We start from the raw sequence: 103,107 nt of genomic DNA, 5'->3' as shown, positions 1-103,107 counted from the left end.
GACGCGGGGCTCGAACTCACGGACCGCGAGATCGTGACCTGGCTGAAGTCAGACGCTTAACCGACTGCGCCACCCAGGCGCCCCGCTTTGGCGTCTATTCTTAGTCTAGTTTGTGCCGATGACTTTAGGCCTGTTCATTAATTTTGTGTGGATCACTCTCTTTGTACATGACAGAAAGATGATGAATCCTAACCTAACTCACAGATTAATGAGAAATTCGAAATGAATGCATTTGAAAAGTTTAAGAATGTCCCACAACCAGGAACTATTATCAGTATCAGTATCTGTGTGTGCTGGCTGGCAGCTGAATAGGCTGGCGATGACGGTCCCAGAGCTCTATACCTTTTTGCCAAACGTGATGCCTCATGGATTTGTAGCAAGGGTTCCGAGTCACCAGATCTCAGATCTGACCCGGTACTGCTGTCTGAAGAAAGTGTATTCGGTGCCAAGGCTTCAAGATACGTCCCCGGCAGCCCTTCCCACAGCCTTCCCAGGGGAGCCAAGCCTTCGGGCAGGACACAGTGCTGGGAACAGGTGTCAGACATATACTGCCGGCCCACAGCTGCCCCAGGCTGGCAGGCAGACAACTCAAAAGACTCGGTAAGAGCTGCTGGCAAGTTTGGGGGCTCTGTCCCTTCCCGAAAAAGCCCACCCCTAGATGGCATGACCATACCCCCAGGTCATCTGAGCCGGCCCATCCATGCCTGCTCAGATAACTGTAGCTCGCAGCCCCTGTCACTCTCAAGGGTATCCCGGTTTGAATGGTAAATCCCAGGTCACCTTGCCCTTAGACTCCCAGGTGAAACCTCATGATCCTCTAGGGAGGTCAAGACCCAGAAGCTGCCTTTGTTCAAAATTTAGTGCACCGTGGAATAATCCTTGTTTCTGTTTCATTCCAGGTGCATAGCGTAATGTCCATGTTGTCCTACACTCTGATCACAGCTCTTTTGATCGGCATACAGGCAGAACCACACCCAGAGAGCAATGTCCCAGCAGGACACGCCATCCCCCAAGCCCACTGGACTAAGCTTCAGCATTCCCTTGACACAGCCCTCCGCAGAGCCCGCAGCACCCCGGCCGGGGCAATAGCCGCGAGGGTGGCAGGGCAGACCCGCAACATCACTGTGGACCCCAAACTTTTTAAAAAGCGGCGACTGCGTTCACCCCGCGTGCTGTTCAGCACGCACCCCCCACCTGTGGCTGCAGATACTCAGGGTCTGGACTTGGAGGCGGGTGGTGCTGCCTCCTTCAACAGGACTCACAGGAGCAAGCGGTCGTCGTCGCACCCTGTCTTCCACCGGGGGGAGTTCTCGGTGTGCGACAGCGTCAGCGTGTGGGTGGGGGACAAGACCACCGCCACGGACATCAAGGGCAAGGAGGTGATGGTGCTGGGAGAGGTGAACATTAACAACAGTGTGTTCAAACAGTACTTTTTTGAGACCAAGTGCCGGGACCCCACTCCCGTGGACAGCGGGTGCAGGGGCATCGACTCGAAGCACTGGAACTCATACTGTACCACGACGCACACCTTCGTCAAGGCGCTGACCATGGACGGCAAGCAGGCCGCCTGGCGGTTCATCCGGATCGACACGGCCTGTGTGTGTGTGCTCAGCAGGAAGGCTGGGAGAAGAGCCTGACCTGCAGGACAACCCCCGCCCTCCCCGAGCTCCCCCTCCACACCCTCCTGGGCCCCTCCCTACCTCAACCTGTAAATTATTTTAAATTATAAGGACTGCATGGTAATTTATAGTTTATACAGTTTTAAAAAATCATTATTTATTAAATTTTTGGAAGCATCCCTTGTGCCGGAGCCCCAGTCATTTTACCCCACTGTGACCACCTATGAGGCTTGGGCCGTTGCAGGGTGAATTGCCCACAGCAACCCCTGGCTGGAACCCTCGCCCCACCCCAGCCAGCTCTGCAAAAACTTCAGGGAAGGCTGACTGGGTTCAGATATTAGCCTAAGCCAGACATGATTAGAAAGGGAAGTCTGCTGGATTGCAGCTTTGCTCTGCATTCCAGAGCCAAAGCTACCTAATCCTTGGATTACCTGTCCCACCGCCCCGATGCAGGAGCCTTGATTGCTTCGCGCGGGGAGGTTTGTGGAGCCTCATCAGAAGCAGATCCCCTGCCTCAGGCCCAGCCTGGGTCCTGGAGGCCCTCACCATCTAGATAGGAGGAGACGTGCACCAAAGACCTGTGAGGTAGGCTTGTTCTTAGGGGGAGAGCTGCTTTTTGCAGAAATGCTGACCAGAGGAGCGGTAACGAGATAATCTCATGAGAGCTGTCATGGTGGATCTGATTTCATGTTAAGATTGCCTTAGTACTACTGGCTGGTCCTCGATTCGTCCTCCAGTGGCTTCCTGCAGAAAGATTTCATTATCCGAGAAAACAGGAGAGCCTCCAACACTCTTCCCACCCACTGACGGCCCCACGGCAACTTCCAGGGGCTCCAGCGTTGGCCTACGAGCCAGGGAGCCAGAAAGAACTTTTTGATTTCTAACTGGGTGATGTCCACAAGTGACCAAAGGTAGACGGGGTCATGGGACCGGCAGAGAAGATGGCGGGGGAGGAAAAGAAACAGAGTGAGAACCAACACAAAAGCCAGGGAGATGCATAGGAAAGGGGGGTCACGCCAGGAGGGAACAATGGCTTCCTGCCTGCCCTGATGGGAAAGCTAACGGGAGAGAGGAGAGGAGAGGCAGGCGAGGAGGGGGGCGATGGAGCAGAAAGAGGAGGAAGGTGTGTCATATTTACCAGCATCAGGATCCCGGGCTTCCAAGAAACCCAACACCATGAGTAGTCATGTTTTGAGGGGTTGTCCTCATCAACACTGACTACTTCAACAGGTCTTAGAAAGAGATGGGGGTGACAGACAGACCCCAGGGGGCAGCCTGGCCCAGGGCTCCACCCATCCTCAAGCTGCCACCTTCCCCTGCGATTTTTTAATTTTTTCCCTGAAGGCACAGTTTTTCCCCCAGAAGAACACATACACTGAAACCAAGTTTTCACTTCCCTAGCCATCCCCTTCCTGCACGGGGTGAAAGCCCTGCTCTAGTTTTTAGATCCAGCTTGTCCCTCTGGTTAAAAAAAAAACAAAAAACAAAAAACAAAACAGCAAATGGTCCTATTCATTCCTCTAGAACTTTCTCTGTCCCATCCGCCCCCAACCCAATCCAAATAGGGCAAGTTAGAAACGTCGAGAGCATTGGCAAGAGAGACATTTGATTAGGGTAAAAGCACGATGAAGTGTGCCCTGTTTTTTTCCATCAAAGCTACTGCAATTGGAATAAAGATTTATGTTCAAGAAACACCAACCAGAACATTGTGTGCCGAGATACTTGGTCAGATAAAGACCTGGGGGAGGGAGCCTCCCACTGGCCTGTGTCTGCGGCTTTTTGCTGGGCTCCAGTGCCCTCAGCCCCCCTGACCCCGCCTGCAAACAGTTCCTGGGGGGCCTTCCTCCTGGGGCTGGCAGGCCTGAGAGGGAGGCATCTAGGAAGCTCCCAGCCGCGAAGCTTCGTTGGTGAGCAGCTTGGCCAGCACGAAGGGTCTGGGGAGCTACTCCCGGCACTACGGGCCGCTGGGACCTCTCAAGAAGATATTTTGGGACTCTCCTGGCCTGCCCGGAGGGCTGACAGCCTCCAAACCTCTAAGGAAGGACGGAGGCCAAGGGTCAGGTAAAAGGAGGCCCCCCTCACCCCACTAACGCCAAGGCCCTCCCCGAAGGTGCCGGGGCTCCAGGCCCACCTCTGGAGTCACGGTGTGGGAGTCAGGGTTTTCACACCATGCCTGGAGCTCTCGGCTTGGCTGAAGTTTGGCTGAACAGAGCTGGAGCAGTCCAAAATCAACCCCGAGCCTGGTGGTTTTGCAGCTTGGACTCTGCACCCCCCCCCCCCCCCCACACACACACACAGAGCGGGGGAGCTCTGGCTTCCGGACCCAGCCGGGCCAGCCTCCGAGAGGCTGGCCTAGGTCATCAGGGAGACAGACACACTCGAACACGTTGAAACAACAGCTCGAACCCACCCATTGTGTTCTACGGGGGCGGCAGCTGCAGATCGCACAAGCCCTTCCTTCACTGGCCTCACTGAGGTTTCCCACCCCAGCACCCCCAAAGCCGGGAGGGTCAGCGCAGATAGCCTCCCCTCGCAGCCTCATCAGAGGGCCTCCCTCCGGCATGCCAGAGAAAACTAGTGCAGACCCTGGCTCATCCTCAGCCCGACACGGCCCAGCCCTCCCGGCAAAGCCAATCTCCTAGTTCTGGGAGACAAGAGCAACGTGGTGCCTGACTCTAGTTTATATTCCGAGCCTGTCCTGCTGGCCTCCCCTCCCCCAGCCAGAGCACCAGCCTCCCCTAGATCTGCTTCCGCTACTAGCAAAACAACCTACGCACAGAGATACAGATTTTCAGCAGCCAGCGCAAGGCTATTTTCACCCCCGTGAGACACGGGAATGTTCTTCATTGGTTGCCCCACTTCCTCCTCAGTATAATCTGCATTATGGGAGAAGGGCCCACCGCAGACCTGGAGGACAGAGGACACAGGGGCAGGGTCTGCCCCCTGCCCTGGGCCACATATTGCCTGCTCCTTGGAGAAAAGGGAAGGGGGCGGTGCGGAACTGAGTGCAAGTGTGGGCTATGAAGATCACGAGGGGTCCAGCTTGGCAGTGACCTCAGTCTTTCTTCCAGCAGTCTGAATGGAACCATGGGAGCCCCCAGGCCCCTGGTGCTGAGGAAGCAGCTGGTGTGATGCCTCAAACAAAGGACTTGGTGTCCACAGAGCTATCTCTAGGCCCCGCTCCCCCATTCCTATCTGTGAACTTTGGCAAGCCGTGGCTCCTCTCTGACCTCAGATCCTGCAGCTGTGAAATGAAAATAATCATTCCTATCTCCCAGAGTTAGGACCAGGAAGCAAAACCACATATTTGAAAGTAAACAGCCACATCCCATGCAAGTGTAAGGCAAAGTAATGTATCCTACACTTAACAATTCCTGTACTGGGTGTAGGAAAGGCACTCACTGAACATTGGTTTATTGGCAGAGGCATGGATTGGGTAAGGGAAACCCTTTGGTCAGCGGATGTCATGGAAAATGAATATGGGTATGGCATAGCCAGGCCCGGAAGGTCAAGAGCAAGGACAGCAGTCCTTCAGCTTCAGATTCTGTTTGAATCCAAGCTCAGGAAAGCCCCGTACATTCCAGAGGTTCTAGCCTCATGGTAAAGGGTATGGGCTCTGGAGCCACACAAGCAAAGGATTTCTACTTAGGCTGTGTGACCTTAGCCAAGTTGCTTCACGTCTCTGAGTTGCAGTTTCTTCATCCGTGGAATGGGGATAATAATAGCACTTTTCTCGGAGGGCCTAGAGCTGATTAAATGAGATAATATATAATATTCAATGAGATAATACATAAATACACACACTGTGCCTGGCACTTGAGAAGTATGTAATAAAACTTAGTTTTGAAAAGTCGAGTTGGCTGGGGACCCCTAATAGGATGTTAGAAGAGGGTGGAACAGCTTTCAACCAGGCGAGGAGGTTTGTGAACAGTTTTGCAGATGTATCGCCAGTTCGTTCCGTGACATGCCATAGTGACTGTGAGCATTTACTCAGAGCTTGCTATGTGCCAGCTCAGTACCGAGCAGCTCGTGCGGATTAGCTCTGAGCAAGTGTCTGGGTTCTAACACGAAGACCACCTTAAGAAGAGTGCCAGAAGTCTGCGCGTTTTGTTTGCCTGCCTCACTGCCAGAGGGCTCCTTCTCGGTTCTCTGGGATGGGTTTAGCCCTCCAGCCTCTGGCAAGTTGAGCGACCCTCGGCTCTGAGCATTTCCGCGCGGCAAGCACGTATGGGATCTGTTTCGCTCCAGCTCACTTGAGTCGGCCACAAGAAAAGCTGTGACCTTCTCAAAATTCACCTGGGTTTGTGGAGGTGGCTCAGGAGGTCCAGAGCCAAGATGAAACCGGGGGGGGGGGCCCTCCTGCACCAGAAGCCTGAAGAGAATCCCTCCAACCCCGGACTGCTCCTTAAAATCAAGGATGCGTTCCATCTGCGTCCCCGTGGCACCTGGCCCAATCTTGCACGTGACAGGCGCTCGATCAGGGCAGTAGGGCAGATAAAACCATTTAATTCCTTTTTTTTTTTTCTCTACCGCCGCCACCCCCACCCTGTCTGTGCCTCCCCTGTGTCAGCAATAAATGGGTTAAGGGGTTAAAGACAAGGTCCGTCCTGAGGCCATTGCAGGAGAGTTATCCGAGAAGCTTTCAGAGGGTGGTGTCATGGCCACGAGGATAATCAGACTGCCACAGTCAAATCCTGGCCTCACCGCAAGCCTGACTGAGCCATATCAGACAAATTACCTTCTTTCTCTGCACTTTGGTTTCTTATACAGAAGATGTGGATGATAACAATAGAATCTACTTTGTTAAGTTGTAAGGCACTTAGCTCAATGCTGGGCATGTTGTCAATTGTTGTATGTAAAACATATACAAATACACGCACAAATACATACAAATACACGTACATGTATGTCCACATACAGGCACAACATACAAATACACAGAGAGCCCCCGAGAGCTAAGAAGCGGCCAGGAAGCATACCTGTACCTACACTCACATGCACCCACACAATGACTTGAAAACACAGAGCAACAAACAAATCAGTGCAGATAAACACTCAAAACCAAAGCTGCACTGATAAGAGGCAACCAGGTGGAAAGAGCGAATCAGGGAAGACTTCCTGAAGGAAACAACTTTTAAAACTGTGTTTGGAAAAAGGAGTTGAATGAAATTATTGTTTGTGCTAGGAGGTTTTCCAGATTTACAAACAATGTAAAACCCACCCAAGAGGTCGTCCGGCCCCAGGCGGGAGAGACGGAAGAACCGCCCCTGTTCTCTCGCCTCATTCTGAGCTACAAGCTGGCAAAGCAACTAGTTTCTCCTGCAAATACAGACCCTGGGGAAACCTGAGGAAGAACGGTGTAAAATCCCGCGGATGAACACAAGGCTCACAAGGTTCATGCTACCCACAAAATCTTTGTACTGAGCCCAGATGCCAAAGAGCTGGGCAGGCAAATAGCTTCTTGAAGATGGGACCCCCTCCAGCCTCATCAGCTGGGTTTCCTTAACCCCCCAAATAAGTAGGAGAAAGGCTGGCCCTCAGAGTGGGCCCAACGAGCCCCTGGCTTTGGGAACAGACCCGGGTCGGAGGCCTGCTAGGCGCCTGGGCTGACATTTGGTGCCACAGCTCAGTGCCGTCTCTGGCCTGGCGGCCTCCCCCCCCCGCCTTTATTTCGCCCTCGCTATTCCTTTCGCTTTGACATAATGAAAGTGCAACTTGCACACTGTCTCGAGATTGCGTATGATAATTGGAAGCATGTGTCCAAGCTGGCATCCCTTCAAAGGACTTTGGAACTCTGACTTGGGCCGTCTTCTGATTGCAATAGCAATCCCCCGAGCCGGCCCTGCCGCCTTCGCATTCTTTCGGCTGCACCTTAGCGTTAACTCTTGCCAGGAGAAGGCCGCGGCAAGCCGCGCTCATTCCTGAGGTTCTGCAGAGGCTGGCACTCACGATCCCCCCAGTGCCCAGCAGGGTCTGCCTTTGGCGTCCGGCACCAACTCTTCCAGAAATAAGAGCAAGAACCCGCAGGTCCATTTTCCGTTGTGCAGGGGTGGCACGCTGATGGGTCTACACCCGGGTGGGAAGCTGGGTCTTCTGGGCACTGCCTGGGCTTTTTCAAGGGATATGATGCTGGAGCCTCTCTGATCCAGCTGGATGGTTTTTGCTGAAGAAAATACCAAAACGTCTTTATCTTAGCAGGAGAGCCCTGGGGGATATGCAGAATCAGTGGCGACTCTCCACTACAATCACCCCAAGCTCAGGAGGGGCTGAGGAGGCCTCTTCAGTTCAGCAGGCACCAGCTGCACATCTCTGATGTGCCAGTGCCATGCTAGGCCCCGAGGAGACAGAGGGTAAGGTAGGTCGCTACCCTGCAGGCCCCTACATCCAAGGTGAAAGCCAAAAAGAGCATTTAGGCTGGATATATCCACGTACCCCACACCACAGCACAAGGCGGCAGGCTCAAATACCCCTGGTGTCGGCAGTAACCACCCTGCCCCTCACCTTGGCCCCACCTGCTTGTCCTGACCTACGCTTACTCCCATCTCACCCCCACTGAGTTCCAAACTCCTTGCCTGTGCCCCTGACCTTGGTCCCGCCCTGGGAAAGTGTTTCTCAGACTTTAATATTCACCTGAATGACCTGGGGATCTGATTCGGCGCAGTCCTCCTCCCTTGATGGGGAGAAGTCAGAAGGGAGCAGACCTGACTCACACATATAATACTGGGAAAAGCGCAACGGGGGCTCCAACCAAGCCTTGAGGAGGTAGAAATTCATCCCAAAGGGAAGCCAGTGGCCAAGGCAGGGTCTCATGAGGCAGACCTCAAAGGGGTATGTTTAGCGGCGAGGCAGAAAAAGAGGTATCTGCCACCCAGCAGATCCTGCCACCCGGGCTCGGTCCTACTTGCAGAAAAACTCAGTGATCAGCAAACCACCACAACAGAAGGTTGATGCAGAATCCTTCCCTCTCAAAGTAAATCTGAGTGAGCGTCCTTTCCTTTCTGACCCTCTGTTTCTTCATCTTGATAACAGAGGGATGAAAAGGCATCCTCAACGGCGTCAGACATTCTGGTCTGTCTTAAAGTTTCCCCGAGGGGCCGTCTTTACCACAGCCGGGACAGTTTACATAACACTCAATATAACTATCGGCAATGGCTGTAAAAATGACAAATGTCACAGTTAAGTGTGTAAAACAAGCAGCTCCCATTGGTCTCAGGATTTGTCTCCCTTCAGCTTGAAATAGATGAATTCCATAGCCCAACCGTGTCAGGAGTACTCAAAGCATTTGAAAACCCCAAGCCAGATCTCTGGATGGAGTTTCATATGTGGAGTTTGCACCTCTAGGCCCTTGCCCTTAAAGGGCAACATACAACTTACAGTTGGCCGACATTGAAGACTATCACTTAGAAACAACAAGCAGTTCTAGTCTTCTCTCTTTAGGGGGCTCCTTGCTGGATCTCTAACGGTTGCTGCTATCATTACAATCTCTCCTTTATCCATTAAGTAAAAAGATCACTATTTTGAGTAAAATATCATGAACACACAAAGAAATGAGGCTTTCAATGGCCCGAAGAGAAGCTTCGCTGGAAAAAAATTTTTCAAAGAATTGAAGCCACCTCAAGTTTATCAGAACAGATGGCCAGTTAGTTCTCTCTGAATTAATAGTTGCTGGAAGCAATAAAATCAAAGCAAATGTTGTACGTGTATACCAAGATTGCATATTCAGGTAACTCAGTGAACCTCTTGGTATTGGGACTGGAAGCCTCAGGTGGTAAATATAAATGTCTCTCTGGAAAGAATTTTGTTTCAGACACTGTTTGAAGGGTGTTTTTGTTTTTTTTTTCTTTTTCACAACATGATTCTACACAGAACAAGAGCCAGAAGATGAAAATGTGGGCAAAACTCCCTCTAAATCAGTCTTGCTCACTTATTCCAGCAGCCTCTGGATTCAGCACAGGCAAGGATGCCAGCTGGGAAAGCTATCCATTTGCTGCTGATTTTCTTCTTCTAGTCTTACCTTTCATTTGGGTCACTTTCCTGGTTTTCTTCCAATGTTCCAGGAAGCCTTCCCTCTGTGCCTCCCGTTAGACAAGACTTCTTCTCCACTGAGAAATCATATGGGCATAAGATTCATGGCTGGGGAAAGTGATGATAGGACAGAGGTCTATGAGCAAGAGGGCCCAACATACATCAAAGGGTTTCGATGACTTGTGGTAACAGCACGCAAAACTCTGCTCATTGAGGGATTTATTCGACATAGACTTTAATCATGGCTTTATTGAGTTGTGGTTTGAGTGTATTTGGTGAGTCATAGAGGCTTTTAAGAGGAAAGAGCTTTTCAATTGTCTTATTCATTATAAAAGACTTTGTCTTACGTAAAGCAATAAAGACACAATTAAAATGGAATACCCAGATCCCCACAGAACCAGGGGAGAGTGTCAGAAAAAGAAAGCAATGTTTAAATCAGACTCCTGGCTGTGCCACTGAGTAAAGAAGGCCCAGCCTGGTGACACGTGCAGGCCATCTGGACTACGGGGTGGATCTGGGTACCATTTTCTTTTAACAAAGACCCCCTGCACAGTAAAAGTAGCAAGAAGTGGCAAGTCTGGGAGAACACACTGAGCACACAAGCTACGTATTTATGTCTGCCATGTGTTTCTGCCCCTAATTCACTGGGAAAAGTATTCTACTCCATTAATCCACTTAGGTTCAAACTTCTAATCTACCTGTTTGTTGTTTTTTGGTTTTTTTTTTCCATGAGTTTATATTTTGGTGGAGAAAAGGCATGTATAGCAGGAAAAGGCTGGGAAAGTAGAATTTCTGGGTTCAAATCCTGGCTCTCCCATTTCCTGACTATATTACTCAGCTTGGGCTGCCTTAAAAAATACCATTGACTGGGTGGCTTAAACAACAGAAATTTATTTTTCACAGTTTTGGAGGCTGGGAAGTCTAAGATCAATGTGTTGGCTGATTTGGTTTCTGGTGAGGGCTCTCTTCCTAGCTTATAGATGGTGCTTTATCACTATGTCCTCCCTTGGAGGAAAGAGAAAGACGGGGGGGGGGGGGACGGGGAGGAAAAAGAAGAGGCCTTATAAGGACACTGACCCCATTGGATCGAAGTCCTACCCTTAAGACTTCATTTAACTGATTTTTTCCTTGAAAGCTCCATTTCCAAATACAGCTACACTAAGGGTTAGGGCTTCAATCTATGAATTTAGGGGGCACATCATTCAGTCCATAGCACTAGGTATGTGACTTTGCACAAGTTATCTAAGCTTTGTTTCTTCCTCTATACAATGGAACAATGATTATATTTATTCCATGCTTTGCACCAAGCAATCAATATCACCTCTGTAAAGTGCTTAGCATAGTGTTGGTTGTCAATATTACCATTCACTCACACAGAAGTAAATTGTAAGGCCTCATTCCATCATGACCAAGAAAAATGAGGGATTTGAGATCATTAGGGAGGAAAAGGGAACCTGCAAACCAGTTCTTAGAAAGAGAGGCAGACAGCACCTGAGTGGCTCAGTCGGTTAAGCGTCCGACTCTTGATCTCAGCTCAGGTCGTGATCTCACGGTTCTTGAGTTTGAGCCCAGCGTCAGGCTCTGTGCTTACAGCACACAGTCTGCTTGACATTTTCTCTCCTCTCTCTGCACCTACCCCACTCACGCTCACTCTCTCTCAAAATAAATAAATGAACTGTAAAAAATTAAAAAATAAACGCAAAATAATTAAATACACTTAAAAATAAACAAAAAATAAATAAACTTAAATATATTTAAGAAGAAAGAAAGAAAGAAAGAAAGAAAGAAAGAAAGAAAGAAAGAAAGACAAGAAAGTAAAATGCTGAGAAAAGAGAACACCCGGTCCACCATTGGACAGCTTGGTTGCTACGAAGCTTCTCCCCATGTCAAACTAAAAATCTTTCCCTAACATCTCCACTAGTTCACCCAAGTGCTATTCCTGAGAAGCGTTCTCTATAACAACACATGGAGTTGGCCTATGCCCTTTTCTGTATGACAAATCTTTGAAAATAGCTATTATGTCCCCCACCTAAGTCTTTTATTTCCCAGCCTAAACATTCCCAGGTCCTTCAATTATCTGTGTATGATAGGGTTTCCAGCCCCCTCACCATCCTGGGCAGCCCTCTCTAGACACACTCTAATTTGTCCGTGTGTCTCTTCAGATGTGGTGTCCAGAAGGAAACACAATACTCCAGATGTGGACTGACCAGCACTAGTTACAATGAGACTATTAACTCCTTTGATCCACATAGTATATTTCTATTAATGGAGCCTAAAATTACAAAAACTTTTGCAGCTGCCACATCACTCTAGATTTTCATTTTGAGTTTATGGTAAATTATAATTCCTTGGGGTTTTGTTGTGTTTTGTTTTCTTACTATTATTAAACCAAGACTCCTCCATCTTGCATTTCTGCCAACGATTATTTAAGTTAAACACGGGAGTGTGGCGGACTAAACAGTGAGACCGAAAGCCTCTGTGGGCAAGAACTATGTCTAACTCATTATGGTGTTGCAGAGCCTAGCACAGTGCCTGGCTCACTGACATGTTGGGTGTGTCTTCTACGGGCTGCCTCTCCTCATGATGACAGCTCAAGGCATAAAAGCACCAAGAAGGCATGAGGCAAAAGCTTAATCTTTCCTCCTAATTATAGCATTGCCCCCCAAATCCCTATAATGTCTTCCATCCTGGCAACCTTGACTGGAGCATCTCTGGCTTTTGTAGAACTTACGTGAACTCATCCAGACAAGCCCATCTGATGACAAACACAGGACAGCAGAAAAGGAAAAGACACCAAGAGCAAAAGCAAACTGTGAAACAGGGAGGGTGGATAAAAGGGCATTTGCTCAGTCCAGCTCCATTTATAATCACATTATTCCTCCCACTGGGAGCCCCACCCCTTATCCTTTGGTCACCTGGTGAGAGGAGAAGCCTTGAGCTCCCCCTAGAGGTTAGAGTGTAGGACTGATAAGAGACGCTCAATGATTTGAAGGATCACTGGTCTTGTGTTCTTTCTGAATACTGATCCGGTGATCCAACATACTGATCAGTTCTCTCAGCCTCCGGAGAACTGTGACTTGAGGAAGAATCACAGCAACCTGGAACTTTTAAAAGAAATACCAATGTATGTGACCTTGGTCCAAGGAATTCACTGCAAACTCACTTTGTCTGAACACTCTCTTTATTTGTTTGCTTGTTCCTGTCAGCTTTGGACCCCGGGCAGCCTCCCACATACTTTCAGAGCTTGCATTTGCTTAACTTGGACTTTAGCTTTCCTATTCATTCTTTTGTTCTTGTTCATCCAAGCCAAGGACTTTACAGGAACTGAGAATGCACCAGTAAGAAAACTCAGACATGGGAAAAGAAACCTCTCCTTAGGGTCTCATGAAGAAGAAAGATAACCCACAAATAAATAAACTGTAGCCAGGAGGAGTGCTACAAATAGAAGTGTGTGGGACCATGAGCACTACAATAAAGGGATTGGACCTGGGTGGGGAGGAGGAAGTCATGTGTGAGGTGAGGGATGTGTGGGACAAACCAGGTGAAGAGAATGAAGAAGTTTCCAGGCAAAGGCCTTCTACAAAAGATCTGGTGGTGAAGAGAGCCCAGAAAGTACTGGAAGCTGATAAGAGGCCAGCATGGCTGGAATGAATGCAGAAAAAGGAAGCCTACAGGAAGATGAGGCCATGGAAGACAGCCATTGGCTTGTCACCAAGACCTGCCTCCAGGGTAGTATCGATCTACAGCCAATGCTCCTTAAACTTGACTGTCGTGAAACTTTAACCCACTTCTTTTTCATCCTCTCTGCAAGGATTTCATGAGCTACGTGGTCACATGCCTTGAGGAAGTCAAAATACTTTATGTGTTTATCACAACCCTGAGAAGTTCCATCACGGATCTTAGAGCTTCAGGCATAGTTAGAAGTTACTTGTTTGCTTTTCTTGTTTAACATGGAACGTATGAACATACTTAGAAGCGTAGGGAAGGAGTCAAAGAGGGAAAAGCTACGGATGCTAGAGAAGCTTTGACGTGAGTGAAAAACAAAGTCCTTCCTGAGGAACCACTAGGTGCCTGCCTGATATCTTCTCTGAATAGTTTCACTACTCCTGAAGGATCACATCACTCAGCAGTGCTTTCCATTTGTTCAATGTTTTTCCTTGTTGGTAAGAAATATCGGCTGGTGACCAAGCAACTTCAAGCTCATTTTCCTTCATTCCTGGACTATTGAACACTGGCTACAAATCTGTAACTGGGCAGTAACATCCCCTACTTTTATTGTTGTTGTTTTTTATTTTATTTAATCAGCTATTCTTTCAACAAACATTTATTAAGTTTCTACCATGTGCTAGACACTGGGGGGAAAAACATGAATAAGACAGGGTATTTGCCCTCTGAGAGCTCACAGTCTAGTGGGAAAACCAGACACAATCTGATTAGTGAGTAATGGAATCGATGTGGATGTGATAAATGGTAACATGAGGTGAGAGAAAACTTTGAACTCTGCTTATGGAGGCCAGGAAGGCCTTTTACAAGAGAAGGAATTTGAGCTGAGGCTCAAAGGATGAGTAGAAGCGTACGACAAGGACAAAAGCAAGTCCCAGGCAAAGGGGAGTTTGGGATCGTGGGTAACTGGAGGAAGGTGGCTTGAACAGAGTCCAAGATGTCCTTAGGAGTCAGAAGAAAGATGATGCTGGAAAAGCAGTTAGGAGTTGCTTGTGAGGAGCCTTGAACACTGTTCTCTGGAACCTAGATTTTGTCCCATAGGCAAAGGCAAGCCTGGGAAGCCCCAATTTGCACTTGAGAAGATCACCCAGGCAGCCATGTGGAGACATAATTTGTGATCATGAAAAGTCACAGAGAACTTTAACCCATCTGACATCAGTGATCGGTTGGCCCGTATACATTTGGCTGTTCACATGAGCTGTTACCTTGATTTATTTGATAGAAAATCTTAACATCAATGACCATCCCAGACTCTCTGGAAATACAGTTACAGTTGGCTCAGTTCTTCCCAGAATGTGCTCTAGTTGTATGGGGTGCTACTAGGTGCTAAGTAGTGGGGGCAAGGGGGAATATCTGTCAATTATATTCTAGGAAATGATATTTTGGGTTACTACCCATAGGGAGTAGAGTGGCCTTATAGGTAACCCAGAGGAAATAAAGGAAAGAAAGTGCCTCTGTCTTTCTCCAGAAAGCACCAAAGAAGACAAAATGCAAGTAGCTACAGACATAAACATAGCCGCTTGCTTCTCTTTCTATGATTGCTTTCCTTGGACCGGTCCTAAAATGAGCTGATATTGGTAGTCTCTGAGCACACAGCTGCTCCTAGTAGGTAGAGCTGTTCCGGAGACACAGCGACATAGAGATACTTCCACATGCTCACTCCCACCAACTCTCCTCTGGAGTTCTATGAGTTCCCTGTCAGGGAGGCTGTCCAGGGAACCCTCTGCTCAGGGACACTCCCGGCCCTGCTCAAAGATAAACAAGGACAAAAATCACAGCACGTAATGTCTAAGGAAGAATTTACAAGGGCAGACTTGCAAATTCTCCAGCTTCAGACGGTGGAGACACTGCCTAGTGTCCTCGTCCAACATTAGTGTTCAGTTCTGGCTGGGAAGAGGGCTCTTTAGGCTCATTCTTTTCTCTAAAATCTCTAAAATCTTCCCTTTTCTCTTAAATCTTTCTTCCAACTCGACAAACATTGATCAGACAGGGACCCCATGCCACGTGCACGATCCCAGGACCACATAGAGAAACCAGACACTCGTGGTCTGATTGTGGTCAAAGCACTGGCAACCGTCAGACCTTCTGTGTGAAGGTTTTGGCCTCTCCTGTGGGGATCTAGAGCCCAGGGGGTATGGGGAGTGGCTTCAAATCAAATCCACTGATAAGTATTCGTGGCACTGTGCTATTCATCCCTGGTTCCCATGAGCCTCCCCTGGGACCCTCTTCTCATCCTTTTGCACCCTCAGAAACTTCATCCCATTGTACTCGTTCCCTCTGGCCTTAGCCGAAGTCTGACATCTCCTGAGGATACCACCCCCCACCCCCCCACCACCCTCTCCAGTGTTTCTCAGGCTAAGGTGGGAGCAGAGAAGGAGTGGTATTGGGGTCCCACTGCTCCCAAGCCATTACACCACTGCTTTGCCATAGTGCCTCGCTCCCCCTTGGAGCCGCCAACTATGGATCACTGAGGTAGTGAAGAGAATTTAAACCACCTTAAAATACAGCTCAGAATCAACAATCATCCTGCCAGTTTTAGCTTCTGGTTTTCTCAAACCTGTTCCCTCTCTCCCAGCAATTACTGCCCTGTGGTAAGCCTCATTATCCCTTGCCTGGAATATGATAATAGCTTCCTCCCTGATGTGTCCACATCCAGTCTTGTCGCCTTCATACCTGTCCCCTCCCCCTCCCAGCTCACACTATCTAAACCACAAATATTACCGTCGTAGTTTCCAGGTGCTTGTGACCTCATAGATGGTGACAACATTTATCGAGGGCTTACACTGTGCCAGACGCTGGACTAAATGCTTTACGTGTTACTACTACTGTTGCCATTTTATAGAAGAGGAAACCACAGTTGAGAGAGATTAACTCAGTCACGATCACGTGTCTCGGATGGAATTCGAAGATATAGCTGTCCAACTCGAGAGCCTACGCACATAACCACTTGCCACTGAAGAAGACACAGCTGGTGTTTATCAGTGTTTCCAGTTCCCTGCTCCCTGGATTACACCGCCCAGCCTCCGTAAAGTTAGGAGTAGCCACCTGACTTGCTTCAGTCAATGAGACATGAGCAGAAGTGATGTGGGTCATGTTCGGCAAACACCAGGGTGTAGCTCTCGATAATCTTCTTCCCTAAGGAACTCCAGAGCTTTCTGGAGACATGGTGAAATCATAAGAGGGTAGGGCCTTTGTTGGCCTGGGTCTTGAGCGACCAAGCTGAGCTGAGTTCCCCATCAACCTACAGGGTTGAAGCATGAGTAAGAAACAGACCTTTGTTTTATGGACTTTTCAACCACTGAGATTTGGAGATGCCACAGAAATGTGCGTGCACACACACATACACACACACACACACAGCCTATCCTGATGAATACAGATATACTGTCTCACTCCAGTTACTACAACCAGGCCCTTGTCTTCTTTGTGCAAAAAACCCTCTTGTTCCATGCAGTTTTAGTTCACTGCATTTTCTAGCTATGCAAACTCAAACGTGTCACTTAACCTCTCCAATTCTCAGTCTCCTCATTTATAAGGGAATTAAAGTATAAGTTAAATTTTATGCAACAAACACCTATGGAGATTGTGGCAGGTGCCAGGCACCATGTGAGTGCTGGCCGATACGAAAAGCCCCTTCTGTATCTGAGAGTATAAGTTTGTCCTAACCAGCTGCCTAGAACTGTCCCCTGGAGCGGACTGCTGAAAACAAACCTGGGGTCAAACCCTGCCTCTGCCACTCACTAGATGCAAGATGATGTGCAAGTTATTATTTGATCTGTCCGTCTCCATTTTCTCATTTGGTAAAACGATGATATGATTTCCCAGCTCCTAGGTCTGTCGGGAGGGTTAAACAAAGTGCGTGTATATGACTCCGTAGTTAAGTCCACTGGGGATAGAAACAGATCTGGTACAAGCCATCAGGTCACCTCTTATCTGCTGTGTGACCTGGAGAATACTACTTAGACACTTTAGGCCTCAGTTTCTCCATCCAGAAAGAGAGAGTGGTAGTGGTATCTCTATATCCCTTGGGTTTTAGTGAGAAATATTGAACTCTTGACACATAGTGGCTCTCAGTCAATGTGAATTATTCCTAAGAAGGATGCTTTACAGCTATAAATCTATAACAAATGTATTTAACATTTAATAGCTAAAATATAACAAAGATATCTAATATATAATAACAAATATACAGTATATTCATATAGAATGAATAACATCTACATATCGAGGCATCATTATTTACTGAAGGGCTCTTTCTTCCCCCTTGAAGACAGGGGCTGTCTTATTCCTCCTCACATCTCCAGCCCTTGGAAAGTAGACAGGTTAAGAGATTGTGTGGGGGAGGAACTGAATAAATTCCTCACATTTTCTATTCTCTTCTTTCTAGTCTCCTCCAGAAAACTCAATCTCTTGGCCTCAGAAAATCACATGCTTTTCTGGGGACTGTCCAGCTGTCAAAGAAGTTGCACATCACCAGCCTTCATTCTGACCCTGCCTCATGCCTCCTGGACTAACCAAGTGGAGGCAAGGGCCGAGGCAAGGGCAGAAAGAAGTACCCAGCCTCCCCGTACTGCCTAAGTCTCTGGGTCGTGTTTTTCCACCGTCTGAGAGGTTTTGTTTTTGATTTAAAGAAACAAAACAGTTTCCAAGGAAAACTCATCTTGTTATGGTTCAAAACCATTTAATTTGTGATATTGTTTCCTCTGCTGAGCTTTCAACTTTCTAAACTCCTCTGAGGCTGGAAAAGCTCCGAGGCCGTGAGTGCTCTGGAGGCTGAAAGGCCCCGTGCGGCTGCAGAGTCCGCCACTGGCTGCAGAGCCCAGAGATGCAGCTCAGGGAAATAAATCACCATCCCCCGGGCTTCTATTCAGGCCTGTGTCAGCAGCGGCCTTGCAAGCGGACCCTCCCGTGTCTTTTTAATCATGGAACTTTCCCTGGAGAAAGCACAGGGGCTGTGGCCAGACACAGCACAGCTGAGATCGGGGCCGATGAGGTGAGTCGCTCCGTGTGGTTTTGTGGCCATCAGTTGAGGGTGCTTTATCACATCTGTGGGATGAATGAGTGCAGTCCCTCATAGTGACTATTTGTGCTAACAATTCATAATCACAGAGCGCCCCACTTTTCCTCAAACCCCTGCCAATGTGCTGTGCAGTTTGGGAGAGGCCAAAGAAAAGATCTCCCTTCACATGATGGGAGATATGCCACAGCAATACATCTGAAAGCTGTTCCACAAGCGATCTGGGGCCTTTTGAAGCCTTTATATATATATATATATATATATATATATATTTTTTTAAGAAACAGAGAGAGAGAGAGACAGCAAGCACACATGGGGGAGGGGCAGAGAGAGAGAGAAGAGAGAGAAGGGAGACAGAGAATCTCAAGCAGGCTCAGAGCCATCAGCACAGAGCCCAATGCAGGACTTGAACTCATGAACCAAGAGATCATGACCTGAGCTGAAATGAAGAGTCAGAGGCTTAGCAGACCGAGCCCCCCAAGTGTCCCGAGGCTTTTCTTGAACAGGGAGGAAAATTCAACCTGGGTCATGAAATTCACTGATGTGAATTCTCTCCAGTGAGAAGGAGCCACCCCTCCCCTCTGCACCAACAGAGTGAGAAGCTGGGCTCAAAGGCCAACATTTTCCTTACAGCTCGAGAGGTAGCTCAAACCAAGGAGGCTATACTGAAATCAATTTTGGATCAACATAAAGCTGGGCTTTTCTAGCGTAATTTTTTTTTTTTTTTTTTAATGAATGAAGTCTCCGGTCACTGGAATTATTTAAATAGACTGAGCACCAGGCAGAAAAGTTATAGAAGAGATTCAAACAAATAAGTGTTGACGTTACATGACCTTAGTTATCCCTTCAGTCCTAAGGTGGGATGATTGAATGAAAGCATGTTCCTTTAACCAACACTAAGAGCCTGGTGTGTGTGCGATATTCTTGTGATACCACGAGACACACAGAAACAAGTGAAGACTCCAGCCTTGTGCTTAGCCTTACTTGGAAACAAGACACCCCGTCAGGCTCATTTCAGAAGCTTAAAATGACCAGTGCTTAAGCGCTCACATGTGCTGCATGTTTTCGTAAGTCGTGGAGGGGGCAGGTCTCTACCCCTTGTCATCCTCAGGCATCCAGGTTGACAGAGGCTCAAACTTGTGGAGAGTCACAGGTCGCTAAAACGGCAGGAGGAGAAGAGGGAGAGTCCTGTACTGACTCTTCCTCTTCTGTCTGAACGTGACGCTTGTCAATTCTGCTTGACATGATCGGCTAAAGCAAGTCACATGGCATGACCAACTTTAAGACGCAGCAAGTGTGATCCTACCGGGTCCACAAGGAAGAGGACCAGAAATACGGATGTCCATCACCAACACAGATGCATCAAATACAAATATAAATGTCCCACAAATACACGCAACAACTGGACAACAACCTAAGACAATGTTAGTCAAGGTCTAAATGAAGAAAATGCTAAGTGAATGAAGAATTAATGAATGAATGAGAAGTCCATGTGAGTTGAATATAAGGGAAAATTTTGCAGCAGAGGTAGGACATGATCACACCATTAAAAGTGGGAAGATGATGGGAATGCAAGCTGGTGCAGCCACTCTGGAAAACAGTATGGAGGTTCCTCAAAAAGCTAAGAATAGAACTACCCTACGACCCAGCAATTGCACTACTAGGCATTTATCCATGGGATACAGGTGTGCTGTTTTGAAGGGACACATGCACCCCCATGTTTATAGCAGCACTATCGACAATAGCCAAAGTATGGAAGGAGCCCAAATGTCCATCGATGGATGAATGGATAAAGAAGATGTGGTATATACAGGGTGTATATATATATATATATATATATATATATATACACAATGGAGTATTACTCAGCAATCAAAAAGAATGACATCTTGCCATTTGCAATTATGTGGATGGAACTGGAGGGTATTATGCTAAGTGAAATTAGTCAGAGAAAGACAAAAATCATGACTTCACTCATATGAGGACTTTAAGAGACAAAATAGAGGAACATAAGGGAAGGGAAACAAAAATAATATAAATACAGGGAGGGGGACAAAACAGAAGAGACTCATAAATATGGAGAACAAACTGAGGGTTCCTGGAGGGGTTATGGGAGGGGGGATGGGCTAAATGGGTAAGAGGCACTCAGGAATCTACTCCTGAAACATTGTTGCTCTATATGCTAACTAATTTGGATGTACATTTTAAAAAATAAAAAATAAAATTAAAAAAGTAAAAAATAAATAAACAAGTGGGAAGATGAATAGGTCTCGGTCACAGAGAGAAAAATAGCATCTCCACAAGAGGGGAGAACCACGGAAAAAAGTGGGAAGAGAACTAAAATTTATATATCACCTATTTTGTTCTAAGTACTTTGTAGGAAGGTTTACATTTTATTATTCCCATTTTATAGATAAGACTGGGTCTCAGATTGACCATGAAGTTTGTTCTCCCCAAAGCATACCTCCAATAATTACAGAACCGACCTTCGAATGCAAGCATCCTTGGTTCAAAGCCTGTGAAATTTTCTACTCCTTGACAAAAAGGCAATAAGCACTATTTTTTCCCAGGACCACAAGGAGACAGGGTTGCCTAAGGCAGCCCTGGAGAACAGTGGAAGATAAAGTTAGTGGAGAATTTCGGCCATGGACTGAGTTTGGAACTAAGACAATCAATGAGAAATCACTGAAGTTCAGGTTAAGTAGATATAACATACTTTTGAAGCACCCTACTACTATAACATTATGGGAGGCACAAATATTAGCCAAAGACTCCTGGCCTTCCAGGACCTTACGAAACCTGAGGAAATAAAAGAGTTACTCTGTAGTAGGGGCTACATAGCAGAAACAGAGGCACAAAGTGTAAAGCTGGGCAACACCCTGTAAATGTAGGTATTCCTGATGTTCTCAGGCAGGTGCTTAGGGGAACGTCCCCTCCCTTGAGTGTGACTGTGCCTCCCCAAGCCACAAGAGCCACAGTAGGACCCAACACGAGAACAAACTGGTATTTCCCACCAAATTCTTCTCAATCATTTCATGACATCACCAGGGAGTAGCTCGCTCATTACCTCAAACACAGTCTTCCTGTCTCCCGCAGGCAGGGGTTTCCATCTCCTTCTTTCCTGCATTAGCTCTTTACAGTGAGTGAATTCCAGGGGGTGGCTGACCTGACCCTTTAAGAATAATATATTAACAATAATAACAACTATAAACCCCATGTTTACAGAAGACCAACGCGATAGGTCAGTCAGGCACATTATCTCATTGACATCTTACAGCACCAGATGAAAAACTCGAGGTGCAAAGATTATGCATCTCACCCAAGATCACTGAATGCCAAAGTCATGATTCGAACTCAGATCTCTCCTACTCCACAGTACTGCCTTGAGACCAAGGACTATGTCTTGTAGAACTCTGACTCATCGACAGCACACCATGCCTGGCAAGGAAAAAAAAAAATCACTTATTGAAATGGTTAAAGGAATACAAAAAAAATCAGACAGTTGAAGTCACATTCCTGTGGTGGCAAATCTGTTTCCTTTTTAAAAGTGGGGAATGCATGTGAATGAATCAGAAGAAATAAGGCAGAGAGAAGGGGGGTCTAGGAAGTGTTGATGGTAGGCTTCGGAAGCCAGAAAGAGGAGGTGGGATGGCTGGCATCAGCAGTGAGCAGCATAGCGGTGGTCTGGGCACCCAAGAGGGGAACACAGATGGAGATACAGGGATGAGGTGGCAGCCTGGGCTGGGGTGGCGACAATGGGAAGAAAATACCAGGTGCCACAGAGGCGAATCAGGAGGGTTGGCTAGAAAGTTGGATATAGTTGCTAAAGAAGAAGAAGGGGCTAAAAGTGGCTCCAAGTTTTCCGGATAAGGGGAATTTGATAAGAAACTTCTTGCCATTGCAATACTCTAGGGTTCTAGGGGCATGTTTCACAATAATGTCTTGCATTTCCATAGCCCTTTATCATTTCTAAAGAACCTCTGCGCCCATTAAAGTCCCTCAATATGTTTGACAAATGAGACGAGTAAGACTCAGGGAAGTCTCCGATAAGGATGGTCCACCCCAAAGCCCTCTGTTCAGTTTGATAATCAATTCTCGTTATGCAGACAGACAGCTGGGAGCAAGGACATTGAAGTAACATATAATTCATTTACTTAGCAAAAAAGTTCTGAGAGAAGGAACCAAATAAATTGGGCTCCCTGGTGAAGACTCTGAGATGCTAATGCATGCCCAGCATGCCGGTGGATGGTCTTCTCTAGAATACAGGTTCTCTAGAACCTGCAGGCTCTAACAGAAGGATGTGTGTCCATGGATGGTCTTCTCTAGAATACAGACGTGCTGGCTCTAAGAGAAGGATGTGTGTCCAGCCTAAAACCAGGGACTATGGTCCCCATCTTCTCTAAAGAAATGAAACTCATGAGGGAAAAATCCTGACAGGAAAGGGAGAGTGGGGATGTCATGTTGCAATATTGAAAGAGATGTAATGATTACATGTGTTTGGTTAACCAAACCCAACTTCCTTTCTACCGCTCCTGTCCTTCAAGCAAGGGACACAGTGGGAAGCCATCCATGGTAAGAGAATGAGTCTTATGTCCAATTTCCCTCTCTTTACATAATTGTCACTACGTAGAAAGCATTGTCACTAATAAGGTTCATGAGGATCAGTCACGTAATGACATAATCCCTTCAGATGGGTGATTATTATGAGAAAGAGAAGATACACATTCTTCATTCTCCCAAACCCAAATGAAATACAGTTCACCACTTCCTATCAATGCTTTTTTTTTTTTTTAATCACCATGTACCAGAAGTTAAAAAAAATAAAGACTCTTTTAAGGTTCCATTTGGAAGACTGGACAAGGAAAGCAGTCCTTGGAGAATCGCTTTTTGTCCGGAAAACAGGATGCCTTTGGTTAATTCTTTACATCTAGCATATTGGGATTTGTGTTCCCAATCCTGTCTCCCCCACAGGAGTAAGCTCTCCCTTGTAATCCGGTAGTGCACGTGTAGCAGGTGTCAGCCCATAAAAGAGACTCAAAACGTGAATGCTGATTGACAGTCTACATCACCTCGTCTGACGAGCGTGAATTAACCAGGGTTACTCAGTGAAGTTGTCTGATCTATTACTGCTTTCCATTCTTGCTCAAAGCCAAGTGAAAGATATGCATGTTTTTCTGCCAGCAAGTTCATACCAAGTTCCTCCTTGATACTTTCTAATTTGCCTCCTGAGGAACGGAGGCCAAGTAGAGCAGTTGCATTGGCCGTGGCATTTTGAGATTTATGTAACAGGCGTTGGAACTACCCTTCTCTGTAATTGTGTTTCCTAAGAAGCTGCCATAATATGAGTAGTTCTACAAAAGAAAAAAAAAAAAACTGCATTGGCGTGTGAGGTCATGAATATGGCTTGCCGTGGCCAGACCTGCTTATCGGTTAATTGCCTTACAATTAACCTCAAGCCACTTGGTGCAGGTAAAACCATTTCCCAATTTGGTTTCTAAGCTTCCTGAAGACCTGGGCCCTGTTTTTCTAACTGTATTATCACTCAGAACCAAGGACACAGGAGCCTTATTAAATCCACCCTGAAATGAGAGAAGTCAGGAGAAAGGTCCTCCAGGGGTGGAAACAACGGGTCGCTGGGCGTGGGGGGCTTCTTCTTTTGCTGTAGAATTCATTCTCTGTGACCCTAGATTTCAATAGCACAGAACTTCTTCTTATCATCTTCCTAAAGAAGTTATGGTCAGGCCATGGAGTGAAAATTGTTCTTTATCCAATCACAGAATATTTTTTAAATATTCAGTCCAAATGGACTGCCACATTACTTAAAAACAGTCCTTCACTTTAAAAAGCAGCTTCAGAAAGCCTGTTCAGATTTCCAAAACATCTGTGCCTACAATGCTTGGAAACACACTCTGGAGCACAGAAGCCATCTCTAACAGTTCCTGCTGCCAAGCTGCTCAGAAAATAACCAAAGGAGAATAAAACAATGTCTCCAAACAAGCGCTCCCTTCTACAGTGCACACTCTTGCTTTATTTCCCTGTGGTTTTTTCCAAAAATGGCTTTGTCTCCAAGACAGGCTCCATGATGTGAAAGAGGTTCCAGGCCAGTGGACTGAGCCCAGAAGGTGGGCAGTGGCTTCTTCCATTGCCACCTTTGCAGAACCAATAGACCAGTTCCCAGATGCCCCCTTGCCTTTCCCTCCAGACAGACTCCAGCAATTTGTTCTTCAAAGGAATTTCTCCCAAACCTACCGGAGCCTGTTCACAGAGTGGCAAATCTCAGAGTGGGCAGGAGCCTTAATGGCCATGCATCGGGACACTCCTCCCCACATGGGAATTTCCTCCGGCACAAGGCCCTGAGGGGGGTCGTTTCCATCTGCAGCGGTCTCCCGATGACAGGTGATCGCCACCTTAAGAGGAGTCCAGGCCTCTTATTTATTAGCTCATCTCCATATTCCACCCTAAGTTGTTTCTTGTAACTGGAACCATCAGACCTGTTCTACCCTGAGAAGCCTCAAAGGATACATCAAATCCCTCTTTTCCGCGGCAGTCAAATATGTTGAAATGGTTGTCTGGCCTCCTCCGAGTCTTTCATTCTTTTGGCTCAATAGTTCTGGTTTCCTGAAACTGGCCCACAAGCGATGGGATTGTCAAGGTCTTCCCCATCTAGACAGCCCTCAGACACGCTCCTGCTTGGAGATGTCTTGCCGGCAGGCTGGGCACTCCCAGATAGGAATAAAATTTTGGACAGGGTCTGCTGAGCACAGAGGACACTGGAATCATTATCTCTCTTAGCCTTTGTTCTTTAAAAAGCAACACCATCATAGCATTCTGTAGTTTATCTGTGTTTTTGTCCTGTAGCAACTGGCTTTTAAGTCACCTTTCGCTCATCTTGGACTTTGTTGACTGTTTGAAGCATAGAGCTGACCTTGACCTTTACCTCTGAAACTGTTATCTTCACAGTTTAAAGGTTACGTTTAGCCTATTGAAATTGTTTTAGCCAAGTGACTTTGTTATCTAACACATCTTGTATCCCTCCTAGTTTCTTTTTTTCTTTCCTTTTTTCTTTGAGAGAGAGAGAGCGCGAGTGTGACTGAGTGAGGGAGAGGGGTGGGGAGAGAGAATCTTAATTAGGCTCCAAGATCCCATGACCCTGGGATCATGACCTGAGCCCAAATCAAGAGTCAGATGCTCAGCCAACTGAGACACCCAGGTGCCCCTCCCTCCTAGTTTTAGGAGGAAAGTGACTTCTCTATCTTAATCCAAGCCCAAGATTAATAAAAAAAAAAAAAAAAGTATGTATACAGTAGGACCCAGGACAGAATATACAGCAGTTAACAACATTTACTGAGTGTTTACCATGTGCCAGGCTCTGTTCTAAACACTTCTTTTTATTATTTTTTTTTAAATTTTATTTAAATCCAAGTTAGTTAACATATAGTATAATAACGGTTTCAGGGGTAGAATTTAGTGATTCATCACTTACATATAACATCCAATGATCATCCCAACAAGTGCCCTCCTTAATGCCCACCACCCATTTAGCCCATCCCCCCCACCCAACACTCCTCCAGCAACCCTCAGTTTGTTCTCTGTATTTAAGAGTCTCTTACGGTTTGCCACCCTCTCTGTTTTAAACACATCTCATGAATTAACACATTTAATCTTCACATTGATCCTGACATATAGGTGTAATTAGTGTCCCCACTTTCCTGATGAGGAAACTGAGGCACAGAGAGGTTAAGTAACTTGCCAAGGCCCCTAAGCTAGTAAATGGCAGAGGCAGGATTTGAGGCCGGGCAGCCTGGTTCCAGAGCCTGTGGTCTTACCCACTGCTCTGCACTGCCCCTGCTGGAGGCCATCAGGAGACTTCCCTCCACTTTGACGTCATTAAACCAACAGCCAATGCCCTTTAGGAACAGTTGGGTGAACCAACTGGAACCCCAACATTTGTATTATCATTTAGCCTGTTTCCATCCATCCTTTCCATAGGAATCTTAGAAGGAACTCTGTCCAATGCTTTTCTGAAATCAAAACATACCGTCTACATGGTGTTGCCTTGATCTGCAAGGTCAGTCCACCCATCAAGGAAAAGAATTATTTAGGATGCCTTGCTCTTTGAGGATCTATGTTGGCTTCAGTGCTATCCCGTCCTTCTCTGGCCCTCCAGGGCAGCCTGGTTTCCCTACACCACTTACCCAGCTACTCAGAGTCATTCCGCCGGGCTAGTCTTGCGTATTTTAGTCTAATCCAGCCCAGTCTTGCTCCCAAACCCTTTCCTGCCTAGTCGAACTCCTTGACATTTTAGCCCCATCTTTGATCCTTTCTTCTCACACAGTGTGTCTACAAGTGTGTTTCATGGAACATGCCTTCTGCCAGATTTTTTTAAAGGAGTGGTTCTTGGGTTAAAAAAAAAGAGTCTAAATTAGTTCATCTACTGTGGAGCTCTTAATATGCTAATGTGCACCTCGAAGCTTTAGTTAGAGTGGTATTCTATGCAGCATTTCACATTAGTTGACCCTGGAATCTGTGCTGTGCTTGCACACACACACACACACACACACACACACACACACACGCACATGCACAAAACTAGTGTAAGGATATTGAAGTATATTATGTAATAGGATATATTGGGGCACCCACTATTTCCTTCTCTAAATGCTTACAAATCAGGGTGCCTGGCTGACTCAGTCATGAGTTCATGCTCCACACTGGGTGTAGAGCTTACTTAAAAAAAAATAATGAAACAAATACTCACAAATCACATATTTGTTATGCATTCTAGAATTCTGTGAAGGATGCAGAGAAATTTAACAAGCTGGTCAGTGCCAGAGTCTACCTTTTCTTATTTTTTAAAAAACAGAATATTCAAGGAGCGCTGGGGTGGCTCAGTCAGTTAAGCGTCCAACATCGGCTCAGGTCATGATCTCATGGTTTGTGAGTTCAAGCCCCACATCGGGCTCTGTGCTGACTTCAGATTCTGTGTCTCCTTCTCTCTCTGCTCCTCCCCCACTCATTCTCTGTCTCTCTCTCAAAAATAAAAAAATGTTAAGAAAAAAATTTTTTAATAAAAAAACCCAGAATATTTCAGTGTCTCCATTTGAGTGGAGAGATTCTGTATGCCTTCTCGTAAGTGCCTTAGGATGATGAATGGTCTCTGGGTTTGGAAATTGGAACTAGAAGTAACTACTTCTTACCTAAATTGGGCCTCAATTTCCCCTTAACCATCTCTATGCTTCCCCTTGTATATTGATCATTTTTTTTCCTGCTTTTATACCACCTTCAAGCCTTGGTCAAATTTCACATTCTCGAGGAAATACAGCTTTTTGACCACCTTATTTTAAATCCCAGCACCCTCCCAGTACTCTTTGCCTACTTTCCTTCATTAAGTTTCTCAATAGACCTCAATGCCTTCAAACACTGCAGACAATTTACTTTCTTTGTTCATTGGCTGTGTCTCTACAAGGAGATACTGTTGTGCCTCCAGCACCTATAATAATACCTAGCACCGAGGAGGTTCCTCATACATATTTGTTGAATGAATGGAGAAAGTAGAAGTAGCAATCATTCAAAAACTATAGACACTGGGTGCCTTCTATTTGGCACGCATTCCACTGAAGTGGCTTAAATGCCTCTTCCTCAAGGAAGGACTCCCATCATACTCTCACTGCCTTTGCTTTGCTTTCATAGCACTTACCACATTTTGTAATTATACTTGTATTTGTGTAATTATTTAGTTTTATCTCCCTTATTGATTCATAAGGACAAATATCCAATCTATTTTGTCACGTTTCTCCCCAGTGCCTGGCCAAGGTTAGGCATCCAATAATCCACACATTGAATTTCTAATTTCAGTTTGAAGTTCCATTTGGTTCCTTTTCAATTCTTTTCGGTCACTCTTTATAATCCTCTTCCCTTTTGTAGCATTTTAAATGCCATCTTTGTTCAATTAAACTATTGAACATAGTTTACATTCTATTTTTGACAATTTCAATAACTTCAAGCTTTGACTTTCTGTTTCTGTTCTGAAGTTTATTGTGTCTTCTGATTCTAGTGCATGGTAATTTCTCTCTCTCTCTCTCTCTCTCTCTCTCTCTCTCTCTCCGTGTGTGTGTGTGTGTGTGAGAGAGAGAGAGAGAGAGAGAGAGCGAGCTCATAGTCCTTGGAAATTTACCTATAGGAATTTTCAAGTCCTGAAATTTAACAAATGTTTCCACAGATAAGTTTTCATTTAATTCTTAAGGACCTGGTGGACAACCAATCCTGAGATCTCTTTAAAATAAGTATTCACCTTGGAGGTTGGCTTTCAAATCTTAAAGCGGTTGTAAATTTTGGTCCTGGATACCCTGAAGTAAGCTTGGGATTAGGACTTCTTGTAGAAGACTTTCGCCTTATTTTCCTCCACCCAAACTCAAAGCCAAGACACACAAGGATTCCCACTATTTACCTCTGTGGTGTGGGTTTTTTTCCCGGATTTACTACTGAGGATGTTGTCTTTCAGTGATGTCAGCTTTAAGCAGAAGTCTTAGATCTGACTAATCTTCTGCCTTACGTAGGCTCTGTCTTCTGCCCCGTTAAATACTAAGCTCTAGAGATTCACATAAACCCTGGGATAAGTGTTGGCCAGAACTTTCTTGTCATTTACAGATTTTGAAGATTTCTTTTACTTTCCCATCAACTAAGCAAAGCATTTAAATAAACTACCTGGCATCTTTAGGTGTTCTGCACTTGGAGTTTCTCCAGTCTCTTCCATGTCATGAGAAACTGAAGTCCTCTTCCTGAGTTTTCACAATCTTGTTAAATTTTCCTTGTTCTACAGTATTTCTTTTTAGATCGTCTCCAGGGACAATGTTCTTCATCACTCATTCTCACATAAGGCAGGGTCTGTATATTCAGAATCTCTACAAACAACAGCATGTATGAATTGTCCTTGGCTACACTCCTAGGCTAATGGATGACTCTCCTCAGTTCCACAGCTAAAGGGCAAGTTGACATTCACAGTCAAGCAGCTACAATATCTACTTCAGCTGGTCAGCTTCAGTGGCATTTTCCCCAAACTTATTGTTCCAGGCTCTAATACTTTGAACAAATGTGGCTAAAGAAAATCTAGTTTTCTGCTTATGTTGTTATCACATTACTTTTCACTCTGACATTGTTATTTCACTGTCTTTCTAACCTACATTACTCAAGAATATACCTGTTCAAATGCAGTGTTCCCTTGGTTTCTCCAGCTCCCTCCCATCCTCTTAGCTAATTCCTGCCTGTCCATTTTTGCCATTGGACTATCTTCTAGCAGTTCAGTAGTTTTTCCCAGTACACTCACTGATATCATCTTCATAACTGATGAGACGATATCTGTCTTTCTATAAAGATGGCTAAGTGGTATGAGAAGTTTTCAGGAAAACTCAAGGTGCTCTACCCTGAGCCCTAAAAGAATATTTTATTCTTTATTTTCTGGTTTGTGAAAACCCTCAGCCTCAGATCAATGAAGCAGATGTCAAGGATTATGAAGTGACTTTTCTTTCCCCCAGGTTTTCTGTCTTATGAAGTTAAGCAAAACTTGAAAGTGCCAGGAAGACAAACCTATACAGGATTTATTCCTCTAATTTAGTTCTTTCTCTCTTATACATAAGAGATTCTTCTTAGATTCTAGTATTAGGTTATCCACCACTTTTAGTTTAGTTTAGTTTCATTCATTTTTGTCTTTTTTGCTGATCCTTCAGGGGTATTTATGTCATTGGAATATTTTGAGAAGCTGTATTGGTAACCTGAAGCCATATGCCATTTTCAACAAGATGTTGCCTCCCTTGGCCTTGACCAGTTATATATTACCATGTTACTTTCACCCAAAGTTCTGGTCTTCCACATCCCTGATAAATTGGTAAATGTTTCCAGAGGAGACTATGACGCTGATGACTGGCTTCCCCAGTGTGCTGAGGGATTCTACATATTTGGGACCAGACTTGAGAGTGGTGATGGTTTCATACTGGTCTCTTACAATGCATACCAGTTCATGGAGGAAAAAACCAACTCAACTGTCCAAGCTAAACCTGTGGTCTCAGGAAAATAGTTATATAGCACAATCTCCTCCTCCCACTGACTTCAGTCCCCAGCCTTACTTCTCCCAACATGGAGCCCAGTGTTCAAAGCTTCCTTTGTCTAAGGCTTGGGTTTCCTCTCAATGACAGTCCTTCCTCCTTCCCCTATTGTCCAAGTCCTTGAGTTTCTTTTTTTCTTTTCTTTTTTTAAAGTGTATTTATTTATTTTGAGAAAGAGAGAGAGAGAGAGAGAGCACAAGCAGGGGAGGGGGCAGAGAACGGGAGACAGAGAATCCCAAGCAGGCTCTGTGCTGTCAGCGTAGAGTCTGACATAGGGCTCAATCCATGAACTGTGACATCATGACCTGAGACAAAACCAAGAGTCTGTCACTTAACCAACTGAGCCACCCAGGCGCCCCCAAGTCCTTGAATTTCTTAGCAACTGCAGAGAGCTGGTTTATGGGGCAAGGTGAAAACAGAGAAGCCCTTGAAGATTGGGCATCCTAACCCCTGGGTCAATCAGGATTCCTTTTGCTGTCAGAATTAAATCCAGCCAGCTCTTCCTCAACCTTCTGAGACATCAAGGCACATCCAGAATTTCTCATGTGCATTTCTCAATATTCCTGTTATACAGCGAGTGAGTTTATTGCTTCTGGGCTAGAGCCACTCCAGCGTGCAGGTGGCATTGCAGGCATCCAGAAACCTCATACTGATTAATACTGTCTGCCAAGCATGTGCATGTTGAGAATCCTACTCAGATTATTAACGAATGAACTTTCACTCGCTAACTGAATGACTATGGAAGTGTCTGCGCTTGGGAGTTCTCAAGACTGTACCAATGACAGCACTAATTAAATAATTTTGCAGTTCAGCAACCGTATTCGGGGATGGTGGCTATGTGCCAGTTTTAGGAAAGACTTCAGTGCTGGGCTGAAGGGCTCTCACTGGACCTGCTTATTCAGACTTACAGATGATACAAAGCCAGGAGTAGCCACTAGTAGGTGGGGTAACAAATTAAGATTGAGTGAACAGACAAGAACAATGGCCTGAAACAGAAGAGTTAGAGAGAGAGAAATTTTTACCTAATGATTAAGTTATCTGCATTTAGATTAAAATATTAATTGCTTAATATACTAGTCTAATCCAGGTAATGCCTAACTTGATAGCAATCTCTATGGACATGTCTTGAAGTTTTAATGCACTAGACACGAAATATTAAACAATCATGCAATTTGATTTAAAAAAAAACAAATACTGTAATGCTATCAGCCCAAATTCAGCCCGAGGGAGATTTAACCTTCTGGCCTCCACGGTGTTAGAACCCTCCTGGTGTAGCTCAGGGGAGACTTTTAGAAAACACTGGAAAATGTGGGCAACCTCGGAGAAGAAGAACAGCCTGGGTTGTAAAGGACCTAGAAATTGTTACAGCAGAAGCAATCAGATAAACCAACTTATAGAGTCTGGAAAGAAAATTGCTGTTTTCAAATACAGCTGTCAAATGACAGAGGGAGCAGAATGCTTGCTCTATTTCACAGAACTCAGGCCAATGAAACAAAGACCTGAGAAAGGAGAAAGGAGAAAGACTTCCTTCAACTTATAAATGAATGTCTTGTCAACTTCAGCTCCACCACAGTAGAATGGACTACCTATCTCATAAAGTACTGAGCACTTTGCCACTGGAATCAAGATGAGTCTGGATGGCTATCCACCGGGGCGTTATCAACGCAATTTGGGGGCGGGGGGTGGAAGTTGGACAAAGTGACCTCCAACCTTGAGAAGCTATGGTTTTAAAATTATTTCCCACTGAGATTTTAATGACTAATATGTATAGTACGATATCATATGATAAAAGCAATGACTAATGGCACCTCACAGGGCATTATCACAGTCACAGTCATCACAGGGTTTGAAAGATAACATTTTTGTCTAGGGTAGGGCAAGGAGGGTCTTCTTAATGCTATTCACCGTGAGCAACTTCAGTGTTGTATAAGACCTGCTTCCAGTTTTTACGCTTGACCGTCTCAGCATCTTTGTAAGATACTGGAGAGCCAGAAAGGGAGAAAGGGAGGAAACTGTATCCTATGCAGCTTGATCACACACACACACACACACACACACACACACACACACTTTCACATTTGTCATTCCATTTAGTCTTTGCAATAACCTGGGGCAGCAGGAAGTTTTATGCCCATTTAACAAATGAGGAGACTCACACTTAGGGAAGGTGAGAGCCCAAGGTCACACGGCTGGTAAGTGAGGATGGCAACATAGCAACAAAGATGGAAAAGGGGACAAGTGGGCTTTTTCAAACTCTTTCTTGTGGAACCTCAGATCCCTGAGATAGAAAGAGCTTCAGGGGTTCTCCGTTCCAAACACCCATCAGCTACATTAAGTCCTTCTTAGCCTTGGAGAATTAGGTATGTGCGCTTGAACTGAAGGCCAACCTAATATGAGAATGAGGCTGACTTTTAAAACCTGATGTCTCTAACAGCACAGTACCCCCCGCAACCCCCTCTGCCTAGTTTAGACAAGACTCCTGCTGTAGATACCCAGTGCAGGTTAATGTGTACCTGGGGATGGGGGGAGACCCCAGCAGGCTGCCCGCACAGTATCTTGGTTCTCACCATTGGCCTTGAGCCTGAAGGAGCCCCAGGTCAAATCCAGTCCTTGCTAGTGCAGTCCAGGCACCCAGGGAGCTGTCTCTGTTCCAAACCACCCCACAGCCTGCACCCCAGGGAGCAAGGCTCAATGGGAAAGAATGTATTCCTAACTTCCATGTCCTTGATTCCATTTCTTTCTCTGAATTTCCTCATTGGGCTGTGGATGCTTCTATGCTGCCTCAGAGGGGAGGCCCCACGATGCAAATTTTTCTACCCCATAACTCCTTCTCATTCCCGCAGGCAGGCCTGGGTGCAGTCCAGCCTCAGAGCCAGTGCAAGCACTAGAAACTGGCGGCCTCCTCCTATGATTCATTGGTCTCTCATTTCCCAGCCAGTGACATATCTTGGCTCAAAAATGAATTTTAATCTTCATCAAATCTTTGAAGGGGAGCCCAGGAGAACCGAATGGGTTGAGAAAGAAAAAAGAGAGAGGGGAAGGAGAAAGAGATGGATCTTGGTCTCAGGTATCCTTCAGAGCAGAGGGCAAGAGCAGGTTGGGCTAGTGCTCTGAATTCTCAAACAAGAAGTTCAGTGAGGTCTTGGATGACTGTGGCAATGCAGTTTGCTCAATTTCCAAATGCTCTGGGATGAATACAAAGCTGTGTAAAGTATTGTCCCTGCCCAAAGGAAGCTCATGTCTCCTGGTAGAGCCTCCTTGGATCCTCCAGATCGCAATGGCACCTTCTCCCGTGATCCCCTAGCACTGTGCCTGTTCATCTTCTGAGACTCACACTGTGAGTGGATCACTGCTCCTGTCCCTGCTATACTAGAAGCTCGCCAAATCCAACAACAAGATTTTCATCATCTTTATATCCACAAAGCAGTTAGCATAGTGCCTGCCACACAATCAATGCTCAACCAATGTGAAATGAATGCAATCTTCTTGGGAAGATAAAAGCTATATAGGCACCAGTGAAAAGTCCGTGCTAGGCAGGGCAAGTGTGGCACGCAGGGGGAGAACCCCAGGTGGTGAGTCAACCCACTTGGCTCTGATCCCAGCTCAGCCATTAACAGCTATGTAAACTTGGACAGGTTGCTTCCTCTCTCTGGACCTCGCCAGTCCAGGCACCCAAGCTTCCATGTCCGTCAAATTAAGGCTGGTAAAAGATTTTTGGACACTCTTCCCAAAAAAGGTTCACAGATGGGAGGGGTCCCTAAAGGTCACAAAGATGAACACACTGCCTTCTGGTAGTTCCATTCTGAACTACACCCTTTGGAGGTAGGGTGTCCCCTCGAGATTCTGTCTCCTGGTTCCTTTGCCACCAGGAACTGAAGGGTCTCGGGTAGAGGAAACCTCTTAGGAAAGATCTGCCCCTATAGGCTTCTCTCCATATCTTACCTTGTACATCTTAAGAAAGAGAGCACGTTTTCTGGTCTCTAAATCCTGAATAAATTTTTTCCCGCCATTTTGAAAATCAGGACATCCGCCCATCCCAAGTTTGGAAGCACTTAAGATTCTATAATCTATCTGCAATTGTAGTCATCCCTTGGGACATAATTCAGCTGCCTCTGGGATTGTGGCTCATCCGGCCATATTGCGTGTTCACTTACAGCTCTTCACCTCTCTTAGACCTCGGGCTCTGCCGTAACTGATTGTTCCACATTTTTCCTACGTGGAAAAATGGATGAAATGAACAAAAGAACAAAATGAACTAGAATGGAAAAGGAGTTGTTCTGGATTCTTTCTACCATCCATTAACATCTCACCAGCAATCCCAAGAAGTGGGCGGGGCCGGCAACCCCTTTGATCTTTCTTTTGTTCCAATCATAGTCTTAAAAGCAGCTCTTTTGTTCTTGTTCTCAGCACCGGCTGAGAGCTTCATCTCCTTTTACAATTTCAGAACTCTGACGTTCTTCTTAAAGATAAAATAGCCAGTTAGTTTATCAGCAAAATGAGTTTATTCAGGAAAAGCAGGGGAGTTGCAAGTCGGGACAAGCAAACTATGGCGAACCTTAGCAAGTCTGAAGAGACAGAAAAGAAGTCAGCTTTTATTAGGTTTTAGGAGGAAATTACGGAAGTTCGTATTAAACAAACGTTCACTGGGGAAGAACAAGAGTTCAAGGTTGAGGTGGCTTCTCATGGGCTGCAAGCGTGCTTACTGAGTTGTTGCTGGCAGGGAGGGATCTCTTAAAAGCAGGAGGTGAAATTCCTATGTGAAGAATGTCCTCCCTTGTCAAAATAATCCTGATCTTCCTCCTTTCTGCAGTTCAGCAGATTGCCATGAGTGGTACCTGCGTGACAGCTCCCCCTTCAGGGCTCCCTGAATCCTTTTGAAAAGAGGTTTCTTTTATTCCCTCACTGCTAACCTTGGATTAGTCACTGCCTTCCGGTCTCCAGGATGTGCTTTTGGAAAGCTGAATTCAAGGAGAGCTCTGAAGGCAACTACATTATTGCTAAGGGCTGGTTTCCCTTTTTCTTCTTCAGCGGACTCCTTTGCAATTGAATAGTCCCAAATCTGTTTCCGAGACTTTCCCGGACTTTTCAGTCTGCTTCCGCTTTACAGAGACCTGAGTTTACATCTGATTTTATATGGCATTCGTTTCCCTAAATCTGCCGTCCGTGGCTACTTCTATCTAGGACTATTTCCCCCAATTTCTCTGTCATTTCCTTATCTTCAAAATCAGTCGTTTCTTTTTGATCACCTTTGAGTTCACAGACTGTGAGGACCTTCCCAAATTCAAAATAGTGGCCGTCTCTGGAGAAAGGGAGGGACATAGAACTGAGGTGGGGGGCAGGGGCAAAGAGTTTACTTCTATGGAAGTCTAGAGCAGGTATCTTGAAGGAGTGACGTTTGTTAATTCTGGAGGGGAGTGGGTACATTCATTTCTGTTAGATTATTTTTGGTACTTTCCCATATTTGTCTTCAAAATAAAATAATACATTAAAAAAAAATTAAGTCCAGAATGACAGTTCACTGGACTGCTCCTTCCGTTTTCCAAGAGAGAAATGTGTGAAGTAATACCAGAATTTATCAGGTATTTCAGTTCACCTTTTAGGGTGGACCCTCACACCTGCTGTCTACACATAGTTCCAAAGGCACCGCTTCTATCCTGCTCTTTCTCCCCCTGTTGCCATCTTTCCCTCATTCACGCTGTCCTTGGCACACATTATCCCTGTCTTCCCTCTCAGAATACACCCTCTTCTGACCTCTGTCTTGCTGTATTCCTTCCACCGTGGTCAGTAAAAACCAAGATAAGAGCCACATTAACAAAATTTATAAAGGAAGTTTTATGCGCAAGATGTAGAGCAAATGTGTTGTTGTCCAACAACAAATGCTCAGCCTGTCTCAGCAGGTGAGGAGAGGAGGGTTTGATATATGGCAGAAAGTAACCCTAAGTGATGGGGGGAAGACAAAGGTAGCATCATTCAGCCCTGAGGTCATTGTGTCTTGTAGAACCTTATAAATCCTCTTTAACTGCACAGGCCATAGAAAGCAGGTGTTGTATATAGCATGCCATCAAAGCAGGAAATTTCACAGAAAAGATAGCCCAGCAAAGTCCCTCTTTGTTTAGGTTCAGCATTACACAAATGCATGACAAACAGCAGGACCAGAGTGAAGACTGCAATAATAAAGGAGAAGGCAATCCTGTTTCTTAAACCAATCATAGGCAGAGAATCATAGGAGCACATTGTCCACAGTTAGCATAAACCCCCAGATTAGTCAAAGGCAGTGACCAATATCTATGTGCTATCCTGAATCAGTTTGACACGCAGAAAAGAACAACAGAGGTAGCGGCCCAAAACGAGAATCCACAAAAAAATGCTCCTTAATCATTTCTGGCTCAGTAGTTCACTGGTGTTCTACAGAGCAAGGATTTTTTTTTTTTTTTTAAATAAGCAGCAGAACCAGAACTATACTACCTGTTGTTGTTTTTTTTTTAATTTAGCATGTATGTGTTTTGGGGTACACACGCATGCACTCACCATGCTCTTAAATGAACTGTTTAATAAATTCTATCTAGTTCACTCTATAGTATAGTTTCAGTTTCTATCAACCATCTTATTATTGCCCTTACTGAAAGTCAACATTAAAGAATTTGGGGGAGGGGGATGTTAAGAACTATTTGAAACGGATCCCACTGACATTTGCAGCAAAACCCTTATTGTTGGGAAAGGGAAGCTTGGTCAAGCTGCCACTCGTAGAGAATTCTAACTTAGGTGAGCCACATGTGGCCCTGGGCAGTATACCAAAACTTTCTAAAATTTGTTTGCCACTACCATGGCATTTACAGTATAATTAGAAGACAAGGAATTATTATCACATAAAATGCCACATGATAATAAGAGCTCAAAATAATAGTGGAGTTCTCATGAAACAATTCATGATTTATTGCTAAATGAATATTACTGATCCTAGTTGTTATATCAGAAAAGGGATAAAGAAATCAAAGAAGAATTAAATAAATGGAGGGATATCCTATGTTCCTGGATAGAAAGACAATATTGTCAAGGTGTCAGTTCCTCCCAACTTGATCTATAGATTCAGTGCAATCCCAGTTAAAACCCTAACAAGTTATTTTATGGATATTGACAAATTTATTCTTAAGTTTATATGGAGAGGCAAAAGACCAGAAGAACCAATGCAATATTGAAGAAGAATAAAATTGTGGGCTAATACTACCTGACTTCAGTACTTACGGTAAAGCTACAGTAATCAAGACAGTGTGGTGTTGACAAAAGAATGGACAACTAGATCAATGGAACCGAATAGAGAGCCCAGGAATACACCCCCATAAATACAGTCAACTGAGGTTTGACAAAGGAGCAAGACAATAAAATGGAGCAAAGATGGTCTCTTCAACAGATGGTTCTGGAACAACTGGATCAAAAAGATGAATCTAAACATAGACCTTACACCCTTCACAAAAATTAATTCAAAACGGATCAGAGACCTGTGTCTATAACGCAAAACTATAAAACTTCTAGAAGATAACATAGGAGAAAACCTTGGGTATGGTGATGACTTTTTAGATACAACACCACAGGCACAATCCATGAAAGAGATAATTGATAAGTGAGACTTTGTAAAATGAAAAACTTCTTCCCTGGCAAAGACAATATCAGAATGAGGAGACAAGCCACAGACTGGGAGAACATATTTGCAAAACACACATCTGATAGAGAACTCTTATCCAAAATATGCAAAGAACGCTTCAAACTCAACAGTAAAAAAAAAAAAGAACAACTCACTTAAAAAAAAAAAAATAGGCCAAAGACTTTAACAAACAGACACCTCACCACAGAAGATGTACACGTGGCAAATAAAGCATATGAAGAGAGGCTCCACATCATATGTCATCAGGAAAATACAAATTAAAACAGCAAGATGCCACTGCACACCCGTTAGAAGGGCCAAAATCCAGAACACTGACAGCACCAAATGCTGGTGGGGATGTGGAGCCACAGAAATTGCTGGCGAGGATGCGAAAGGACACAGCCACCTAGAAGATATTTTTGACATTCTGGAAAACCACAACTATGGACACAATAAAAAGATCAGTGGTTTCCAGGGGTGCAGGAGGTGAGGGAGGGATGAATAGGCAGAGCACAGAGGATTTTTAGGGCAGTGAAAATACTCTGTAGAGTATTATAATGATGGGTCTATGTTCTTTTGCACTAGTCCAAACCCATAAAAAGTAGAACGCCAATAGTGAAGCCTAAGGTAAACTGGGTGATTATGATGTGTCAATATATGTTCATCCTTGGTAAAAAATGTAGCATCCTGAGAAGTGATGTTGATCATAGGGGAGGTTATGCATGTGTGGGGGTGGAGGATGTGCGGGAAATCTCTGTACCTTCCTCCCAATTTTGTTGTAAACCCGAAACTGCTCTAAACAATGAAGTTTTGTGTTTGTTTTTTTTAAAGCTCATGCATTGAAAAATTAAGAGAAGTTCATTGATTGCAATTCTTTTAAAAAGATCAATAAATTTCAGGGATGAACAATGAAATATCTGCAGTGTGTAAATAAGAAGCTAGGGGAGCCTGGGTGGCTCAGTCGGTTGAGCGTCCGACTTCGGCTCAGGTCATGATCTCGCGATTCGTGAGTTCGAGCCCTTCATCGGTCTCTGTGCTGACAGTTCGGAGCCTGGAGCCTGCTTTGGAGTCTGTGTCTCGCTCTCTCTCTGCCCCTCCCCTGCTCATGCTCTGTCTCCCCAAAATAAATAAATGTTAAAAAAAAAATTTAACAAAAGGAGCTAAATGTATGCATTTATAATTCGATTATAATGCTTGTAGTAGCGATAATAAATTCCCTCTAATTTACCTGGTTTGGGGACTTTAGGGCTTCTAACACCTACTTACTTACATTTCATTAGATATTCACAATATCCATGTACAGCAGGTAAGATCAGTGTTCTTTTTTTACACATGAGAACACTAAGGTTCAGAATCGATTTCTTCTGACTCTTAATGCAGGGCTCTTTCAAGGGCAAAAGGGCCAAACTAATTTGACAACTTTCTTGATTAAATCCCTAGCCTTTTATTGCAACTTTGATACTCCAGGTCAAAAGGACTCACAGACTTGGCTCAGGAAATTTGGAAAATAATCAGGAGATACAGGCACGAGGTATAAAGTACAAATGTTCTGTAAATTAAAAAACTCAAGAAAACATTAGTGGCGGTTGATATTCTCTGCTGGGCACCACTCCTCAAGTTTCTGAACGGAGATGGAAATGCCATTTCAGTCCCAACTACAGCACAGCCAATGAAACATCCCAGGCCTGCTGAGCAAGGAGTGGAGACCCTACCAGGGTGTCCCCTTCCTCCATCAATTCTGTTTGCCACCAGAGCCAGCGCAAAAGGGAGGAAATTGCAAGCGTCCTTTTTTATGACCTTCATGTTGTGCTGAAGGATTTAAAACAGCCAGCCCCACCAGGGGAGGCTGGGTGCTCCGGGAAGCCTTTTCTTCATGTTTTATTTGCTTCTGTTGCAGTCTCTGTGGAAGTGATGAAGACAAGTCCCTCCTGGCAGTGGACATTGCTGGGCCCGCCAACTTGCTCCAGATCTGGGGTCAAAGGGGAGGGTGTGATTCCAAGGCAGGTGGACCCAGTCTAGGGTGGCAGGCTCACAATCGGCTTTCTGGAGTCTAAATTCAAATCCACGTTCAGCCTCTGGCTAGCTGTACAACTGTGAAAAAATTATATAACTTTTCTAAGCCTCGGTTTCTTCCTCTGTCATGTGAGGATAATAACCCTACCTCATACCACTTCTGTAAAGACTTAATGAGATAATGTGGGTATTTGACATAGAGCCTCCCATAAAACAATAACTGCTAACCATTTCTATTATTGTTGTAATAACTATCACCAATTATTATTAAGGGTTCAATACGCCAACCAACTGGTCAGAGTTGAAAGGAGTGAAAGACTTAAGAGAGTCTGGGTTTAGGATCTTTGGGTCAACAGATCAGAGCACTAGTTGTCCTTCTTTCTTTGGAATAGTTGGGAAAGATGGGTTTTGGGGGGTGTGGCAGGTGGATAAAGTGAGTTTATTTTCTTCTATATGTATTTAAACAAAGAAAGAAAAGTCCTCCTTCCTTCCAGGACCCAGAGTCCACTGGGCTCAGAGGAGGTCAAGCCAGGGCCAGCCCCTTGGAGAAGATGTCACAGTAGAAGGCAATGGCATTGACCTTGTAGTCCATAGGGAGGAGGTGCCCCATGTGCCTGGGGCCTAGGCTGACACCACCAGAGTGCCACAGCCTCATCAGGGTGAAGCTAGACAAGGATTTCTGAACCTCGATTGCTCGGCCCCGGGCCAATGCCAAAGGAAACCGTCCTTCAGCGGCCACCTCTTCCACACTGAGCCCACACAGGACAGGGAGGCCAATCTGTGTGGGGAAGAAGATGGTTCATTAAGCACCTCTGGTAGGTAGATTTTCTTACCTGTTTATGCAACCCTCACCACCGCGATAGTACTAATATTTTCATTGTACAGATGATAAAAGAGGGGTTCAGACAAAGACCAAGGTCACAGTGCCAGTAGTGTGCAGGATGCTAAAACTGAGCTCTAAGATTCCACAGGACCTCACCCAAATTCCAAGAAAGAGCTCATGAATTTGGAAATCTGGAAAGTCGATTCTAGCTGTTGTTTTGCCCCTAACTAGCTGGATGACCTTGGACAAGGTCTTGCTTCTGGGAGCCAGGGATTCCTCAAGTGTAAAATGAAATGGTGGCCTTGTTGACTCGTAAGGAGCGAACATGCCTGCCTGCGTTCTAGGAGCGTGAGCCATGGTGGTCATTCCAGGCCTAGTACACTGGGAGAGAAGTGTCCTCACCCATGGAGCACGAGTCGGCACAGGTGGAATCCACAGGGTACTGCAGGCTCCATCCCATCAGGACTTCCCAGCTCCATCTGCTCAACCTGTTTCCCAGACCCTACACTTCAACTTCCCCTTCCTCTCGCATCCCTACACATGTAGTCCCCACCGCTGGGACAAAGGCCCACAGGTCCCTCTTCTCTAAGCCATACATTCAACAATATTTAAATGGACAACGCCGAATTGAATAGTGTCCCTAGCTAACATTAAGTCAGGTTAGTTCCTACTTACTTTCTTTGAGATTTAATTATTTATTATTAATTAAATTATTAATATTAATTAATCACAAGGAATCCCCAAATCCTTCAGTGTTCTGGGGCTAAGAAAGGCCTAATCTGGTGTTTGGCCTAGAGCTGTGGCCCCGCCCCTTGCCCCCTCCCCATGCCCAACCCCGTCTGCTCAGCCACATAAGAAACTAAGCGACTCCAGGCTACACTTAGGAGAAGCAATTCCTTCAAAACCACACTCACCCTGATGACCTCTTAGATGGGCAAGTACAGCCTCTCGTTTTCTCTGTGAAGCTCTGAACTAATTCAAACCTGAGGTCCCAGCTTTACTAGAAGGAGCAAAGGACCAGAAGTCCGGGGAAACTCAGGATAACTGTCAACAGTTTATCATCTGTGAACTTTCCACCAGAGTCCCAGACCTGGGCCTGGGAAATACAGCTAGGAGGTATTAGCCGGTCCAATGCTAAGAACCTCAGGGGAAAGGGAAGAAAAGGGGGACATTCACCCCAAGAATGCATTCCTAGGAAGACAGTGTGAACGTTTTAGGTGTACAGGGTGCTGCCCCAGAGTGCGGAGGCTACAGGCACCTTCCTGAAGGGGCACAGTTCTGATTTGCATCCTGGCTCCTTCGCTTGCCAGCTGCGGGACGTCTGGAAAGTGATTCAATCCCTTCGTATCTCTTTGATCTTTTCTGATGTGTAAAATGGGGCTAATCACTTATCACATGAGGTCTTCGTAAGAAATGAAATAGTGCGAAGATCTCTTAGCACTATTAGATTATAACTATTATCATTTGGGCGACTTGTGGTGAGGTCTGCTGCAAAGCCAAGCTCTTTTGTTTGACAAATTCAGCCTATTGTATATAAACTTTTCTTAAATAAATCTTGAGACTCCAAGTCTCCCAGCAGAAGAAAGTTTGCTCTTCTAAAGGCATATTAGAGAGAAATTGTATCTCTATATAAAAGAAATGGGTGAAATAGAGTCCAACTGGTTCTCCCAAAGAGTTCAAAAGTGCTCGTCTCAGGAGAAGGATCTGGGGGGCAGAGACCCTGTGGGGAGAAGGGCTGAAGTTATGAGAGAGGGTGGGCACACAGGGACCGGAGATCCTTAATGGAAAGCATCTGCTCTAAAGTACCTTTGTGGCTAAAAAACATTCACTGTGACCACTCTCTGCCATTCTCACACACAGTGTCCCTTTTTCACCTGGTCCCTTTATGCTGCTCTACTCATTATGGAGGAGCACTGGCCTGGACAGAGCTAGCCAGTCACTTCTCACAAGAGATAAGAGACAAAGGGACCCACACAAATTCCTCATCATACCGGAGCTGCGCTATCCCACCACCTCTGTGGTCCTCTAAGACCTTGAAGCATATTTAGGGGTAGAGAGGTGATGAACACATGGCCGTGTGGAAAGATGGGTGACAGTGGATGGTCATCACTGCCCTATAAGCTTGCCAGGAAGGTTTCCTCTTAGTGCCTACCTCATCCAGAAAATATAAACTGGCAGGAAAACAGACCAAAGAAATGTGCTGTGAGACTCTGGGGAAGATGGGAGCAAGGAATGATCAGGAGCAAATAAAACTTTATTCCTTCCCAAAAGAACCAATAAGAAACTAGCAGATAGAACATATTCAAAAGAAAGAGGCAATCCACCAATGAATGAATGGATTGGGATTATTCCGGCTGGCAGAGGCAGCAGTGGAGAAAAGCAGAAGGGAGCCAGTTTGAAGGTTCTAGGGATCCATATGGATTTGTCTTAGACACACACCAGCCCCAGAACAGAAGCCATAGTGTCTGAACATTTGAAAAGTCCCACAGTGGAAAACCCCCAAAGAAAAGACCCTGTGGAGCCATCTGGCTCCAGGGCAACATATACCAGAATTACTTCCTGCACGGCCCTGTGTCCAACAAACACAAAAATGTGTTTGTTCTGTGAGACTGGCTCGTATAAATGACATGAACTAATCTCACCACATCCAGAAATGTTTGGAACAAAATAAAAACCTTAATTGGCCCTAGACCAACTCCAAACACTCAGAATGTTTAATCTCAGGGTTTTCAGCCACTCATGGGTAACACGGGCATTTACCAGCAAAACCCCCTCCCTGTGCTTGAACTCATCATCTTCCTTACCTCCCCTCCCCACATGGCCCTCCCTCCAGCCTCACAGACTGAAAGCTTTACGAGCATTGTTGACTCTTTTCCTTATTCCGATTCCAACATCATTAGATCCTGCTAATTTTTCTTCTGAAAAGTATTCGCATTTGCTCTTGGTTTTCTACCTATGAGACTACAACCCCGGCCCAGGCCCTCATCCCCTTTGCACCTGTTTTATGACCCTCTTGCCACCCATGTCTTCCTTCCAATACTGTCTGCAGAAGGGGTCTTTTCTCATTCCATGCCCCCATGACATGTCAGTGACTCCCATCCCCACCAAATTTTGTCTCCCCTTAGTCACACTCAACTCGTGAGCAGTGGGATCTGTTTGAATTCTGAAGCCCTCTGGCAGAGACTGCCCAGTCTTTATGCTTAGCTTGGGGCCCTTTCCTGACTCCCCCAAGGGCAAAAGTTCTATGTTACTTTGTTCATTCCTTTTACATAACACTTGTCATATTTTATCCTTTAAGTGGTAATTACAAAGCTAATCATTGGATACTTCTTTAGTCATCTCATTCAGCTCCCTTCCTGCCAGTTCCCTGCATAAAGCCTCAAACAGAAAACTCTGGATGAATGTGTGTTGAATTTATCTTCACTGCTGCAAGCCTGTCTACACATACCTACAGTCCGTTATTTATGTTTACCCCGGTCCTCTCACCATCCCCTTCCTGATGTCCTATGCTTGTTTAAAATCTGCCCACTATTCAAGGCTCACCTGTTTCTAAACTTGTGCATGGAATCCCAAAGGACAAAGTACTTCCATCTCAATTTCCTCTCCTCCTAGGACAGTTTGATTCTAGACTGCATATCTAGAATATGGGTATATTAGGGAATCTGATTGGGTAGTGAATACGACTGCAGTAAATCATTTGACAAGCATTTCAAGATAGACTCCAAGCATGAAAACAAGGGCTGGATGCCAAGATATACTAGCTGGATAATACAATCAAGACAGTTAATAACTAATTGAATTACCATATTGGAAGGACGTGGTCCTCAGCCCTACACTTAAATTTTTCCAAAAATATTAGTTAAGTTCCATATTTTTATTAATGACTTAAATTAAGATACACAAGTTATGCTTCATACCAATTGCCCAGATACAGGAAAGAGGGTAGGAGGAGTTGGTCATGATTTATCAGCAACGGATTTGAAAGATATCTAAGTGTTTTGACTGGTATGAAACTCAATAAGTCAGAATGATAGAAGAAGGAAGAAAAGAAGGAGGGGAGAAGGGAGGGAAAGAAGAGGGAAAGAGGAAGAGAGGAAGACAGATAGAGGAAAAATAAATTATTTTAGGTGGCAGGGGTGAAAATTGAGCAGTGCTCTCCAAGGCTTTGGACCAGTAGGGTGTCTACGTGTAGATAACAGCTCTGTGGTCAAATTAGTTTACGAAGCAGTAGGTTAGGGAAGGATCAAGAGGACTACTCAGGTCCTTCAGTACTCTGAAGCACATTCTGAAATCTCCAAGACTTTATGGTACTCCACAGGATTTCCCAAACATATCTGACTGCAACAAACTGACCCCCCGCCCCGAGCCCTGGCCCCAGGTCATGTCACAGAAGCTGGGATGAGTGGAATTCACTTCGAGAAGCAAAGGACTGCAGAGCCCATCTAGAGTATAGCATGTAGCTCCAGGCACCTCAAAAGAAGAGAAATAGAGATCAGTTGGACAAGATTAGGCAGAGCAATTAGGTTGGCAAAAATACTCAAAACCATAATATCCAAGGAATGTTGGAAAAACTGACATGCTTTGCCTGGAGAAGAGCTGACTTGGCAGGGGTGTGAGGTGATCACAGAAGGTTAAGGGCTTGATAATTGTAATGAAATATGTGAAGAGCTGGCATAGGAGGAAGGAATTAAACTTGTTCATGTGTGACCTCAAAAGATAAAACTGGGACCAATGGTTGGAATCTGAAATGAGTCATATTTTAGCTTATCTTCCACAGTTTCCTTTATACACATTACTTTTGGCTAAAATTCTGGTAAGGTGCTTACTTCCCAGCTAGGAGTATTACATTCAAGAGTTTCCAATTCCCCGGATTTTCATTCTTTTTTTTTTTTTTTTTTTTTTTTTCCTAGCAACAGGAGTTGAGTCACGGGGGATCAAATGGGGCACTCAAATCCTAACTGAGGTAGTGAAAAAGAGATGAGTCCATGCATGGGTCCCAGCCAAGACCTTGAGGGAAAGCTAAGAGTCAAGCCAAGAAGAACAAAGAACAACCCTAAGTCCAGAGGACAGAAGACAGTGAAGAGGAGGTAGAGCCAAGAGTCGGGCCCAGGCAGAAAGAATATTGGGATGGTGCAGGTAAATAACCTGGTCTGGGATCGTTGCTGTGAACAGCAGCTTATCTGTAGGAAATTAGCATATAAGATGTCAGGCTGGCATGAAGACACAGGATGGCAAGGGGTCCCAGACAGCCAAGTTGGGCAGCAGTGAGGAGTTTTCTTAGGCTATTCCAGGTAGATACTCTACTATAGATCATAAGCAGTTAAGTGACACTCATAAAAAATACCAATATTTGCAGAAATTCCACAAGTCTCCTTCAACGATCATCCAAAGATCAATACTTTAAGAATCTTTCCATTACTTTGAATTTCTTCTGGATTCGTGCTAATTGATCCAAACTTCTCATTTGTAACATGCAGAAACAGCGGCCCAGAGAAGGGCAATGATTTGTCACAGGGACAAAACTTGATAAATTACAGAAGGGCAGAGCATGAACCATCATCCTCTGGATTTCCCAGCCCAGTGTTGTCCCTTTGTATTCATCATGGCACCCGATACAAGATCCACTCCCAGTCTTTGCCCCATAAACGTTGGTTGAGTTAAATTAAGTAGACAGTGGTGTGTCAATAACTAGTGTTATTAGTGTTCCATTAGTGTCAATGGAAGACTAAGGAGCAAATACAGCCTCTGCTCTGGATGTAGGTTGATGTCCCTATTTGGCACTGGCACTGACCTTGGGCATCTTCCCCATAAAAGTGCTGCCCTTCGCTCTAAGCGCTGACCCAAGGAAGGTCCTGTGAACCCAGATACACCACATCAGATTCTGAGGTGATGCTGAAGAAGAGCTCTGGAGAGCCTTTGGTCCCTGGCTGCCTATAAATAAAGTGCAATATTAAGTTGAAATATGGGCTATAAGTTTATCCCTGCCTGGCATTTGGGAACTTCCCCCAGGCCCCCAGAGTCATGCGGCCAGAAGAAGCCATTAACTCCCACAGCTCAGGGGTAAATGCTGCTTCCCAGCCAAGGCTCATAAAATTTCAAACAGAAACCCTCCGAACCCAGGAAGATCAGCCTCGTTGACAAGAAACACATGGGCAGAGCCAACACATGGAATGCATTTTGCTCTGAACGGCTTCTTTTGATGATGTTTCCAAGGTCTGAGACCACAGCTCTCTGCACCTTCATGGCATGTGCTCAAGTCTTACTTCTCTAGGCCTTGGCATCTTGTTAGAGCTCCCAGTCTCTAGAACTGTTGACTCTCAATGCGTTCATTGTGCCATAGGAGCAGCCCCTGGCCCTTTGGGCATGAACACATTGCACATTGTCAATGTCTCAACCAGACCGTTTCCTCCACCACAGACTCAGAGCTGTGAGCATGGGCTCTCAACCATAGGGCAGACGTCAGATACGGAATGCTCATCCTTGCTTGTACTGAGGACCATTTCCTTGCTTGTTCCACTTCCTTAAATGAGCCTCTAGGCCTATGTTGCATGGCTTCTTCGTCGGATTCCCAACTACACCCTGACGGTTACCATGATTCTTTTTTATTTTTCTAGCTTGCCCCCCGCTGTCATTACTGCCCTCATTACTGAGCACCCATTCCAGGCCCTAGGCCATGACCACCGGCCCCTTCACTCCACCTTCGAGCATTCTAGAGGCCTTCCTCCCAAACAGCATGCTTCGCCTCCTCTGCAGCCCTTCTCTTCTACCCCGAGCACTCCTCCAGAAAACCTGCTGTGTGGACCTCTCCTAGCCAGATCATTGTCCTTCCCCTTTCATCTGTAGCCCTCTGGTCTTCTAGTCACATTACAATGACTTATGTGCAAGTGGATGACAGTTTGGGAGCATGTTACCATGTTTATCTTCTAAAATTATCTCTGTAGTTAAAATCTGTATGAGTGGATGGATGGATAGATGGATGGATTAAAGAAATACATAATAGCTTCCACCAGGCCCTGGACCTTGTCTAACCCTAAATGACCTATATTTGGTACTGAATCTTCAGCATAGTACTCTGAAAAGTACTCAAGAGGTATTTTTCTCTGACAATGAGGCCAGTTTTTCTACCCCAGAAAACTTCCCGACCTCAAGGTCCAAATCACAAAGTCTTCTCTTTCTTTTTTTTTAAGTCTTCTCTGTTCTGAGCAAAGCAATCAGTGGTCCTGGTCCTGGTCTGTGTTCAGGTCATCATTCTCAGTAAGGCTGAGGACTAATTTAGGTCTTCTCCCTGGTAATCACCAGCTGCACCAAACACCCAATAATGGCCACAGAAAGCCTCCTTAGTTAGTTCAAGCTGTTATAACAAAGTACCATACACTGGGTGGCTTATAAACAACAGAAATCTATTTCTCATAGCTCTGGAGGCTGGAAGCCCAAGATCAAGGCTTCAGCAGATTCAATATCTGATGACAGCCTCCTTTCTGATTCATAGATGGTTACATTCTTGCTGTGTCCTCACATAGTGGAAGGGGTGAAGGAGCCCTCTTGGACCTCTTTCATAAGGACACAAATCTTATTCATGAGGACTCCACCCTCATGACCTAATAATCACCCCCCAAAGGCCCCATACCATCACGTTGGGGGGCAGGATTTATGCATATAAATTTCAGGGGGACATAGACATTCCAACCATAGCACCTCCCAAGTCTCATTTTACCCTTAAAAAATTTTTTTATGTATATCTAACAGCAGTCAAACATGTTAAAGATTTTTTTTTTTTTAAGAGTGAAGGGGAGTGGAGGTAGAACAATTCAACATCAGACATAAGCCATAACCATAAAGGAGAGCAGAGGAAAAAAAAAGCCCCTGCCCAGAGGGCTTGCCATGTAAATTAGACACACAGAGGGAGTGCAACAAGACAGGGCAGGCACCCATAGAGAGACAGGTGGCAGTCAAGGATAACTGTCTTTGTTCTTGGCCAGACCAGCCTGTCATCTGCCACCTTTGAGGCAGCTCAGGGGAAGGCTCAAGAGAGAGACTGAGAGAGGAGAGAATAGTGATAAATTACTTCCAATAATAAGTGGAAATGAAGGCAGGGTTGAGAGGGGCCCAGACACGTAGCTCCTGGCTCCTGTCCTCCCTTATTGTCCTATGTGTGAGAGAGGGAGAAAGAAAGGACAGTATTAATGAAACTGTTCCCCAACCCCCACAAGACTAAGAGGACCAAATGGAGGGTGTCCAGGATTTGACACTGGGTTTGCTGTGTGTGTGTGTGTGTGTGTGTGTGTGTGTGTGTGTGTGTGTTTACTGTTCCAGTGTTAGTTTATTCTTCTAACATGTGTTATTGTGCTGAACCCTGTGTGTGGGTGACATCTTCCAGTCTCGCCCATGCCATAACCCTGCAGTGTTCTCTCTTCATAAATTCCAGGGCTAGAGCCCAAAGGCATCTCAGTAGAACACATCTTGTCACACTGAAATAGAAGCAAAATTAAAGCCTAGACATCGTGGAATGCCTCATAAAGCTCCCCCAGCACACGATCCAGGCCCAGATTTCCCAACATCAAGCTGCTGCTACTGGGACGACCCTCTTAATATGCACGTGGAATATGTAGGTCAACAAGGATGGGTTTTAATCCTTTTATTACAGGAAATCACATCAGGTCAAGGCACGGTATTGAAGGAGCGTGTCTTGAGCAAAGTTGACGAAAGGTGGCAAAGTCTGTTCCATGTGGGACTCACCCTGGGTACACTGAGGACACACCAGGACTTTGCTGGAGACTCGCGACATGCATCTCTATCCTGTGAACATCACATAAACTGCGACCCTCCCCCCACCTGGATCAACTACCTTGTAAAATAGAGAAGAAAAGTTGGAGGTCATGAGCACCCAAGTCCTGGTCCTTGAGTTCACCTGACTACTTAATTCCTTTGGAGACAGTCACCTCCATTTACGAAACGGCAACTCCCCCAATTACATAGCAGTAAATTACAACGTTGGCTGGAATTGAGTTCTTTGTATTTTTCACTGTCTTTGATGATTTCAAAACTTGTTGAAGATGAGTGTCTACAGTAAGCCAGCCAGAGGAAGGGAGGAAGAGATTCATAAGATTTGACAGTTCTGATGAATGAATAATTGGAATGTCAGAGGCTGATTCTTCAGGAACTGTGGAAATAGCTAGGAGCCAGAAAGATACAAAAGCCTTTCTTGGAGAGGAGAGACTCTCCCTGATTTGTAAGAGGGTGACAGCTTTCAGCCCCTTCCAAGGTCCCCTATGGCATCGGGGATGGGAAGTGCTAAGACTCAGGGAGAGAAAATGGCCTCCCTAGAAGAGCCTGGGCCCTGAGTGCTGGCTTCCAGAGCTGAGGTGTGGCTGACCGTGACACCCAAATCCTCAGTTCCTGAACTGTTTGGGGGGAAAAGAAGATAGAGGCACCTTGAGCCTGAGGTTCATTTCTCGGCATGGAAGGTTTGGGGCAAGCCCTGATGTGTGCACTGAAAGCTGTCTTTCTGGATTTGCAAGTAGATTAATGAGGTTGAGTTTTACAGAAAACAGGTTTCCAAACACATCAGCCACAGGCCAAACATCTCGTCAGAGGAATTTTATTTTTAGAAGAGCCTTAAAAGTATTTCCTTTGCAGTACCTGAGACTAAAATCAATCCCTGCGACTACCTGAAACTCCATTTACCATCGGCCTTTGGAGACAGTGGAGCCATTTGCCCAATCTTGCCAGAATGGGGTTGAACACTCTGTGGGCATGAGAGGAAACCTCGCTCGGGAGAGCCGGGAGCAGACAGGGTGGGAAATCCTCCTTCAGTTATGCTCGTCCATCACCTGCTCTTAAAGTTGGTTTGATAGAAAATACCAGATGGGAAGACCAAGTTCCTCTTTGGCTTTGTCACAATTTGGGGCATGTCACACATGTCATAACTCCTCTCAGTCTCAATTTTCCTGTTTAAGTAAGAAAGACTTCAATAAGAAATCATGTCCTCCTGAACCCAGGAATTGCTTACAGACCCACAAAGAGACACCTGACTTTTCTCCAGCTTTGCTAAACGCACATATTTATCCGCACAAATTTGAGTCGAATCGTATCTGGAGGCTTTACATTTCAAGGGGAAAACGTTTTCATGATTACTGTTTCAATTCTTCCAACAAACCTATAAAGCATGTCTTATGGACGAGGAGGTTGGGACTTAGAGAGAGTATGTGTGTTCTCAGTCCCAGAGCTATTAAGTGATAAAATGGTACAATTCATTTGTTTCTACTGCCGAAATTCCTCAATAGTTTCCAGCTGAATTCTGTGACTGGTCTCAAAGACGTTATCTGTCTCGAGAGTTTAGGATTGAACCAAAGTTATAATAGCTGCTTCCAACTGAGATTCTACAATGAGCCATTATATTTGGGCAGTTAGTTACACGGGTTAACCTTCACAGCAACTCTGCATGTAGGTAATATCATACTTATTTTATAGAAGACAAATATAAATATAAACAGAGTAAGGATTCAGATCTGTTCCATGGCACTTTCCCCTCCACCATGAGGAGACAAAGAATCCCATTGGTGACCCTTTGGAAAGTCTAACAACCTTCCCAGGGTCACTAAGATCTTGGAGACTTACACTCGGGGTGCTGTTACCAAGGATAAATCTTTAAAACTCACCCAATTCTGTTTGCTGGTGACTGTGGAATGGCCAGAAGGTGTGATAGCTTCCTAAGTCTTCCCTGAAGGCTTTCTACCTGAGTGGGGAAGCTCACTCTTGCCTTGGGGAAATCCAGCCCTAGCTAACCTTCCCCCTCTGACCACAGCACATTATGGCATTTTTCAAAAGCCATTATTTGTATATCTGCTAAAGGTATCACCCTGCTCATGAGATCACAACCTTTGGGGGGACACAGCCGGGAGGACTTTGTGTCCTCCTTGCCCCACAGAGAAAGTAAAGCAGGTACTCCAGAAATATAACCAGCTGAGGTGGTGAATGGGCTGATTGGTCTATGGCAAAATTTAGGGGAGACTCCAGTTTACGTCTCCAGAAATTTTCAAAAGGCTGTGTCAAGTAGGGCATGGGACGTGAAGCTACACTTGAAAAGAGCCCAAGTAAGCAAGGTGTAGACATTCTAATAGGCCAGGGAATTCAATGTTCTACTCAACCAGAAGGGGTAAAGTTAACATCAGAAACAAAGTCAGAACGAAAGGACTTCTCGCCTTCAGGTGTCTGGAAAATTGGAGCATGCCGTCTCAAGGGGTGTGAAAGCACGGCTCTCAAGTCAAGGCTCATAAAACATGTGCTGCTGTGAGGGAGGCGGGGGGGACTTCTGCCAAAGTTCTCCCAAGTCCGCCTGTGCTTTTCCCCCTGGAAGGTTCCTTTCCCAGGAGCACATCCACAAACGAATCATTCTAATCGCCAGCCACCTCCGGGACAAGGCTCATCCTCAGGGGATCGAGAACCGACTTCGCACATACAAGAAAGCCCGCTCCACTCCTAGATCGCTGAGTTAAGAGGAACAGAAGCTTAACCGAGAGTTTACATCATGTGCAATTTAAAGAGAATACTCAAGGGCAGTAAACACCTCATTACACACACGTGACTTCATTATTTCACAAATGCTCCACCCCATTTGCCATTGCAGGGTGACGGCCCCCCGTGCCCACAAACGCTGCAGAGTGTTCCGACACCTGTCATTAGTCAGCGAGGACTAGGGTGTGCTTATGCATTTTAATATCAACGAAAGCAAGCATGATACAGTTAAATATGTTCTTCTTGCCCCCCCCCCCCATACACACACACACTCTCTCTCTCCCTCTCTCTCTCTTTCTCTCTCCAAAAGCTAATTATATGTGATTTGGGGATTTTTCCAGAGCTAGGGATTATCTGCTTCACTGTTCCTCTAGAAGTCAACTGCACTGTGGCATATTCTATTATCCTGCTTAAAGAAGCAGGTCTGACATCTCACTCGGGGCTCTGTTCAAAAAGGAAAACCAGCAGGAATTTCACACAACTGGACCTGGCCTTCGGCAGCACAAATCTGGGACGTGTTAAGGATGTGAAAACAGCCCCGCATTTGCATGGCGCCGTCCGTTCTCCAAGCTCAGGATGCACCAGAGACTTCATGGGGGCCTCACTAGCAAAGTAGCATCCTCTCCCGCCCAGCAGCCCAGGCCTGACCACAAAAGGCCTCCCCGGGCCTCTGCAGGCAAGGTTGGACCTCGTCCCTTCAACGTTCCACTGTTCCAGGCCGAATTCCGAGCTGATAATCCAATCTCCATTTGTTTGCCTTCTGCAAAAAACTTTAAATGGGAGATAGGTTCCTCTTCACTTCCCGTCTCCCTCTCTGTTGACTTTTAAACCCTTTGCCACCTCCCACCCAGTGAGGGTGGATGCCCTCGGTGATCCCTGGTGCCACACCAAGCTGCCGTGCAAACTCCAGTCTGTGTGCCGAGAGACGGTGCGGGGGGGGACCGCAGGTGCTGTCTCCATTCAGAGTGAAGTGAGTCTAACCTGTCGAGATGGAATCTACTGGACCCAGAGGCTGACCCATTCTGACCTCGGGCTGGGGGCTCCTCTTGCCAGTGGCTCTGGTCCCCTCTCCACCCTGTACCATCTCCCCTTCCCTGAAGACGCACAGCTTGGAGTCTCTGATGGTCTGTGCCAAGGAGGGGACAGGCATAATTTCCCTAATCGCACGTTTGCTGATCACAGACTGGCGGGGGAGGTAGAGACACAGCCATCCACATTGTGCGAGATGAAGCGCACGCACGTAGTTCCATTCCCGGTTCCTGGAAGGCAGGCAGGCTTCTTTTTTGGTTTGAATTCCCAAGAGAAGCGGCTATTTTGAAACCAGCCTCGGGGATAGGAAGATAGCTGGCCATTCCCATTGTCCAAAAAGAGAGTGAGAATATCCAGAAGGTGAGAGGCCCTCTGTGGCTAGTTGGAACACATTCTTTAAGTTTTATGTTAAAGTTGATTCTTTTCCCATACTATTTCCATAATGTTCCGTTTCGTTATTTATTTTTCCATGAAAAGCTATCCTCCTATACTCTACTATGTGTGACTCTCAAGGCTTATTCAAAAATCTTGGGGAAAAAAACCAGAGAACCACCCCCTCCCCGCCCCGGACCCCGCCAAGCATGTTATGCGTGTCCAGTAACCTGAAACCCGATACAAAACTGTAGCTTTGCGTTAGTTAAGTTTGTCTCCAACACTCAACATCCCCTCCACCCACACAACAACACACACACACTTTGCCTGCCTCTCTCCCCACCTTGGTACTCCCTGAGCTTTCCTGGCAGCCTGGGAGCAGCACAACCCACGTGCCCCCTTCCTGAGCAGCCCCGGTGCCCCAGTTGGCCTCTTGCCCCGTCACACAATTTCTCGAACAATTTCAGATGGATGCGTTAATGGCTGTTAATGGAAAATAACAATGACAAGGCTTTACATACGTACACAATGAAATAACTTTTCCAAGTGATGGACACTTTTCAAAACGTTTACGTTTGTTATTTCACCTGGTGATGTTTTTGATATTGGCTCCTCAGTTAGGTAGGGCTGAAATTTTCTTCTCCGTTTTGTGGATGAGGAAACTCGATGAGGTTCTTCGACTTGAATTGTCCAGCCCAAAGTTACAGAGCTAGAAAGATGGGGAGTTGGGACTTGATCAGAGTGTTCCGGAACCTAGTTCCCACACTGACCGGACAATTGCTCTGTCAGCCTGTGTGTGCCCTTTTTGAAGAGAACAGCTGGAATAGGCAATGCCTTAATTATTTCTCAAGGCAAAGACATGCTAGAACCATCGGGGTGCTTCTTCATAGAGCAGATTCTTAAAAAGCTCCACCCTAGACTTACTGAATCTGAATATTTGAGACTGGCCCAGAAACCTGTAATTTAACATCTTAATTTCTAGGACAATTCTTAGGCACACTAATGTCTCAGAACCTTTTCCTTGAGCCAAAGAACTAGATTTATTTTTGAAATGTTTATTATTTATTTTTGAGAGAGAGACACAGAGTGGGAGCAGGGGAGGGGCAGAGAGAGAGAGAGAGACACAGAATCCGAAGCAGGCTCCAGGCAGCTGTCAGCACAGAGCCCGACACGGGGCTCGAACTCACGAACCGCGAGATCATGACCTGAGCTGAAGTCAGAAGCTTAACCGATGGAGCCACCCAGGTGCCCCAAAAGAACTAGATTTCTAATTCAGATTTCAGAGAAAGATCAAAGAACTATATGAGAAACAGAAACTCATGTTGAATGCCATTAACACTTCCTTTTTTAGAAAGAAAGTTTATCCATTTCGAGAGAGAGTGGGGGAGGGGCAGAGAGAGAGAGAGAGAGAGAGAGAGAATCCCAAGCAGACTTCCTGCTGTCAGCGCAGAGCCCAGCGCCAGCTCGAACCCACGAGCCGTGACAACCACCAAAATCAAGAGTCAGACGCTCAACCGACAGTCACCAAGGCGCCCCACCATTAACACTTTGTGAGCACACACCTACTGTGTGGTATTCTGCACACTACAGAATGGCAGACTCTGCTTAAGAGATGTTCCACCCCCTTACCCGCCACTTCAAGGCTGCTCTATTCCTACCAGAAGCACCCACTGCAGTCTGAAGGGAGGGGCATGTCTTAGGCTTCTTTCTGTCATGTCTCCTCTGTCTCCATGTTCTGCTTGATATTGTTAAACTCACAAAGGAAAAGAAAATGCAAAAGAGTACTGGGAAAACACCCTTTTCCTTCCTTTCAAGAACATTTTTCTCCACCATTTTGCAAGAATAATCCATTATTATCAAGGACCAAAGCCCCACTGTGGCTACGTTCATGTAAAATGCAAAAACATCTGGATAATTGATTGACTTTTTCTCTTTTTTATTTGCATGTGCTGCATTGTGTACAACCAGCCTGTGTGTTCCCCCATGGGAACTGCTGAGGATATAAATCCATCCCTCAGCTCTTTAATTAAAGTTACGAAAACATCAAGAGGGTCTCACCCTTGTAAACACAAGGAGCCTTTCCAGGAAATAGCTCTGCCTCTTGTGTTAACAGATGTCATGGGGCAGTTGGGTGGGAGAGTGTTGTTTTAAAATTCTCAATCTGCCTCAGAAGAGTTGTTTCCTTAGATGGTTCCTGGATAGCATCACATGCTTTTCTCCTTTCCACTCTCACATCACTTCGTGGAGCTTTTCTCTTCTCTCACTGCCATGGTGTGAGTGTTTATGTCCCCCCAAAATTCATATGTTGATATCCTATGTTGAAACACCCAAGGCGATGGTGCTAGGAGCTGTGACCTCTGCGACATGACTAGGTCATGAGAGCTGTGAGGTCATGAATGGGATCCATGCCCTTGTAAAGGAGACTCCAGAGAGAGCCCTTGCACCTTCCACCATGTGAAGGCACAGCAAGAAGTGGGCAACCTGCAGTCCGTAAGAGACATTCCCCCAGAACCTGACCGTGCTGGCACCCTGATCTTGGACTTGCACCCTGCAGAACTGTGAGAAGCGGATTCCTGTGATTTCTAAGCTTCCGAGCCTGTGGTATTTGTGTTATAGCTACCAGAATGGACCGAGACAGCCACCTTGAGTGTTTGTCAGGTGGACCAGAAAGAATCCAAAGGCCAGCTCCTTAGGCCCATGAAAGTCATTATGGCTGATTTCCCTGGATTGAACCACATTGTTATTTGTGCCTTCTGATACTGAGATGGCGATCAGCTTTGTAGTTATACAGCATTGGATGTGTCTTCCTGACTTTAAACACCTGGATGAAAAGTCAAAAATCTTTTCAGAAAATCAGGATGCTTAGCATGATGGTAACAAGGTTCCAGATACCAGACAGATTTCATCCTTTATCCAGATCCTTTTTCGGTTATTGGTTTCCATGTCTTCTTGCAGGCTGCTTTGTCAACAGTAAGCAGCCTTCCAGTTGAGCATTCTTCTGTTCCAAGGAAGGGTGGCAAGCTCCTGGAAGGAAGTGCTGAGCACCTCCACCCTGGGGGGAAATCACCTCAGCACAGAGGAAACCTAAGAGAACATTTCACAGAAGCAGGCAAGTGAGAAGACTCGACATACAGGAGGCTGGACTCTTGAAGAAAAGCAATTCTGAGTTGAGCCATGGTGTAGCAACTATACCTAATAGATGGCTGATGAGCAACTAAAGGGAACAGAGATAAAGGTCATTGGAACTGACTTCCTCAAAGAACTGACCCGGGAGGGCAGAGATGCCCACATATGGATGCCAAAGTCCCTGGGATGAATACTTTCTAATACTGTGCTCAAGTCATCAAGAACCAGAGTATCCATAAGACATCAAATGATGAAAGCAAAAGCCAGTAAATAGAGTGGTATGAGAGGGTTGGCCTTCCAAAGAGGTGCTATGCCCAGAAGTTGAGAAATCGGGCCCTAGACCTGCCACCACTAATTTCCTGTTGACCCTAGGCAAGTCATTTAACATCTTTGAGCCTTGGCTTAACTCATTTGTAAGAGGAAGAGGGCTAGATTGGACGATCTCTATGGCTTCCTCTAGCTCTGACATCTAGTCCCATCTGGTTCAGGGAGGAGGGAGTTGAGGGAAGCACAGAGGCTCTAGATGATGGGTTATTGCTGCCAAAATCACCCTTTCCCCTCCCTCCTCCTGTTCTCTCATTGACATGCCCTTTATTATCTTGTTGTTGTTGATGTAGTGTTTTTTTCCCACAGAGCTCTGTGGGATAGGACAGCAGAGCACACACAGAGAAGATAGGAAAGGAGAACAGGAGTGGGAAAGGGGAGGAAGGGCCTCTCCAGGATTCCCAAAAGCCCTTGCTCTCCAGAGCTGCAGGCTGAGGAGGCGTGTCTTCCAGGCTGGGAATCTGAGAAGGTGAAGATCTCTCAACAGTCTCCAGCCCCTCCAAACTCTGCAACCTTCTCACTGATGTTCCCAGTTCCAGCACCAGATCACTGGTCATTGTTCTTCACAATGACCGCTTTCTTTCCAAGCTTCCTTGGGGGTCTGGCTCGTTCCCATAAAGGCCAAGATGCTGAATTGGGAGGATCTATAAAGTACAGTATACTTCTGGTAACAGGTCATTTTTGCTACATAGCAGAACATGACAAAATTTAGTGATTTAAAGCAACAACAATTTTATTTGCTCCAATCCTGTTGGTCCTTCTGGTCTGGGATGGCTTGTCTGTGGCTAAACAGTCTAGAATAGAGCTATCCAATAGAAGTGTAATACAAACCACATCTGAAATTTGAAATTTCTAGTAGCCACATTTAAAAAACCTAAAAGAAACAAGTGAAGTTTATTTTAAGTTAACACAATATGTCCAAAATACTATTATTTCAATGTCTAATTAACATAAAAATTCTTAGTGAAATATTTTACATTCTTTCATCATACAAGTGTTTAAAGTCCAGTATGTATTTTTACACTTACAATACATTTCAATTCAGGGGCACCTGGGTGGCCCAGTCAGTTAAGCATCCAACTCTTGGTTTCAGTCCAGGTCATGATCTTGTAGTTCGTGGGTTCGAGCCCTGCATCGGGCTCTGCGCTGACAGTGTGGGGCCTGCTTGGGAGTCTCTCTCCCCCTCTCTCTGCTCCTCCCCGTCTTATACTCTCTCTCTCTCTCAAAATAAATAAATAAAAACTTAAAAAAACAACAATACATTTCAATTCATACTAGCCACATTTCACTAGTGGCTCAACAGCCACTGTCTAGAATCTCACTCATATGTCTATGGTGTCAGATGGGATGGCTGGAATGGCTGAGGGTTCTCTTCACATAGTATCTCATCCTCCAGATTTGTCTGCATGACAGAGGGAGAGTTCCTATTGGCAATAGAACACCAATGCACAAGTGACTTTCAAACCCCCATCTGTTTCATGTTTGCTAAAGTCCCATTGGCCAGATTGAGACACATGAGCTAACCCAGGGTCAGTGTGGGAGGGATTTATCTGAGGGTGTGGTTACCAGGAGGTAACTAAAGAGGAGGCCATTTCTCCCAAATCCCCAGGCTCAAGGGAAATATCCCACCACTGCTGCCAGCTTCTCCCTCCCTGCTTCTTAGAAAATTCAACACAGGGAAGGCACAAAAAAGAAAATTAAAATAATCTGTAATCCTGCTTCTTACAAACAACCAGAGATAATCCTATCTCCCACAAACAACCAGAGATAATCCTATCTCCCACAAACAACCAGAGATAATCCTATCTCCCACAAACAACCAGAGATAATCCTATCTCCCACAAACAACCAGAGATAATCCTATCTCCCACAGATACTGTTATTCCATTATTCCATTACTTTTTCAAAGCACATATACATAGTCATTTTGTAAATTGGCAATCAAATCAGGAAATACTAATGACTATCATTCTTAACATTTTCCCACATTATTAAAGATTCTTCTAAGAAGTGAATTTTAATGATTTCATAACATTCTATTGTATGGATATACCACAATCTATATAATCACTTAATGCTAAAGGATTATGTTTTTTCCTATTTTTCACACTCATAAATAATAAGAGATGGTTCACACACTTTTCATTCATTCAAGCCAATTTGTGAAGAATGGATTCCTAGAAATAGAATTTCTAGGCCAAAAAAAAAAAATTGTACATTTCAAAGTATCTGATTGACTAATAGATTCAACAAATAATTATTAAGCATGTATAATGTCCAGACACTCTTAAAGGCACTGGGGATAGGGAGGTATGAAAACCAGACAAAACCCCTACTGTCATAGAGGAGGTTACCTTTCACTGGAGTGACCCTTTAATAAGGAAAGAAGTATATTACCTAGTATGTTAGAAAGTACTAAATGCTATGGAGAAAAGTAGATTGGAGATAAGGGCAGGAAGTGCCAGGGTGGGGACAAGGCTATAAATGTAAATAAGGGAGTCAACAAAGACCTCACTCATGTAATTTTGCTCCAAATATATTCTTTAGTTTCTTTCTTCAGGGTATATAAGATGAGGGGAGGGTAGGACACTGGGGGAAGTATTAAACAGGTGACCACAAAGGTCAGAGTCTAATTTATCTTCATCATAAGACTGGCCCAGACTATTCTATTTGCCTTCACCTGTGAGCAATTGTAGGATTACAACTAGACCCCAGGTAGTCAAGCTAGGGGTCCATGGGGGAGAAGTCCTATGCGTCTAGTCCTGTGGGGATACATACACAGTAGTACCCACATAACTCCTGGAAACAAACACAGTGAGGGAGATATTATGGGGGCAGTGGGGTCTTTGAGCCCCTGCCTCACCTCTTTGGTCAAGTGTTTCTTCTGATTGGCCAGAAACCTCCCAGAGGCTGTAATCAGTGCCTTTTTTCTCAGAAAGCTCAGATCACAAATACATACCCTCTACCACTATCATAGCAAAGGCTTGCAAATACTGAACGTTGAGTATGTATATTTGATGAAGGCATGGCAAACTAAATAAATGAGTGGATTTTTTGAGTTAAGAATAAAGAAACAGCTTTATTTGAGGAGGATAAAGAGAACTTCACTATTCACCCAGCAAGCCTGTGGCATTGAGGAGGCAGAGTGGGATTAGAAATGTGAAAGTAGCCTCGTGAAAAAAGAACTTTGGCCCAGTTGTTATTCTACCATCGATGACTACATTCATGTCCTCGGATACAGTATTGGTTTCTAGAATTGCCATCTTTTTATCTGGACGTAGATAATACAAAGCAGTATACATCTCTGCCATTGAGGACTGGGTCATAGAGGGCATCCAGAAACTTTCCTTTGCCACTACTTACAAAAGCATTCATTCATTCAACCAACACATTTTTATGATGTGCGTGTTATATCCCAGGCATTATTCTAGGTGTTGAGAACAACTGTTCTGGGTTTCAGAGATAAACAAGAAAGACCAGTTCAGATCTACATTTTTGGGGGGAGGTAAACACACAAGTATATGAATACAACCAGGTAGTAATAGGTACTACAAAGAGACATTTCAAAAGGGTTATGTGGGGTGCCTGAAGTTGGTTGAGCAGCCGACTCGATTTTGGCTCAGGTCATGACCTCACAGTTTGTGGGACTGAGCTGTGCTGACATCATAGAGCCTGCTTGGGATTTTCTCACCCCCCTCTCTCTTCCCCTGCACACGCTCGCTCTCATGCTTTCTCTCTCTCTCTCAAAATAAATAAATAAACATTAAAAAAAAAAAGAAAGGGTGATATACTAGATGATGGTTTCTTCAAGTTGGGTGTTCAGGAAAGAGCTCTCTGAGGAAGTGACATTTAAGTTGAGATCTGAATGACAAGCAGGAGCCAGACATGTGGCAATGAGGGGCCACGGGGAGGCTCAAGTGCCCTGACTCATGTTCAAGAAACAGAGAGGATGCCACAGTAACTGGAGCATAGTAGGTGATGGGAAAACGGTGTGAGATGAGGGTCAGATAAGGAAGCCCTGTAGGAGTTTGGGTATTAATCTAAAAGCCATTGAAGAGCTTTAGGTAAGACACTGCATGTCTGATTTGCGTACGAGGAATGGAGAAGGAGGTTGCAAGCAAGAGACTTCCAGCAAACAGACTACTGCTATAATCTAGGTGAGAGACAGAAGAAGAATTTGGCCAGTGGCAGTGGAAAAGAAAGAAGTGGGGACTGATTTTGCTATATTTTTCAGCAAGCTTCTGACGGATAAGACGTTGGCTTGCATTAGTGGATGAATGCTGAGACAATTTACAGAAATGAACACAGCTACAGGCATAGCAGATTTTGAGGCAAAACTTAAAAAGATCTGTTTTGTCCTGGTCAGGTTGGAGAGGCCTACTAGATGTCCAATGGCGATGTTGAGTCGGCAGTTGGAAATGAGCCCAGAATTTCAGGTAGAGATCAGGCTGGCAAGTCACAAGTGTAAACCGACAGGACATGGATGTGGTTCAGGGTAATCTTTCATTAAACTCCTCTCATGAATTTGTCAAGTGATAAAACGAATGAGTAGTCGTAAGGAGAGTAAAGAACACTCACTGAGCCGCACAGAACCAGAATCATCTGTCACTTACTAAGCAAGTTGCTTCTCCATCTGGGAAGTGGGGTCACTGGTGGTGTCTACCAGGAAGGGTTGTTTTAGGACCAAAGGAACAAACATTTGCAAAGGTATCCAGTACAACACAGGCCTCTTTCAGCCAAGGGCTGTCTGCTCTACTCAACCTGAAAAGCCTTCTAGAAAAGTGCAAGGGAAAATACAGGCACCACCTTCAGAAGGAGTCTGCCCTTGCCTCACAGGCCCTTTTGTTGACAGCTTTGGTGAAGGCAAAATCAACACTATGCAGAGCTCTCGCTTGAATCCGAAATCAGCTGCTTCTGGGGGAAAAAAAAAATGGTGATGAATCTCTTGACAGCCATGCTATTTGTCAGCTGATAACATATTTTTTCCCAGATTATTAGACTTGAGCCAAGGAAGCAACAGTTAAAAACGCATTCTACAAATATTATTATTGCTTCTGAGTGGAGTTTTGTTTTACTTTTCTCTCTCTCTCTCTCTTTTTTTCTTTAAGAAAGTGCCTGCGCAGAGCCTATTTTGGGGGCTGACTTGAGTTGTTTTCCTGGCTGTGCTCCAGGGAGGTTCATAGCAAGGGTTGCTCAAGCTGCAGATAGTGGTTTTGTGGGCTATTTGTTGCTGCTTTTAAGTGCCCCGAAGACCTCTCATTCCCACGTCTTCCTAGTTCAAAAAGGAGGTGTGGGACTCCTGACCACTAACAACTCCTCTAAAATCAAGGGGTTGGGGAAGGAAGGGGGAAGGGCTACTACTTAAGTCCCTGGTCATCGGCTCCCATCTCATGACAGTGGCAATTGTGCACTGGACCTGCTCCAGGATCCTGGTGGGAAAATCTGTAGATAAACTACCAGAGCAAACAGCACCCTTGGGGAATGTTCTTGTGGTGTTTCTGTCATAAAGGGGCCATTTGCGCTCAAGAGGTTTCCACAGAGGACACCATCCCAGCATGGTGTGTCACCAAGAGGGCACAGGGCACGGTCCTGCTGTGAACTGCCCAGGCTCTCCACACAGGAGGTGGAGGCAGGGCTGCTGCCGGAGCCACGGCAGGGCCTGGACAGCCTGTAAACAGAGACTGTTCCCTGGCCAGCTCAATGGGTGCCTACTTCTGGGTGAATAAATTAAGCCTTCACATGTCACAGATATGGCTTCTCCTAGAAGCCCTGGTACCAGCCCCCACTCTGAATTTGCTGGGAACATTATAACCTCCCTGGAGCTTCTGCCTGAATGGAGAGCATTTTCCCCCAAACTCTTTAGGAATGGGGCAGGTGAGGGGCATCTCCTGTTGGCCGCAAGTGGGCTAATAAGGAATAGGCAGGAATTCAGGAGCCTAACCAAAGCCAAGAGTCCTGGGCTCTTCTTCCTGGTAAAGCACGCCCCTCTCAAGTTCCCCTGATTTCACCAACCTTTCGTCAAGAACGCAGAATTACTGCCCTGGTAATCCCATGAATGATATAGGTCCTGACCCATTCACACACAGGAAGGGAAGGAACTCCTCACCTTAGATTTCTACACCCTATGTTGCCCTGGGCAAGCCTCCCTGACCGCAGGGAATGGGGGAGGTTTCCGTTCTGGGACTGGATCAGACTCTGGGTGTCTCTGAGCAAACTTCATTCAGTTATTCAACAGATATAGACTAAGCTTCTTGCAAGTGCCAGAGATTTCCTGGAGGCAGTAATCCAAAGGCAATCTGCCTCCCGGGTTCATGGGTTAATGAAACACACAAATAAATAGCACCTCCCCGAGCCTCAGTTTTCCTACTGATGAAGTGTGGATGACAACAACAACATGAAAACACTGTAAACAACCAGCAGCAGATGAGTGCAACATTAGATTATGGTGTAAGCAGTGAAAACAGATGAGCTAGAACTACATTTGTCAATAGGGATGAGTAAGTGAAGTGAAAAAAGCACATTGGAGAAGGATACATTTGCACGATCATTCATATAAGGGTTTAAAACACGCAAAACAATAATAGATTATAAATACATTCCTTTGTAATGCTTTGTAATAAAAGCAAGAAATTATGCATGGGAATGCTATGTCAAATTTAGAAAAACTATTACCCCTGGGGAGGGAGATGCACTGGAAGGTACACTCAGGACTTTGCCAGAAGGTACGCTCAGGAGTTTCCATTGAACCTGAAATGTTTTACTCTTTCAATGAGCTGGTAGGTACCTGCGCGTTTGTTATATTACTTACGTTTTTGGTCGGCCCGAAATATATAGAAATAAACTAATTTAATACTACATTGAACTCATAAAAATAATTAATTTTTAAATCCCTGTAATCAGTCAATTCTATGGTAGTATGGAGAACCCAAACAACAGATAACCCTAAGCATATCTATTTGGGTATGGAACACCCCATTTGATTTCTGAGGAAAGGAAGATAAAAGCCTTCACTTGCTGATTTGTATTGATAATTATTATTATCAACATTTATTGAGTGCTTACTATGTGCCAGGCACACAATACAGCATCACTAAGGATTTTACATGCATTATTAGCATTTTAAGAGAGAGGTCGCTGAAGCTCATTGAAGTTAAGGAACTTGCCGACCTCACGAGACCACACGTAGGGGATTCAGAATTCAAACCCAGGTCGCTTTGCCTGAGTATGCAGCAGTTGAGAAGTTGTAACTGGGAAGTAACTCCTCGGCAACTTGACACATTTCCCAATTCATTGATTGACATCAGCCAGGTCCCTCACCCACCCTCTCTATCCCAGCCTTCCCTCACTGCCTGGAATATGAGGATAGTAACAATCAGCTTCCTCCTGAATGGACCTTCTAACTGAAGGTGGCGAACAAGTAGACGGTGGCTGGATGATGCATGCATGGGACATAAATGGCAAATAAATGGGTGGTTGCTAGGTGGGTGGGTAATGGGTTGTGTACTGTAGAATCGTAGATGGAAGGCAGGTGGTGGGTACACGATGACTGGGTGATGAATGGCTGATGGTGAGATGATGGATGGCTACATCATAGAAGATGGTCACGTAAAAGGTGAATGGTACACGGTAGATGGAGGAGAGATGAAAGCCGGGTGGTAGGTAGTGAGTGGTGTATGGTTAACGGATGGTTCAACGTATACACGGAGGACGATGGGTGGATGGTGAAAAGATGATGAATGCAAATGGATTCTGAATGAATATGATAGTGAATAATGGATGTGGGGGAAGAAAGAAAATGTTCAGACCTCTCTGTGGGCCTCGGACTGAGCAAGGGCCACACAGGTACCTACAGTGGTGAGGTTCAGTGCAAGTCTCCTGTGGGGTCCACTTTGGTACCCCTTCCGTTACTCCCTCTCACGGCTGTCCCTTTGCTCAGGCTGACTCTCCCTGTGGACATTTCCACAAACAGCTCTGCAAAAGTGAGGCAGGTTCAAAAATGGCTTTTTAATTAGGCTATTACATCCCAGACTTACATCCCAAAACACTGTTTTGCCTTCTATAAATAACAAAATTTGGGTTTTGTTTACACTTAATTTCACGGATAACATATGACTACATTTTTCAGAACAATAAAGCCAAATTCTTTATCAAAAATTATACACATAGCTTCAAATGCCAGGCTGACCTCCCCAGGGATAATGGTTTCCAGTTTGGTGGATATCCTAGACTTTCTCCGGTCATTCGCACACACCTGAGTGTGCCTATAAAATATGGTGTGGTGGCATTTATAAAAATTGTATCAGGCTATATCTATCAGTCTAGAACTTGCTCTTTTTTTTTTTTTTAACTTTTTACTATTAACCAAGCTATACAAGCACATAATTTAATTTTTTTTTTCAATGTTTATTTATTTTTGGGACAGAGAGAGAGAGACAGAGCATGAACGGGGGAGGGGCAGAGAGAGAGGGAGACGCAGAATCGGAAACAGGCTCCAGGCTCTGAGCTATCAGCCCAGAGCCCGACGCGGGGCTCGAACTCACGGACCGCGAGATCGTGACCTGGCTGAAGTCGGACGCTTAACCGACTGCGCCACCCAGGCGCCCCTCAAGCACATAATTTAAAAAGCCAACTAGGACAATAAGGTTTATTAAGTCAAAGAGTGGTCCCCAGACTTCCCACTCCCATTTCTTCCTTCCCATGGGCAACCACTTGCTGATTTCCTCTGTCTGGTTCTTTCGGTACTGACTTCATACCTCTTGCTACTATATATATATATATATATATATATATATATATATATATATATATTTAGTTTTAGAAATTATCAATTACTTTCCCACGGTAAAAGATGAAGTTTGGCTCTCTTTCCTCCCTCCCACTGCACCATCCCACAAGCATCCTTCCCACCCCTTCGTTCTCCCAATATACTTAGAGCACAATTTTGAATAGATCAATATTCAGGATACACAATGATAACCACTCTGCAATTCACAGCTGAGTTGTGTGCTAAGCTATAATTAAATTCCTTCCCTGCACAACTTTTTGTTTTTTCTGTATTTAGTAATTTACCTTTTCCATTTTCCTTGTTTTCTAAATAACTATGATTAATGCAACAAGTTCATTGGCAACTGTTTAATTTTTCTCTCAGTATATTCAAATACTTCAGGTAGTCTGTCAATTACATTGTCTTGAAGAAGCCTCTCTGGGAGTCTTCCCACCTGCTCCTGTTTTCCTTGTAGCCAGGTGCCCCACTATTGTGGAGATCTCCCCCACAATAGTCCTGAGAATTCTTTTTGCCTTTCTCCTGTGTCCTGTATTCTTTGTCTTCCTCCCGCTTAGTTTTCTCTCTCAACTTAATGAAGTACATTCTCTGGCTGCTTCCAGAGAAGGGATCTATGGAAAGCAAATTGGTTGAGAGCTTGTCTGAAATGGCTTTATTCTACACTGACCCTTGACTGATAGTTTGGTTAGGTATCAAATTCTAAGTTACAAATCACTTTGAAATGTTTGAAAGCATTACTCCACTGTCTTCGGATTTCCAATATTATTACTGAGAAATGCAAAGCCATTTTACTTCCTGATCTTGTGTATATGACCAGTTGCAAAGGACCATTTTTTTGTTTCCAATTATTGGTATGCAAAACATTAAGTATTGCATGTGCTTCCCTAGGTTTTCCAGCTTTGTCTACAATTGGATTAGGGCCAAGTGGCTAGAGTAGAAGTGACACATGTCACTTCCAAGCTAAGAAAGTTACCAACCAGTGTGCCTGGTTTGTAAAAGCCTATTTTCCCCTCCCACAACTACTTACCCCAGGAGACCCATGATCCAGGTGACATATTTACAAGGCAGAGTTGGACTACCTGAAATACTTTGCATAAATGACAAACTTTAGTTTCATTAAACCACTAAGATTTTTAAGGGCTGTATAAAAAGATGTATCTACAATCTATTATTGTTTTGCATGTTTTAAACCTTTATATGAATGATCATTCAAATGTATCCTTCTCCAGTGTGCTTTTTTCACTTAAGTTACTTATCCCCATTGACAAATGTAGTTCTAGCTTATCTGTTTTCATTGATGTATAGAACAGTCAAGTTTATATCACAATCTAGTGATGCACTCATATGCTGCTGGTCATTTACAGTATTTTCATGTTGCTGTTACCCACACTTAATCAACAGGAAAACTGAGGCTCAGGGAGGTGTACTTACTGTGTGCTTCATTAACCCATGAACCCAGAAGGCAGACTGCCTCTGGATTGCTGCCTCCAGGAAATTTCTGGCACATGCAAGAAGCTTAGTCTATCTCTGTTGATTAATTGAATGAAATGCAGACCTCCTGGTGCCTGATAAAACATTCCCTGTGGTCAGGGCGGACTGCCCAGGGCAACACACAGTGTAGAAATGTAAGGTGCGGAATTCTGAATGAAGACTTTAAAAACTCCATCTGTGATGTATATTTGGGTCTTCCTTTAGTTCTGTCAGTTTTTGCTTCATAGATATAAAAGCACTGCTGTTAAGTGAGTACTCATTTATGATGAGGTTTTCCTGATTAAATCATAATGAAATGTTTCACATTTATCATTGTGAAATGGCTCTTTTTTTTTTCTATCCATTTAACTTGCTTCAAAGGGTTTTGTATATCTTCCTTTGTGAAGTGCCTATTAAAATCTTTACTAGGTTATCTTTTTATTATTCTATAAGAAGTCTTTATATATTCTAAAGAGAAGTCCTGTCAGATACATGTAAGACAGCCATTTTCTCCCAGGTCATGGCCTTCCTTTTTCATATGCTTAATGGTGACAAAGAGCAAAACTTTTTACTATTTATGAAAATTAAACGATTTTTAACAATTTTCATAGTTCCGTTTTTTTTCTTTGCTACATCTATAAAAGTTTTGCTTACTCCAATTTTGTGAGGATTTTCTGCTTTGCTCTCTTCAAGAAGTTTTTTAGTTTTAGCTTATACTTTTAGATCTATGATTAATTTCAAGATAATACTTGTATAAGGAGGGAGTTAAGTGCTGAGGTTCATTGTTTTCCAAATGGATTGCCAACTGTTCTGAAAAAAATGTACTATTCCCATTGCATTACCTTGCACCTTGGTGGAAATCGATTGTCCATATATATGTGGGTCTTTTCTGAACTCTCTGTTTTGTCCCATTGATCTACATGTCTACCCTTACATAAGTATTACACTGTCTTATTTATTGTAGCTTCATAGTAAGTCTTAAAATCAAGCAGTCTAGTCCTCTCAATTTCTTCCTCTTTAAAAAAGTATTTTGGCCTAAGTCTTTTGCAATTACATAAAATATTAGAATTAGCCTGTATAATTTTTAATGATAAAACATGCTGGAATTCTTGTTAGGTTTCTGTTGCATCGATGGTTCCATTTAGGGAGAATTTTAGCAATATTGAGTCTTCTGATATGGGAACATGGTTTATCTCTCAATTTTATTTAGGTCTTCTTTAATTTCACTCAACTGTGTTTTATAGTTTTCCTTGTACAAGTCTGGCACAAAATTGTCAAGTTTATCCCTAAGTATTTCTAGTTTTTTATATTCTTATAAATTTATTGTTTTTAAACTTAACTTTCCAATTTTTATTACTAAGGTACAGAATTAAAACTAAATTTTATATATTCTTTTTATCTTGTGTCCTGGCTAAACTCACTTTTTACTGTTATCATTTTTTTGTGAATTCTTTAGGATTTTTCATGTGCAACATTATCATTTGTGGTCTCCAGTAAAACGTCAAAAAGAAATAGTAAGAAGTTATGGTTCAAGATGGCAACATAGAAGGCTCCCAAACTCACCTCCTCCCACAGACACACCAAATCTCATCTACATATGGAGCAACTGGCCCTGAAAGAAATCCAGAAACTAGCTGAGTAAATCCCACACATGGGGCAAATGAGAAAAAAAAAGGACAAGAGAAGCTGAGACAGAATTTCTCCATAAACCCCACCCCTGGCATGGCAAACACATTCAAGAGGGAATTTACAAATCCCTGCTTCTCCTTGAGGAGTGATGGGTTTGGACTCAGTATCTACTGCTCCAACTTTTTTCCAACCAACCTGCATCTAGGTGCTGACTGAGATCCTCCCCTTTGAGACATTGACAGGTCTTGGCACACCCTTAACTGCTGGGAGCCACCAAGAACAAAGACAGCAGCTTGGACAATCACAGAAGTTTGTGAGTCAACCAGGAGCTCTGGACAGGCTTATTGACAAGGTTCAACTCGTACATGAGACCAATCTGTCAAGACTGGAAGAGGTAGCTGTGGTATCTAATGCACAGAAACCAATACAGAGAGCCAGGGAAAGTGAAGAACTAGGGGACTGCATTCCAAACAAAAGATAAGTCTCCAGAAATCAATCTCAATGAAATGGAAATAAGTGATTTACCCAATAGAGTTCAATATAATGTTCATAAAGATGCTCACTAAGGCCAGGAGAGCAATGCATGAATAAAGGAAAAATTTCAAGAAAGACATAAAATACTGAAAAGTAACAAACAGAAATCATAGAGCTGAAGAATACAATAATTGAAATGAAAATTCAGTAAAGTGGTTTGACAAAAGATTAGGTCAAACAGAAGAAAGAATCAGCAAACTCAAAGACAGAGCAATGGAAGCCATCCAATCAGAGAAGCAAAAGAAAAAGGAATGAAAGACTAAAGATAGTTTAAAGGACTTATAGGACACTATCAAGAGGACCAATATATGCATTATGGAGACCTCAGAAGGAGAAGAGAGAGAAGGAAATGGGCAGAAGCTTATTCAAAGAAATAATGGCTGAAAGCTTCCCTAATCTTTCAGGGGAAAGAAACAGATACCCAGATCTAGAAAGCCCAAAGAGTACCAAATAAGGAGAACTAACGAGACTCACAGCAAAACACATTACAATTAAATTGTCAAGTTAAAGACAAAGAGAGAATCTTAACAGCAGCAAGAGAAAAGCAATTTGTTATATACAAGGAAACACCCCTAAGACTAAGCATATTTTTCAGCAGCAACCTCGCAGGATAGAAGGGAGTGGATGATACATTCAAAGTACTGAAAGAAAAGAACTACCAACCAAGAATACTCTACCCAGCAAAGCAGTACTTTAGAAGTGAAGGAGAAATAAAGGGTTTCCCACACAAACAAAAGCTGAAGGAATACTAGACTGGCCTTACCAAAAAAAAAAAAAAAAAGTTAAAAGGAGTTCTTCAAGCTGAAATGAAAGGATGCTAATTAGTAATATGAAACATATGAAAGTATAAAACTCACTGGTAAAGTTAAATTTAGAATACTCTAATATTGTGATGGTTGAAGGCAAATCATTTATAACTGTCATATAAAAGTTAAAACACAGAAGTATTAAAATAACTAAATTGCAATAATTTGTTAAGGTATATACGATATAAATAGATGTAAAGTATAACATTAAAAACATAAAATGTGGGAGGAGGGGCACCTGGGTGGCTCTGTTGGTTGAGCATCCATCTTCGGTTCAGGTCATGATCTCACATTTCATGAGTTCGAGCCTCACATCTGGCTCTCTGCTATCAGCCTGTCAGTGCAAAGCCTGCTTCGGATCCTCTGTCTCCCTCTGTCTGCCCGTCCCCCACTTGCGCTCCCCCCCAAAAATAAATAAATATTTTTTTTTGAAAAACACAAAATGTGGGGGAGAGTATAAAAATGTAGAGTTTTTATATGCATTTGCAGTTCTTACCAGCTTAAAATAGACAGTTATAAGTATAGGAAGTTTTAAGTAAGCTTCATGTTAACCACAGAGCAAAAACCTATGGTAAATACACAAAAGAGAAAAAGAAGGAAAGCCAAGCATCCCACCACAGAAAATCATCAAAACCCAAAGGAAGATAGCAACAGAGGAAGAAAGGAACAAAAGGACTACAAAATAGCCAGAAAACAATATTTTAAATGGCAATAATATACCTATCAATAATTACTTTCAATGTAAAAGGACTAAATTCTAAAATCAAAAGGCATGGTTGGATGTTTATTATAAATAAATGAATAAATAAATAAATAAATAAATAAAACAAGATCTAACTATATGCGGACTACAAGAGATTTCAGCTTTAAGGACTGAAAGGGAACACATAGACTGAAAGGGAAAAACATATTCCATGCAACTGGTAATCAAAACAAAGCAGGCTTCTGCACTACTTCCTGATATTCTGTAAGACCATTGTCCTAATTCTTGAAGAAGTATAGAAAACTGTCCCCATGCTCTTGGTCTGTTTCTTTAAGGATAAAACCAAACCATCCCAGCACTTTCTATCCCCAGGCAAAGGACTGCACTAACTAGAATGAGTTCTTGCAAACTACTGCATCCCTTAGACTGGAATGTTTAACATTCCTCATCTTTTATATTAATACCAAAGTGCACTTTAAGGGAATGGCTGAGCAAGCTGCCATACCCAGCAATTTAAGCACATGCAGCCTCTATTGTCAAAGTAGAGAACATCATGAAGAGGGAATACAGACAATTTGCATAAACAGTGAATAACAATTCCTTTAAGTCTGTGGTCTACTGTGCCTACAGGATGCCAAACATCTGGATAGAAGATGCAACATTCCATCAAGAATTTCACTGTTCTTCCAGATAATTGAATAGACTTTTATTGTGAATTGTATAAACCTAGCAATTATAGCAGTTATGCTTATATTTCCATGATTTACAACTGCAGGGTACATATATGTATAAGTGTGTGTGTGTGTGTGCGTGTGTGTGTGTGTGTGTGTGTGTTTAACTTCATCTGATGACCATATCCTTAGGGAATAGGCTTAATTATCCAATTTTACAGACGAGGAAGTTGAGAGCCTTTCTTAAGCATGTTTTGATCTCATACTCTGTGACAGACACAAAGCCTACAATAGAGATATAAAACAGTTTCTGCCCTAAAGGTGCCCACAGACCAAAGGAGGAGCTCAGAACTGAAGGAATTTGACTTGCCCAAGGTCACACAGCTATTTACTGTCAGATCTGGGACACCATCCAATTTTGCTGGCTCCAAGTTCGGTACTCTCTTCACAGCTGCCTCCAATAAAGCCCAGATGCACTAGTAGAGCAGGGAGTGAAAGGGGAAGGGGTGGAGGTGATGTTGGAGTTGGAAGAGTCTTGTTATTAACACCAAGATGAGAAATTAAGTATATGCCATTAAAGTTACAATTTTGAAGATTATGACCAGACATTAGAAAATGCTTTTGATGTAATGTTGGGTTAAAAAAAAAAAAAAACAGAGCACAAATAGCATGTCTACCCATGTTCACTTGATACACATATGGACAGTTACAGGACAAGAACATGGGCAAATTTAAATAGCTGGATTTTCTTCATGTAGCAGGATAGTTAGTGGCTAAAATTTCCTTTTCTTTCTTTCTTTCTTTCTTCCTTCCTTCCTTCCTTCCTTCCTTCCTTCCTTTTTTTTCTTTCTTTCTCCTATTACTTTTGTTGGAATTACTAATTACTAACTACTAATTACTAATTACTATTAGTTTTGTTGATGTTAAAATATAAGTTGTAGGTACGAAAAAAGAGATAGATGGGGCGCCTGGGTGGCTCAGTCGGTTAAGCGCCCGGCTTCGGCTCAGGTCATGATCTCACGGTTTGTGGGTTCGAGCCCCGCATCGGGCTCTGTGCTGACAGCTCAGAGCCCAGAGCCTGTTTCAGATTCTGTGTCTCCCTCTCTCTATGCCCCTCCCCACTCGCACTCTGTCTCCCTCTGTCTCAAAAATAAATAAACATTAAAAAAAAATTTTTTTTTAAAGAGATAGATAACATGGAAAGATGAAAGGTTTTGCAGCTGGGCACACTTGGATTCATATCACAGTTTTGCCAGTGACTAGCTATACAATGTAGGGAAATTCATTTAACTTCTCTGTACATCAGGTTTTTTTGGCAAAGAATAATACTAACTTTGCAGGGTTATGTTGAGGACTAGTGATTATGTATTAGAACACCTAATACACAAAGACCAACCACTCAAACTGTGATTATTTTTATCATTATTATTACATAATATAAGCCAAGAAGTGTGTTGGAGAACAGACAGGACTTGCAGGGCCTGCTCTAAGGCACAGGTTTGGCCAAAAGTCTGCAATGACATCTTTAACCCAGAGAACAACAATGTGGAATCATCCTTACCAGCAGTGAAAACACGTGTTGAGCCAGGTCTTCGGAATACAAATGTGTAAAACACCATCTGTCCTGAAGGGATTTACCATCTATCTTTTTGCCTACTCATAAACATTTATTATGTACCTGTTATAATTCGGAAGCCAAAGGAACAACTAGTAATATAAAGATACATAAGACTTAGTCCTTAGGATAATTCACTGGGAGAGAAATAATCCCGGAAACAAATACAATATAATGTAGAGAACATAATCACAAAGTTAGGCATTTGGAAACATAGATCAATAAACACTTAATCCAACCTGGTGAGGGAAAATGAGGGAAGTCTAGGAAGGATTTCTGGAAGCACTGGCCCCAGAACTGAGCCTTTAAGTATAAACAAGAGTTAGTTAGAAAAAAGGGGACTGTTTTTTCAACATGACTTTGGCTACTTAGCGTCTTTTGTGGTTCCATACAAATTTTAGGATTGTTTGCTCTAGTTCTGTGAAGAATGCTGGTGTTATTTTGATAGAGACTGCACCGAATGTGTAGATTGCTTTGGGTAGTATTGACATTTTAACAATATTTGCTCTTCCGATCCATGAGCGTGGAATGTTTTTCCATTTCTTTCTGTATTCTCCAACTTATTTCATAAGCTTTCTATAGTTTTCAGTGTACAAATCTTGTACCTCTTTGGTTAGGTTAATTCCTAGGTGTTTTATGGGTTTTGGTGCAATTATAAATGGGATTGATTCCTCGATTTCTCTTTCTGTTGCTTCATTATTGGTGTATAGAAATGCAACCAATTTCTGTACACTAACTTTATATCCTGCAACTTTGCTGAATTCAACCTAACTTTACACCTAACAGAGTTAGAAAAGGAGCAGCATATAAAGCCCAAGGCCAGCAACAGAAGGGAAATAAGAAAGATTAGAGCAGAAATAAATGATACAGAATCACAAAAAAAAAAAGACAGCAGAAATGATCATTGAAACTAAGAGCTGTTTTTTGAAAGAATAAAGACAGCTGATAAACTCCTAGCCAGACTTCTCGAAAAGAAAAGACAGAGGACCCAAATAGATAAAGTCATGAATGAAAGAGGAGAGATCACAACCAACACCACAGAAATACAAACAATTAGAAGAGAACATTATGAAAAATTATATGCCAACAAACTGGGCAATCTAGAAGAAATGGACAAATTCCTAGACACTTACACACTACCAAAACTCAAACAGGAAGAAATAGAAAATTTGAACAGACCCATAACCAGCAAAGAAATTGAATCAATTATCAAAAATCTCCCAAATTCTACTGGAAATTTAAAGCAGAGTCAATGCCTATTCTTCTCAAACTGTTCCAGAAACTAGAAATGGAAGGAAAGCTTCCAAAGTCATTCTATGAAGGCAGCATTACCTTGATTCCAAAACCAGACAAAGACTCCACTAAAAAGAAGAATTATAGGTCAATATCCCTGTTGAATCCAGATGCAAAAGTTCTCATCAAGATACTAGCAAATCGAATTCAACAGTACATTTAAAGAATTATTCACCATGATCAAGTGGGATTCATTCCTGGGCTGCAGGGCAGTTCAATATTTGCAAATCAATCAACGTGATACACCAACACTAATAGAAGAAAAGCTAAGAACCATATGATCCTGTCAATAGACGAGAAAAAGGCATTTGATAAAATACAGCATCCTTTCTTGATAAAAACCCTCAAGAAAATTAGGATAGAAGGAACATACTTTAACATCATCAAGATAAAAACCTTCTGCATAGCAAAGGAAACAATCAACAAAACTAAAAGGCAACTGACAGAATGGAAGAAGATATTTGCAAATGATATATCAGATAAAGGGTTAGTATCCAAAATCTATAAAGAACTTACCAAACTCAACACCCCCAAAACAAATAATCCAGTGAAGAAATGAGCAGAAGCCATGAACAGACCCTTTTCCAGAGAAAATATCCAGATGGCAAACAGATACATGAAAAAATTCTCAGTATCACTCATCATCAGGGAAATACAAATCAAAACCACAATTAGATACAACCTCATATCAGTCAGAATGGTTAAAATTAACTCAGGAAACAACAGATGTTGGTGAGGATGTGGAGAAAAATGATCTCTTTTGCACTGCTGGTGGGAATGCAAACTGGTGCAGCCACTCTGGAAAACAGTATGGAGGTTCCTCAGAAAATTAAAAATAGAACTACTCTATGAGCCAGCAACTTCACTACCAAGAATTTATCCAAAGGATACCAAAATGCTGATTCAAAGGGGTGTATGCACCCCAATGTTTATGGAAGCACTATCAACAGTAGCCAAATTATGGAGAGAGCGCAAATGTCCATAGACTGATGAATGGATTAAGAGGATGTGATATATATGCAATGGACTACTACTTGGCAATGAAAAAGAATGAAGTCTCTCCATTTGCAACAACATGGATGAAACTAGAATGTATTATGCTAAGCAAAATAAATCCATCAGAGAAAGAAAACATATGATTTCACTCCTATGTGGAATTTGAGAAACTCAACAAATGAACATAGGGGAAGGGAAGGAAAAATAAGATAAAAACAGGGAGGAAGGCAAACCATAAGAGACTCTCAAATACAGAGAACAAACTGAGGGCTGCTGGAGGTGGGGGGGGGATGGCCTAAATGAGTGACAGGCATCAAGGAGGGCACTTCTCAGGATGAGCATTGGGTGTCATATGTAAGAGAGGAATCACTGGGTTCTACTCCTGAAGCCAAGACTATACTGTATGTTAACTAACTTTTATATAAATTTTAAAAAGGAGGGTACTGGGTGGAATGGCAGAAAAACATCCTAGGCAGAGAGGAAGATGTAAGGAATGGTGTATTAGATAATAATTAATTTGGTTTTTCCAGAGCATGGAATTTGAAGCAGGAGATGAGATTGGAGAGGGAGATGGGAACCAGCTCAAATGAGGCTTCATACACCTTCTCCAGAGGGCAGTGAAGGGTTTGAAGCAGGTGTCAAGGTGGTCAGCTTTACAGCTCAGACAGATGCTCCAGAGCCTATAGTGGGTTGCAGTTTAGGGCCACCTCTAGGGGTTCAGGAGAAAGATGAGTCTGCACTGGAACAGAGATCATGGACACAGAGATCAGGGTGATGGAAACCAGACAGCAAGACAGTCCCGAACAATCCCAAGAGCCCAGTGAAAAGTAGAAAGGAAGTACTTTCCTAAGACTTGAGAAAAAATTTTGTAACAGACAGTCTGGAAAAGCTTAGTAGAGCAGAGAGGACATGAGCAGCTCTTGAAAGAAAGAGAAGACACGGGTGGAGAAAGGGGGCAGATCCCAGGGGAAGAAAAGGAATTAACGAAGGCAAAGAAACCATAATATGTAGATTGTGTTCAAAGAAGAAGTCAGTCAGTTGACAGTAAGAATGTGTAACCTTTGACAGGCCCTCTACATTGTAAATTCTCATCCCCATACAGGGAATGCATTTGTGCAGGACGGATTGTTTCCTCCCCAAACACCTGCTTTCCTAAGGCATAAAGAGGTTACCATGAGCTAAACATAGAGAAAAATTCAGGAATTCTTCTAGACTATAATCCAGAAAGGAAAAGACGGTGTCCCTCCTGATGGCATGAAAGCTCTGGTGGTCTTTTGGTGACTCCAGGCTGTGGCCAGACAAGGGGAGAACCTCCTTTCCCTGCTCTGGCTTTCTCATTCCCCACCTCCAGTCACACTCCCTGCCATCCAGGGACTGACTGATGAGCTGTGCCAATGAACAAAGAAAAGTAACATGGGAAGGGGTAGGGAAGAAAGTGTTAAAATGACTGAGGGATCAAGGGCAAAGGAGAGAAAGGCAGTGTCCGGGGCAAGAGGTCCCCTTACCAATCTGAATATCATAGGAGTACACAGGGTCAGACAGGAAATATTAGACTTTGTGGGACATTCAGTCTCCGTCTTAACCACTCACGTCTGCCCCTTGGCACTTAGCATGTTGTGCCATTTAGCACAATAGGTAAATAAAGAAGAGTAGCTATTTTTTCAGTAAAACTTTGTTTACGGAGGCTGAGATTTAGATTTTGTAAAATATTCACGTCACAAAACATTCGCCTTTGATTGCTTCAATCAGTTAAAAATGTAAAAACCATTCTTAACTCACATACCAACATAACCAATGGGCTGGGTTTGGTTTGTGGAGTGTGGTTTGCCATCCCTGGTTTAGAATAAAGGTCCCGTATAGATGAAGAGCTGGGACAGGTCAAGGAGCACAGAGAAGCCATTCCCAAACCTATACTCCTGTGGGTTCCAGATGGGATGGGATATGGGGCAGAAAGTGAAAAACAGAACTGTTTCTACACTTTCATGGGGGGCTTCCCTGGCTAATGATAAGTGGTTTAGGAATGGGCCATACCACTCCTTTTCCCATAATCAAGGATATAGCAATGGGGTTTTACATTGCTTTTATATTAATTAAATTTTGAAATCCTGCTTCCTACATTTCTATAAACCATATTATGGTATTCAAGAAAACCCATAACGAAACAACAGCCATGCATATTTTGACTATGATATGCTCCTCTGGCTACCAAGAAAGCCAGGTAACGCCTAGGGGTGTGCCTGTGAACAACTGGGCCTCACTGTGGCCCCAACTGCCCGTCTGGGTAATGGCAGCACATCCTATACAAGTCTGAGACCTGTTCTTGCCCAATGGGCTGCTTCCACTTGTAAGGCTCTAGATGTTCTGCGGACACACAGTGTGTTATTTACTCTCCCAAGGCTCAATCTCTTCACCTATTAGATACTAAATGATCTTTTTAGATTCCAAACATTTATGTGGTCTTTCTTGGAAAATACTTAAGAATCCTCGAGCTTTGCCTTCTCTCCCAGCAGCATAGCTGAGGGGTAGCTGCACATCAACATAACGTGATTAGGAAGACTGACGTACAAGATTCTTGACAAAGAGCCCAGCCGTTTTCCTTGGCCTGGGCACAAGTCTCCAGATTTCCTTAAAATTAATCATCAATATCATGTCCAATTCAGACTCTAAAACCCGCTCAATCTCCCCTCCCCCTGACCCGTTGCACCCAGAATAAAAGGATTCATGTTGTTACATTTTCCTTCTTTTCTGCTCTCTGGAAGCAGGCATTGCTCCTTGTTAGAGAAGATGTTTGAGATGCTCCTGCTGACCTATTGCCTTGTCTATGTTCCAAGAGCTCGAACTCCCCAGGCACCACCCCAGACTCTTTCTCCTCTGACACTCGTAATCATTGAGAGGTGAAGACAAAGAGGAGTCAGGGAAGAAGACAAGCCCTGGAGAAAACGAGGATGCATGATGAGGATTCTTGTTCCTGACACTCCTGCTGCCCTCAACCAAGCCATGATGGGGGCGGGGGGGGGGGGCGGGTAATGGATCCAGCCACTAAATCCACCCAGGACCCAAAAGTACGTGATCCACAGAACTCGAACCCGAGAGGACACCCACGAAGAGATTTCATAGAACCAACGATGGAAAACTCGGTTGTGTACATTTCCAGCAAATCCAAGCTCACGGGACTTGCTTGGTTGGTAGTGGAGAGCCCTCCCCTCGCTGCTAGGGTGTGGGGAAGGTGGATACACTTTTCCCAACTCCCCGGATACAGTCAAAAACCCACTTTCTGCCGCAAGTCACAAGGTTGGTTCGGCTGGCTTCCCACAAATCTGGTTCTGAAGGAGGCAGACAGCTCCTCTGAAAACATATTCATTCTCTTCTCCCATTTGATCTTTCTTCCACATGCTTTTTGGATTAACACTGGCATTTTGTTTCCATCTGTTTTCAACTCTTGCTTAGAAACGTCCAAGTCAGCCTCTAGCCTCTACATGGCTGGGGCGGGGGGGGGGGGTCCTCTGCAGGGCACTGCTCCCCAGCAGGGTCCGTGAAAGATCACCTGCTCATCCTGCTTCCAGTCCACAAACACCGAGTGAGCGCCCCCTGTGTGCCAGGCATGGCGCTATCTATCAGGCGCACCAAGGTGCCATGTCACGCTGCTGGGCAAAATTCAGTACAGGCTCCTGTGCACTTGAGCAAAAGCTCACGTCATTACAGTGACCTGTAAGCTGTAAGACACCCCCCTTCCCCACCCCCCCACAGCCCTCTGACCTCACCTCCTGCACCTCTCCCTCTGAACCCCCAGAGCCACCCTGGCCTTGCTGCTGTGCCGTGACCACGCCTGCCCCCTTCTGGCTTGATGCCTTGCTGTTCCCTCCTTTCCCCACCCCGGAATGTCCTTTCCCCAGAGTGGCTAACTTCCTCACCTTCGAGCCTTTGTTCAAATACCACCTTTCCACAAGGCTGATACTGACAATCCTGTTGGAAGCTGCCACCCTTCACCAGCACACCTGACCCCCCTTTTTACCCGCTCTAAATGTTCTTTCTCTGCAGTACTTACCACCCTACTTCCTTGGCCCGGTTCCCTAGAAAATGTAATTTAAAGGAATACGATCCAGGGAAGTGGACATGAGGGAAAAGGGGGTAGAGCACAAAAGCAGGGAGAATAAACGTGAGGGAAAATGTTTCCAAATGCCCACAGTGTTGTAAAAAGTGAGGGCTGGGTCGCACAGGACAGCTTCAGAGAGTCTGGATGAAGCAATGCATCTCCAAACAATCTGCCCAAGAGAGAAGAACATAGCCTTCAGTCTCTGTCTCTCATTGGTCAAAGTCCACCCTGTGGGTCTGAACACCCTCATACATCCAAGCGATGTGAAAGCAGATGAGCCCGGAGGGGGCTCCTCACCTTCACGGGAACAGGAAGCCGCAGAGTGGAAGGTGGGAGTTGAAAGATGCAAGACAGGCACTGGGCGAGTGCCTATGGGGCGTGCCTGGAAGCAACCTGAGGGACACTCCTTGCAACTGGCCCCGCAGCTGTAGGAGTGGCAGCAGTGGGTGGCCCCAGGACTGCCTCAAAATGCAGGCACCAGTGGCCCCAGGCTGGCAGGCACAGACCAAGCCGTTGCCAGGCCAGTCCATGGATCCTGACTGTGCATAAGCTGAATCCTGCATACCCTTCCAATATGGCATCCATCTCCCCCAACTAGAAACTGAGCTCCACAAAGGCAAGATCTCTGTCTGCTTGTGTTCCCTGATGCACCCCAGAAGTCTAGGAAAAGGCCTGGTGCAGGATAGGTCCTCAGCATACTGCTGAAAGAATGAAAGGGCAGTGATAGTGAAGGAGGTACAGACCCTGCCTCCAATGAGCTTGCAGAGCCCGGGGGACATAGACAAGCCAATGGCTCAGCGCGGTACAAAACAGGAGTGCAATTCGGGTGGCAGACCAGGCGGCTGCAGGAACACTTAGCAGAGCTGTGGGCAACTGATCTCTGAGACCTGGTGATTTGACTTTAGAGGCGACAGGTTATGCCCAGCCTGGTGTATCCCATAAAACAAGGACACTGGAATAGAAAGTTGAGATCTGGGTTCTAAGCCCAACCTCGGCTGTGAATCGGTTGTAGGACCTTTCGAGAGTAATCACTATTTATCAAGTACTCACTTTCTGCCAGATCACAGTAGGAGTAATTTACTGTCTCAGTCCATTTGGGCTGCTCTAACAGAGTGCCATAGACTGGCTGGCTTATAAACAACAGAAATGTATTTCTCACAGTTCCAGAGGCTGGGAAGCCCAAGGTCAAGTTGCCAGCAGATTCGGTGTCTGGTCTGTAAATGGCCATCTTTGTGCTGTGTCCTCACAAGGCAGAAGGGATGAGGGAGCTCCCTGGGTTCCCTTTATAAGAGCATTAATCAGGTACAAGAGGGCAGAGCCCTAATGGGCCTAAAGGCCCTACCCACTGACACCAACACTTTGAGGGGTAGGTTTAATAATATATGAATATGGGGGGAGAGGAGGCCCAAATATTTAGTCCATGGCATTTACAAGCATCTTTTATTTCATTCTTACAATTCCTTGAGAGAGATATGATGATCCTCATTTAATTAGACAGGCATCTAAACTGAACCCAGAAATGTTCAACTAACCTACCCAAGTTCTCCTGGCTAAGAAGTGGCAGAGCTAGGATTTGAACTTGCAACTTCTGCTGCCAACGTCTAAAGCTCATAAAAACTACCCTCTCGTCCCATACGGCTGAGTCTTGGTGCCCTCTTTTGTAAAATGGAAAGATTAGACTACCTAATCTTTAAAGTCCTTTCCTGCTGAGCTGCATCCTAAACATGTCAAGGTCAAAGAGAAGTGATCCAGCCCAGACTTGGTGGCAAGTGATTGGATACTGCCTAAGACAAACATACTCATGGTATACGGGGGGCCTGCAGCCAGGTCTGAGTCACCAGCAGCCTCCGTCCAGCCTCAGGCCAGTGAGCACGAGGCTCTCTATGCCACACACGAGGACATGCACAGGACATCAGCCTGGCCAGGGAAGAGGGATCACCTGAGAAACTTGACTCGATGTGGCATCCTGAAGGTACACATGAAGACAGAGTGTCTCCGCGGTTCCAAGTTATGGAACGTGATTGTTGAAAGCCTACCTACTCATCACGCAGAGCCTTAACATTTGCAGGTTACCAGCGCAAGTGCAGACAAAGCCTGTGACTCGGCTAATGCATCTCAAAATCTCCATCATCGGTCCAGATGACCACCGTCCCACAGAAATGTTACGTGAGCCACATATGTCATTTTACATGATCTCGTGGCCACACTTTAAAAAGAGGTGAAATTAATATGGATAACATATTTAGTTTAACCCAATCTATCCATAATATTATCGATGCGGTGTGTAATCCATATAAAAGCATATTGAGACATGTTACACTTTATTTTTCATACTAAATCTTTGACATCGAGTGCGTCTTTTACTGAGAGCACCTCTCCGTTCAGAAGCCACATTTCAAGCGCTCAGTACGAATCAACATGAACCACGTGAATTACGGCCTGCTGAATTGGACAGTGCGAGCCCGGCGTCCTCTGGTGCTGATGGGGAACACACACATGCATGCACACACTCATGCCAGAGCAGCACAAATAACAAGGAACTTGACCTGGGGGCAGAGCTGGGAGCAGGGGAGGCCCAGGGGAAAGACACCGACCTGAATTCACGCACACAGAATGCAGACAAATGAGAGGAAACCAGCCCTTCGTGGGGACAGAAGACATCTGGCTTGCTGCCCTTTGAAGTTCAATTCACCTTCGGATCTCAAGAATAGCAGGCCAAGAAAAAAATACCAGAGGCCCTCAAACGACTGAGGCAAGAGGTCAGAGTTCCTTGGTCAGTTCCTTGGAAAATGAGATTCATATGAGATTCGGGAGAGGGGAGAAATTTGTCAAAAAATCATAAAGTTAACAATTTGTATATTTAAATGGTGTCAAACCACAGGAGCCTGGCGTCCTGACACATTAATGAAAGCCTCAGCTCCATACTCATTTACACGGAAAGTAATTGCTGCTCGAAACAGATCCACAGAAGCAAAGGGTAGCAGACAAAATGTGTGTTTGTCAAAACCGAAGGACTCGGAGACTGCTGGGGGGATTGTGGTTTTCCAGGAGTGGGATGGAATGAAACGGATTTTTAAAAGAGAAAGAAAGAAAAGAAAACGTTTCCAACCGTCCTTTGTAGCCTCCCCCACCCCACCCCACCACGCAAAGCACTGAAGGAAGGGTCCGCCACCTCCTGTCCACCACCAGGAGAAGGGAAGAGGCTGGTAGCTCCCAGGGCAGACGCCCCCCCCGGGGGCCCAGCCTCCCGGCCTCCCCCCCTTCAGGAGCGAACCACATGGGCGACGCCTCAGAACTGCACTGGGAGAGTGTTTACGCGCTGCGTTTGTGAGGCCGAGACTGGAGCCACATGGAAGGCACATGCAGGATGTGCTGTAATCATCTTCTGTTTATAATTCTGACAGAAGGATGGCAGAGTCGAGGATGGGATTGATCCGGTTCCAAATCTATTTCCTGGAGTCAGATTTAAAAGAGAGATGTTAAGGGCAGAGTCTCTAACGATGTGGGTGCGTCGCAACAAGTTACAAGTTTATTTCTATTGGTGTTTGTACAGATTTTTTAAATCTGTTGCTTTCTTCTCACACGTTCAGCCCAGCCCCGCCAGAGCCCACGGAACTCTGCAAACTGCCTCCTCTGATACATTCTTATCAAATTCAGAAAAATCTGATTTTCTAAGAGTTCATTTACAGGACAACAGTCCCCTTTCGCTGTAATGCCTTTATTGTCTTTTTATTGTTATTGTTCAGATTTTAAGTGTTACCATCTGACAATCTTGTTCATTCTCAGTGATGTTAAACACCCATCCAATCATAGTCTGGTTTCCAAGTTTCTCCCTGAACGACCAAAGCTTACAATGGGTCTGCTCACATTCTCTGGCACACCCATGTAAGAAGACGTTTTGAGGTCTGAGGAGTCTCCTGTCTGAGCTGGCCGCTCCCCTGGAGCTGCCTCTGAGTCATTGTTCCTCTTTGTCTCTCTCGATTAGGATGGGATGTTTTACAGCTCTTGCTGGGAAGTAGATTTTCTGGGCTCCCTAGCATGGCATTTAAATTCTAGTCACATGCCCCAGGTAGGAAAGCTGCCAGGCTATGAAGAAAACAGGTGAGCTGGAAAACCAACTCTAGGGACGACTAAGGGTAATTACTACCATCGCCACAGCACTTTACAGTTTACAGAGTGATTTCGTACTTGGTATCTCGTTTACCCTCACAACCATCCCAACGATATAGGGTCTTAACCTTCTTTTCACAGTGAGGAAACTGAGGCTGGGATTGCAGACACATCTCCCTAGGGTCACACACGTAGCTCACGTTGGAGCTGGGAATGGAAATAGCTCTTCAGACAAGAGACCCAACCCAGCTCCGTCCATGGATCTTCTCCTGTAGGCATCAGCAAGTAATCCAGACCGCAGTGTGTGAGACGTGTTTAATCACAATGAACACTGCCCCTCTTTTGCTTAATGTATTTCGAAGTCTCTTCCCTTGTTGCCTTTTGATGGTGTGTAGGTAAAACCATTCCAGTGTTCATCCAAAATGAATACAACGAGAGGGAAAAAGTAGAACTTCAACCAACTACGTATTGAGGGTCCACTGTGTGAGAGAAAACGTGATGCTTACTGTCAAGAAATTTCTATTGCATGAGCAGAAGAGCTGTGGATTGTGGAGGGTTAGATAGCAACACAGAGAACCACAACCAGAGTCGTCACCAGGTCAAGGCGTTCGATGCAGCCCGGGCTGGGGGAGAACCGTGGAGATTTTGTGGAGAAGGAACATGAGTTAAGCCCTGGGCGGGGACTCCCCAGCTTCCCTAAAGACAAGTCACTAGGAGTGCTTGTAAAAGCACTTGCATCCAGAAGGCAGGAGAAAGGCCTGATAAACCTGTGCCCCAGATGATCCCTACCATAGGGAAGGCTCTGAGCCCTGGGAAGCATGAGTCAGCTCCACAGGCTTCGCCGCGGGAAGGGCTGGGGGAAGGGCAGAAAATGTGGTGAAAGATGGAGACAAGGTGAGATGTACAACTTAAGACAAATACGAAAAGAAGACTTAATTCCACCGTGAGGGCAGGGATGGCAAGAAGTTGGCAGACAGAAGGGCAGATGGAGGGAGGGGAGGCTGGGCTCAAGGAAAGGACTCCTCGCACCTGGCCCTGACACCACAGCTGGGTAGGGCCCTCCCTTCAGGTGCATCACTCGATGGACCTGTACTGGAAGCCCGTCCTGGGGACCATGGCCAGTGCTTGTCCTCTCGTTTCCAGCTGAGGAGCCAGCAGGGAAGAATGATGTAAATTGCTGAATGAACATATGATTTTGCTCAATACCTGAATTGCTTTTTCTTTTTCACTGACATGTATCCATGACCGAGCCCTAGGAGACCCCAGGGATATGGTCCCAAAGGAAGCCTCTAGCAGCCATGGTGAAGGTGGAAAGGTTCTTGGTCTAGGGAAACTCTGTGGATTCGAAGCCCACTTCCAGGAGAACGTCACAGGGCAAAATCATGTTTTGGTCCTTGGTTTCTTCCTCAACTAAATAATAATAATACCTAACCCTTATATAGCACTTACTACAAGCCTAGCATTGTTCTTTGTATTTTTACATGTTTTAGGCCTTTTAATTCTCACAACAACCATGTAAGGAAGGTTCTGCTATTGTCCCTGCTTTCCAGATAAGAAAACTGAAGCACAGAGAATTTGTCAGGTGCCCAACAAGTAATTGACAGAGGCAAGATTCAAACTCAAGCGGTGTGGCTCCAGAGCCCAAGCTTACCCACCGTCCCCACCTCCTCTCTCAGAGGAACAAAGTCTAGCCAACACAGAGAGAACAGGTGTAACTATAAGTGAGCATGTCAGCGTGCATGTACGGGGGACGTATGAGAGAGGAGAGATTGGGTGGTGAGTGGTACCACAGTAGATTCTAAGACAGAAGATGACTCTGGGCTAGGGTGCATTAGGAAGGCTTCGTGAAACAAGTCTATCCACCTGCCGGAGAAAGCCCAGAGGAGTGAAGAAGGTTCCTCTGGATGGCAGATAGGGGATTTGGGGTGAAAATGCTGAGCACACAGTGGGTTCATTCATTCGATTTGGCAGCCGTTTAGTGAGTTCCTGGCATATGCCAGGCCCCGGTGCAGACACAGGAGACACAATGGTGAGGCACCCTCCCTGACTTTGTGGGGCTTACGGTCTAGCAGAGGAGATGGCCAAAAAAGAAAGCCAACAAATGAAAAGTGCTGAATGGCATGGAGAATAAGAGTCAGGTGACTCTTTTAGCTGGGGTGGACGGGAAGGCCTGTCTGAGGATGGGTCGGCCCAGCTGTAACCTGACAGGGCCTGGTGGGTGCAGGAAGTGAAAGACCAGCGTGATTAGGGAGCATTGGATGGGCAGAGGTGATGGAAGGGAGGGCGGGAGACAGACAGCACCCCGAGGTCCCCAAGAGGAGACTGGAGAGCGGCGCTGTGGGGAGACATTGAAGCCTCTAAGCAGGAAACAGACATTATCCAATTTATGTTTTAAGAAAAAATTCTCCGGCTGCCTGTGTGGAGAGTTAGCCTGCAGGGACCCAGTTAGGAGGGTACCGGGGAGGGTGGTGGCCTGCCAGGTGGCGCCTGAGGTGGGTGGAGAGAAGGAACGTGACTGGAAGCATATTTTAGAAGTAGAACCCACAGGCGTTTTGCTCCCACCCCCATGGAAGGCAGGTTGCATAGACAGCAGCATGATTTAGACCCCGCGTGGATGCCTTATTTACCAAGCCTAAGTCCAAAGAGGAAGGCGAGAAAGACCACACGCTTGCACGGCTTGTGCCGGTGGGAAGGACAAACAAAGGTTCACCCTGTTTTGGAAGAAGTGGGTCTATGCCACTCTCCAGGTACACACCACAACTCTGAAAAGTGGATGCGAGAGGACAGATCCTCTCAAGCACTTTCCAACCAACCGAATTTAGGGCAACGATCCAAACAGAAACAATGGGTGTTCTGTGCAGAGCTGAGCAAGGTCCCCATGCTTGGCGCTCAGGCAGACAGACAGCTGTGGTGACTGAGTGTGTCCCGGGCCATGGCGCCAAGCCAGGAGACCCTGGGCAGCAAGCCGACTCACAGAGCCTCGGAGAGGAGGTGGCCATCAGGGATGACACGGCCTCCTGAGAGCACAGCACAAAGGATGGGTGCTTGGGGCTCCGAGGGGAAAGGGAAGTCCAGGGGCAGTTCCGTCTGTGGCCATGGACTAACCACCAGGGACAGGGTCTTCTGAAAGTGGAGGAAAGCTGCCATCAGACTTAAAATTCTTAGTGTTATATTTCATTGTGAATAGAATTTTCCTTTAAAATTTTTTTATTCTTATTTTTTAGAAAGAGAAAGAGAGTGAATGGGGGAGAGGGGCAAGCAGAGAGAGAGAGAGAGAGGTGAGGGAGAGAGAGAGTGAGGGGGGGGAGAGAGAGAGAGAGAGAGAGAGAGAGAGAGAGAGAGAGAGAGAACCTCAAGTAGGCTCCATGCTCAGCACAGAGCCCGACATGGGGCTCGATCCCACAACACTGCCATCATGACCTGAGCCGAAATCAAGAGTCAGGCGCTCAACTGACTGAGCCACCCAGGCGCCCCAAATGTTCCCTTTAAATAAAACCAGTAGGTCCTAGCAAATTATTTTGCTAGCTTCCTAATTCTTACTCCTTCATTTATTGACAACAGAGCTTCTCACACTTTAACGTGCACATGAATCACCTGGGCAACTGGTTAACCTTCGGACTCTGGTTCAGTAGGTCTGGGGTGTGGTCTGAGATTCTGTATTTTTTTAAATATAATTTATTGTCAAATTGGCTAACATACAGTGTATACAGTGTGCTCTTGGTTTTGGGGTGGATTCCCGTGATTCATCGCTTACATACAACACCCTGCGCTCCTCCCAACGAGTGCCCTTATCAATGCCCATCACCCATTTTCTCCTCTTCCCCACCCCACCCTCCACCAACCCTCAGATTGGTCTCTGTATTTAAGAGTCTCTTATGGTTTGCCTCCCTCCCTCTCTGTAACTATTTTTCCCCCTTCCCTTCCCCCATGGTCTTCTGTTAAGTTTCTCAAGTTCCACGCATGAGTGAAAACATATGCTATCTGTCTTTCTCTGACTGACTTCTTTCACTTGGCATGATATCCTCCAGTTCCATCCATGTTGCTGCAAATGGCAAGATTTCATTCTTTCTCATTGCCAAGTAGTATTCCATTGTATATATAAACCACATCTTCTTTATCCATTCATCAGTTGATGGACATTTAGGCTCTTTCCATAACTTGGTTATTACTGAAAAAAATATGGAAGCTTCACGAATTTGTGTGTCATCTTTGTGCAAGGGCCACGCTAATCTTCTCTGTATCATTCCAGTCTTAGTATATGTGCTGCTGAAACGAGCACAAGAGATTCTGTATTTTTTAATGTTTACTTATTTATTTTGAGAGAGAGAGAGAGAGTGAGCAGGGAAGGGGCAGAGGGAGAGAAGGAGAGAGACAATCCCAAGCAGGCTCTGCACCGTCAACACAGCCCAACTCTGGGCTTGATCTCATCCACTGTGAGATCATGACCTGAGCCAAAATCAAGAGTCCTGCTGTTTAACCGACTGAGCCACCCAGGCACCCCAAGATTCTGCATTTTTATTAGTTCTCTGGTGACCCATGCACTACACTTTGAGTAGGGAGGCTCTGGCCCAGTCAGATGTCCCTTTCACTGCCCTTGAATCCCTTCCTCACACCACTTTGACTTCAAAATAAAATTAGTTCATTCACTATTTATTGGAGTATCAGTATATACAAAGCATGGGTTGAGTGTTGACAGAGATACAGAAATAAACATAATACAGTGTTCCCTTAAGCAAACTGCAAACAGGCTTGGTGGAGAGATGGTTACCAACATAGAGTATAAAGCCTGCCCTCCCCCAGGCCTCCTCCTACATTGGAATTATAATGCATTGCCCCACATAATCCCCACTGCACCCTGAAATAGGAACTGTCTCTATCTTACATACAAGGAAAACCAGGCTAGGAAAAGTTAAGTTGATTTTTCAAGCTCACACAACCATTGAAAAGTTGGATTTGGATTTAAATTTGGATCTGTCTGGCCCCAAAGTTCAAATTCTTTCCATGAAGCCATACCAAGGACATAGATCTAAGTATAAATACCCCCAAACACTGGGCCTTATGTGATGCATGTAAAATAAGAAACACAAAGACCTTGCTGGAGGGGCTCAGCAGGTGAGGTGGTAGGTGACAGAAATTTGGAACTATAGTGTATTCACTGAATTGGACTGGGTTACGAGAAAAAAAAAAGGCAGCAATAAAGACTTCACATTGAGAATATTTTTTAATGTTGCAGAAGAGAGATCGGTTTCCTTGTTTGTTCATAAATTCTCCTTTTATGGACTGCAGTTCCAAAGTCCGGGAAGCCACTTGCCCAGCCAAGAGAAGCTGGCATCTCTGGCTCATGGTTCCAGATGCTCCCAGACGTTTTGTGTGCAAGCACCCAGAGAGAGGGCTGCCCATCCCAGGAGCAATCTTCTATTTCACATCCGCCTCGGGCCCAACAGATTGCCGAGCTCAGCCTGGAAACCCAGGACGTGAACGTGCTTGGTACCCAGCCCTGTCCGGCTAAATTGGCACCCACATCACAGTGGGGTTTCCTTTCACGATCACAATCCCTTTTCAGGGCCTCTTGCTCCAAGTTTTGCCCTCTTCCGTACACACAGACGGCTCGCTCTCCATGCCCGCCAGCCACTGCTGGACTGACCGCTAACGAGGAGCCCCCCGGGGCGGCCTGTCTGGGATTCAGAAATGACTCCACCTTCTCTGCCGCTTAGTCATTGTTATTGGGACGGGGACAGGAAGACCAAAAGCCATGAAAATGCAAGTCGCTATTGCGAGAGCCTCTCTTTACACCACCACCCTCGGGGCTCCACCTGAGCCCAGCGCTCCTGAACGGCGCCAAAATGTTCCGTGTCATCTTTGGAACAGGAAGGGCAAAGAGAAACAAGATGGTGTGTCATTAAACACTGAAATACCTGGAAGTCAGCGCCAGAATTAGGAGAAGGTTTAGTGACATTCTGTATTTCCTGGACACTAATGCAGGCTTTCTATTTACTGCATGGGACGCAGTGAACTGGAATGCGTTAATTAGGGAAAGTGTCCTATGGACGCTCCCAGATAGGCATTGCTTCCCAGAAGCAGAGGGCAGCTTCCTCTCTGGACCTGTCGCTATCCCTGTTCCCCATTCTGGGGACAGAAACCACAGCAGGTCAACCAGCGCAAAAAGGCAGCTTGCGTGGGGGCCTTCACACATCCTGGATCACCCTCAGCCCCAAGGACATGGACGGGGCCTCCCAGAGCTATTTTTGTTCAGTCACACACGCTCCCAGGTGCCAACAGCATGTTTTGTCATTAAGTAAATGTAAGAGGGACCTGAGCACCAGCATTGCTTTTGCCAAACACTGTGGAGACACTTTCTGGAATCACTGAAATCCCATTTCTTTCCACCAGCTGCTGACTACAGGGGCCAAGGATGACACTTTAATACAAATTGAGCCCCTTCCATAATGAAACGAGTTGGGTTTTAGGGGTGATTTGTTTAAAAGCCACATCGTAAATCAGCTGTCAGTTCTTCTTTATTCCAGGCCTGGCAGGCTCACCTTTACACTGAATTAATCGCATCTGAAACTTGACCTCCTAGCCCCAGAGCCTGCTGGAAACAACATGTGCTCAACGACTTCCAGTCAAGGCAGCAAGAACTTAAACTGTTCCACATTTTTAATAAATGGGCCAGGAACTCACGGGGTGACTCCCATTGACCTGGGTGCTCAACATATTGATCAGATGAAGGGGACAGAGACAGGTCTGCAACAGCCAGATCTGGGCGAACATTTGCTAACATTGGACAACGCTCATTCATGTTCTTAAGTACAACCAGAGTGAGTCTAAGCCTGAAGAAAGGCCCAGAAACATTACATGAATTGCCAATAACCACTCAGCTAGGTGTTGGGCGGGGGGCGAGCGGAAGTGCTGAGGAGGGAGGGAAGGTATTGCAGGACCACCTGCCAGGGAGAGAGGAGGGAGCTGGAACTTTCTGTGAGGAGATGGGCCTCAGGGACCCCTTCCAGCTTCTTAGTGCTCTGATGCTAAAAGAGAAGGAGCTTTGGAGCTCACTGCAACAGGGCCTCAGAGTCGATGCTGTAAGCCAGCCTTGATGAGGCACTCTCATGAGCCAGGCCTGTGCTAACCACTGCAGACATGAAGACAATGAAGACAAGCTCCCTCCTCGCAATGAAAATGGATGTGATGGTTTAATACGATGAGCAACTACTACAGGCCTGGGCTGGTTCAGAGATACAATAAGGAACAAGATACATGGCCCCTTCCCCTGAGATGTGCACCGTCCAGCAGGGACAAAGAGATGAAAGAAAAGAGTGACTGCTCAGTGTTGGGGCGCCTGGGTGGCTCAGTCGGTTGAGCGTCCGACTTCAGCTCAGGTCACGATCTCGAGGTCCGTGAGTTCGAGCCCCGCGTCGGGCTCTGGGCTGATGGCTCAGAGCCTGGAGCCTGCTCCCGATTCTGTGTCTCCCTCTCTCTGCCCCTCCCCCGTTCATGCTCTGTCTCTCTCTGTCTCAAAAATAAATAAACGTTAAAAAAAAAAAATTTTTTTAAAGAGTGACCGCTCAGTGTGTGTGACAGGGACCATGACAAGGTGTCCTTGAAACCCACAGGAGGGCCACCCAGACGTGGGTGCTCAGGGACACCTTTTCGGAGCAGGGGGTGTTCAACAGACTCCCAACGATGAGCAGGGGCTCACCACATGGGGGTGGGACACAGGGGAGGGGCACACAATGCTGTCACAGAACTGAGAGGAGGCCCCGCACTTTGTAAAACTATAGGGACACAGTAAGACTCGAGTATAAAATGCAGGTACAGGTGAGACAGAAAGCGGATAGTTGGCAGGGCCTCCATGCACAGCGCACAACAGATGCGTCATAGCGGTGTGAGAGGAGCATTATGGGTACGCAGAGAAGAGAGCCATGGAATTCGCTGAGGATGGCCCAGAGAAGTTTCTACAAACACACACACACACACACACACACACACACACACACACACACACCTCCTAAATGATGGCTAGGCATTTACCAGAGGAGACGAGAAGACAAAAACTGTTCCAGGCAGAGGAAACAGCATGTACAAGGGTACGGGGACACTTTGAAAATAAACCCTATTCTCTCCCCCAATCCCAGGTGGGGTCCAGAATAAGCAACACACCATGGACCAAACTCTGTGCTGCAAGGTCATATCAAGGTCAAGATTATGAATCCTCAAGCTCCAGAAAAAGTGGAGGGGACTGACAACAAGCAATGCTTCCTTACATAGGCCAGTGTCCTCACGCACAGGGACCCTCTTGCTGAGAAGAGCCTCTATTTCCGAAATCAGAAACATGGCCCAGCCAACTGGAAACATTTCAGGGGGACCTTCAAGGAATAACTTGAGGGGGAATCACTTCTTTGGGGAGGTTCCTACAAGAAGATGTTGCCTCATAAACAAAATAAAAATACCCTTGAAACAAGGACCCTCCAAAATTATGCCAATTTGATCCGCAGCACTCACTCCATACTAGGCACTGCACAAAATGCTCCCAAGGCTATCTCGTTTCATTGCTCATCAGCCCGACAAAGGGTTCAGGCTTCCTGTCACTTTATAGAGGAAAAAACTGAAGATAATGTCCTGCCCAAAGTCTCAGGACCACCAGCAAATGGCATCTGGGGAAGGACCAGGGCCCTCCAGCCACACTTCCCCCCATTCTGGCCTACTTCTCCCCACAGACAGATAACAGCACCCCCAAACTGTCTCCCACCACGTCACTGGAGAAAAACACACAGAGACTAGCAAGAGAACGATTATGTCATAAATATGTGGGTACCAAAGAGATCGCTGTGGGGTTTACCTGAAGTTTAAGCCTTTTTACCTTCGCAAGCAGTGAATGGCAGCCAACTGTCCTCAATCTGTTGAAGACGAAGATGCCTCTTCCAGGGGGCATCTGGACCATCTTGCGTGTGAGATGCCTTCATTCTCCTTTCCTTGCGTGTTCCTCAAGATGCCCGTCTTACAGCTGAGGGAAATCAAGATTCAAAGCTGTTAAGTATCTTTTCCAAAGTCTCACTGCCATTCAAGTGCTCAGGTCGGGACTCAGAGTAGGTTCAGGAACGAAGCCTGCCTGCAGTACCTGCCACCTCAAGGCAGAATGGAAGGGAACTGCGGATCTTCCCAGAAGGAGAGTCCTCGGAGCCCGTGAAAGAAAGCTAAGCACCCACTATGCAAGGCCTTTCACTAAGAGAAGCTGTAGTTTACAAGGATGCTGACAGGCCTACGCTGCCAAACACAGGTTCGTCCACAAAAGAAAAAAAAAAAAACAGTCATGAGTGCCAAAAGAGAGAGAAAGAGGACGTCTGCAGATGAACAGAATGCTTGCTCTTCCAGCCAAACTTATGGTTCAACTTTCCACTCTCCAATGCCATTGTTGGAAAGTAACTTACACGGAGGATCTTTACAATAGAAGACAACATAAATAAAGTGTGGGGAAGGATGGGCCCCAAGGGGACCTGGGGTGGAAAGCAAGACGTCACTGGGGGAGGGGAGGTCTGAGGAAGGAGGAGCCCATCTGTGTAGACTTGCACGGATGAAAGTCGCATTGTAGTTCATGCCCTACTGCACAGACTTTAGAGCTTCCTGTAAATCTTGGTCAGAGTGCTGAAAGGTGATGTCAGAGAAAGAGCACCAGACAGAAAGGAGGCCTGGGTTTAAGTCCCAGGCCTACTACCATTCTAGGAGTTATGGAATCTCCTCAGTCCTTCATTTTCTTTGTCTGATACGTGCGAGCATTGAGAGCAATGGGTTCTGGGCAGACCAGGAGTGTCTCTTTATAAGCTGTGTGATCAATGGGATTTCACCTCTCTTAGCCTAAGTTTCTTGGGATGAAAGACAATGATGATGATACTATGAACTGATGACAAATAGTCTTTCTCATAGAGTCATTGTGATTATCAAATACATGCAAAACCTTAAGGCTCAGTCAATGAAGCAAGTGCTGCTCCCAGGGCAAGACCATGGGCAGTGACCAAGTGTCTAGGAGCAGGGCTAGGGGCTAGTGGGGGGGGGGGGGGTTCTGTACACATTCCCAGCCTTTTGCCTACAAAATCTCTTCAGGTGGCAGGAAATATGAGGTAGGTACATGGGAAAGGATTCAGCCACTTGGGCCAGACTAGAGATCCCACCAGTCACCACCCAGAAGCAAGAGCTCCATGGAGCTATGGAGACAGGGGCGTTTAAAGAGGTATCTCTTTCCTGACTGGACCAACTTCCACAGAAAGTGAGTCAGGACAACCCCCCTAAGGAGGTCATAGCTCCCTGAGGCGGGGGTCATTTCTTGTGCTGGATCCCCAGCACCCAGCATGGAGCTGGCACATCGTGGACTCTGATTAAATACTTGTTGACTGACTGAATGATGAGAAATGGAAAGGCTGAGGGAACAGAAATCCCAGTGAGCAAGTGAATGAGGGGGCTGAGGACCTGACGTGGCTGGATTGGCCTCCACACCAGGGATGCCCTGGAGGTTGGGGTGATCAGGAGAACTAAGGGTAGCACTGAGAAAAACCAGACCAGAGAGGAAAGGGTCAGTCTGTGAGTCACCTGTCCTTCAAACCCAGGCCCTGTTGGAGGAGGGAGCTGAGGAGTGTAAAACTGTGAGTCAGCAGGTTATCTGTGTTGCTACCTTCTGAGTCACCTCCTGACCCCCTGTGGACCTGCCCTCCCGTGTGAGAGGGTATGGGGGCATGTGTACATCCGTGTGTTTATGTCTATACCAACACACTCAGCAGACAACAGCAGCCAGGATGAGTCAAGAGCTTCTCTCACGTTTTATTCAAGCTGTGTTACTGGGCTGCCCCGTCAGTGACTCACTGCTTACCTGCCCTCCCCCAGGAGAAATGCCTTCCAACAGAGGTGAAGCTTGGCAGGCCTCACAGTATGTCAGGGGCCATGAGATCTGCTTACGAGCCAGGTTCTGTCAGTCTCCAGGAGCCACATGCTTCCTCCAGGCCCTCTGTGGGCACCCCAATGAAAAGGAGGTCCAGGCCCAAGGCTGAGCACATTGCTCACCCTAAGCCCTACCAGGAACTCTCTCCCCTTCCTCAAAAAGTCCTCCCTAGTCTGCCCCTCTCTTCCCCTTACCGCGACCTGCTTCTGTGTCATCTCCTAGGGTACAACTGTAGAAAAAGCAGCTCTTCCACGGCCACTGCAATCTATTACCAGAGAATTCTTGAAGGCCCCAATGCCTTCCAATTCCCTTCCCCCATTCTGCTAGAAGAATGCCTAGTAAATCATTCTTCTCACCACTGAGATCATTCCTGACATTACTACCGGATTAACCTTCCTCACATGTAGCTTACTGCTCAAAAACTTTCATCTCCTACCAAATTCAGTCAAAATGTGTCTTCCTAACACTGTATGTAGTTTGTTGCCAGCCACATGTAGGGTGGGAAGAACGAACTTCTGGCAGCTATGTCTATGCCATGTGGCCCCGGCCACAGCCAAGTTCAGGGGTGAGCCCCTGACCTAACCTGGGCCAGTCTGAATCTCTTCTGTGAAATTCTGAATAGGGGCTCAGAAGTGCCAATCTCAGCCTGGACCAAAGGCTTGAGCAAGGAAGATGTAAAGACTCAGGAGAGGTGGGGGGGACCAATTTTCCCATGATGTGACCAGTAAAGCTTAGAAAGCATCTCCACAGCGACAGCAGGATAAAGCTAACGTGTGTGGAGAAGCCGAGGGGAGAGGAAAATATATTGCCCTGTCCCTTCCAGTCCCTAGCTCCCAAGTCCAGTGCTACCCAAAAGCACTTTCTCCATTTCAATGTATAAACATGGAGGGTGGTGAAGGAAATAGCTAAAAGTTCACTTATAGTAGAAAATTTAATTAGAAAAATATTAAAACTTACATGGTATATAAAATAATATTTTAGAAAAATGTTTCCAAGGAAGGAAGAAATGCATTCAAACTAATTTTATTGAGCACCTACTATGGGCCAAGCATTAGAATTTTTCATTAGAATTTTTCACTAGAATTTCCAAAATCAGGTAGGCATGAGCCACACATGAAGAGCAAGCAAGCAAGCGAGAAAGAAAGAGGGAGAGGGGGAGGGGGGGGAGAGAGAGAGAGAGAGAGAGAGAGGCAGGGAGGAAAAAAGAAAAGAAATTTATAGTGTCTGAAATGTTATTTATTCTTCTCTTTAACTTTTTTAAGTTTATTTATTTTGAGAGAGAGAGAGAGAGAGAGAGAGAGAGAGAGAGAGAGAGCAGGGGAGGAGCAGAGAGAGGGAGAGAGAGAATCCCAAGCAGGCTCCGTATTGTCAGCTCGAACTCACGAACTGTGAGATCATAACCTGAGCAGAAACCAAGAGTCGGATGCTTAACTGACTGAGCCACCCAGGCGCCCCATTGTTTATCACTCTTCTTATAGGTGATGATTCTTGATCTGAAAATGATCTTCAAAGGCCTTGTTTACAATTATACCCATCACTTGCACTTCTTGCCCTGACTTCTTGTACGAAAGGCAGGATTTCGCAGGCATAGTAACCTACCAACTGGATTTAACTCTACCTGGGAATCTTTTTTTAAAATTTTTTCAACATTTATTTATTTTGGGGAGACAGAGACAGAGCATGAGTGAGGGAGGGGCCGAGAGAGAGGGAGACACAGAATCTGAAGCAGGCTCCAGGCTCCGAGCTGTCTGCACAGAGCCCAACACGGGGCTCGAACTCATGAACTGCGAGATCGTGACCTAAGCTGAAGTCGATGTTTAACCGACTGAGTCAGCCAGGCGCCCCTCCCTGGGAATCTTAATAGTGGTTCATAATTTTTGCATTAATTAAAATTTACATATTTTTTAAGTTGTTAATTGCCTTAGAACATAACAAAACTGGCTTACCATGGACAAAGAAGCTCCCAGCCAAGTTGAGAGGATCTCTGGAAGCATCCATCATCTGTCTGTCTCTGTCTGTGTCTCTGTCTCTTTCTGTCTCTCTCTCTCATGTTTTTGGTTCCCAGATGTAGACTCCTATTAGGAAAGGAAAATGGGGGGAGACCAGAGGAGGGAAAGAGAGCAAATGGATGTTCTCTGAGAAGTGCTTTTATAATAGCCACAAAAAAATAGCTAGCATCTATTGAGCACTTACTATAGGTCACTCACTGAGCTAGTGCTTTCCAAATTTCTCTTATGCAATCCTCACAAACAGCCTGAAAGGTGGGCATCCTCACACTCCCACAGAGAAAGCAGCAGAGGTCTGAGTCCACTCAGCTAGTAAGTGGCAGGATCACTAAATTCACAGCCTGGGCCCTTAATCGCCAACTGCACTGACTCCTAGGACCCAAATGGATGTCTGGCCTCAGCTGAGCTATGGCCAAATCACATGGTCCGCGTTGATTAGCCAATCCAAAATCCAGGCCAGGCAGCGGAGGAGGAGGAGTCGCCGCTGTGGTTTGAGACGAAAAGAAAGCACATCACCACCCCAGGCTAAAGGCCTAGGAGCTCAGACCCAAGCAACTTTCCTGCCATCTTTTTGTCAGGCCCACTGCGCTCAGGCACTGAGCTCAGCAGCACCCTCAAATCAGGATCCTGGAGTCCTGAGCTCTCAGGAAAGTCCCAAATGGAAAAGGAGCTGTCAACCAGGTCATTGTCCCAAAAGCCTAGGCCTAAATGTAAATGGGTTAAGTTGCTCTTGAGAAGCCAGAAACCAAAGAGACAGGGTCCTCTCATACTCCTATTCCCAGAGGCCCCTAAACATCCCCAGGGAAGCAAAAAAGGAGCCATTGCCCCCAAGCATCTTGTTTTGATTGTACTGAAAATATCCCCGTCACAGCTCAGACCCCGTGAAGACGAAAGGAGCATTCTCTACTCCGCGGGCAGAGCACAGAGCCCGCTCAGTGCACTCGAGGCTATGACAGTCAAGAATGCTTTCATACTGGCGCTTGGCTGCCTGATTCCTTCTGGAATGTACGGACTTTTTCCCTTTGATCTTTAATATGGCTGCCTGGAGGGACCAGGATCCGGGCATTTGCAGCTACTCCTGTCTTCCGATTGTGCCTCCACCCCAAGTTTTTGGACACACTTCTGCGGGTCTGCAGTCGGTAGTCAGTCCCTCCTCCTTCCCTCTCATCGCCCCCCACTCCTAAGAGTGTGCCCTCCACTCCAGACCCTTGACATCCTGCCATCAGGCCACCTGCGACCTTCCTCCTCTTCTCAAGACTGCCTCCACCCCCAATACAAGGACCCAACATCTAGATGCTTGGAAACAAGCAACTGGTTAACTGGCTGGGGTTTTTGTTTGTTTGTTTCATTAGTTTTAGCTTTTCATCCAGATGTTGGTGTCACGTAAAACCAGCCTGGAAGTCCTGTGTTTTTTATTCCAATTCAGAGTATGTCACAATCAGTAGAAGAAATAAGGCGCTGTTTGTCCTTTTCAGCACCGTACCCAAGAACAAGACCTGGGGGCCTAACCTGCCCAAAGAAATTCAGTTGTGGACACACCAGGCTCTTTTTTAAAGGGAGAAAGGAGGAGGAAAAAGAGGTAAAAGCAAGATTTTGGAGGCTGCTTAATAGTGGGATGAGTGGTGGCCCCAGAGATACCAGGCCTGCATCTCTGTAACCTGGAATGTTACCTTGATTGGAAAAGGTGTCTTTGCAGATGTAAGTAAGTTAAGGACCTTGAGATGGAGATGCCATCCTGGATTACCTGGGTGAGTGCCAAGGACCATCATATGTGTCCTTATAAAAGGGAGGCGGAGGGAGACCGGACACACACAGAAGCAGAAAAAGCTAGGAGAAGACGGAGGAAGAGGTTGGAGTAAGGCAGAGACAAGCCAAGAAATGAAGCAGCCACCAGAAGCTGGAACAGGCAAGGAGAGAGCCTCAGGAGAAGTACGCCCTGCTGACTTGGTGTTAGACTTTTGGCTTCCAGAACTGTGAGAGAATACATTTCTGTTGTTAATCCACCAACTTTGTGATAATTTGTTAACAGCAATCACAGGAAACTAATGCGATGCTCCTTTTTCCAAGAGCTATTGTAGACAAGCCTGGAGGTGGAGGTTAAAAAAAAAAAAAAGGAAAAAAAAGGAATAGGGAGAACGGACAGTAAGATCGTCTACACGTGGATCTGGGTGACATAGGGGCTCTTATTACGGTCCTGACAACGGGTCCAGCAGTTCTTGAGACCTGCTTTGGCTCAGCCAGCCCTCCTTCCTGTGTGTTCCTCAGAGAGATAGGAGCACGAGGGAAAATAGCACATACATGGTCAACATACCTCTATCTAAACATCTAACTGGGTTTGGGCCTGAAACTCCATTGGACAACCCCTAATAAGTTGACACACTGCCCCAATTTCACGGTTGAAGGGTCTTACCACCTTCTGGCCAGCTGTAGAAGGCCAAAGAGATGAGCTCCCACAAACCTGTGTGGGTTGCTGAACACACCAGCCCATTGTCCTCAAAGTCCTACCCATGAGTAAATATGGCTCAGTGTTCTGAACTGTGACTAACCTAATTAACAACTCATCCTCCCTGTCAGACACAAGAAGGGAAGTGGAAAGAGAGCTAGGCTCATCCTCCCGTACAAATAGGAACAATTTGGGAACCACAACCTCCCCGAGACTGTTGATTGAAATCTCTATTTTGGGACACAGGTGATGGGAGTGAATCACCATTCTGTCCATTTTAGCTTCCTTCTCTCATCTCCACCAAGGGAAGGAGATACTGAGCCAACTTTCCCTGGATGCCTACCTTATGCCATGTGCTATTCTAGGCACTGGGGATACAGTGTTAACAGGACAGACACAGTCCCTGCCTCCACAAAGGACCAGAAATTCCCTTCTGGGCTTCCTAAGCCTTCACCACTCCAAAACACAGTCCAAGGGAATTCACCCCAAGCTTAGTCTCTCCCAACTTCCAGTACCCTGCAGACATGCTCCCCACCCAGTGCCATGCTGGTCTGCAAACCTGAGAACTAGAACTCTACAAAGAACCATGGCGGCTTAAGGGTATGAGAACCAGATAAAACAAACTTCTGTGAAGAGCACGAAACACTGTAAAATTACAAGGCATTTTTAATTGTAATCTATAACCAGTCAGGTCAGAGGATCAGAAAATTGTGCTGCTGAGGCCAAAACTTTGTGGTCTCATTAACTGCATTTATTCTCATGTCACATCCCAGACTTAAACTCCAAACGGCTGATTAAAACCAATAGAAATCAGCTGACTCCCATCCATCTTTTTTGAGGACCAGCCAATAGCCCTGGCTTCCTTTACAGAGGATGGCATTGGCATGTTATTTTTGAAACATGAAAAAAGAACAAAAAAAAGGACATCGTGCAAGGCCCAGGGAAATCCAAGTGTAAGAATAAGCAGGCTATATATCTAGAGGTAAAGGAGGAGGGAAGGAAGAGAGGGAAGGGGAGGGCAAGGGGGAGGAGGCAAATATTTTTAAGTATGCAAAGGTTTGTTATGATTATTATGAATTAGAGCCGGGAGCTCTGTGAGTGACCATTAAGGGAGACTTTTGTCTCTGTTTGATCAGCCTGTCCATGAGCAAACACTAAACCTGAAGGTAGTTCAGAAACCAAAATAATTGTTCCAATTTACATTCATTGTTTTTTTTGAAATTTGAAAATTAAGTCGAATGGTTCAGTGCCAGTCAAAACAAATCCGTTCTGACAAATTCCACGGGAAGTGGCACGAAGCTTTCCCATCTAGGATCTGTGGTTACCTGGGTGGCACGCATCCAGAACCGAACGTCTCTGTGCTCCTTCAGCCCAAGCTCGTCACTGACGCTCAAGAAACTTCCCACTAGACCACAACTCACTAGGAAGAACAACCATTGCTTGGGTCAAAATGAGTGGAAAGGGAACCGCGGTAGGAGAAACAACAATAGAGAGAAAAAAGAAGGGAGAGAAGAGGATGTGACGGAGATAAAAACAGAGCAGAACCTGTAATTTGAAGAAGAAAGTGGGGACATGCCACTTCGGAGGTTTGGTCGAACCGAATGAACTGAAGACAAAGGCCAGTGAAATGTTCCCATTCCCCAGGGGCTTCATCTGGGTTAATTACGTCCTGACAGAACAGCCCGTCCAAGAGTTCACTTGGGTCTTTCCCAATCACACATTTGATTGCTCGTTCATTCAACAGCAATGTAGAATGTGCAGGGCCCTGGGCTCACTTCTAAAGAGGTAGAAAGGTGAGCACAAAGCTGAGGGCAGAATCTTGTAGAGACACGAGACACGAAGGTAAATAAATGTACATAACACTAGTGTGACCTTCCTGTGGGAAGAATGGAGCTTGAGGGGGTGCGTTTTTAAAAATAAATGTTGTAGGGGCACCTGGGTGGCTCAGTCGGTTGAGCGTCCAACTTCGGCTCTGGTCAGGATCTCATGGTTTGTGAGTTCGAGCCCCGTGTCGGGCTCTGTGCTGACAGCTGGGAGCCTGGAGCCTGCTTTGGATTCTGTGTCTCCTCCTCTCTCTGCCCCTTCCCTGCTCATGCTCTGTCTCTCTCTGTCTCTCAAAAATGAATAAACGTTTAAAAAAAATTTTTAAATAAATGCTGTATTTTACAATACTTTTAAGATTTACAGAAAAATGGTGAAGAGAGCACAGAGTTCGCATATATCCGACACCCAAGTACCTCACTTCAACATCTTACAGTAGTGTGGCACATGTATCACAACTAATGAAGCAATACTGACCAATTATTGTTAACAAAAGTGCATACTTTATTCGGGTTTCCTTCATTTTTAACCAAATGTCTTTCTTCTATTCCAGGGTCCTAGCTGGGACCACATTGCATTCAGTCACTATGTCTCCTTAGGGTCCTCACGACTGTGACAGGTGAGAGCATGCATTTTTAAAACAACTGCAGTTTTTCTTATGCTGTCTCTCCAAACAGGCTTAATGAATTGGTCGTTTCTCTGTGCCTACATGAATCGTGAGCTGGCCCCAAAACTTCTTCAGTCTCTCTCAAATAATAGGTCCTGGGGCGCCTGGGTGGCGCAGTCGGTTAAGCATCTGACTTCAGCCAGGTCACGATCTCGCGGTCCGGGAGTTCGAGCCCCGCGTCAGGCTCTGGGTTGATGGCTCAGAGCCTGGAGCCTGTTTCCGATTCTGTGTCTCCCTCTCTCTCTGCCCCTCCCCCGTTCATGCTTTGTTTCTCTCTGTCCCAAAAATAAATAAACGTTGAAAAAAAAATTAAAAAAAAAAATAATAATAATAGGTCCTATCAAATATAAGATACCATGTCTAGCCCACTGTAGTAATTGATCAGAATTAGGGGCGGGGGCAGTAGAGGAATAAACAGAGAAGAAACACGCAGAAAAGCTTGAGAACCCAGGAAAGTAGAGTATCATGGAAGCCAAAAAAGAGGGAATCTTAAGAAAAAAGGAGCAATCAGATGCTGAAGAGAGGCTCTGACAGAGGAGGAGAAGACAAGGACTCGGCTCTCAGGAGTTCTCTTAGAACCTTCAAGAGAACAGCTGTGTAGAGTGGCAGAAATGGAAGCCACCATGGAATATGTTAAGGAGTGAGTATGTGGCCGGAAAATGGGTCCACCAATTTAGACCCCTCCCTTGAGAAGCTGAGTGGTAAATATAAGGAGGAAAATAGATTGCCATCCTAAATAGGTAGCAGCAGATTTAAGGAAAAGGATTTAGGGTTGGGGTATATGATAGTCAGCTTCTAAAAGGCTCCCCCAAATCCCTCCTACTGATACTCACCCCTGTTTAATCCCATCCCTGTGTATATGGGCTGGACCAGTGATTCACTTCTAACAAACAGAATGCAGGAAAAGTGAGGGGATGTCTTGTCTGAGATTAAGATACAGAAGCCTATGATTTTGTTTTACTTGCACTCTGTCTTCCCCTGGCTTTTCTCAGTTTGCTTACTCTGACAAAGCAAGCTGCCATGTTACAAGCCACCCGTGGAGAGACCCACATGGCAAGAATCTGAGAATGACCTCCAGCCAATAGCCAGCAAGGAACTAAGGCCCTGAGGCCAACAGTCCTTGAGGAACGGAGTGTTGTTAACAATGACACAAATGCTCTTGAAGCAGATCCTTCCATGACTGAGTCTTGATGTGGACAGCAGCCCCAGCCAACACTCTGCA

The 103,107-nt window shown here is 45.1% G+C and overlaps 1 protein-coding gene, 3 long non-coding RNA genes and 1 other non-coding gene across 7 annotated transcripts in view; 2 read left to right on the top strand and 3 right to left on the bottom strand.

Moving 5' to 3' along the window:
- The window catches only part of NGF (nerve growth factor), a 53,599-nt gene extending 51,801 nt beyond the window's left edge, over positions 1 to 1,798 (top strand). For both annotated transcript variants that reach the window (XM_040471403.1, XM_040471404.1), the window contains exon 3: positions 900 to 1,798. In XM_040471403.1, coding sequence (XP_040327337.1) covers positions 912 to 1,637 — 726 coding nt within the window. In that variant the 5' untranslated portion in view covers positions 900 to 911 and the 3' untranslated portion in view covers positions 1,638 to 1,798. The remainder of the gene's footprint in view (positions 1 to 899) is intronic.
- The window catches only part of LOC121027750 (uncharacterized), a 32,054-nt gene extending 22,221 nt beyond the window's left edge, over positions 1 to 9,833 (bottom strand). The window contains exon 1 of the long non-coding RNA XR_005788906.1: positions 9,634 to 9,833. This is a non-coding gene — a long non-coding RNA (uncharacterized LOC121027750). The remainder of the gene's footprint in view (positions 1 to 9,633) is intronic.
- A 48,696-nt stretch (positions 9,834 to 58,529) lies between these two features.
- LOC121027747 (uncharacterized) lies at positions 58,530 to 97,074 on the bottom strand. 2 transcript variants are annotated; one of them, XR_005788903.1, is made up of 3 exons: positions 96,895 to 97,074; positions 92,861 to 93,025; positions 58,530 to 58,724 (listed from the first exon to the last, which is right to left on the bottom strand). It is a non-coding gene; the product is annotated as an uncharacterized LOC121027747 (long non-coding RNA). The 2 variants fall into 2 exon arrangements; XR_005788904.1 differs by lacking the exon at positions 58,530 to 58,724 and adding an exon at positions 83,211 to 83,367.
- LOC121027748 (uncharacterized) lies at positions 62,462 to 87,917 on the top strand. The gene is made up of 3 exons (XR_005788905.1): positions 62,462 to 62,472; positions 64,741 to 64,746; positions 87,735 to 87,917. It is a non-coding gene; the product is annotated as an uncharacterized LOC121027748 (long non-coding RNA).
- Positions 88,197 to 88,303, bottom strand: LOC121027857 (U6 spliceosomal RNA). The gene has a single exon (XR_005788945.1). It is a non-coding gene; the product is annotated as a U6 spliceosomal RNA (small nuclear RNA).
- Positions 97,075 to 103,107: the final 6,033 nt, after the last annotated feature.

Source organism: Herpailurus yagouaroundi, unplaced genomic scaffold (assembly GCF_014898765.1).
Source record: "Herpailurus yagouaroundi ecotype Mexico unplaced genomic scaffold, PumYag 77, whole genome shotgun sequence".
Classification (NCBI taxonomy): Eukaryota; Metazoa; Chordata; class Mammalia; order Carnivora; family Felidae; genus Herpailurus; species Herpailurus yagouaroundi.
Note: the sequence above shows the minus strand (reverse complement) of the source record. Positions and strands in the feature narration are given on the sequence as shown.